This window comes from Centropristis striata, chromosome 21 (genome assembly GCF_030273125.1).
Source record: "Centropristis striata isolate RG_2023a ecotype Rhode Island chromosome 21, C.striata_1.0, whole genome shotgun sequence".
Classification (NCBI taxonomy): Eukaryota; Metazoa; Chordata; class Actinopteri; order Perciformes; family Serranidae; genus Centropristis; species Centropristis striata.
In genome coordinates, this window is record NC_081537.1 from 30,160,935 (window position 1) to 30,305,113 (window position 144,179).

A 144,179-nucleotide genomic window follows, 5' to 3' on the forward strand; every position below is an offset into this window, starting at 1 on the left:
CTGTCTGTGTCTTTTTTAGTCATTTTGTGTTGTTTTTTTAGTCATTTTGTGTCTTTTTTTGGTCATTTTCTGTCTCTGTGTCTTTTTTAGTCATTTTGTGTTGTTTTTTTAGTCATTTTGTGTCTTTTTTTGGTCACGTTGTGTCTTTTTTTGGTAATTTTTTGTCTTTTTGTGTCTTCTTTTAGTCATTGTGTGTCTTTTCTGCTGTCTTTCTTTGTCTGGACTCCAGACTCCAGAGGGTTAACATTAAGCTTAATTTTAATTGCAGTTTTTCACTTTATGATTTATAATGACAGCAGATGAAGCATTTTTCCAGTGAATGCAAATCGCATTCATTAGATGTTTTCTATTTTTGTGCTACTTTCTGCAGCAGGTCTGTAAAGTGGCCAGAACAGCATGTATATGGTCCTGAAATGCTGATCAGCAGAGGATCCCATGGGATGTCAGTTAAGAGACTGCATTCAGCAAAGAGATCCAGCACTCAGCACTTTGTGAGTTGAGTATGCTTTTGCATAATACAAAATTTAGCAGGTTTTGTTTTGCTCATACCTCAAAACAAAACGATGCTGGAGCCATGCAGGCTTATATAGCTTTCCATATTGACTTTTTCTTTGCAGAAATATACTTTAGTTTTCCATGTGATCATGAAATACACACTTTATTAAATTATATCAGGTTTCAGAGGTGTATTTGTCAGTATCAGCCACAGTCTGACCCAGTTCTTACAACATTTAGAGGATTGGGCCCAGGTGGCTGATTGATGGAGTTAAGGAGCAGTCAGCAGTGAGAGACTTGACATATTTTAAAATCCCCAAACATTGAGCCTGAAGCACATTTATGTGCATGTATGAGCCTATGCATGCACCACGAACAAGTACAGTAGAACGTGATTATAATGATCACATCTGTCCATGTCAAATAGATAATTAAAAGCCGATGATTATTGCAACAACAGATTAAAAATATTTTTTTCTTTATTTCTCATGACGTTTAGACTTTTGTATATTAATGACATGGAGATAAAGAAGTGGAACAGCTTGTGTCACTGCAGCAGGGCAGTACATGCAGAGGGCATCGCCCAAAGGTCCTTGTTGACCCTCTGGCAGGTGAGCAAAGAGCTGCAGGCATTGTCAACTTGCTAAATAAACAGAAGTGACAGGGTCTGCCATGTTTTCTGTTTATGTTTGGCGTTGTGCACCTGGAACAATATGAAGTTAAAAGTTGTTGCAAGTATGATTAGTCATAATTAAAAAGGGTATTGGTTAGGGGCTATTTGTCAAAGATTAGGGCTGTTTCCACTACCAGACAATACCCGGAATGAGGCGGGTCTCACTCGCCAAAATGCCCCTAATTTGAATACGAGCAGTCTGGAGCCGGCTTTTGTTGGGACTTTTTTAGTCCCTGTTGAAGAGCAGTGTTTTTTCCCCCTGAAAACAACCTGGTTACTGATTGTATAGATCGCTAAGCAGGATGTGACGTAGTACTCTACACGACAACAACACACGCCATTTGTAAAAGCCGGCAAAGCAGTGTTCCCAACTTAGCGACTTTGCTGCTAAATTTAGCAACTTTTCAGACCCCCTTAGCGACTATTTTTCAAGAAAGCGAATGGAGACAAATTCAGCGACTCCTTCTTACTCTGGCTCGTTAAGAAGAGCCTCCATTAGCTGTAGTTAGCTTCAGTTAGCTCTGTAGCAGTACAGTGTGTATGTGCTGCTGCTACAGGAGGTGTTCACTTAGCGATCTCTGTTTGTTTACAACAAGCACCAGACACTCTGTGCACAGTTAGAGATGCCGTTAATTCACAATCGCTATGTTAATGATCAGCGGGGACTCATAATTAGCCATGCTGCTTTCAGCTGCTGATTTTGTGCACAGTTAGCAAAGGCGAAAACCATACCTCACCTCCTGAGTCTCTAAATCCCTTCGTGGACTAACTTGTAGTCGAAAAACGCAGAGTGAGTGGACTTTTGAGAGGGTGTGGCCTGAGACTTTCCCGGTGGCCACTTTCCCCCCTAGTCGAAACACGGCTATGGAGACACGCTGAGTGAGCGGCCTTTTGAGAGGGCGTGGCCTGAAGCCTTCCCAGCGGCCACTCAACGGAAACACGCCTATGGCTTCAGTTGTGTTTCTACATTTTCATCAAAAGTTTAAAAAAAAATTAAAAATCGGCTAGTGTTTTAGGAAATTAAGTAAAAGCACCATTTTTAAAAAGTACCCATGAACTGGAAAAAAAGGACCCCATTTGTAATGTCTTTTTTCAGATAACTCTCATGAAGGGTCCCAGAAATTCGTAGCTATCTTATGAAGTTTTGTTCGATAATGTAACAACATAATCTGTAATGGGTTAAACAAGCCTAAGGCTGGTGTTCATCTCCCAGTGGAAGTTATACACAGTAGTAATTAAATAACCTGAACCCTTTTGTTTTTTCTTAACCTTAACCAAGTAGTTTTGTTGCCTACACTTAACCAAGTTCCACAACATTATCAAGATATTTAATACAGAGATCATAATGTGTTAAAACACTCACTGCTCTTATTTCGCAGGATATTATATGAAACACTTACATGTTTTTGCCAGAAATTATACAAGCCTGTTCATGACAATATGTTTGAGTTTTAACATTAGCTTCAGTTTTACTGGTGTCACTGAGGTTTGTAAAAGGACTTTACTTTTTCTTGGGTGACAGTATAATGCTAAGCAGGAATGATAAAAAAGCAGCTTGACACAAAAATGTAATGTTATTATATGATTATATGGGAGAAGAATAAATGGCAACAAATGATTCCCATTGAAGGAAAGGAAAACCTTTGTTGCAACAATAACAAAAACAGCTTAATTGTGAATATGCAAATTGTTTTGTGCAATAATTGAGAATAAATGCTTTGTCATTATCTATTGTACTTAAAACTCTCTCTCTCTCTCTCTCTCTCTCTCGTCTCTATCTCTCTGTCTCAGGGACATGTGATTGTGTATTTATCTGCTATTCTATGATTATTGTTTCTTTTCCTCCAGGCAGAGCCCTTCACATCTCAGCAGGAAATGTGATAATGAAGAATGCTTTATAGGAGGTTTTTTTTTCTGTCGCATCATAAGAGATTGAGCAGGTTTCTTCAGATAACCCCTCAGTGGTTCATTGTAAAATAAGGTTGATAATTAACCAAATTAATTACAGAGTTTACCATCTATTGTACCAAGGAGACAGAGACACAGAGTCACAGAGGTCAAAGAATTATTTTTAATAAGATTGCACATCATTTACATCTTCAATTGAGACTAACAGAATATGAATGCAATTAAAGATAAATACAACAACAATCAGCCAAGGGCAGACCAAACCCCTCATGAATGAACCGTGTGTCATATGATCATAACATAGCCTCATTAAGCAGGTGGAGATTCACGTAGGCAGTGTAATAAAGAATGGTCGGCCACAAGTATAACCACCCACACGATAAATGTTCTAAGTGTCTACATTAACATGCAAGGAGAGGTCTGTTATTAACCCTGGAATTATTGAACGCTGTTTGATGTGGTAGATACGAGCAGGTTGAATAAACATGGCTGTACTTACTGTGACATTTAAAAGAATGACTATCAGAATGCCTGATCTTTATAAATAAATATTAATATGCTTGAATGGGATTTGATTGATGGATGGATCTTTTAACTAGCCCAGTCACAAGAAAACAATGTTGCATTCTACGTTTCTACACACAAAAGATGTGTTGATATGAAACGCTTTGGGCACCTTTTAGCGTTTGTATGCAATGTACCAGGCTGGTGATGTAGTATGACGAGTATCACAGTATGTTGAAAGAGGAGACTGGGCTTGTTGGAGGGGTTAAATAGATATAATAATAGCCTTTGTAGTTAATTAATCGAAATTAATCGCATTTTAATCGCATATAAATATTTGACCTGAGAACAGTGAGAAGTAATTTTTTTCACATGGATTTTTAGTATACCATTGAATAATGACTGCATACATAAGATTAAGCAACAAAGATATTGTTTATTTTTGTTCAAGTCCAACAGACCAGTGCAATTTTTGCCATTAAATGTAGCAATAGCATATTTAGAAATATAGTACATTTCATAAATCCAGGTAGCCTATAGGTAGGTAGACCTTCTGTAAACTAGAATACTTTGGTTTTTGAAGTAAAACACAATCCACGCTAGCTACCACACTAGCCGCTAGCTGCTATATGTTTTGCTTTGAGGTGATACTTGAGGCTGGGTGTGCTGCGGTGATATGTGAATTCCTTGTTGCATAGCAACACAACCATGCTCTTATCGACGCTTCCATCCGTTGGTTTTTAGTAACTAAATGTCCCATCATCCACGGGGCCAACCAAAGGTCTCATCAGCTTCTTCCTTCATGTTCACTGTGGTTTGTTGTTGTCTGAACTCATCAACGCTAGTTGGTGCTCCAGTATAATCGGTCGGCCTGAAACTCATCCAGTGAGAAACGTTCCGCGGTGCAAAAATAAGTGTGATTAAAATGCATACATTCTTTTAACGTGTTAATTTTTGTGTAATTAATTGATCTTAATTAACGCGTTAAAATGCCGGCCCTAGTTTTTATTTTTATTCATCATTGGCATCAGCCCATTGGAATTTGTGTTCTTCAATTGTAAAAATGTGCAGCAAATATATGGCATTAAAAAGTCAACTAAAATGTGCATGATAGCGTACGAAATTTATGAAAGTCTACAGCCCGGCACCTTAACCTCTAAATTTTGTCAACTTCAAGTCTTGCTTTGAGTTTTTCTAGCTAGGTTAGCGAAAATATTTCTTCGGTGTCCAGCCTCTCATTTGCACTTGAACCCTCGCTGGATTCTTACAAAATCATATTAACAAATAATCATTATGGCCTTTAAGTAATTTTGATAGCCTAATTTAGACTGAGTAGGCTGTTTTAACGTCACTGTAAGGCACAAAAAAAAGGTTTGCGGCTCCATTTTGACATTTTTTCTCTTTTTTTTTTTTTTTTAACCAACAATGGCTCTTTTGTTAGTAAAGGTTGCCAACCCCTGGGCTAGACGGTCACCCAGGGCACCGATGATTGGGTCCCATTTGTGTCCTGTGTGAAACTTAAAGTCAATGGTATTTTAAGTTAATCTGTAAATTATCTTCCGATATATATCTGTCACATTCTACGTCCAGATCTACATCACCTACTGTATGTAACTGCATCTAGTAGATGTCTTTAATATTTAATGAAACTTCTTTCAGTTGTGTAGAATGGAAGTATTCTTTCCTTGAAACCCTGATCTTTTTCCTAACCATAACCAGATAGTTTTGGTGCCTAAACATAATATAATGTTAACCATGTGTTTAAAACAGAGTGAAGTGATGAGTTCATATGTGACAAGTAGGAAATGAGAACGAGTTGTATCGGTTTAGAAATGTCAACAAACCATATTTATGTTCGTATTTAACGTTGGGTCAAAAGAATGACAAGGTCCATTTTGGTAGTGGATCAGTCAAACAAACATAGGACTTTAACCCAAGAGACGCTCTACATCACCTACATAACTACCTCACTTCTGGTGGTTACATCCATTTTTTTAACTTTCCTTACAATCACTTCCTATGCCTAACCATGTAATGTTTTGCCCTAACCTTAAGCAAGTAGGTCTGTTACCTAAACCTTACCATCTGTGACTGTTCCACACCAGAAATGTTTAAAACAAGGGTAGGAACAAATAGACCTATGAGGTGGTATAGATTGAATTAAACACGTATGACATTTAACTACATTTAAAAGGAATTGTGAACATTTTAATAGCAATGGGTTCAGCTGATAGCACTAAAAACACCAACCCAATCTGCAGCACTCTGCAACTTTCAGGTGCTTTTACTTATTGTTTTTTGTTTCTGCCACATTTTGTTGATCCCTTTCATCAGTTGTTATATTAACGTGTGTTCAAAGCACATTTGTTTATATAACCAGATTCAAATTGCCAGTGGATTCTTGTGAATTGTCAGCTTCAGGACCGGGATAAATCGAAGTCTAATTGCATCTTTCAATGAACCTTTTACGCAATTGCGTCATCTCTAAAATTTGTTTTTCTTTCTGTCTAAAATGTGTTTTGCTTGCCGTCTGAATACAAATTTAAGTGCAGGCAGATATTTCCAAAATTATAATGAGCACTACCTGTTCCTTGATAAATCACAGGGAGCTGCAGTAAATTAGGTTCTGGTGAAGAAAATTGAACATCTAGCAGCTACAGACTCAAACATTGAGGCTATTGGATTAAGATTGGTCCAGAAAACATTATTAAATCTCATAGTGGTCAAAAATGATTTAATACAACCTGAGGTTAAATGCCCTGACATGTTTTCACTTGGCCTCTGTGGTTTTCACAAAATCCTTTTCTGACAGATAGAATTCTTTTGTTGTTCAAGATTGCAGCTGGACAGCTTTCTTTTTTCTTTTCTTTTTAGCATATTATCAAGAGATAGGCAGGGACATAGGGGCAAATAGAGGGGCATGACATGCATTAGAGGTCCCCAGCTGGAATCAAACCACGGACATTGTGGTTTTGTGGCATGTGCTGTAACCATTCAGCTACTGAGGCACTCAACCTGAGGACTTTCTGTTCAGATTGTTCTCATCCAATTGTTTTAGATAAATCTACAAAAAAATGGAAATTTGTAAAAACCCTATGCACACTGCAAAATAAAGTGTCTAAAACCAGATAAAAACACTAAATCTGAGGGAAATGATCTTGCTGCATGGACCTTGACAAGATTTCTTAACTCTCTGGAGTCTTGGGCTATTTTGGTAAATGGACCTGCACTTATATATGAAATGCGAGAGTGCATTGTTGTGATTGTGAATATTTTATTATATGTGTGTTTTGCCCATTTGAGCATGATTAAACATGCCGCCTTTAATATGGCTATAAAAAGCTTATTGCATTTTGGTTTTTTTTGAAGGTGTGGGGGATTTGGGGTGCATCAACCCGGTTGGGACATAGAAGGGGGTGCGCGGCTAAAAAAGTTTGGGAAACTCTGGACTAGACTATTGTAATGGACTCTTCGCTGGACTGAGAAAAACGCTTAATAAGCTTCAGCTTATTCAGAATGCTGCTGCCAGAGTTTTAAGCAAAACCAGAAGGTGTGAACATATCTCTCAATGGCCTAGCTCCCTCTTATGTTGTTGCCATGCTCTCTGAATAGACACCAGACAGATCCTTGAGATCATCACATAAAGGTCTCACCCAGAATAAACACTAAAGCAGCTCATGGTGCCTTCAGCCATTCTGGTCCTACTCTCTGGAATTCTTTACCACATGAACTCAGGTCTGTTACAACAGTGTCTTCCTTTAAAAACAGACTAAAAACACATCTTTTTTCTCAAGCTTTTAGTTAGGTAAAGGGTAAAAGGATCTTTTAAAACCAGTACTATTGTTGTTTCTTTTAACCCTTTTTCGGGCAAAGAACCATATTTGGTAACTTCAGTGGATATCAAAACTGGGTCCCCATGTCTCTCTGTTTGGTCGTAGAACCACATGGATTTCTTCCAGCTAATCAGCAAAGATCAGACTTCACAGACACCATGACATCTGACCAATCAGTATGATAATAATATAATAATATTAACTTTATCGACCTTGACCTCCAATGTAAAAATGAAAAATTATTTAAAAAATTATTTAAAAAATATTCTTCAGTGACTTGTAATAATAATTCATATTTAGAGAAAAAAAGTTGCAAATTTTGTAGATTAAAGTGGCAAATGTACAAGAAAAAAAGTCTCAGATTTAAGAGATTTAAAGTGGCAAATCTGCGTGAAAAAAGTCAGATTTACGAGAAAAAAGTGGGGGGAAAAGCAACTTTTTTTATAGCAGATTCACCACTTCAAATCTCATAAAACTCTTAAACTTTTTTCTCAAAATATAACCCCCCTCCCCCGAAAAAAATAAAATAAATAATAATAATAATAATACCACTACCTCTAACCCTACTCTACCCTCATTTTTTATGCTGTCTTTATGTGTTTTTATGTATGTCACATTATTTTATAGTTTATTTTATCTGTTTTAAATATGTTAATGCAATGTCTAGTGTATGTATGTTGTATATTTCTGTCATGTATGATTTTTACTTCAAGCACATGAATAGGAAATGTGATGAATTTGACTTTGACTTTCTGTTAAATCAGCACATAAAGACAGGGATGGGCAACTTAAATGGTGGAGGGGGCCACTACCACAGGGCCACATATAGGAGCGTGCACTTAACCAGATATGATGAAAGTTTGAAGCAAATAAAAAATAACCACTTACTAATTTCATCCCATTTTTTCATTGTAAGAACAGCAGACCAACATTATTTGCAAGAAGTAATTTTGTGCATTTTTACACTGCACTTTTAAGATTTCATGCTCAAATGCATGTAGTTGTACTGAGGGCCACTTCAAGTGAGGGTGTGGGCCGTATGCGGCCCCCGGGCCTCCAGTTGCCCATCCCTGGCAAAAGATATCATATGAACCTGATCATGAGTGTACATTAAATTGTTTAACAGTAATCTGACATTAACACTGATGTTATTATCTTCATATTCTGTAAGATAGTTATTTGGATAACTCAATCATATTTGATAATTAAAGGTGTCTTTTAGCAACTTGTGATCCAAAAATGCTAGAAACTTGTTATTGTTTCCATCTCTATGCCCCTTGCTTGTAATTCCCAAAGAATTTGAACTCCACACACCCAAGCTGAGATAACTCTGATGAAATCATGGGCTTTATTTTTTTCCAGCTTTGTAAAGCTCCCTCCAGAAGAAGACATTGTACAACTGTTCTCCTCGAAAAAAGAAAAAAACTGATCGTGGTGTGTGAAAATGATCAAGTGGCACTTAAACTTTTACACATGAAGAACCAGACATAGTCAAATATAAAAGAAGTTGAATTAAAACATTTAAATACAAGTAATCTGTGCTGATATGACAGTAGAGAGTTCAGCCACAGACCACTGAACTGAAGTCTGGATTCGTCTACCGTAGGGGCAGGTTATACAGAAGCTATAATTAGTTTATGATTACAGTCCAAATGTGGGTGTTATTTAAGTGTCACCAGGCTTCATGAATAATATAATGGACCTTAGCAAGCACAGATTTGTTTTACATACGCCACAGTGCCCAGTACTATCATACACCGTTGGGATTATCACTTCCTTTATTCTTATTCCAAGCGTTCAGTTAAAGAGGATAGAAAGCAACCAAACCATGTCATGCTTTTTGGCTGGCAGGCTGTTCTATCTGTGGCCAGTAAATTGGTTTATTCATGACATGGGAGACTCAATCACAGGGTATGAAATCTGGCATTACGCCACAGCATATTAGCATAGCCAGTGTTGATTTCTCATGGGTGTATATACAGTGTACATGAGTACAAAGCCAACAGGCTACATCTAAAAAGGCCTATTGAACATCTTCAGATCCCACTGTGAGATCTGTGTAAATTTCTCCCATTTTTCAGGCTCCAGCATACCAAAGCTCCCAAATCTAAGAACAAGATTTCTTCTGAGGATAGATTGGTTAAATATGCAACAGCCAGGCAATGTTTGCAGCGTGTCTCCCGCTGCTCTGGGAGTTAAATCAATAGAGATGTAACAGCTTGTTTCCTACCTGCAACTCTGCTCACACTCTTTGTATCCTTTCTTGTTGTATCAGACGTAAAGCCATAACATGATCAAACTGGCCTGGGATGACAATAGAGGCCTCAGCGGAGCCTCACAGTTCGGAGAAAACACACAAAACACACTTTGGGCTTTTCTGTGTTTTGTTGGGATGTTGTAGGAATTGACAGCAGTGCACAGTGGCATTAAATTGCAGTATTGGCATGCAAAGGAAGCAAAAATATCTGTAAACAAATACATCAAGAACACTATTTATATGGGTCTTTTAATTAGTCTTTTTACAATTAATTAGGTTCAAGGGAAGGTTCTGATGTTTTCATGTATTAAAGGAAAACCTTGGAAAACCTTGTCAAAATAAAGCAGCAATTTCAATATGTTTCCTGTTCAATTCCAACAAGATCTGAAAAGACTACAACCAACAATGTGTTGCACTATGGCATATGCGCAACGGACTCATTAAAATTACAGTGCCCAGGGTCTTGGTAACAAAGGAGCATGTCAGCCAGCGAACAGTGTTGCTCATTAATGTTAGAATTGTTTTTGTGGCATTTGTAAACCACAGTTACATTGAATCTATTCCAGTGTCTGTTTAACCCATTCAACCACCCCAACCTCCTCTCCCTGCAGACTGAGGCCCCGTTTACACCAGGACGATTGCGAATCAAAACGACAAAATATTTTATCGTTTTTGGGGCTTAAAAACGCAAAAATCTGAAATGGTAAATGGACCTGCACTTACCGTATTTCCTCAAATAGTAGCCGGGGTTTATATTAATAAAACATCAGTTTGGGACCCGGCTAATAATAGGGGCAGGCTATTATTTGAAGGAGGCTTTTATTAACAAAAGAAAATCAGAGCAGCTCTGACCGGCACTTTTTAGAGTGTTTTACACAGCGCATTGTAGCCAGTTACCTGGATGTCGGCCATATTGGAAGTACTCGGATGTAAACAAACAATGAACAGCACGCTGAATGTTCATTTTAAGCAGGAATTAAAATGTCTAAACTACTAAAAAGCCCAGAAGAACGTGCGTAAACGGCTCGACTTTACAGAGAATGACTAGGACAGCGGGAGAAACAACCATATTTACCTACAGTACTAACTCATGTGGCCAAACTTCAAAATACAGGTGTTGTGTGGAAATCTGTTCCCCCGTCAAATGATGTTTCCTGAATGGTGTTCTCCGTAGCATCACCTCCACGGTTGGAGTTAGGATTTCAGTTTGACGTTAGGCCTTGTAGAGAGAACTGTTTGGGGTTCAGGTAAACTTGGGCTCATGTTAACAACTTAAAGGAGGACTGGTTGGGGTCAGGGGTCAGGTTGGTGCAGGGTAAGGTAAGGGGGACACATATCGACGGGGGAACAGACTTTGACATAAGAGACCTGGCTTATAAAAGAGGCCGGATTTTATTTACTAAAAATTGTTTTTACACCCGGTTACTAAATCAGGCCGGTCATTAATAGGGGCCCGGCTTTAGATTGAGGAAATAACGATATATAGCGCTTTTCTAGTCGCCTTGCAACCACTCAAAGCGCTTTACACTACAGACTGTGCTCATTCACCCATTCACACACACATTCATACTGGTGGCAGAGGCTACCCTAAATGGTGCCACCTGCCACCATTGGGAATTCATTCTCACACCAATGAACGCAGCATCGGGAGACATTTGGGGTTCAATATCTTGCTCAAGGATACTACGACATGTAGCTGCCATGGTCAGGGATCAAACCACCAACCCTCCGATCAGAAGACGACCCGCTCTACCAACTGAGCCACAGCCCACCCTCCAGAGTGTAAAACTGTAATCTGCTCAGCTGTAGCATGTCCGTCTACACTGCCAAGACACACAACTCTGCTCAGATCTGCTCACGTCACGTAGGCGTTTACGTCACATACATGCTCCAGTACAGGGAAATAAACATCATGTGGGATTATGTGTTGGACCTTCAAGCTGCTCTGGCAGCTCTAATAAACTTACAGGAGTCTTTCCACCAAATGTACAGGATATGTAGAGATAGTATTACTGTAGTGAACAGAGAAGGATCTGGAATTACCTCTATCACATTTTGGATGCACCAATTGGTGGGAGGTGAGCCAGACGGCTTTGGACGTGACCTAGGAGATCTAGTGGATGGTGGAGAACTTTGTGGAAGGAGTAGCTGATGAAAATGCGTGGCGTGAAAACTTCCACATGCCCAAAGATGCTCTTATCACGCCTGGCATGCATACCCAATCCAATTCACACGCTTTAGCGTCACCGTATGCACGCAGATTTCCTCCTGAAAACGCTCATCTAAACGCGGAATAAAAAGTGTAGACGCGACGCCACTTTTGCGTCTTCTGTTCAGATCACCATCATGTAAACGTAGCCTGAGATGCATACAGCGGTGCCGAAAAGGTTTCATATCAAGTTATTTGTGTTTTGCAGCAATGTCCAATTCCAGCATTTTTCCCCTGCCAAATAGGCTGGATTTTAGCCTTGCTAGTGGTGTATCTATAGGGGTGGAAATTTGGGTTGATGAGTTGGTTCACTTTTTTTCTATTATCTAAACTGAAATCCATTTAACACTTCAAACATATTAATGGATTTTGGTACTGACATTCATTTCACCATCAGGATGAATTGTAAAAGCTTCGTAGAGCATCTTACTTTTTTTTGTAGCTCCATCACCAGGTTAAAATTGTAATTTGTCATTTTATGCCAAATACCTGCAAAATCAATAACATTTAATTTAATCAGGTCATGTTAGCATGTTAAAAATACCTGGTTAACATCAGCATGTGGCCTTAATGTGGTGTGATTAGCATTTAGCTCAAAGCTACAGCCCCACAGAACTACCAGCATAGCTGTAGTCTCTTCAATAGTCCCGGCTCTCATCTTGTTCGACAATAATTGTGGTCTATAACCCAGGCTTAAGCTACACAGGTCAGTCATTGTTGGTTTTAGTCTTTTCTTGGGATTGGTTGTCAAGAAAAATACAAAATAGGGTGCTGCAGGATGATGTATTTTTGTGGTCCAATGTGGAATTCAAAGGAATTTTCCAATGGCTTTTGGATTATTGCAGAAAACAATTGTGACAAACAAAAGTTTATTATACAATTGACAGCAGTAAAAGCTGTATATAAACTATAAACCAACTAAACCACGTTTGAATGACTGTCACCGCTGACAATGGTGTTTAATGTACCCATTCTTCTTTAGTGTTATTAAGCCACGTGTTAGCAACTGCCATTTCATAAGACATATATATATATATATATATATATATATATATATATATATATTTCTTGTTCATTTTAATGCCTGGTGCAACAGGCAACTGGTACATTTGTTACAAGAGTTTAATTTAAGAGCTGACATTTTCCATGGTTTCTTGATAATATCCAAAATTATTATCAAATTAACAAGAAAGAGGAGAAGACAAGGGTGGTCAAGTAGTCTTTTCCATATATATATATATATATATATATATATATATATATATATGTATGAAGCCATTGAAAATATCATTGAATGAGCAATTTAGTACTTAAGGTTCCCTCCTTTCATTGATTCCCAGGTTTTAGGACTCGTTCCTGCAGCACTCTATATTACTGGGCATTTGGACTAAAAACAGCACTGTGTAATAAAAAAAGAAGCAAGGACTGTGCTAGTGGAGGCTTCATGCTTTAAGTACCAGACAATGAAATGTGATTCAGTAACGTCCAGTTAGAGGAGCAGATTAATACATATAAAGTCTTATGAGATTCCAAAACACTGCACAATGATTTATAAATACCATGACAAAGATTTTTACAGCTTTGGAAAGTTATCACGTAGACAATCAATTTATCTATCATGAGGTAAACAGAAGAAATATGGCATTCCACTTACAAAGTTATCTTCTAGGAATTTTCCTTTGCACATGTATGATTGCTGCTGGATGATGTCACATCACACTGAGCCAGGTTCAGTTGTTTTTCTTGGACAACTTTGCATTTTTTCTGGAGTGATGGGGTGGCCCCAATCAAATGAACGAGGGGGCTGTTTTTTCAGGCAGTACTGTTCTCTGTCTGAACGCTGCCTTACTGTTTAAAGATGAACATTCCAGATATCCCCCCAAATCAGTCTTTGGCTGGAGGCGAAGCATTTTCATGTATCATAGATTTAATATCACATGCCGGACACTTTTTTTAACTTTAGCTTGACTGATATTTTTAAATTGTTCTTTTTTTTTTTAACATCCTTTTTTTTGTTTATCAAACCACAGACGCCTCTATAAGGATTTTCAAACTGCATATCCTTAGCACGTGGCTAACCTTTGGGCTAAGAGTTGACGTTGGCCTTGTACTGGATTGTGCCAATGTGAAAGATTTTTTAGCCTCAAGCTAAAAGCTCCCTTAGCCAGGGGGCTAGGTGCAGTGTGAAAATCCCTTTTGCTAGGTTTACACAGGCAGCATTGATAGCAGCAAAGCAGAATAGTGGGGCGGCATAGCTAACCTATTGTTAATTTTGTGATAAAAGCACCAAATTTGGTACATATGCACCTTAAAATATTTGGAAAAAGACTGGATATTGGGCCATCGCATATTCACATTCTGATGACTATGACTGGCAATTTTCCAAAATGGCGGCCAGCTGTTACAAATACATAGAACCTGGGCCTCCAAGCTGCTGTTCACATGTTTACAACACCACAAATATTAATTACATAAAAGTTCAAGTGAAAATATGTTTTTTGACAATGTAAAACAATAACAAATTAAAGAAAATGCAACAAAATGTTGAGATTACCTCTGCATGTTATTGTAATAAATTAACTCCTTGGTGTTCTGATGTTCTGTCCGCGGCACATTGGACTCATGAGCCAGCCGCCGGGCTCATGGGGCTGTAGCGGGCTTCATTTTCACATCATATCTATCTTATGAAAAAAGATCTAAGGAATACATTGGTAAAAAGCATGCCAGGATATCATATCGGGAAGTTGACATAATACGGTGCAAAGTGAGCCTAAAGTTTGTGATGGCCTAATATCCAGTTTTGTTCCCAATATATTAATCAACACATCTGCCAAATTTGGAGCTTTTATCATAAAATGAACAATTGGTATGATATATTAAGCTATGCCACCCCACTAGAACGGTAACGGTCAATAATGCATTTTTTTGCCATAGTAGGCCATGAAGAGTAATTTGCAAAACAGCAACATATTAAAGATCTATTAAGTACTATTATGTCATAGACTGTAAAAAAGATGGATGACGCGTCTCCACTTCCTCCCACAGGATACTGCCATCTTGCACTGCTGACATCATTTGGAGCCAGAGTCTGTGCAGTAATGAGCCGTGGTACCAACTTCCAGCCCAGAACACCTGCCCCACCCAATCAGAGCACAATGGGACCTGCCAATCATGACATTACACCCCTGTTTTATAGCTTCAGCTAACTCATTTCAACCAAACTACCCAACAAAATGAGCATAAACGTCAGTGTGATAGGAGCAACCTAAAATGAGAGAAACCATCAAAAAAAATAATTTTTGATGTGTATTCTACTGAGTTTTTAGTTTGGTCCATGTCCCATCCACTTACATGGAGGGGGCTGGACACTATACCGCACCCTGCCATCAGCGGGTGATCAAAATGTTTTAACTTTACTTTTTGGGAGCAGTGAGGTTATCCATCTTTACAAATGGAACACAGTGATAAACCTATTTTTCGCTTGAAAAGCAACGTCCTTAGCTAACTCAGCTGGCTAACCTTATATTGTTCCCACATCACCATACATGATATTTAACAAGCCCACCAATTGAACTGTAGCAGCCAATGAAAATAAAGTAATTTGCGTAGAATTTTAAATAAAGTGGGCATATATACACTGAAGAATATCCATCTATCCATCCATCCATTTTCATCCGGGGTCGGGTCGCGAGGGCAGCAGGCTAAGGCATTCCAGACGTCCCTGGAGAATATATTTGAATGAATATCTTCCCTCTTATTGGCTACCAAAAGTTCCTTCAGCAATCCTCTTTTCTCATAGGGAATGCATTGAACCACTCCCCTCTGCTGTTATCGTAGCTTCCTGTGAAAACCTAGCATTATAATGTTGCCTTTACGTCACTTGTGCATCTCAGCATTACTCCCCTTTTGGCACTGTGAACACGACTCCTCTCCAGCACCAAGAAATAACAATTTCAAAGAGACTTTCACATGTAGGCTGACACAAAGCACCTTGAGAGGGTAAACATACGAGAAAGCACAAAGGTTAAAGTCTCTGATTTGTTATGTAAGATGCTGATCTTTCTCGCCACGCCACAGGAAGTTCTGGGAGTGACAAAGAAATAGAGACGTGGAGGGGTGTCAAACAGCAGCCACCTGCTTGTCATTCAGTCTCCTGCTGGTCCACACAGAACAGCAAATACAAAAGTATCTTCTTCATTCACTTCACAGCTGTGGTGACGAGTAGGCCTGCTCGTGTTGGTGTCATCTCCAACAGGTACTTCGTGTCCTTTTTCCCTTTTCCAGCACAGCTCAGTCATATCTATCAGAGAGAGACAGGACAAGCTATTAATACCGTGGTTGTAAATCCTCCAAACACACACACACACACACACACACACACTCCCCACTGTTTGCAGAACATGTTCTCTTAAGAAACAGCATGTAAAAATAGCAAAGAAACACTTATCAGTTCCTGTGTGCATTCACAAAGGTAAGCACAGCTATTTTTGGATTGGCAAACACATGCACACACAGAATTACACACCCAAATCATTATAGCGTGATTTAGAGAGCTTAGTTAACAGGATTGCCTGGCAGTATCAGATTAGATGTGAACGGTGTCAGCAGCTGCTTTTGGTACACTGCCATTGTGATGTCACTTTCGCACCAAAACACAGTTTATCCTCATGTATTATTTATAACTGCTGCACATGAAACAGGTTTCTCCAGGATGGAGTTTTTGCAGAGCTTTGTATCAAACTCACTGTTGTCTATGTGAGGTTTTTGACAGAAGAAAAAATATTTTCCATGCAATTTTAACTTAAAAATACTGAACCAGTTATTTTAACACTATGTACGTAGGTTGGATACCAAGGTGATTTTCTGAGATTAATTCCTTTTTGTGGTTTTGGATGACTGGATTGAAAAGACAATGCGCAGCCTTTCAATGTCAGATTTCGGGGGCTGCGTCCGACATATTTCCAGAACCAAGAATCTGGCGAGGTGAGACAGTAAGCTGTGTTTTAAACTCTCTGTTTTCATGCATCTCACAACAACAGTACTACAACTAATGCTTGTGCATAAAACAGTAGTGGAAAGCTCCTTTTAAAAACTTAGCATGTGAAGCTAATAGCTAATTCTCATTCTAAGTACACACAAAAAAGTTTTTTTTTTAATCTGTTAGCAAAAGTTGCAGTAAATAACGGTAAGAAATATGGATAATATACAGTAAATATATATATATATTTTTTTTAAATATCTGTAAAATAACTACTGTTTTTTAAAAACTTTAATACGATGGTTTGTTTTGCTGCCAGACTTTTTTTAAAAACCTTTTTGTTATATTAAATTTAAAGTTTTACTGTCAAAAAACAGAAAGTTGCTTTAATTTTACATTCAGCAATATGCATGTATTGTATGTAATATATGTATTTCAATGTTATTTAACATTAAATACCATAATTCAACTAAATAATACTGAAAAAACAAATAAACAATATTTGACATTTGCACTAAATTTAGAAAAAACAAGAAAAACACTGTAAAATAATACAATATATTTTGGAAAAGAACTTGCTGCAACAATGCTAAACTTTTTGTGTTGAATTTTGTAGTCTTGTTATTAATTTATGATTCAAAGTGACAATTTGGATTCTCTTTCTGCTTGGTATGTGTCTCTTTGAGTCGGTGAAAGCCAAACACTGCAGCAAAAGTTAAACATTTTCAATGGACTGTGTTTCTGCCTGCCTGTTGCTTCCTACCGTGTGCTCCTGATATCTGACTATCTGACTTCGTGCATTTGGGTCCAGACCTTCCATAGTTCATAACAAAATATAAGAAACATTGAAAAAACGTGATCCACAAAAAGTGATCCACGGTAGTTATGTAAAACACGTAAGTCACATAACAAAATCATTTACTTTTGTTTCCACTTGGGACAAGAACCCCGTTCTCCTGGGTGAAAGTCCACCGTTTAACCCCGCATTACCGCCAATCATTACTACTACGGCCACAAGATGATGGCAGAGGACAGTCTAAAACGTAAAGATGAGTCGTTTTTTTGCTGTCTGTACAAACTATATTGTGGTTTTTGAAGGGAGACCAGTCTCTAATGCAGTAGTTCTCAACCTTTTTGAGTCGCGACCCCCAATTTAACATGCATGTTGTCCGCGACCCCCGCTCACTGAACAGAATCTCACATGCACAGTTCAGATCACCCAAAAAAGACACAAAATGACCAAAAAAAGGAAACAAAATGACCAAAAAAGACACAGATTCACCACAAAATGATAAAAAAGACACAAAATGATAAAAAAGAAACAAAAATGACCAAAAAAGACACAAAATAACAAAAAAAGACACAAAATGACCAAAATAGGAAACAAAATGACCAAAAAAAGACACAAAATGACCAAAAAAGAGATGCAAAATGACCCAAAATAGAAACAAAATGACCAAAAAAAGACAAAATTATTAAAAAAAGACACAAAATGACCAGAAAAGGAAATACAATGACCAAAAAAGACACAAATTGACCACAAAATGATTAAAAAAAGACACAAAATGACCAAAAGAGACACAAACTGACCAAAAAAAGACACAAAATGACAGAAAACCCCACAAAATGACCAAAAAAAGACATTAAATTACCAAAAAGACTAAAACACATTAACACATGAACACTTTAACACAGTGGAGACAGAGCTGACTTCCAAAATGATTTGATGACCCCCAGAAATCATCTCGCGACCCCAATTGGGGTCCTGACCCCAAGGTTGAGAATAGCTGCTCTAATGAATGAGCTTTGGGTTGAGTTGCATACGTGCAAAGAGCCACGTGGAAACGAGGCATAATTACATTTTACATGACAGCACAGAAAATCTGAATCAGAACTTATGAGGTTTCTCAAAGCTCACATTTACAAAGCTGTATCTGCATGACTCCCATTGAGATTATTTAAATCCAGTAGAAGTGGGTCAGATGCAAATTCATTCATACAGTGACGACTCATCTGCTTCACAAGATTTATTCCCTCTACGCAGATTGTAAATAAACAATTCACTGGATATACACAAATGTCTAATTATAGAACATGTTAAATATGTCACGCATACAAGACCTCAATTTCCCATCAACCATTATTAATCACACAGAAATTAACAGTGTCAATCACAGTCATTTCTATACAATAAAGATACTGAGAGAAAAACAGTACAAAGTGCGATGAGGTGACAGGTGAGTATTGCTGCTGGATATATAAACCCTCTGAAATCTTCGGCTATTATATCCGTTAAAAATCTGTTAAAAAAAATCTTTACCATGCCATGTTGGTATCAGTTTTTTCAGCGCAACCTCACCTGTATGTCCTGATAATTAATTTTTGACTTTGACTTAAGGAAACATAAAATCTGATCTTGAAAATTATGTTGAAAATTATTATTTTCTTAAGTAAGTAACCGTCCTGAAGCAGGTGACTAAAGCATGGAAACAATCAAATACACCAAAATTAAGAGCATGGGTATGAACAGCAGAACAAAGTTTAGAGATGGAAAGACTACGTTTTAGAAATAGGGAACAAATTCATATTTGGAATAAGTTATACTGTAAAGAAAGGCTGGTAAAAACAGTGGAAATATTTAATCAAATGAAGGAGATGAACTAAATGGTCCCCACCCCAACACTAACACACACACACACACACACGCACACAGATAGATGAACACGCATACATGCACCACCCCTTATTTTCCTCATTAGTCTATTTTAGTATATCTTAGTATTTTTTATTTTATTTTTATTTATTATTCTTGTTTTGTGTGTGTGTGTGTGTGTGTGTGTGTGTGTCGTTAGTTTGTTGTTTATCCCTTTTCTTGGAGATCCTCATTTGGGAAATACCAGTTTGCCTTGTATATATGTTTGTCTGTTTACCTTATGTTTTGTTATTTACTTTGTGAATATATACCTTGAAAAAAAAGGAAAAAAATGGTACAATATTGTAAAAGGTACAATATTGTAAAGAAAACGAAATGACTCATTATGTTTGTGAAAGTAAGAAGCCTTGCAATAAAGTATTTAAAAAAGAAAAAGAAAATTATGTTTCAGAACACAGAATTTTAAATATTGCAATTATGAATACAGGTTGCATATATAACATAACAGGTAAAATGAGGATAATATCTAGTTCAATCGTTTATACTAAATATATTTGACATTATCTCTGGTTTACTTGGTTGAATATCAACAAAAAAAATCTGGCATGGAGTTTCAAGCCAGAACTTTATTTACTTTACTTTATTTTTTGTCATCACGTCATGAAAAAGTAATGTACAGGTGGTTTCATGGACTCCAGAGGGTTAAGGACACATTTATTTTTTCTTCTACGTTATTTTGTGTGATTCAAGTCAGGTCTTCTCTGGGGTTAATATAATCTAAAGAAACCTCAGATATGTGAAATAAATAAAATGAAGTAACTCATATTAAAAAAGGGTTTGCTTCTTTCAACAGCTGCAAAAAAGCAAGAGAATAATCTGGGCAAGAAATAAGGAGAAAAAAAATCTAAGGAAAAGTTAAATATGAATAATAATAATATTTGTGTCCTTGGCACAAAGTTACAATGAGATGGAAAAATTAAACTGTCACGATGTGTTGCTGTTGGATATATTTAGAACCCATCTCATTTCTGGCTCTACTTCCTTCAGCATAGTCCAAGGCAAGACTTTCTCGTGTTGAATAAAGATTCCTATATGCAGCTTTGGGCATACATTGGTGCATTCTTTAAATATATATTCCTTTTGGAACACACAGTAGCACTATGTATTTAAATAGTACAGTCACACTGAATAATTTAAAGGCATAGTTCTACTTTTTTTTTTCTCGAAATAATGGCTCTTCACTTTCTCTCCAAGAGTTGGACGGAAAATTACCACTCTCATGTCTATACTTTAAATAAGTGGCTGCAGAAATCAAAGTGCTAGCATAGCTTAGCATTAAGACTGGAAACAACAAAACAAAATCTGCCTAACAGCACCTCTTAACCACACACTAATAAATATTTTGTTTTGTTGTTAAATATGTAATAAAACCAAAGAATAAAATTAGCTTTTATTTTGGGAGGTTATGTACATCACAGGTTTGAGATGGAGCGTAAAAATGCCCGTTTCAGGCTGAAACATTATCACCTTGTTTCTATATAAAACTATTAGATTTAAGCATATGCTATTTTAGCACTCTATGCCTACCAGAAAGGACAAATGTTAGGCTGTTAGCAAGCTAATGTTAGCTATATGTTAGCAAGCTAATGTCAGCTACATGCTAGCAAGCTAATTTTAGCTATATGTTATCAAACTAAGGCAGTGAATACTGCATATGCAACTTTCTGAATTATCCACATTCTACTACAACACGAGTTACATAGTGTCAAATGTTTTAGCTTAACTTACAGAAATGTAGTTAGCCTAAAACTGACTTTGAATATTTGACTTAGTGAGAAAATGCACTGCATACATAAGCTAACTTTACAAATACTTAGTTTTAGGATCACATAGTTTTCTCCATTGTAAATGCTGATGTCACATGTCTGTTTATAGGGCTGTTTCCACTACCGGGCAATACCCGGAATGAGGCGGGTCTCACTCGCTGAAACGCCCCTAATTTGAATACGAGCAGTCCGGAGCCGGCTTTTGTCTGGACTTTTTTAGTCCCTGTAGAAGAGCAGGGTCTTTTTTCTCCCCTCAAAACAGCCTTGTTACTGATTGGATAGATCGCTAAGCGGGATGTGATGTAGTACTCTACACCAGTAGTTCTCAACCTTTTTGAGTCGCGACCCCCAATTTAACATGCATGTTGTCCGCGACCCCCGCTCACTGAACAGAATCTCACACGCACAGTTCAGATCACCCAAAAAAGAAACAAAATGACCAAAAAAGACCCAAAATGACCAAAAAAAGACACAAAATTACCAAAAAGACACAAAATCACCCAAAAAAGAAACAAAATTACCAAAAAAGACACAAAATGACTAAAAAAGACACAAAAAGACCCAAAAAAGACAAAATGACTAAAAAAAGACACAAAATGACCCAAAAAAGACACAAAATTACCAAAAAGACACAAAATCACCCAAAAAGGAAACAAAATGACCAAAAAACACACAAATTGACCACAAAATGATCTAAAAAAGACACAAAAAAGACACAAAATGACCCAAAAAAAAGACATTAAATGACCAAAAAGACTAAAACACATTAACACATGAACACAGTGGACTTCCAAAATGATTTGGCGACCCCCAGAAATCAACCAATTGGGATCCCGACCCCAAGGTTGAGAATAGCTGCTCTACACGACAACAACACACGCCATTTGTGGACTTTGCTGCTATATTTAGTGACTTTTCAGACCCCCTTGGCGACTATTTTTCAAGAAAGCCCCTGGAGACAAATCCAGCGACTCCTTACTCTTCTTAAGGAGCCGCTAACGTGCCGGAGGCTGGCTTGTTAAGAAGAGCCGCCGTTAGCTGTAGTTAGCTACAGTTAGCTCTGTAGCAGTACACTGTGTATGTGCTGCTGCTACAGGAGGTGTTCACTTAGCGATCTCTGTTTGTTTACAACAAGCACCGGACACTCTGTATACAGTTAGCGATGCCGTTAATTCACAATCACTATGTTTATGATCAGCGGAGACTCTGTGCATAATTAGCCATGCTGCTTTCAGCTGCTGATGTGACACAGTTAGCGACGGTGAAAACCAAACGTCACCTCCAGAGTCTCTAAATCCCTCTGGGGGCTAACTTGTAGTGGAAACACGCAGAGTGAGCGGCCTTTAGAGAGGGCGTGGCCTGAGACTTTCCAGGTGGACACTTTCCCCCTCTACTAGAAACACGGCTTATGTCTGTATCCACTTTTATTCTTTTAAAAATATATTTTTTGGTTCTTCAGATTTATAAAATCTCAGTTATGGATCATTTACCCTGTTGGTATTGTATTTCACACCACATCAGCTTTTAGACATTTTTCTGCTGTTTGTATTGAATGAAGGCCTCTTTGACAAGTCTATTAGCAAAGTCAATGGAGAGAGATGGATTGCTTTCCCCTGCGGTGGGTTACGTCTCTAAAGGAAGATTTCCCAATGTGTTTCAGCCTCTGATTGGTCAACTAGTGTACAGAACTGATTTCACGTCAATGTCTTGCTGATAGCACTGGACCTGATCCTTTCAGCTCACATGTGTAATGAGGTGTGCGTGTGTGAGAGAGTGTTTTAGCTCAAGCAGATGCTTTTTGAAGCGATGCTCTCGTCACTCTTTCCACATCCAGTTTACAGGACTCACACACTGGAACACCCAGCGTCCCCCTGCCCTGTAAATGTGAGCGCTCTATCATTAAATGATACGACTCTCACACACTAACACACCCAAAACTTGGCACACAACAGGGGAAACTTTTTTTCCCCACTCTATGGTGCTGTTGTGGTTGGCATTAAAAATGCTGAAGGAGAGAATACACACATTTCTTAAGTCAACTTCTCTTTCTTTTTTAAAATTCTTGTCACTTCTCCAATTCAAATTCATTACAATCAGAGCTGCTGATCACATATCTGGACTCCATGATTATTTTAATGATTAAATCTCATACTGGTGTAATTTATGACCGTTTTAAAACTTTTGAAGCAAGGCTGTCTGATCAATTGATGTTTAAACATCTAACATCTGTTTGTTAGATCCTGTCACATTTTACCCACTGCAGCCTTGTTTTACAATGTGATATAAAAGTCCTAGACCTCTATTGAAAAAACATTGTTTGTGCAGGACAAGGTTATAATGGTTTTGTATTTTTCAGTAGTTTCAGTTTTAATTTCATTGTGAACTTTTGTTTCAAATTCAGTTAGTTTTAATTAGTTTTTAGAGTGAGTTTGCTGGTTTTAGTTTTTCATTTTTTTCCATTTTTGGAAAATGCTTAGTTTTAGTTTAGTTTTTATTAGTTTTCGTGTTTTCGTAATGGGCTATGTGTTTGGTGTGAGATTCAAAAAGGTCATAATAAATGTTTCCTTTAATTCATCTTAGCCCCAATGAGGTTATTAACTCTTACAGTTCCAGGTGTTTTGAAAAGACATAAAAGTTTTTAAAACATTTTTACTATAATTTGAGTTCATTTTAGTTCGTTTTTGTAGCCACAAAATACAGTTTCAGATAGATATCGGGGTTTTTTTAAAGTCTCGTTTTTATTTTTATTTCAGTTAACGAAAATGTTTTTTCAATTCTAGTTTTTCATTATTTTGTTAGTTTTCTTTAACTATAATAACCTTAGTGAGGTATAACAATGTCATGAAAAAATAAAAATGCAGGTTGAATTTCTTTGCTAATTTATTTTAAATATTGGAACAAAATGGAATCCATATATACAACATTTTCTCAGGTGACCACAAGTCTCTGGGGTCTCATCATGCACAGCATATTAAACTAGCCTAATTTTCCTCTATATTTTTAACACCTCTAATTACAACCTGGCTTGGCCTCTCTATCGGCTCTGTGTAAACAGCATGCAGTGTAGTTGGTCTCAGCAGAGTCACATATGGCTTCCCAGTTACGCTGAGGAGCACAAAATGTTATAATTTTTACTGGCTGGTCAGTGCAAGCAGTTCATTTGGGGCAGAATTTGTAATGTGAAACATTTTAAGCTTCCATTTGGTTATTTTTTGACACACGATCTGTTCAAGGACCATCATAAAGTTGAAACTCGAAGAAAATATCTGTTTCTGTCTATGTTTAATGGTGTAATTTGGGCATTCCTTTTTAAAAAAACCCCATGATTTTCAAACCCTCAGTGGGGTTGGGGTGAAACTTTTCATGTCATATTGCTCCCACCCAGCACATTTCTTTTAAATCCCCCTCCAGATACAATTTAATGTATGGTACTCACATAAAAAAAATGCAATTGGCTGGTAGAACATCTGATCTTGAATTACGAAGGAATTCTGGATTTGGCCTTGTGCCCCAGCCACTACTGCTGCACGCATGCTAGGTTGACCTATAGAAGAGCAGTGCTGGGCAAGGTTATTATAGTTAACGAAAACTAACGAAATAATGAATGACTAAATTGAATAATAAAAATGAGAGTTTTTTAAAAAATGATAACTAACTGAAACTGTTTTGTGTGGTTACAAAATTAACTAAAACTATAGTGAAAACGGCCTTCGTTTCGTCTTTTTTCATAAATAATCCAGTGTTTCTGTTTCTCCACCGCTGAGTGTGGCGAGTTAAATTACCGTAATGACACCATGTTGGCTGTAAAGAGAAACTTCTCAGCTTTCAGAAAACATTGGAATTTTCCCGATAGCGTAAACTGTTTATATATTAGTTATTATGGTAAAAGCGTCGCCGGTGCAAAACTCTGTAAACTTTGGATGTTGTGCTTTACTGTGTGCAAGTGAAAGTCTTCAATTCAACCATGAGATTACAAATCACTTTTTTTGCAGAATACATATCGAGGCAACACTGCATAATCCTTTTTGGTTGATATGAAATGTATTTATTTTTGCTACTAAACAGCTGCTGGTTAGTGAACATGCAGGAACACATGGTAAATATGTTTACTGAGACTGGGATGTCTACACTCCAAACAACATTCAAAACACCCAGAACTGTAAGAGTTAATAACCTTATTGGGGCTGAGATGGATAAACCAAAGGAAATAAAGGAAAATTTATTATGACCTCTTTGAATCTGGCACCCAACACATAGTCCAGGGGTGGCCAACCTGTGGCTCCATAGCCTCATGTGGCTCTTTAGGCCACTTTGAGTTCCCCGAGATAGACTAGTTTTCAAAATCAGATTAATAAATGCTCAATATGACTATTAATAATGTTGGTAGGCTAATTTAGATTTATTAGGCTGTTTAATTTTCATTTTAGGCTCATTATAAGGTTTGCGGCTCCATTCCGCATTCCATTTAGTTAGTAAAGGTTGCCCACCCCTGACATAGCCCATTACAAAAAACTAAAACTAACACTAAAACTAATAAAAACTAAACTAAAACTAATAAAAACTAAACTAAAATTAAGCATTTTCAAGAAATAAAAACTTAATTTAAACTAGCAAACTCACTCTAAAAACCAATTAAAACTAACTGAATTCGAAAACGAAATTTCACAACGAAATTAAAACTAAAACTAATGAAAAATCCAAAATTATTATAACCTTGGTGCGGGGCTGGCTGCTTGATTTTGAGAGTATGCTACGTGGTGCTCTGTCTCTATAGTGCTCCTACTGGCTAGCTATCTGCTGCTACTGCTAACTGCCTGGGCTGGGCTTCAGCAGGAGATCACTACTGCTGGAGAGTTGTCTTCATCAGCTGTGTAGTAATCAGTAGTGTGTTATCTTTGGGTGACCTCAGTATGAACACTGATCTCCAGCAGAGCCTGGGACCAGACAGCAGCATTGCAGAGCAGTACCAAGGTCCACCAGCCAGTAGGGCATGAGCATGAAGGCCAACAGTTTCAGCAACCCATTCTCATTCCCACGTCCTCAAATACCAACGAGGAGAGGACTCATGCACTAACATACACACGCAGTAGGACCAGCTACCAATACAAAGAACAGAGCTCAGATTACAGCACACAGAGGACGTGTGATTTCATTCTCTGCTCAAGACGCCATAACTCCGCTCGATCTTTACACAGCAAATATTTGTTTGCCGCGCTAATAATGATCTGAATCGGTGCACGGTGCCTTTAAAGGGCAACCTTTCAAAATGAGTTGTTTTTTATACTTTTAGCCAGAAACTTTGTAGTTTAATATTTTGTTGGAATGAGTTGCTGGTTCACATATCATTGATAGTCTGATTTATATACAGTTTTTATGGCTATTGACAGTGTTTTTCTAACTTATGGGGTTATGATTTTTAAGAGCAAATTTAAGACTTATCTTTTTAATTTGGCTTTTACCTGAACCATTTTTAGAGATTTTTCTGCTCATGCATCTTAGTGTTATAGTGTTATAACATCTTCTTTTTTATTTATTTATTTATTTGCTACTATTTATTAGTCTATTTATATATATATATATATATATATATATACATATATACACATACATATATACATTTCTCTCATTTTTAGTGAAAAAATCAATATTTTGACTTAGTTTCTGCATAAAAATGGATTTTGATCACATTTCTAGCGAGAAATATATGTTTTATTTTCTAAATATTCACTCAGTGAATGTACATAATCACTTTGTATGTTGGAATAGCCACGGGATATGACTGTCATTAACTTGCATTGTAGCGAAATCCGTGTCAGTTTCACAGAAATTTGAGTGATTCCGTGGCTATTCCACGGATTTTGAGGTAAGCAAATCTGTGGCTATTTCACGGATTCCTGTGAGACCATGTTGGTTTTTGTGCAGCACTTTGAAAACCCTGTGTTTGTTATACACGTGCTATATAAATAAAGTGGATTGGATTGGATTAAAGGGCAACCTTTCAAAATGAGTTGTTTTTCATACTCTTAGCCAGAAACTTTGTAGTTTAATTCCAACATATTTTGTTGGAATGAGTTGTTGGTTCATATATCATTGATAGTCTGATTTATATACACTTTTAATGGCTATTGACAGTGTTTTTCTGACTTATGGGGTGATAAAAGAGGTATCCAAAGATAAAACATTGACTGTAATAAACAAACTGAAACAAGAATTTTAAACGTGGCTTTATCCAATGTTCATATTTCTGTTATGCAGTCGTGCATCAATGTTTTGTTACTCAGACGATAATATGCTGCACATGTTCACTGATAAAGCCCTCAGAATAGCTCATTACTGTATGCCCCTGAATTTTATAAACCAGAGTTGTTTTTCCTGTAAACCAGTGTTAGAATAGAAGCAAACAACGAATGGAATAAGTTTAGTTTTCTCATAGTTTATGATGTTAAAGCCAGCGTTTCCCAAACTTTTTTAGCCGTGCACCCCATTCTATGTCCCAACCGGGTTGACGCACCCCAAATCCCCCACACCTTAAAAAAAAAAAACGAAATGCAAAAACTAAATAAGCTTTTTATAGCCATATTAAAGGCGGCATGTTTAATCATGCTCAAATGACCAGAACACACATATAATAAAATAATCACCATCACAACAATGCGCTCTCACATTTGAATTAATCTGAAAAACATTTTCAATATAATGCAACAAAGTTATGTGCAAGTTATGTTCCACTTTTAAGAGCAAAGAGGATGATGACAGGCTCAGGATCAGAGGCAGAAAGCACATAAGTTGGGAAAATTTTCGAATATTTTGAGCCGCGTTGAACAAAAATTGCCGCAAGTTTAAATGAGCGTGGAGCTAAACAACCCGTCATCATAACACAGGTTGGAAAAATGGAAGAAGATAACTTCTTCTACACTTCATGTTAAGATGAAGCGCATTTTGAAATTGATCAAAAATATATGTAAAAATTACCGAAAGACACACAACAACCAAAAATAGATGCAAAAATGACCAAAAATGACACAAAATTATCAAAATAGACACAAATTGACCAAATATACATGTAAAAATGACAGAAAAAGACACAAAACAACCAAAAATAGATGCAAAAATGACACAAAATTATCAAAATACACACAAATTGACCAAAAATACATGTAAAAATTACCAAACAACCAAAAAATAGATGCAAAAATGACCAAAATAGATGCAAAAATGAACAAAAAATGACACAAAATTGAATAGCCTGCATTTATTAATGAATTAATATTACAGTTTTTGATTTTACAAAGGAAATGTTTATTTACACGTCTTTATTGTGTGGGGGAAAAAAGTGGCAGCTCACGCACCCCCAGGGGTCCACGCACCACACTTTGGGAATCCCTGCTTTAAGCAATTAAATATCTTGAGCTATTTGAGATGGCATATTTCACTTCCAATTTAAGGCAGAGTCACACTGATATGTGCGTCTCCTGATAGGAATGGGAAAAGCTGGAAATCATTATTGTATCTCTGGGCATCTTATTTTCATGGCATTCTACAATTGGTGGAAGTCTGCACTTCTCTTAGTGTCATATGAATGTGGTTAATGCATTGGCTAGTTTATTATAACAAGACAACTCCAATCATAGTATTGGTTGGCTCTGAATTTTCTACATTGTAGTGTTTCGCTGTTTTTCTCTCCACTGTGTCTCTATGGCTTCCTGCTGTTAGTCTTGGAAGGGCCTGAAAACTTTCAGCTTCCTACTTTAAGCTTCCTACTATGAACAATGAGTAGTTGAGTAATGGCGTCCTGAGCAGAGAATGAGGCAGAACTCCTTCTGTGTGTTTTTCTGTTCTTTGTTTTGGCAGTGGGCACGTCTAAAACTCTGATTCACTGTGGCAGGACAACAGGAAGTCAGGTCAGTTAACAGCTTTTAACACTGTTAGCTCTGTCAGCACTGTTGCCATTAGTGTATGCACGTTCCTGCATGCACATGTGTAAATGCATGCACCAAGTCCTGAGCAGGATTTGGCTTTCAATTTCAATGTCAAGATTCAATTTAATTTTCGTTTTAAACTTTATAAAAAAGATAGGCTACATTGTATTAGGTGTGATATAATCTTTGCTGGCCAGTTTTTGCAATGTGCTACACTAAGGTCATATTGTCAAACTGAAATCATTTATTAAAAATATATAACGCTAATTTATTTCACCAGTCAACTCTACAACAGCAACAAAAAAAATAAAATAAAGAAAGCACTAGATGGGTACTTTAACAGCTTTGGTTTCTAGCTGATAAGGTGCACTTGAATGCACCATGAAGTCCCTGTTGGTGCGCACATGCTTTAAGTTACGTTATAGAGAGATAAACTTAAAGGGAGTTGTTTTTTTTCTTCTTTATGTGCAAGTCAGCAGTAACCCATGGTGAAAACTGGGACAAATTGCTTGTGAATGTCTTGATCCACCAGAGAGGACAAGTTGGCTGTTAGCTGGCAAATGCTAGCTAGCTAATGTTCCCTGTCTTCCTGTCCTGTTCACCTCTGTCATATTGTTTGTGAGTGTTTTTATACGTTTGGACAGGTTGATGGCTAATTTCATTGTACTTGTACCCTGTGCAATGACAATAAAGGAGATTCTGATTCTGTTTCCGATAATGTTAGCTATATGTTATTGAGCTAAGGCACTTACTACTGTATAGCTTTCTTAATAATCCACTTGTGAGTGGTGAAAACTTGGACAAATTGCTTGTGAATATCTCTATCCACCAGAGAGGACAAGTTTGCTGTTAGCTAGCAAATGCTAGCTACAGTATATCTTAGCTAGCTAATGTTAGCTATATGTTATCGAGCTAAGGCACTTAATACTGTATCTTTCTGAATAATCCACATTCTACCACAGCAGCTACATAATGTCAATGTAGTTAGCCTAAAAGTGACTTTGGATATGACTGAGTGATGAAATACACTGCACACGTATGTTAAGGTTAAATATACTGAGTTTCAGGATCAAATAGGTTTCTACAGTCCGTATACAGTCTGTGCTCACTTTTGTCTTCTTAAAAGTTTAGGTTTTTGGTTTGTCAGATCTTAAAAACGTACCCTGTCGTGCATTTAGGCACACATCAGCTTTTAGACATTTTTCAGATTGTTAAAAGATGGACTTGTCAAGGAGGCTCCCTCGTTCATTACATAATCAATGGTGAGAGATTGGTTGTTTTCCCCTCTGGTGGGGGCGGGACACTTTATATTAATTCTCTAATAACTCATAATCGGTCAACTTTATCTTTTTGTCCAGTGCCATCATAATATCTACACTGCAAAAAAGGTGTGTTAGATAAATTATCTAACACAAATTATCTGTCCATGCAGCAAGATCATTTCCCTCAGATTTAGTGTTTTTATCTTGTTTTTAGATACACCTTTTTTGCAGTGTAAGTTAGTTTTAAGTAAGTTTTAATTTGACTTTGGTTTATGACCTGCAAAATTAATGGCATTCCCTTCAGGAGGCATGGACAGCTACTTTAATTGGTTATCTGAGCACCGCTGACATAAAACATTAATTGTTGGCTTATTGTATTTTCTTGTTATCTGATGCCTTGACTGCTTTACTAGCTCATATTCTAGGCAGGTAATAAAAATTATAAACCGCCTGTAAAGGCTGTATCATTAATGCAAGTGATATATCCTCTTTCCTATAATGCTCTCAGTAATAGAGTCATGTTCTTTTGCTGTTTTAATAGCAGAGGGCAGAAAATAGAAACTTGAATGACTCTGCTCCCCCAGCGCTCAGTCCAGCTGTCTATTCACCACCTGTTGACTTGAGATTGCTATGCATTTGGCTGTGAGCCCCACCATTAATGTTGCTCCTTCATTACCCCATCTCATTTTTGCTACTGTCCTGTTCCATCAGACCTCCCTTGCTCTGTCAGCGGCAGCCAAACCACCTTACGGCCCACTTGGCACCAGTCAGGCAGCGAGGTGCATATTTGCCAAGGCCTCATCATCAAGAGCTCATCAGAGACCCTGAGTGGATCTCAATATGCTGAGGAAGTATTGCTTCACTGACTGACAGTGGTTTCCATTGCTGTTTCCTGGAACTTCACAGATGTTAAAAGAAGCAACCCTCTGTTTGCTTGCTTGGTACATGCCACATCTTTAAATAATTGTCTTACTTGACAGATGGAAGCTTAAAGGATGTTTTAGCCTTGCTTCTGACAGGATTTGGCAAAAGCCTAATCTACCAGCTAGCCCCGCTACCGCTCACTGCTGTAACGCCGATGATCTCGCTACGAGCCACATCCTGCAGAAAAACGTTGCAGAAGCAGAATTGAGCATTTTAGTCTCAAAGTAGAGATGGGCTAGTCTGGCTATATAAACATCAATTTCTGTTGCTCTACATACGTCATCTGGTAATAACTGATATGATTGGCTAAGAGCTACGTATAGACGCTTATGATAGACATTCGGATCGGCCAATAAACGGCTCTGGAGGATCGTAAACCACGCCTCCTCTATGGAGAAATGAATTGCTGGTGGGCAGACTAGATGTCATTTGTGATATAGTCTGGCGTTAGCTGAATTACTTGGTACCATTAGCCTGGCTAAGACTTTGGATACCTGGCCCCAAACAGAGGGAAACTCCCACATCATATGTCTGTAACATCCTATTGCGTTAAATTGGCAGATATTACAGCTTGGACTTGGTATCAGTTTCATGCGAAACCTAGTGACAGGCGGTCTTATGATATTCGAAGTGTTTAGCTTGCAGGGACTCAGTTGACTGCTCAGTCTAAGCATATTAGCAGTAGAGCTGAATCCCCTGCATGGCAGAGCTGGCAGAAAGATTAACAGTGTAATTACTGTGGTTATCAGAGCTGGTATTAGTATTTATTACACTGCTTTGTTGAGTACATTTTCTAATTGTGCAATTAACACGTGCCAGGCTCTGTTGTAGAGAGGGTGGACAACCAAGGGGTCTTACTACAAAACAAAGTAAACAGTAGTTAATGTGGAGATTTTAATCATGCACATGATGTTTGTCAGGTTTGTTGTCTGTATAAGATAATAAGTTATGTATTAACTCTCTGTCGCTGAAGCTACCATGTGTACTCAAGAAATATAGTTATAGTTAGTGAGTGGTTTCACACTAGGGCTACACTGGCATACACTGAAAAAGGTGTGTTTAAAAACAAGATAAAAACACTAAATCTGAGGGAAATTAACTTGCCGCATGGACAGATAATTTCACTTGACAAGATTTCTTAAATTAAGACTTTTAAATCTAGAAATAAGTATGATGTACGCTTAAAATAAGGACTTAACTCTTAAAACAAGATAAATTAAAGCTGCAAGCAGCGATGAACTGGCCCGAGCAGAGTGCACTGCAAATGATTTGTTTCTTACCAAGATAAAAAAAAAACAACTTTAGATTTAGAAGTGTTAGATAATTTATCTTGTTTTTACGTTTTAAACTTTATAAAAAAGATAGGCTACATTGTATTAGGTGTGAGTTTTTGCAATGTGCTACACTAAGGCCATATTGTCAAACTGAAATAATTTGTTAAAAATGTTATAACATTAATTTATTTTACCAGTCAACTGTACAACAGCAACAAAAAAACAAACACGAGATGGGTACTTTACATCAACAACTTTGGTTTCTAGCTTATAAGGTGCACTTGAATGCACCATGAAGTCCCTGTTGGTGCGCACGCACTTTAAGTTACGTTGTTTACATAAACTTACAGGGAGTCGTTTTTTTTCTTCTTTATGCACAAGTCAGCAGTAACTCATAGTGAAAACTGGGACAAATTGCTTGTGAATGTCTCTGTACACCAGAGAGGACAAGTCGGCTGTTAGCTAGCAAATGTTAGTTACAGTATATCTTAGCTAGCTAATGTTAGCTATAAGTTATCAAGCTAAGGCACTTAATACTCTATAGCTTTCTGAATAATCCCCATTTTACCACAGCAGGAGCTACATAATGTCAATGTAGCTGAATCAAAACTTTTGAGTTTTTGAAATTATTTATTTATTTATAATTAAGTAGCCTTGTAATAAGTGGGATATTATACATAATTGCATTATTGCAACAAGAACCCAATGTGCATCACACTGTCTGGGCTCTTTTTTTTGCTTTTTTTTTTGCCATTTGTCATTTACATATCTCACACACCCTGGACTGCATTCAACCTCTGAGGCAACCAGTTTAAATTATAAATACATTACTCTACTTTTGGACTAAGAGAGGTGCTGGTAGATTAATGTTATCTGTGTGTGTTTGGTCCTGGGTGTGATATTGGCTAAACGTCTGGATAAAAGATGGGTTAAAAGTTTGTGTTCCAGTTCTTGCACCATGAGGGTTTGTGTGTCAGTGCTGCTGGCTCCCTGACTGTTACGGCTTCTGCTTCTCGCTCCCTCTCTGGCAGGACATGCAGACCTGGCTTATCCTACCTGGCTTAACACACTGGCGGGTTCTTATCTCCAGCTTGCAGCACTGCAGGCTTCATCCACACATACAATTTCACCAAAGCACACAGACCACTAATAATGGGAGCATGTCGATATATTGTGTGTGCACATGTGCATCTGTTTACACATGCAAGCTTCTCGGATAGAAAAATTCAAACTTAATTTATTCATATTCAAATTATGCGCTGCATGAATACTTTATATAGCTGATGAAAGACGTATTATTTAATTTAATCAGATGCTTGCAGAAAATATGTGTAATTTTAATTCACATGAACATGTGTGTTAATTTAGTTCAGTTTGCCAGTTATCCTCTGAAATAAGACAGCTCCAGTCTGTTTCCCCATTATTACCACATTAGAAAACCCAAATATTCAAACAGATTAGGGGAGCTATGTCAGCGTTTGTGCTGAAGAAGATTTACATTTTTAAAGATTTTCATTAAATAGGAGCCAGTGTTTTGATATTACTTACTACTTTGGCACTTTATCAGCAAAATCCATTCAATAAATTTATATTGTGTAATTACCTCTTTATTTAGTAGTTTTCTTACTCAGTGGTGGAGTCTGCCAACCAAATTAACCGACATACACAGGGAGAAATTCAGAGGAAACAATGCTGCATCTAATCCAACTCCACAGTTTGTGGTTTTATCTAATTGAAGCCATAGTGGGTATGCCTATAATTTATTAGAAAACATTATAAAAAATAAACTTTTTTAACAGAATGTGAAGTAGAGTTATGTCAGTATGACAAAGACATCTATGTATTCTAATTATAAAATAGCTAATCAGCTGCCCCGTTCCGTCCTTGTTTGTAATACCACTTGTTTCTAGAAAAATAGAAATTCCAGGCTGACATCAGAGAGGAAAAAGCAGTAGCAACAATAGCAGCTTTAAAAATAAAACCAAAGATAAGACTTACAGTCAAGCTAAGATCCTGCATCAAAGACACTCTTAATGGACAGGGCCCAGGAGATTACTCACTCAGCGGAGGCTCGTGAGAAGAAGAGGCGAGGCAGGTAAGCCAGGATTCAGTATAGTCTACGCCTCGCAGAAACCTGCAGTACAATGTCTTTAATGCCAACAGCCTCTCTCATCAACAAGCGGAATGACATGAGACTGCAGATTACTGTCACACCGCAGTAAGGTGGTGTTTTATTTTGTGATCTGGTCTTGTTATTTCCTGTTTTATTTTGAAATAGTAACTCTCTACTCTCGTTTCAGGTCACTTGTCCTTCCCTGTGTGTCATCTGTCTGATTGTCTCCCCTAATTACCAATTGTGTTCACCTGGTGCTCCCTTCCCTCCATGTGTTCCTATAGTCTGTGTTCACCTGGTGCTCCCTTCCCTCCATGTGTTCCAATAGTCTGTGTTCACCTGGTGCTCCCTTCCCTCCATGTGTTCCTATAGTCTGTGTTCACCGGGTGCTCCCTTCCCTCCATGTGTTCCTATAGTCTGTGTTCACCTGGTGCTCCCTTCCCTCCATGTGTTCCAATAGTCTGTGTTCACCTGGTGCTCCCTTCCCTCCATGTGTTCCAATAGTCTGTGTTTTCTCTTGTCTTGGTCCAGTGTGTTTGACCCGTCACCATACCAGCCACTTATCTCCTTCTTGCCACAGCTTGTCTTGTTTTTCTCCCTTTTGGATTCCTCACAATAGTGATTTTTCTTTGTAATTTATTAGTTAAGCGCAATTCTTAGTTTCATAGTTTTTTTGAGTCAGCCGTTTTGTTTTTCCTCCTTTTGGAGTGATTTTGTGTTCTTTATCATTTTTCCCCCTTTAGTCCTGATCCAGTTATTCATAGTGTTTTAGTAGAATCTTTTATTTTTCCTATCAGGTTTTGTTCCTCCCTTTTGGAGCGCTTTCAGTTTGTACTGAAACTCCACCAGTACAAACTGAAAGTACTCCAACTATATATTTAGTTTATTAGTGTAGATAGGTTCAGTGTTTTTCCTCCTTTGGAGCGACTTTTCTTTGTTTAGTTTTTACTCAGAGTCAGGTGTTTCGTAGCCCTTTTCTTTCACTCTGTGAGGACTTACCCTGCTGCATTCTTTGAATAAAGAAACTTTTAAGTTCACCTGCTCTGCATCTGAGTCCTGACTTGAGCCCGACCTGACAATTACCAGCTGTGTTATCGCTGTACGACACATCCCAGACTCATCGTCTCAAATACAGACCCCCAGCCGACTCCACATTGCATCTGCCTGTACCTCTATCTCTGCATGGCTGTTAGACTCTATGTGCTCTGCTGAGCAAGTGATTTCCACTGGGATGGAGCCAATCTATCCAGTAACCCGTCCACAGCAACAGCCTATTGAAGACAGAATCCCAGTTGGGGTTGTCGGCCTTAATTTTACCTTAAAAAGTTTTCTATACATTTTTGAGGACAGGCAAGGTTTGTTTCATGTCTATGATGTGACACAACCTTACATAGTGATAAAAGATATTTTTTGGAGCATGTGGCCAGATCTTAAATATTGCCCCTTGAACCAAGCTGGGGATGCAGATGCAGTCATTAAGTATTCATAAAGCATTTCAACCTCAGGATGTTTACCAATTGGTTGTATGTGGCGGTTAACAAATTCTACTGAAAAATAGCAATTAATTACATCACCTAATGCTGCATTTTTTTCTGTTTCATTCTCTATATTAATTACAATATGTATATATCACAGAAGCAAAGTTTACACTTGGAAATCCTATTAATAATACTTGCATCCTAGCTGATGACATTTAATGAAGATAGATGTGTGTGCATACAGATACAGTAAGCCTCAGTATCTTTTGAACAAACCAAGATAAAGGTGTTTATGGGAATTCATAGCCCAGTGGAAAATGGATGAGAGACACCCTGCTATGGCAAGAGTGCCGAATAGTCATGCACTGCAAAAAAGGTGTGTCTAAAAACACTTAATCTGAGGGAAATGATCTTGCTGCATGGACAGATAATTTCACTTGACAAAATTTCTTAAATTAAGATGATTAAATCTAGAAATAAGCATGTTGAACGCTTAAAATAAGAAATTAACTCTTAAAACAAGATAAATTAAAGCTGCAAGCAGCGATGAACTGGCCCGAGCAGAGTTACCTGACAATTATTTGTTTCTTACCAAGATAAAAAAAAAATAGATTTAGAAGTGTTGGATAATTTATAATGTTTTAAGAGTTAATTTCTTTTTCTTTTTTCTTTTTTAGTGTTCAACATGCTTATTTCTAGATGTAATAATCTTAATTTAAGAAATCTTGTCAAGTGAAATTATCTGTCCATGCAGCAAGATCATTTCCCTCAGATTTAGTGTCTTTATCTTGTTTTTAGATTACGTTTTTTGCAGTGTGAAAGGAACAATTTACACCATAAATTAAAGTTACTGATTTTTAAAATTTTGTTTTAATAATGTAACCTATCAAAGTTAAAAAGCAAGAATCATATTGTTTAAATGTGAATATTTACATGACACAGAATCTTTAAAATGAAGTGTGCTCATTAAATAAAGGCAGAATTATTATGTGTGATGGTGCCTTCATATTGTATTGTCATAAAGAGGTTAAGTCTTTGTGCAGCAACATGTGACTATTTGAGTACATGTGCCAAAGTCTCCTCATGAGACTCCACGTCACTGACTAGAGGGGTATGATAATGTCTCTTCCTGAGCCTGAACAGTTCCAATAAAAGCAGTAAAGATCAGAAGAACCCCTCTACGTGTCTATATCCGCCTGGGTGCTTTTACAGGGTACCGCAGTATGGCTGAGGTTTTGTTCCAGAAGAGAACAAAGGAAGGTAAGGAAAGGTCGCAGGAAAAGCTTCCTTTAAAAGCAGGAAAGAAGGAAAATTGTAATGATGCCTGCATCACAGGGAGATGGGACAGAGCACTCCAGGGATACGTCAAAGAGAAACCCTCAACTTCGCAACAAGGGCAACCCTTTGATTGTGGCACATATTTAAAATGTCACTTCATCAAACTCTAGTACATCAACGGGGAACCTCAACACACATCTGCCTGTGTAAATCAAAGAATTCCCAGACTTTGTTTTGGTGCTTTTAATGTATTTCGTGTCCCAGAGTAGAACTCAAAGAAACTTTGACAAGCCTGGCTCAACTGTTGATGAGGCTCCCTGCAGAGCTGTTCAACATATCCTCTTAAAAGGGTCTGTATGACGCACCAAAACTATGGTTAATCCTTAGAAGTCTAAGCATTCACATTACTTAACCCTTTGGAGTTTGAGGCTATTTTGTCGGTTTTTGACTCCTTTTCATTCTGCCTGTATAAACCACTTCAAAATCTTTACCATGACGCGTTGGTATCAATGTTTTCAGCACAACCTCACCTATATGACCTGATTATTTTTTCATTTTGACCTACTGGATCAACATTTTGAACACAAAAACACACACAAAAACACAAAAAAATGACAAAAAAACACACGTAAAACAAATAAAACATGAAAAACAAACCAAAAACACACACACAATTACAAAAAACACATACAAACACACTCAAAACACACCAAAAACATAATAAAAACAAACCTGGTCTCACAGGAATCCGTGAAATAGCCACGGATTCGCTTATCTCATAATCCGTGGAATAGCCACGGAATCACTCAAATTTCCATGAAACTGACACGGATTTCGCTACAATGCAAGTTAATGACAATCATATCCCGTGGCTATTCCATGGATATTTTTTCCTATTGGTTTGTTCCAAGTCATGTGACTTTTAAGGTCCTGGCGGTCAGAACAAAAAACATGGCAGACAGTTCTGAAAAACTCAATATTTTGACTTTGTTTCTGCATAAAAATGGATTTTGATCACATTTCTAGCGAGAAATATATGTTTTATTTTCTAAATATCCACTCAGTGAATGTACATAATCACTTTGTATGTTGGAATAGCCACGGGATGCATTGTAGCGAAATCTGTGTCAGTTTCACGGAAATTTGAGTGATTCCATGGCTATTCCACAGATTCCTGTGAGACCATGTTGATAAAAACACACAAAAATTACAAAAAAAACCCCAAATAACAGTGAACACAAAAGATTGCATTACAAATGCTAAATGCACAAAGCTAAATCAGAAAAATCTCTACAAAAAAAGTAAAACCATGTTAATACACTTCGCGTTGTTTTTTTTTTTATTACCCTTGCTAAAAAAGGGTTGATGCATTAAATTGGACATGGAAACTTGTGGAAAAGCCAAAACTTTAGAGAAAAGCTGACAGCAGGGCTCCACGCTGCTGAAGTTTTTACGTTGTGACGTCATGAAGAAGTCGTGCTCCGGTGCTTTCGTGGACTCCAGAGGGTTAAAGCAGAAAGAAAAGAGACTGTCCTCCCTCAAAAGGACCCAATGGGTCTTTTGTACCAGCAGCAATATCAAATACAACCTATATTTAAGTTGATACTGTCCCCTTCTGCCCTCTAGCAGCCATAGTAATGATGAATGAGGCCAAGGTGGAATTATAAAGCACAAAAGGTGCATTCGGGGCGGTTGGGAGGGAGGGGAGGAGGATTCGTCAAACAAACCCGACTTTCACCCAGAAGAACGGCGTTCTTATCCCATGTGAAAACAAAAATAAAAGATGTGACTCAAACATCACTTAACACTTCGTGCATCATGTTTTACGTAACTATGTCATTTCCAGTAGTCACGTCGTCCTCGTAACACCTTCACTTCCGGTATTCATCTGCATTTATTTACTTTTAAAACTTTCTTTTGTAACACCCAACCGGAACATTTTTTGCCCTAAATGTAGTGGTTTTGTTGGCTAAAATCAACGAAACTGCACACTGCAAAAAAGTGTGTCTAAAAACAAGATAAAAACACTAAATCTGAGGGAAATGATCTTGCTGCATGGACAGATAATTTACTGTGACAAGATTTCTTAAATTAAGATTATTACATCTAGAAATAAGCATGTTGAACACTTAAAATAAGAAATTAACTCTTAAAACAAAATAAATTAAAGTTGCAAGCAGCGATGAACTGGCCCGAGCAGAGTGACCTGATAATTATTTGTTTCTTACCAAAATGAAAAAAACTTTAGATTTAGAAGTTTTAGATCATTTATCTTGTTTTAAAGTTATATAAAAATTTAGTTTTTTTTCTATTTCATTTCTTTCATGATGTACAAAAAACAAACAGCATTGTATGTTAATATGTATGTATATATTTCTGTTTTATTTTTTATCCTATCTTATATGTGAAGGAATGAACAGGAACAACTTGTTTGCTTTGTGTAACCTTTCCATTGTTAAGGTTATACTGAATATTTTTTTGTAAAAATAAATGTGTTTTTTATGTGTGTTTCAGTCATTTTGTGTGTTTTTTCATGTGTGTGTGTTTGTGTGTGTTTTTGGTGTGGTTTTTTTGTGTTGAAAACCTTGATCCAGTAAGTCAAAATAAAAAAATAATAATCAGGTCATATAGGTGAGGTTGTGCTGAAAACAATACCAGCATGGCATGGTGAGCACGTTTTAAGTGGTTTATACAGGCACTTTTATCCAAAGCGCTTTACTCTACACACTAGGCTCATACACACATTCATACTGGTGGCAGAGGCTACCAGGGCACACCTGTGCCACCTGCCACCATTGGGAATTCATTCACACACCGATGAACGCAACATCGGGAGCAATCTGGGGTTCAGTATCTTGCTCAAGGATACTTCAACATGTAGGCTGCCATGGTCGGGGATCGAACCACCAACCCTCCGTTCACTGGGCGAACGATCTACCAACTGAGCCACAGCCGCCCCAAAAAGTGTAAAAGATGTGCCAGAGTGAGATATTTTCAATTATTTCAACCAGAAGTCAGAAGTACAACCAGAAGTATTCTTTATTGTCTTGCGTAGTAGAAATTTTGGGCAAAGTCTTGGGCATATGTGACATACAGCACATAATATAGGGGCGGCTGTGGGCGTTAGTGCGTTAGCTCGTCAAGTAACCTTCCGGAAAACCTTTGTTTTAGGAAATAACCACTCTGCATTCTGAATTTGATGCATTCTGTTCAGGGTTGTACCTGGCTCTTTAGCTGCTAAATGTTCCCTTGCTAGTCACTAACCCTGTCTGTCTGTAGCTTAATGCTGGCCAGGTAGCGTAGAGGGGGCTTTTAGAGCTTTAACAGCTCAGGAGTGGTGAGAGTCAGCCAAAGTAGTAAAGCTGGAGGTTGTTAAACCAAAATAATGAGATAAAAGATGCTTTAAGGCTTCATTGAGCTGAGAGGAAATTAATTAAGTCAAACTTTTCTGTGGGTTTATCACTATAAGAGACCCCTTTCATATAAGCAAGTAGTGTTGTCAGTGGTTGATATACATATACATTCCAATGGACTTAACTTTTCTAGGTTTTGATTGATGTTTTCTGACTTATTAGACTTATTTGATTGGATATCTCTAATCCAAACACAGTGTTCCACATCCAGTATGTCCAACTGCGAGGCTATAGGGAAGCTCAATTGAAATAAGAGAATTATTAATTGTTATGTTTACTATAAGGTAGTTTCTCTTTTTTATTGTTAAAAAATAATGGGTGCATTTAGTGTAGAAAACCACCATTACAATCATATTTTTGTGTTTGGAACACAGTTTTATTCTGAATTGGTTAAAATGAGTGTTTATATGTGGTAATATTGCGCTCTTTTGGATTTTTTTTTCCTTTTCATTCTCTGAGCTGAATAAGCCTTGTGATAAGGAAAGTGGGAGTAAATGATTAATGCTGAAGGTGTTTATTGTAGTGTAAGGATGATGAATGTAAAGACAATAGCAAGGTTTTAATAGTTTTTTTTTTTTTTCATTAGTTTTAGTTTTTCATGAGTTTTTAGAGTGTTTTTGCTAGTTTAAATTATTTTTATTTTATTTTTTGGAATAAATGTTTCCTTTATTTCCTTTGTCTGATCCATCTCAGCCCCAATACGTTTATTAAGTCATAAAACCAGACAGATGAAATAGATTTCATATCAACCAAAAAGGTTTACGGATGAAAAAAGTTGACAAAGACGAAAATGAAGGACATTTTCACTATAATTTTAGTTTTAGTTAGTTTTGTAACCGCACAATACAGTTTCAGTTAGTTTGTTTGTTAACTATAATGACCTTGGACAATAGCAGTTTGTTCTAGTTTACTGTAGTAACAGATTCATCCATTCTCCTTAACCAGTTATCCAAACTCGGGTGGCACTTGGCTGGAGCTGATCCCAGCTGACACTGGGTGAGAGGCGGGGTTCAACCTGGACAGGTCTCAGACTATCACAGGGCTGACACATAGAGACAGACAACCATGATCTCATTCACTCCTACGGGCGATTTAGAGTCACCAATAAAAACCTAAGTGCATGTTTTTGGACTGTGGGACGCGGTGAGAACATGAAAACTCCACACAGAAGAGCCGCAGATTAATTATAATCATGATGCTTCTTTTTAATTTCAGAAGCTTTCAGTCTCATCTATTTTATCGCTCCTTCTTCCTTGTACCAAGGTTATTATTAGTTAACGAAAACTAACAAAATAACGAAAACTAGAATTGAAAAAACATTTTCTTTAACTGAAATAAAAATAAAAACGAGAGTTTAATCAAAACTGTATATTGTGGTTATAAAACTAACTAAAATTATTGTGAAAATGTCCTTAGTTTTCATCTTTGTCAACTTTTTTCATACGTAAACCTTTTTGGTTGATATGAAATCTATTTCATCTATCTGGTTTTATGACATAATGTAATGTTTCAGTGAGTCTTGATTCATGAAGCGCCTGACTTTTTATTTAGTCAAATTGTGTGTAGAAACTCTGTGCACAACTATAGCACAAGAGGGTCCAGCAACGGTCAGCTTGAAGTGCCTCACCCAAGAACAAAGGCCTTATCACCATCTTTTATCTATAGAGCAATTACTCTGTGGAATAATCTGCCTCACTACCTCTGTTGCACTGAAGGTATACAGTATTTTAAAAAGAAACTGAAATCGTATTTTATACAATCTGTACATTTTTAAATGTTCTTACCTGTTCTTTCCTTTTCCTTGTCCTTCCTTTTCTTACCCTTTTTAGGTATGTTGTGATTGACTTTGGTTACTAATGTACCAGCTAATGGGGATCCTTAATAAATAAACCAATAAACTTAATAAACTTATTGTGGCTGAGATGGATCAGACAAAGGAAATAAAGGCAACATTTATCTCGTACCCAACAAATATCCCATTACAAAAAAAACTAACACTAAAACTAATAAAAAACAAATTAAAACTATCAAACTCACTCTAAAAACTCATTAAAACTAACTGAATTTGAAAAACAAAAGTTGACAACGAAATTAAAACTAAAACTAATGAAAAATCCCAAACTATTATAACATTGCCTTGTACTTCCAAAATGTGCCCTTACCTCTTCCCTAACACCTGAGCCTTGTCCTCTGCGACCCCTCACACCTTCTCTCGCACCCACTTCTCACAGATTTTAAAAGAGTCACACAGTAGGCGATGAAGGGCTAAAACTGAGATCATCCCGTCCCTTTAAAGTCTCGGATAGAATTTCAATGGGAGCTCCTGACCTCTTAACAACCTTGTTTAAAGATAGGGGAGTCTTTAAAAGATTGAGTATCAGTTGTACGTCTCAAAACAAACCGTGTGTGGCCTCATGCTGAGTAACTACGACGGGATGGGCAACTGGAGGCCTCCGCACCCTCAGTTGAAGTGGCCCTCAGTACAACTACATGCATTTGAGCATGAAATCTTAAAAGTGCAGTGGAGAAATGCACAAAATTACTTCTTGCAATTAATGTTGGTCTGCTGTTCTTGCACTAAAATAAATAAATCACAATAAGTGTTTTTTATATATTTTTATTGGCTTCAAACCTTTTGTATCCCTATTTATACTGTTATGCACTGTAAAAAATAGACACAAAATAAACAAATAGACTCAAAATGAACAAAAAAAATGAACAAAAAAGGACACAAAATGAACAAAAACATGAAATCTTAAAAGTGCAGTGTAAAAATGCACAAAATTACTTCTTGCAATTAATGTTGGTCTGCTGTTCTTCCACTAAAAAAAAGAAATCACAATAAGTGGTTATTTATTTTTTATTTGCTTCAAACCTTTTGTATTCCTATTTATACTGTTATACATGCATTTGAGCATGAGATATGTTAAGTTACTGCGCTGTAAAAAATAGACACAAAATAAACAAATAGACTCAAAATGGACAAAAAAAATACACAAAATGAACAAAAAAGACACAAAATGAACAAAAAAACACACAAAATAAATAACAAAAAAACACAAAATGAACAAAAAAGACACAAAATGAACAAAAAAAAAGACACAAAATGACCAAAAACATGAAATCTTAAAAGTGCAGTGTAAAAATCCACAAAATTACTTCTTGCAATTAATGTTGGTCTGCTGTTCTTGCACAAAAAAAAAAAAAATCACAGTGAGTGATTATTTTTTATTTGCTTCAGACCTTTTGTATTCCTATTTATACTGTTAAACATGCATTTGAGCATGAAATATGTTAAGTTACTGCACTGTAAACATATTTAAAATAGCAGTTTCATCATATCTGGTTAAGTGCACGCTCCTATATGTGGCCCTGTGGTAGTGTCCATGAAAACTTGTGGCCCCCTCCAGCATTTAAGTTGCCCACCCCTGGTCTAGAGCCTCCATTCAGTCCTTCCCTGTGATTGGCCCTGATAAAACGTGATAAACCAAAGCAGAATCACTAAACCTGATGAAAACACGGCAGCCACGGCATGAACATGGAAAAAACCCTCTCTCCATTAACTGTCCTTTCTCCACACCTGTTGAACAACTGTTCTTTTGCTTTCAGATTTCACTTTCAGGAGATCAGCGGCTGGGTTTATTGCTTCTCTTTTATCCACTCTCCCTCTTTACTCTCTCATATACTCTTTCCTGTGTGTGCGTGGGTGTTCATTTCATGGCTTTCCCCTTGGCTAGTCATGTCAAGGTGGAAGAATATAGCATGGATATCTTTATATCCCCGTGTCACATTTCACTCGACCAAGAGCAAATAACGCTGGATGAGACTTGTCAGCACAGCACGACCCCTTATGACACCATGATCTCCTCTCAGAACAACACAGTTTACAGGAACCGCCCTCTGATTCAAGGTTATTATACTTAACAAAAACTAACAAAACTAGAATTGAAAAACATTTTCTTTAACTGAAATAAAAATAAAAACCAGAGTTTTAAAAAACCCATAACTAACTGAAACTGTATTTTGTGGTTACAAAACATTAACAGCATTAGTGTCTCCCGCTGCAACAGAATAATATGTTGATCAGCAAATCAACCTCAGACACAAGGCATGTAATGGGTGAAGGTTTGATCCGTTAAATGCACAGAGGATCAGAGATTTCAAAATAAAACACAGCGGATCATCTTTTTCTGGCGAGGTCTTTGCCACAAAGTGATTATGTACATTCAGTGAGTGAATATTTAGAAAATAAAACATATTTCTCGCTAGAAATGTAATCAAAATCCATTTTTATTTTTAAGTCAAAATATAGATTTTTTTCACTAAAAATTCTGACTGCCGGAACTTTAAAAGTCACGTGACTTGGAACAAACCAATAGGAAAAAATATCCATGGAATAGCCACGGGATATGACTGTCATTAACTTGCATTGTAGCGAAATCCGTGTCAGTTTCACGGAAATTTGAGTGATTCCGTGGCTATTCCGCGGATTTTGAGTTAAGCAAATCCGTGGCTATTTCACGGATTTCTGTGAGCCCAGGTTGAAATAAAGGCTAAATTTATTATGAAATCGCACCCAACACATAGCCCATTACAAAAAAAAATAAAACTAATAAAAACTAAACTAAAACTAAGCATTTAAAAAAAAAAAAAAAACTAAACTAAAACAAGCAAACTCACTCTAAAAATGAATTAAAACTAACTCGATTTGAAAACAAAAATTCACAACAAAAACTAATGAAAAATCCCAAACTATTATAACCTTGCTCTGATTATTCCTAATCAAACAGCCACAATGGCAGACTGTACAGCACACTTGCACTTGGTGTCTTGATCACAGTCTTCCATCATTTTCCTTTTTTTTCCCAGCAGAGTTGTTAGATTGTGCTGACCCTCCGGAATGGTTCCCTCTGATCCTCTGGGGCTGTGGACTTAGGCACACTGTTGGAGCTGAGTTTTAATACTCTGTACTGTGCAGGGCTATCAGTGACAAGCAGCTCCTTGCGAGCAGCAGCAGAATTAGCAATGGGAAGCAGAAGCGCCGGATGCAGGAGATAGACAGAAAGCTATAGGGGATCTGTGATTGTGTTTGCCTCGAAATTGTAAATATATTGTGAAGAAAATCCCATTCAGTTTTAATGTTTATTTAACAATAGTACCATCCTGAGGGGGAATCACTCGATTTTCATTTGAACTTAATTGCTTTCATTTGACAGTGACTTAATAGATCTTGTTTGTGACTCTATTGCCTATTAATTTTGACTGGATTAAGCTGTAATAGGTTTTGAGATATGGCCAATAAATGAAGAGTCCTTGAGGAACCATTCCTAACTCTCTGTTTGAGTGAATTGCTTCCATTATGTACTATAGAATTGTGAGCTGCTCCCGGCTCTCTGTTGTACCTATATGTGCTTTCAAGAAAGCAATAACCAAGGTCAATACTGCTCTTTAGTTTTCCTCATTACTTGTTTCTGTCACAGTAATCTTGCTTCCTGTGCATAGTGGTCTAATGGAACAAAGCTGCCTGACCAGCGTTTGTGCATTTTCCATTACCCTTTACTCTTGCATGAGCTAAGTTGTACATTAATGTGTTCAGAAAGGTAAGCAGGATGAAAAAAAAGTATCCAATGCATTTTTCATAGGTTACTTTAGCGCACAACAAGTTACATTATGTGAAATATTATATCCGTGTGACAGTGTATGTGTGCAAACATTAATATCAGCACAGAATATTGGTTTTCAAGACTATCCTTCCCACCAACTACACAAACATGTAGTTTGTACCAGCAGCTTACGACAACCCATTTATTCTCAACGTTGTCACACCGTTACCCAAAATTGTGAGGTGGTGTTTTATTTTATGTTCTGGTCTTGTTATTTCCTGTTTTATTTTGAAATAGTAACTCTCCTCTCGTTTCAGGTCACTTGTCCTTCCCCGTGTGTCATCTGTCTGGTTGTCTCCCCTAATTACTGATTGTGTTCACCTGGTGCTCCCTTCCCTCCATGTGTTCCAATAGTCTGTTTTCTCTTGTCTTGGTCCAGTGTGTTTGACCCGTCACCATACCAGCCACTTATCTCCTTCTTATCACAGCCACAGCTTGTCTTGTTTTTCACCCTTTTGGATTCCTCGCAAGAGTGATTTTTCTTTGTAATTCATTAGTTAAGAGCAGTTCTTAGTTTCATAGTTTGTTGAGTCAGCCGTTTTATTGTTCCTCGATTTGAAATTATTTTGTGTTCTTTATTATTTTTCCGCCTTTAGTCCTGATCCAGTTTTTCATTTGTCATTCGTGTTATAGTAGAATTTTTCCTATCAGGTTTTGTTTCTCCCTTTTGGGGGGTTTAGTTAGTTTCCCCCCCTTATCTTAGATTATGATTTATATATTTTTAGTTTTTAATGTAGATAGGTTCAGTGTTTTTCCTCCTTTGGAGCGACTTTTCTTTGTTTAGTTTTTACTCAGAGTCAGGTTTCATAGCCCTTTTCTTTCACTCTGTAAGGACTTACCCCGCTGCATTCTTTCAATAAAGAAACTTTTAAGTTCACTTGCTCTGCATCTGAGTCCTGACTTGAGCCCGGCCTGACAAACATTAGATGTGGATGGAGCCTTCTGTCTGTATTCTGTGTTGATTTTGTCTGTTTTCGTGCATGTTTTTTTTTAGTTAATGGACACAGAAAATATAGAAACACAGGCCCTGAAGTAGTGGGAACTGTATAGTGAAAGTTATTTTTTAAGGGGATGTTAGTGAAAAAATGTCTCAGTCTACCCTCCATGATGTATTCAATGGTCTCAGAGAACCCATCGGTCTACAACAACACCAATGCATTGCCTCAGGAGATTTATTATTATAACCTCATCCACCGTTGTGGGGAAAACTTTTGTCTCTAAGCTATGCTACTAGTGGATATTTTGCTCAACCACCATGCCAACATAAAGGATTAATAAAAGTGTGTGGAGAGTGATGGTTGCATCATTTAAAATGCACTGAAAAAAGAAAATAGTTGAACCAACTTAATTGAATTGTTTCATTTGTTAACACCTAAATGAATTAAGTTCTTTCAAATTAATTTAAATTAATTTGAAAGAACTTAATTCATTGTTTCATTTGGTAACACCTAAGTTCTTACAAATTAATTTAAATTAATTTGAAAGAACTTAATTCATTTAGGTGTTACCAAATGAAACAATTCAGTTAAGTTGGTTCAACTATTTTCTTTTTTCAGTGTGGATCTATCTATTTTCATATGTAAAGGCAGTGTAAATGAAGCTTAGGGGGCGACCGCTAGAGGCGAAGGTCAGGAAAAAGACAGGTGGTAATATAGTATAAAGAACAACAAAGTCCACGTAGGGAGGAGGTCGAGTGGATGGATGAATTTAAACAAACAGCATTTCAACCCAGTAGAAACCAAACGTTGTGTTTTTTATACAAATGCAATGCACTTAGCTTATGCTTTGGTGTTTCCTGTCATGGTGGGGCATAAAGTAGGTGGCAACCTACTTGATATTCAAGACGCAAGGCCTTGTGGAAACTCAAACTGTGAGTTTAACTCTGATAACACCATGTGAGAGGGGAACATGTAAAGAAGTGAGGCCTGTCCTGATGTGATGTATAGGGCAGAAGGTTAATGCCACATTGCCTCTTGCTTAAAAAGCCGATGCTGGAAAGTGCAACAACCGAGTCGAGCCGTGTATGGGACTTTGTTGCTTTGTAAAATAACCATCCGTGACTGATCGGTGTATTGGAGTACGGATGTTAATAAAACCTGGAGAACTGAGTACTGTGTGCTTCTTATTTGGCTAGCTCACCCATTAGCTTAGTGCAGTTGTCAAATCTGCCATGACAAACCCAAACAATGATCTTTCCTAAACCTAACAAAGTAGTTTTGGTGCCTAAAAATAACCAAATTTAGTGTGTTAATTCAGTGCAATACTTTTCATAGGTACAGTAGCATGCTGCCCTTGCGACCCGGCCCCGGATAAGCAGACGAGGATGGATAGATGGATGGATGGATGGATGGATCTGCAAACCATTCATGCAAACAGCCTGCACAAGTGGGACCTTGAAAATAAATAAAATAAAACGCTAAGGTCTAGACATTTCCTCGATACATTTTGTCGGTTTCATTTTGTGGGATTCCTGAATGAGATTACGTCTTATCTCCAGCACTGAAAGTGATAACATTGAGAAGAAATTCCTTCACAATGCAGAGGATCCAGCTCTGACTCCCTGCAGGCTTCACTGGAAGGAACAGAGCCAACGTTTGATTTGGTAACTAAAGGAAAATAAGTTCCAGTTCCTCTTACCTGAGGGTTAGCCTCACTGTCAACCCCATAATCACAGAGCTCATCCTGTGCATCCCACCCTGCTTCAACAGAGCAACAAAACCTTTGATCAATTACAGTTACATGGGTAGCTCTAAAGCCTCTCAGCTTACTGTGGACATTTCTCATGTATCATCATATCACCCAAGCTGTTTCATTAATGCTTTGTGTCTCCACTTTGATTGTAGAGAGAAGAAAATATATGTTTTTACACACACTTAGGTTATTATGTGTATGAGGATATTAAATGGGTAAATGGGGTGCACTTATATAGCTACACACTAGGCTCATTCACCCATTCATACTGGTGTCCAGGGGCTACCAGGGCACACTGGTGCCACCTGCCACCATTGGGATAATTAATTCACACACAACAACGAATGCAATTTTGGGTTCAGCATCTTGCTCAAGGATACTTCGGCATGTAGGCTGCCATGGTCGGGGATTGAACCACCAACCTTCCAGTTACTGGACGAACAGCATATGTGCTGTATGTCACATATGCCCAAGACTTTGCCCAAAATTTCTACAAAGCAAGACAATGAAGAATACTTCCAGTTGCACTTCTGACTTCTGGTTGAAATAATCTGGCACATCTTTCACACGTTTTGGGGCGGCTGTGGCTCAGTTGGTAGAGCGTTCGTCAAGTGATCGAAGGGTTGGTGGTTCAATCCCCGACCATGGCAGCCTACATGTCGAAGCATCCTTGAGCAAGATACTGAACCCCAAATTGCTCCCAATGCTGCGTTCATCAGTGTGTGAATGAATTCCCAATGGTGGCAGGTGGCACCATTTAGGGTAGCCTCTGCCACCAGTATGAATGTGTGTGTGAACGGGTGAAGGAACTCAGTCTGTAGTGTAAAGCGCTTTGAGTGGTTGCAAAGTAATTAGAAAAGCGCTATATAAGTGCAGGTCCATTTACCATTTACTTGCTGTCTATATATTTATCCCTGAAGGCGTGCTTCTCTTTGCTGTAATGTATGTTTGTATAATTGTTTTACATTTTTTTGCCTTGAGCAGGTAATTATGCAAATAACTTTTACATGAATTAACTGTCATACAAGAAAATCCATGCCTGTCGTGCTTTTTTTCATTGCTGTAGTTATAATTAACAAATCATTGCAGCCTCGGCAAGCAAAGAATTAATGACTTTTTCTTCCACATGAACTGATGGCATTTCCAAATAATTATGTTGGTATGTCAAGGTATGTGTGGTGTGTATCCTGCATGTCCTGGTGTGTTTGGAGGAAAGCATCACTAATTAAGGTCTTTCTACCTGTGCCCTTGGTCTAGTTGGACCTGGCACACTGTAATAATCATATAATAATAATAATAATCAGCAAACAGTCTTAGCTCTTGCTTGGTGGGTGATTTGAGCACTTCAAGCATTATTTCATTGACTCATATCTTGTAATTAACATCACAGGATAGCATGCAAAGCTCTGAGGTTGGCATTTGCAACCACGGCAACTGGATCCATGAAAAAGAAAAAGCATATTGTTTGTGTATTGTTGGTTCAACATAATGTGCAGGGGTTAATGCTGACTCAGCATTTGTTGAAATGACATGAATAACATATAACATCAAGTGAGAATCAAGGTTATTATAGTTAACAAAAACTAGCGAAATAACGAAAAACTAGAATTGAAAAAACATTTTCGTTAACTGAAATAAAAATAAAAATGTTTTTTTTTTAAAACGATAACTGAGACTTTGTTTTGTGGTTACAAAAGTAACTAAAATTATATTGAAAATGTCTTTAGTTTTCGTCTTTGTCAATTTTTTTCATACATAAAGCTTTTTGGTTGATATGAAATGTATTTATTCTATCTAGTTTTATGACTTAATAACCTTATTGGAGCTGAGATGGATCAGATAAAGGAAATAAAGGAACATTTATTGTGACTTAAAATCTGGCACCCAACAAATACCCCATGACAAAAAAAACTAACACTAAAACTAATAAAAAATAAGCTAAAACAAAGCATTTTCCAAAAAACTAAAAACTAATTAAAACTAGCAAACTCACTCTAAAAACTCATTAAAACTAACTGAATCTGAAAATAAAAATTGACAACGAAATTAAAAGTAAAACTAATGAAAAATCCAAAACTATTATAACCTTGGTGAGAGTCAGTGATAATGTTAGCAAGCTAGGTCAAGTTGGTTCCACTTTTTGAGAAGATGCTACCGACGCTAGCTTTCTAGCTTCCACTTTCGCAACAGCGGAGTGGGGGACAAACTTAAAGGGTGCCATGCTTTTGTTCTGATGGTCAATTGCTCCAAAACCCCAATAGCCCGAAAAATGTCCCATTGGACCAAAAGCCCATTTTTCTGTCAGCCCGTCATCCCGAAACCGAGCCACCAATTGCTCTAAAGGCCCATTTATTATTATTATTTTTGGAGATAACCCAACCTTTTTGGAATCAGGGTTGTAGTTGAGATAAAAATGAAGGCCGACTTAAGATAGGTGTGGTCTGAGCAAGGGTGCTGGAAGTAGGCAGCTAGGAATAAGGAAGGGGCACCTGGTCCTCCAACTGTATACACTTGACCCAGTTTTGCATTGTGTCTGGTGGATGAGTCGAACAAACAGCAGACTTTCACCCAGGAGAACACGTTTTTTGTCTCGTGTGAAAAAAAGAGTACATTACTTTTTATGTAACTTACGTTTTTTACGTAACTTACGTGGCTCACATCATCCTCATAACGACTTAACTTCGGGAATTCAAGTACATTTATTTACTGTTTGAACTGTCTTTTTTTATAACGCATTTCGAGGAAGTTTTTTGCCCTAAACCTAAGGCTACGTTTACATGATGACGGTCTGAACAGAAGACACAAAAGTGGCGTCATGTCTTCACTTATAATTCCGCGTTTAGACGAACGTTTTCAGGAGGAAATCTGTGTGCATAAGGTGACGCAAAAGTGTGTGAATGTGATTGGGTATGCAGCCAGGCGGCATCACTTAAAGCCATAAGAGCATCTTTGGGCACCATGCCACCCATTTTCATCAGTTACTCCTTCCACAAAGTTCTCCACCATCCACTAGATCTCCCAGGTCTTGTCCAAAGCGTCTGGCTCGCCTCTGACCAATTGGTGCATCCAAAATGTGATAGAGGTAATTACAGATCCAGGAAAGACTGTAAGTTTATTAGAGCTGCCAGAGCAGCTTGAAGGTCCGACGCATGGAAATAATCCCACATGTTTGGAAACTAAGTTAGTGGTTTTGTTGTCTAAAGCCTTTAGCTCTCAACTGAACACATGTGATGTCACAGTCAAATCTGTATGAGTCTCAACCCCCCTGAGAAGAGACCCAGTGATATATCATTAACACACCTAGTTAATAAAAGATAAAGCCGGCTGTCATTGAACTCAGCATCTTTGAAGTGGCTGACTGTGCAGATGAAGCCTTGCTCCATGCCTCCGAGACCCTGCCATGAAATTCGGCAAACATCATGCCTCTGGCTTTTAAAGTCCTCCACTGTCTGATGCAGTGTTACAACAAGTAAAAGAAAGGAGAAGCTGCCTTGACAGACAGCAGCTTCGCTATGCCACCAGATCAATGCAAAGGCACTGTGGATGACCTCATGAATAACAACGGCTAGATATTGCCTGTGACATTTCCTGTAGCGGAGTATAAAGGGTACCCTTTACTTCCTTTATTCTCTCAGAGTTGTATGGAAAGAGTTGAGTGTAGACTTTAGAAGTTAACAGGATTAAACCAGTTTACTGTAATACCATGAGATAGCTGTCACAAGCTGCTGGCAGTTTGGAACTCCAATAACTTTTTGAAGCTTCCTTCCCTCACTCGGTTGCAGACTGTGCCAGCAAGTGTAATGCTAAACATTATCTGTCATGTCAATTATGCATATCCAGTTAATGCAAAATAAAATATGAAGCCAGTTTACGCCAATGCAATTGAGAAAAATGTAAAAATAAAATAAAAGGGAATTTAAATTTTAATATTTTTTTTTAAAGGGAGTGGTATATGACAGTCAGTTTAAAGGATGTTTTCCCTCTAAAATATGATATCATAGGATCTGAGGATAAATCTTTTTTGTGGTTGATCCCCTAATGGAATATTTGATCTTTTCCAATTCAAGGAAGAGCATTAAAAAAGCCAGACAGATGATTTTTATTTGTCAGGGAGAGAGACGTGAACTCGAGTCATTTTGTGTTGGCCCCAGGCACTGTCGAAATCCACTTTCAACTTTATGGAAAATAAATGACTTGAGTCTTGACTTGGACTTGAGAGTTCTTGCAAATTGACTTCATCTGAGACATAACGACTCCAAAGACTTATCTGTGTTCTTTTTTTTCAGTTTATATATTAATGACATGACATAACCCATCACTACAACACTAAACTCTGTTCATCATTTGAAGAATCATTCGGATCAGTAACGTGCTTGAAGTTCCTTGCTTCAACTTCCGTTTCAAGCAAGGATAGAGGAGACATAAAATAAGAGCTTTGGGATGGTCATTAAGATGGCGCACATGAAGAACTTCGGGTTCAGTCGAGGATAGTGGATAGAGGAGACATAAAATAATCGCTTTAGGAGAGACCCCTTGTTCCCTGTTCCTGAGCACTCGTCACCTCATCTGCACCGTTGGATCCTTGGGAAACCCTCGACCCCTCCCCCTCCATGCTACTTCTGCTAGCATCAATAAAAGACTGTGGTTGCACTGATACCTGCCTTCTGAGTTGTGCATTTGATTTCAGACCATACATAGCTCAATACAAGTGTCTGGATCAAACACTGATACTTTCATGCTGATCAGTGTAAGTGTGTGGAGAAAGCATCTGCACCATGTTGCTGTTTATTTGAGTGTTTTAGCACTGTGTATAAGCAATCTCTGCGGGGAGCTGGCGAAAGTTCCAATTAAGCAAACTGCGATGTCCGCCCCACCTTCACCCAGTGTGATCTGACTCTAATAAGCCAGGCATCTGTCTCCCCCCCCACCAACAGTCCTCCTCTCCCCATCTCTCTCCTGCTGTGTACTCATCTTTCACTAGGCTCTGTCCACTTCTCACATATGGTTCCATCATGCCTAACTGCTTCGATTTACAACTTAATTCCAATGGATAATCTATTTACCTGGGCGAGATGAAGACTGGCAGGATGTTTATGAGATTTTATCAACCCTGGGTTGACAACAAGAATGTTTAGTTGCAATGCAGCATCTGCACAGCCATAATTGAGATGCAGCACGCCGCGTTCCGACTGATTCATTTATGCACGTATATGCAAAGTTTGCAGCACACATGCATTGAATCTGATTCTGAGTAATCCACAGTGTCAGGGAGTTATTGCTGTAATCAGGCCCCATAAAGAATTCTAATCTCGGAAGGACTTGAACTCTGAAGGGCCCTGCTGGCTCAGCAGGCGAAGGTGTGCAGGATGTACTTGAAATGTCCTTTCAATTATGGCTCACACTGTGTTGATTTCCCTGTCACTTGCTGCTATATGCACTCTAATATTGCAGCAGAAAGAGGAGGTTAAAATGCATCTTCTCCAATTTAGCAGTTTAAAATATGGATTGCAGAGCTCCTAACTCAAGTGCATGCTAACAGCCATTGCCCATTAGTCTTCTGGCTCTTTTATGCCTTTCTCTATTTCACAGTTGGCTGTTTATCTCTGTTCTTTTTAACAGAGAGTTGTACATTTTCTTTTTGGCTGTGGCTCACTTCAAAGACAGACTTTCATCTTAATGTGGCGACCCCAGTAAAATAAAGGTTATTAGAAGAGAAATAAGCTGCGGCTCAGAGATGAATGGCTTCTTCACTATAACACAACTTCAGAGCTGATATCACGTTGGTTAAAATGCCTTTGGACTCCAAGGGTAAACAAACATCCATGGCTTGGAACAAATGATATACCCTTTAAGTTCAGGCCAAGGAGAATCCAAATAAGTTTCCAAATGCACCAGTAAGCTGTTACCTAACTTATAATTAACTTAGCTGGTCCACATGAAATAGAAAAGTCCTGGAAGTAGAGGCATAATTAGGGCCTGGCTACTGGGCTGTAGCCAAGGGTCTTTTTTTATGGCAACAATTTTTAATATGAATATATATAGTATATATGCAGACAAAGTAGCTCCGCGTATTTAATTTACTTTTTTAATTAAAACAAAAAAAAGAAGAAAACAAGAAAAAAAAAGTATTCCAAATGAATGGCTGCAATCTGCCATAAAACAGAAATACTAATCTAAAATGATTAACTATGCACAGTTGAAGCAGTAAGTACCATGGCATACATTAGCCGTGTTTCCACTAGGGGGAAAAGTGGCCACCAGGAAAGTCTCAGGCAACACCCTCTCTAAAGTCCACTCACTCTGCGTGTTTCCACTACAAGTTAGCCCCCAGAGGGATTTAGAGACTCTGAAGGTGACGTATGGTTTTTGCCGTCGCTAACTGTGCACAACGTCAGCAGCTGAAAGCAGCATGGCTAATTATGCACAGAGTCTCCGCTGATCATAAACATAGTGATTGTGAATTAACAGCATCACTAACTGTGCACAGTGTCCGGTGCTTGTTGTAAACAAACAGAGATCGCTAAGTGAACACCTCCTGTAGCAGCAGCACATACACACTGTACTGCTACAGAGCTAACTGTAGCTAACTGCCGCTAACTCTTCTTAACAAGCCGGTCTCCTGCTCGTTGGCGGCTCCCTAAGATGAGTTAGAAGGAGTCACTGGATTTGTCTCCAGTTGCTTTCTTGAAAAATAGTTGCTAAGGGGGTCTGAAAAGTCGCTAAATTTAGCAACAAAGTCGCTAAGTTGGGAACAACTACCCTATACGGTGCCACCTGCCACCATTGGGAATTCATTCACACACCGATGAACGCAGCATCAGGAGCAATTTGGAGTTCGGTATCTTGCTCAAGGATACTTCGACAACTGAGCCACAGCCACCCCACAGTCGTGTAGCGTACTACGTCACATCCCGCTTAGCGATCTATCCAATCAGTAACCAGACTGTTTTCAGGGGAGTAAAAAAGACCCTGCTCTTCTACAGGGACTAAAAGAGTCGGCAAAAGCCGGCTCCAGACTGCTCATATTCAAATTAGGGGCGTTTAAGAATCTTTTACAATATTGCAAAACCAAAGTGCAGTAACTAAATTTTTGGGGTCAAAGGTTAAATAAATCATCATGATTTTTGAGCATTAAAATGACGTCATCAACACATGTACAAATAAGTGTCATATCACTTACTTACCAATAACCCATTTGCTGCCCAGTTAAAAAATGTTAAAAAAAACTTTAAAGCAGTTTTTCTCAGTTTTAACCTTTGCGTAACTACTGCAGTTTGACTTTGTAGGGCAGTACAGTGTACAGTGGTAATGACCACTGCCAGGCCTGCCATTAGAAATGTGTACAGGGTGATAAAATCTCCCAATGGACGCCTCATCCACACACTCTCCAATGCCTTTGACCTTTCCATGGGTCCCACCTGGGCCTTGGGCCAGGGCCATCTGTAGACTTTGACCCCTCCTGATGACAGGCCAGCCCAGTGCAAAAGTGAGGCTCTTTGATGCTTTTTCATAGTTTTTGGAGAACAATGAAGCTCTATGGCCCAGAGTATGATAATATCTCAAGCTATAAGAAAAACGTATCAGTATCATTGTTGGTTTTTGTCTTTTCGTGGGATGTATTCACAATTAAAGGATAGATCTGGTGATATTTTTTATTTTTTTAACACACACTAAAGACTATCTCGGTCTCTTGGAAGCCCCCCAATCTCTTTCTATTCAAATGAAACAGGTAGATTGTACTTAGTAGATGGAAGAAAAGTAAAAAGAAAAAGGTTTTCATATTAGTTTTTCAGTCATGTTAATGCTCTGGGAACTGCTGGGATTGGTGCGTGTGTGGTTCATGCCAGAATCCACACTGACTTAAGTAAACTGAGGCCACATTCTCACAAATGTAGATGTTTTTTTTTCCACAAGAGGAACCCGTCATGATCAAGACATATCCTCAGCGTGACTGGGGCTGAGTGAATGTGTTCAGAATGTTCAACACAACAGGTTTCAAGGCTTTTAAAACTTTTTGTGTAGTGAAAACAAAATATGTTTCAACAATTGGCAAAAGAATGTACAATAACTTGGCGTGTGTGTTCTAATACATATATTATGTATGGACATTAATTATTTAAATGTATGTATGATTATTATGTTATTGTTATTAAAGAGAACTTGTAAAAAAATAGGATCCAAAATACATTTTTGATGACGTCAAGAAGTACCATGGGATCAGTCTATCTGAAGTGACTCAGGCATAAATAATGTTCACAAACAAGTTATTCTAGGAGAGGATTATGAGAGGCTCCTTCACAGACAACAATAACACGTTGGCAAAATAGCTAGATAGAGTATACATTTTTTAATGTTGTTATTTCAGTCTAATGAAGCAGCAACAGAAAGTATTGTTTGCTAACGTTGCCATGCTAAAGTTGCCATGCTAACGTTGCCATGCTAACGTTGCCATGCTAACGTTGCCATGCTAACGTTGCCATGCTAACGTTGCCATGCTAACTTGCTAACGCAACTAGACTAGATTGACCAGCAAGCACAGCACTGTTACGTGTTTGTCAAAACAAAAATACTAAAAAAAAAAAAAGTGTGTTGAACGTGATGGTAAAGTTAAAACATTATTCTTTACATTAGCATTAGTGGCTGGCATGAGCTACATCCTATTGAAGCACATTGTAATTATTAGTTAGGAAAAAAAGCGATCACTCTGTATGTTGAATGATGACTGACATCTAAAACAAAGTGTATATGGATGGATGTTACTGTATGTTGATTGCACTTTAATTTGTACATGTATATGGGGATATTATGTGCTGTATGTCACATATGCCCAAGACTTTGCCCAAAAGTTCTACTAAGCAAGACAATAAAGAATACTTCTGGTTGTACTTCTGACTTCTGGTTGAAATAATTGAAAATATCTCACCCTGACACACCTTTCACACATTTTAATGAAAATAAGTAGAAACTCAACACTCAAGAATGGCCCATTAAGGCAAATAGTCCCCTAAATTGTTATTTCTTGTCGTTATTTAATTCAAAAGGTTGAATGAATTGAATTGAGTGGGATTTAAGACGAGTCTAAGTGCTTAGGGATTTCTGTGTGTGCCTGTGCTATGCAAAGTTTGTGTGACCAAACAAGCCATTTCCCCTTGTCCCTGGAAAGCCTCCTATTTGTATTTGTAGACGTGGCATACTGATTACAGTTGTGGCCTTCTCAGAGTAAATGAGTCCCACAGCACAATTAGTCTGTGAGAACCATCAGTAAGAGACATTTAATCTCAGACTCTGATGAATGCTTAACATTAAAATATTCAACATTGTTAATCATCCGGATCTAACCCTGTGAGTGCTCCCTCATAGCTTCCATTAGTTGTTTTAGACATTTATTTCTCTGGTTACAGGTTCTAGACTCTCTGCCAGATCTCCTTATTTTATCCCTCACTACTTCAAATGTCTGATTACTCTCTCCTGTCTCTCTCTGTTTCTTCCTCCATCTGTCTTTTACTTTCTACTTCACCAGCTAGTTTGTGCGTGAGAATGTTTTATGAGGTTAAAAGGTCCATGCGAGGGGGCTGCGTCATTTGTCTTCCCCCAGATTGGTGCAAGCTTCATCTATCATTGTTGCCTTACTGCAGTCCCTAATGTCAAAAAAGTAAGTACGTAAGTGTGTGGAAGTCTTTGTTTGTTCACACAAAGCTTTTTACATCCATCTAACATCCCAAAGAACCTTGGGTCCAAAGTTTGGACTCCTAACTTTTGAGCAGCGTAGGGCCTGAGAGATTGGTTGGAGAGTGGCTCCACTACTTTTGTTCAACTTAAGAATCATGTTCTTTGATTTTTCAAGCGCATTCAACATCATCCAACCCAACATACTCAAAAACAAGCTCACAGCGATGGGAGTGGATCTTTCCTTCATCTCCTGGATCACAGATTACCTGACAGGAAGACCACAGTATGTCAGGTTGGGGAACTGTGTTTCTGGGACATTAATGAGCAGCAAGGGGGCTCCACAAGGCACTGTTCTGGCTCCATTCCTGTTCACACTGTACACAGCGGATTTCAAATACGATGAGTCCTGCCACATCCAGAAGTTCTCCGACGACACTGCTATTGTGGCGTGTATCAGGAATGGACAGGATTCGGAATATAGGGGTCTGATAAAAGCCTTCAGTGACTGGAGTCACAAGAACTATATTATATATTAAATAGATTGGATTATTAGAGACCAATAGTAAAGCTTTTAACAAAGGACTCAAACAATGGCTAAAATCTAATAAACAGTGCACACATGAATAGTTCTTAACTGGTTTACTGCTTGCTCATATTGCCCTAGCTCTGTTGCCTTTTTATGTTCCTTATTGAAAATTGCTTGTACTTCTTTGACTTTTTTCCCCATTGTTTTGTTGCTGTTTTTTTCCTATATTTGCCTTGTCCTTCCTTTTTCCATTCTTGTTATTTCAATTGTCCCATATTTTAATTGCCCTATCTTTTAAAAAACTGCCTATGGACAAGTGTTCCGAATTAGCACTTGTAATTGCTATGTCCATATCAAACACTAAATAAAAAAAAATAAAAGCTTGGACAGCAATAATTCATAGTTTGTTCGGCTCCAGCGCCAACTTTCCAACCAATTAGAAATAATACTGCGACTAGATTTCCAGCCCATTTATGCACTGTGAAAGCAAACCAGACAAAATACAAGACAAAACCAAAAGTATGAATTTAACTCTGATTCAGACAAACCAAACGGACTTGGGTTGTAAAAGCTCCCTGAGAAACTAATTTGGTATGGAAGTTTTTAAAGTGTTTTTTCCATAAGGCCCAATGTCATTTTGACATCAGAATATGATTGGTGTACTAATTCTCTGATATCAAACAGGTCCAATGTTAAAAAACATCACTCTTTTGGGAGTTTAGAACAGGAATTTTCTTTTCTCTGACTTTTGGTCCAAAGACATCTTTTGGACACTGTCTGACAAGTTTGTGGAACATATCCAAAAACATGTCCATTTAAAACAATTATTTACCAAATGTTGGAAATGTTAAATCATTTCTGCACAAATATTGTTGGCTTTCCAACAGTCCACAGTTCAGTCAGAAAATGGATCAGTTGCTCCAGCTTGGCCTCTCAACAGTTGGAATTGGGGTCTTCAACTAAGGTCCTTCCTGTCACTGCCTTCTTAATTTTCTCCTCTCATCTCTGACCTCCACAGGATACTGAAGAGACCAGCACATATTATCTTCCAGCCATGACCGGACTGAAGCTGTTTGAAGTTGATAAAAAGCCAAATACTCATCTTTTTAAAAATAACTAGAATAATCCCATGGGATGAGGGACACGTTAACAACTAGTTATGAATCCAACAATTGATATGTCAGATGAAAGAGGAGCTTGGTGACCTCACCAACACACAAATTATACCAGCTAATACCAGAGCAAGGCAACGGATTAAGTCACTAATTGCTTATGTAGGTTCAGCATTGATTACCACTGTTTGTGTGTGTGTGTGTGTGTGTGTGTGTATGTGTGTGTGTGTGTGTGTGAGAGAAAATACCAGATGGACATTGAATGTTTTCTGTGTGTGAGTTGTGACAGTTTAAGTGCAGGTGAATGTGTGTGTGTGTGTGTGTGTGTGTGTGTGTGTGTGTGTGTAATGTTGGGGGTGGGGGTGGGGTGCCAGCCAGGTGTCTCTCCTGGCATGTGAGATTGTCGGTCAGTCGGGTATTTATAATGTTTAGATTTACCCTTCTCTTTTAAATACAACCCCACACATTTTATACCAGCAACACTTAAACCACACAAACGTAATACTTTTCAGCGTATTCCTTTATGTAATAACCAGAAACTCAGAGTCCACAATCCAAAAGCAGTTCATTGTTTATTTGTATTCACAGTTCATTCACTTTGTTTCTCAGTTTATTTGTAGAATAATTGGGCGAGAAAAGGGGGGGGGGCTCTGTACCTTTAAATGAAAACCTCCTCAAGAGAGAGAGGAAAAAAAAAACCTTTTCCGGAAAAACACAAAACCACAGAAGAAAAAACTCTGTCAACGAAAAAGAAAAAACAACAGCAATATGTCAGCCAGGGGGGAAATCCGCTCTAGGAGAAACTACAGGTATCCAAGGGACAATCGCTTGAGATGCTGAAGGTAAGGTGAGGTTTGGCCGTTAGTTGGAACTAGAAACGTGAAGATTAACTCCTCACTGACTCTAGCCTACTGAGCTTGGGAGCTCCGACAGTGTGTGTGTGTGTGTGTGTGTGTCAGCATTCCATATGGAACTAGAATGCTTAGCTGCTTTGATGTTGGTTGAACATTCTATTCTAGTCATTCTTCTATCTAGGCAAAAGGAACAAACTGACCATATCAACACAGACCTTCATCGAGTGTAGCTGCTTTTATTTTCACAGATAAAGAATTGCTCAACATGGATAAGGTAAGACATGAAGACATTCAACTTTCTAACAGTTAAATGTTTGTTAAAGGCAACATTGCCCAACAAGTGAATTTAGAACATGAGTCCTTGAAAAGCGTAGATATTTATAGTCCATCTGAATGCAAACATCTTGCAAATTGAATTGAAAGATTGTTTGTGAATTGTGCATAGCACCAATAGCCAACTGCAACTGTTAATATTGTTGTCAAAGTTTGAACATAGAATGTAGACTGTTTTTTCTTCCAGTCAAGTACCAATGACAAGTATTTTTTTTAAATGCATAAACGATTCTAAAACCTGTTTGTTTTTCTTCCTGTCAGATACCATCAGATGAAATAGGAGAGATGAGGTGCAGTGATTTGGACCTGCCTATGCTCACATCAGATACTGTGAGCAAATGGATAACGCCGCATCTCAATGATATAAAGGCCAAGTAAGTAAAACTTAGAGGTCATCAATCAATTAGTTAGACACTGGGTAAATGTTTGTTTTGCTTAACCATTCATATTATTTTCTTCCAGGCAGTGGACTTCCCTTCATATCAACATCGATAACAACACAGTCATGATTTTATCCAACATATGTCACGAAATTACAGAGACGGTCTCTACCTTGGTACTGGACGATGTAATGCCTCAGGTTTATCAGTGGATGGAGAATATCAACAACCCCAGCAAAACTTCTGCCGTAACGTAAGACATAATTTTCCACAGCCAAAAACTGTGTTATTCACTTATAATATTTTCTCAAACATCATTATTGAATGTGAACTTGCATGTCATTCCAAATTCTGTTGTTACTGAATACTATCATTATTTATCTGGGTAGAGTTTGGACCCCTTGAGTCTAAAAAATGTTTTAGAATGTCACTATTCAGAGCAGATCACTTTACTAAAGTATGACTATTTTTCTTTTTCAGGAATCGGATTAAATCTCCACATAGGAACCGTAACTATCACACAATAACAGTCGAGGATATTGAAGCTTGCCTTGGAAATTCTCTTCACCAAAGTCTTGGAGAATTTTTAGGAGTCATAGAGGAGAGTTCTAGAGACTCTGAACAGCTGCTGCACCTGGTTGCAGAAGAAGTTGCCAAGCAAGTCAACCGCACACTGATTTATATCAGGGAGTCATTCTCTTCTCAACAAGTGGAGCAATCTTTTGAGTTTGAATCACCACTTTCTCCAACTCAGGAAATGGTTTACCACATTTCCAACATATTGAGGAGGTGCCTTGTAAAGCAGCCCCAACCTAATCTCCCTGATGAACGATCTGCCAAAGAGTTTTCTCCAATTTCTCCAATTTTCCAATTACCCCAAGATCTTAACTCAACTGATGAAGAATCAGCAGTTAATGAGTTTTCTCCTGAATCCAGTCCAGATGACAAGAACATGGTTCAGGAGCTCAGCACAGAGGATGACCAAGACTTTCTATCTGAGACCCCTGATGAAGGATCATCAGTCAAAGAGTTGTCTCAGGCATCCAGTTCAGATGATGATAACATGGTTTGGGAGTTCAGCACAGATGATGACAACGACTCTCTAACTGAGACCCACCATGAGTTCCCTGATGAAGAATCCCCAGTCAAAGAGTTGTCTCAGGCACCCAGTCCAGAGAATGATAACATGGTTAGGAAGTTCAGCACAGAGGATGACAACGACTCTCTATGGGAGACACAGCTGGAGCTTCCTGATCAAAGATCCCCAGTCAAAGAGTTGTCTCAGGCACCCAGTCGATTTGCCATTTTGAGCTCAGTTCTTTCCACCAGTAGAAAGGAGTTCACACTGAGAGAGAAGATCTTTCTCTCTGTGTTTGTTTGTAAGCTGTTGGACCACATCGCCCACTCCACCAAAACATCAGTGCAAGACTTGGACTTTGATGGAATTGTGAAGAATCTGATGAAGATTCTGGGAGAAAAAAGTTTCTGTCTACCACAGACAGTTGGAAACCTCCACATTACCATCTTTAAGGAGCTTTGTCTGGAGTTTGGATCTGCAAAGCAGCTGTGTGCTGCTATGATATGTGAAGGTGTGGTGTTTGAGGAGGCTGTTGCCAAGGAATTAAAAAGGCAGCTGCAGAAGGCTTCATGCCCCAGCTTTGTTACAAAAGTCTTCAGATTTTTCAAAATAAGAAGCAAAAAAGTGGTTCCAATCTATGAAGTCAACACATCAGTGTCCCAAAGTGGAGTCCTAGTGGAGAATGGATCAACACCCCTGCCTCAGCAGAAAAAGAAGTGCCCTGCCATCATCGGGATGTTCTCTGCCATAGCCAAGATTCTGAGGAAGCCCTTCACCTCCTAAAAGAGCGAGGGATCACAGGATGACTAACTCATGGAAGCATCATATATCATTTTTTTAATTTTTTCCCCAAGATCTTTTTTTCTTTTAATAATTGTGTCTGTAGTTTTCAAGATGAATTCACACTCTTAAAACGGATGTTTGTTTCAGGACTATGTCTTGAAATGGCCACTTCGCTCATATGGTTTAACAAAAACATTGTTTTAAGAGTGATTGCAGCACAGTTTGCATGTTCTCCTAGTGTTGACATTGGGTTTTCCCCGGGTGCTCCGGTTTCTTCCCACATTCCTTTTTCTGGACCTCAAAAAATCTTGCTTAAAATTCTGCTCCATGATAAAAAAACTTTTTTCGCTCTACGCAATTCTTCAGTTTGACACCTTGGCCCTCTCTGTGTGGAGTTTGCAACAGCGAGACATCACAGGATGACTAACTCAGGGAAGTATCATGTATAATTTTTTCCCCCAGTTTTCCCCCAAGATATTAACTATACTGATTTGCCTTCATCTTGAAATACAATCTCTTTTTTTCTTTTAATAATTGTGTCTGTAGTTTTTCAAGATGAATGCACACTCTTAAAACGGATGTTTGTTTCAGGACTATGTCTTGAAATGGCCACTTCGCTCATATGGTTTAACAAAAACATCGTTTTTAAGAGTGATTGCAGCACAGTTTGCATGTTCTCCTAGTGCTGACATTGGGTTTTCCCCGGGTGCTCCGGTTTCTTCCCACATCCCTTTTTCTGGACCTCAAAAAATCCTGCTTAAAATTCTGCTCCATGATAAAAAAACTTTTTTCGCTCTATGCAATTCTTCAGTTTGACACCTTGGCCCTCTCTGTGTGGAGTTTGCAACAGCGAGACATCACAGGATGACTAACTCAGGGAAGTATCATGTATCATTTTTCCCCCCGTTTTCCCCCAAGATCTTAACTATACTAATTTGCCTTAATCTTGAAAAACGATCCATTTTTTTTCTTTTAATAATTGCGTCTGTAGTTTTTCAAGATGAATGTACACTCTTAAAATGGATGTTTGTTTCAGGACTATGTCTTGAAATGGCCACTTCGCTCATACAGTTTGCATGTTCTCCTTGTGCTGACATTGGGTTTTCCCCGGGTGCTCCGGTTTCTACCCACATTCCTTTTTCTAGACTTAAAAAAATCCTGCTAAACATGCTGCTTCATGATAAAAAGATCTGGTTTTCTCCCGGCTAAATTCGTAACTTTTTCTGGACTTAAAAAAAACCCTGCTTAAAATGCTGTAGTATTTTTATGTTGTACAACAAAATGTCTTTAGCTTGTGTTCACCACAGACCTTCTTTCAGGTATCTAACCCCGACCCATTCAAAATCCTCATTGAGTTTAAGAGGAGACCCCATGGCGCTAAAATGCAAACTTATTTCCTTTAAGAGTTCAAGAACTGTGGCGCCATAGACAATAGTGCTCAAAAGTTTGGGGTCCACAGAACATTGTTTTATTCATGAAATTAGTTACGAAATGAATTGAAAATATAGTAAAGACATTGACAAGGATAGAAATAATCATTTGATTAACGCATTAATCCAGCTGGTCCACAGTCCTTCTACTCACAAAGCTGGTAAAAACCTTGACTTACGCCTCTCCACCTGTCAGATCACTTTTTTATCCAGTTTAATGTCACTCTATCAGAGCAACCCTCTGCTCCTGCACCAATGGTTACGTTCCGCGGTAACCTCCGGAACTTATCCCCAGCCCACTTCTCCTCTATTGTTGCCTCTGCCCTACCTCCGCTCAGCACATTTACTTTGCATTGCCTCTCCACAAGGGTTTCCTAGGGCTCAGTGCTGGGACCCCTGCTATTTGCTATCTACACCACCTCTCTGGGTCAGGTTATCCGCTCACACGGCTTTTCCTATCACTGCTATGCAGATGACACTTAGATCTATCTGTCATTTCCTCCTGATGACCCATCGGTCTCTGCACGGGTCTCGTAGGTGTGATGATTGATGACCAACTCACCTTTTCCAGTCATGCCGGTCATGCCGCTTTGCACAACATCAGAAAAATCAGACCATACCTAACTCAACATGCAACTCAACTCTTGACACAAGCTGTTGTCATCTCAAAACTTGATTACTGCAACGCCCTCCTGACAGGCCTGCCAGCCTGCACAGTAAAACCGCTTCAGATGATCCAGAACGTGGCGGCGCGCCTCGTCTACAACCAGCCAAAAAGGTCACATGTCCCACCACTGCTCAATGAGCTTCACTGGCTACCTGTGGCAAGCTGAATGAAATTCAAATCTCTAATGCTGGCCTACAAAGTTGTCTCCGGTACTGCACCTACCTACCTGAACGCCCTGATACAGAATGCGCTACCTTACGACCGTTGCGCTCTTCTAATGAACGGCGCCTGGCTCTGCCCCCCCGTTGGTCCAAGGCAATCCAGACTCTTTGCATTTCTTGTTCGCCGTTGGTGGAACGCACTACCAGTTCCGACCAGAGCAGGGGCGTCCCTCTCTACCTTTAAAAACCTCCTGAAGACCCAGCTCATCAGAGAGCATCTTCATTCCTAGCACCACACGACAATCTACTCCTGAAAGTAGAATGTAAGTCGCTTTGGATAAAAGCGTCTGCTAAATGACTAAATGTAAATGTAAATGTAACACAATGTGCCTCTGGAACACAGGATTGATGGTTGCTGACAATATGTAATAGATAATCCATAAGAAAATCTGCCGTTTCCAGCTTTAATAGGCATTTACCACATTAACAATGTCTATCTGTTATTTGAATTTTAAATTTTTTAGCTTTTCTTTCAAAAATAAGGAGATTTCTAAGTGACCCGAAACTTTTGAGCGAAAGTGTAGACACACCAGACGTATATTTACCTACACGTACACACACACTAACTAAGATAGAAAAGAGGGTGGACAGTCATTAAGATCGGGTCAGACGTAGCATGTACTTCTGTGTGTTTATCATGGAAGTGTGTTGAATTACAGTATTACTGGCACGTGTGTGTGTGTGTCAGGGTTCTAAATTAAAATCCGCCAACCCGCCAAATGCGGGTTAAAAATCATTTTGGCGGGTGTTAATAAAAACTTACTAGCCAGTTTGGCTGGTGCGGGCCGGTGATGCATGAGGCAATCATGTCGGTCAGAGCCGCTCCACTGCTTTTGGTCATTTGTGGCAGTAGGCCGATTTACTACATTTCCCATGAACGCTGCCGTGATGCTACGTGATGACGTTTCAGACATCCACTGGATTGTCGCTATTTGACGCGACAGCAGTCCAAAAAAGAAGAGGGAGCTAGCGGAGCAGAACGGTAAAGTGAAAAAGTTAAACTAAATGCAGCGGTGGTTGAGACAGATATCTGGGGGCGAGAAGAGGAAGAAGGCAGGGGATGAGAATGTCGACAGAGCGTGCGAAACGAAGAAAAGAAAGTTTCACGCCAAGTGGCTGACGGGTCGTGAATGGCTTGTGTTCGATCACGAAAATGTCGTCATGTTTTGCAAGGATTGCCGCATGTACGCGTAAGAAAAAAACAGAACGAACAATTTCGTGGTGGGAACAAATAATTTTAAAGTCGAAGCAGTAAAGGACCACAAGAGTGCCCGGAGTCATCAGGAGAGCCTCAGGATTAAAACCGCCAAGACAGGTCATATGGAAGAGAGCCTTGCTGGGAGAAGCCCCGCTCTGCTGAAGACGGTCTAGTTGGAGAAGATGCAGCTACTTTTTCGAAATGCTCACGCCATTGGAAAAAAACTGTAGGCCTTTCACCGACTTCGCATGGATGTGTGAGTAAGTACATTAACGTTACTATTTACGTGTTTTAGAATCAGTGCATTTAATCCAATACAGAGTGGCGTTCGGGGTTTCAAAAATAAAAAATCTCACTGAAATATACTGTGTTGTAGGCGCTAAGAGTAGCTAAATGAACATGATAATTCATTTCAGGGTGGACCGGAAGAAGGGCTTGAAGATAGGAGAGACATACACAAATGACTACCAGGCAAAAGAGTTCATACACTACATAGCAGAGGATGAGAGAAGAAAGATGAGGGCAAGATAATCTGACGGCAAGTTCATCTCGGTCATGTCAGATGGATCCCTGGACAGTGCAGTGATGGAGGAAGAAATGGTCTACGTCAGGAGTGCCAGTGAGGGAAAAGTCAAAGTTGATTTTGTCGGGGTAAAAGCTGTTTCAAAGCCAGATTCTACAAACATAGCTGAAGCTGTGTGCAGTATAATGGACAGTGAAGTCAGCACTGACTGGAAGAACAAGCTGGTGGCCCTCACCACAGATGGAGCATCTGTAATGACAGGAGTAAACAATGGTGTAGTCACAAAACTGCGTGCAGACAGACCAAATGTGCTCGGGATCCACTGCATGGTCCATAAGCTTGAGCTCGCCTTTTCAGATGGAATAAAGAAAAATGTGATGGTCAGGAAGTCACTCTTGCTCCTCCACAGTCCAGATATGGTCTGCTCCCCGTATCGGAAACAAGATGGCGGCGAGTGTATCGCTGAACTCGATGCTTCCAACGGGCCACAAACCAATGGGTGACGTCATGGTGACTGCGTCCATTATTTATACAGTCTATGGCCCTGACACGAAGAACATCTCCATGCAGCAAAAAGTCCCATTAGACAAGAGAAAAGAACCATAGTGCAACCCGGCACGGAGTCAGTGCTGAGAGGTGAGGTGAGGGCCTCGGGTGGTGCACCTCCAACATGCCCAGGTTGAAATTATCAAAAGGCTGACCTTGGAAGCATATCTATCCAAGCATATCTCTGGCTGGCGTGCAATGGTGCAGCTCCCCAGTGAGGCAGCAGCAGCAGTGGCCAGACAGTTCAGTTAGTTTGAGCCAGACAGAGCGATAGGATCTCAATGTGGACAATGGAGACGCATGTTAATGCAAGGTGTAAATGTAATCAGGTTAAATTATATCTGGATACTATCTGCATATGTGATCCAAAGCCTGGTGTGAAGGGGGTCTTTGTATCTCTGTGCAATTGATTTGTATCTGATTGTATTTTTTGTGTCTTTCAGAGTGACATGTTGTAGGTGAAGGCCAGGGTACCCGGTAGGCCCACTCACTAATCTATCCATGGATTTCAAGCTGTACTTAACAAGTAACAAAAAGTTGTACTAATCAGGGTCATTTCGAGATAAACCCACAGATAATTGTTACCAAACTCTGCAGTTTCCCTTAACAACCAGAGCTAAAAGAAGGAATTGCCAGACTTAAACTTTATAAGGTGTTAATTTGTCCCTGGTGTGTTTGTTCTGCTTCGGCCAACTAGCAAAAAATAATAAGGAAAGAAAAAATGAATGCAAAACTCCCCTCAAAAACATCAATTTAAGGTGTTTGTACATGCAGCAAAATATGACTCATATTTATCTTTTAGACTGTCCTCTTCAATCATGCTGACGTAGTAATAATGATTTACAGCGATGCACATTTTAAATGTTGTGTTGGGTCGAACAAACAGCAGACTTTCTTCCAGGAGAACAAGGTTTGTGTCCCATGTGAAAACAAAAGTAAATTACTTTTTACATATCTTAGGTTTTTTATGTAGCTTTCGTAGCTCACATCACCCTCGTACATACTTCACGTCCGGAATTTATGTACATCTATTTCCATGAATATACTTAAATATATATATTAGGGCTGGGCGATATATTGATATAAAAAAATATATGGATATAATTTTAAATGTGATATGGAATTAGACCATATCGCATACATTGATATAGTTCAAATTTGCACTGTAATCCTTGCTCCAGACAAGCTGCTTTATATATAAATGCTGCTCTTACTAGGGTTTGTCATATTTACTTCTTTTGTAATGTTCATTATTCTTTTGTCATATATATATATTTATTTCAGAAAAAAAGATTTGCCTATTTTATGTCATAGGCTATTCTTATTGAAGATATTTTTTTTATTTAAATGGGCACTTTATGGAGCTTTGATTTTTTTAAAAAGGTACTCCTGTTGTTAAATAGTTGTATGTTAATACAATAATAATAATGCACAGTAATAATAAAACTACTTGTGACATGTCGTATTTGGCTTTGACTGAACATTTGCTCTCACTTTGCGTTAAAAGTATCAGGATATATATCATATGTCGATATTCAACCTAAATGTATGACTTTTGGTCCATATCGCCCAGCCCTAATATATATATTGTCTTTTTCAATGCGTTACCAGGATTTTTTTTGCCTCAGTGGTTTTGTGGTTGGTTCGAGCTGCAAAACGCAATCATGTGTCGTTATGGGTGGTATTGACAAATGGTCTATTCTGTCGTTTAGGTTGAGGATCTTAAAATAAAATAAAATCATTCTATACCTTGGCCACGTCCCAACACTCTTAATAGGATGGTGAACATGGCAAATCATAGTCATATCTGCTTAACATCATTATGTTAGCATCGTCATTGTGAGCATGTTGCATCACAACTGCTTCTGTGATTGTGCTGTTTGCATGACTGCACATGTCTGATGTTGGCTGTTTTTTGTTTAAAATGTGACACTGCCTTTCTCTTGTTGTCTGCATGAAAACAAATGTTCAGTTTAGGTAGTAATGAGCAATAGAGAAGAAGTTCATGTCCTGATGTTTTCTGCTTGTACTGCTGGAACCTCAGTGACACTGAAGGTGTTTTAATAGGTCAAAGAGTGCAGATAACACTGTACAATACATTGAGCAACGGCCAATTAGGCACATCTACTAATTTATTCAAGCGGCTCAAACACCCAGACAGTGACTCATGCATACATAAAGCATGAGTATGAAAAATGCAGGCAGGTCGAAGAGGAGCACTGAAGCTGGGGATACAAGACTTGAAATCCTCATCGATTTTGGCAGGGACTCAGATATTGGAATGCAATTTTGGCAAGAAAAGAGTTTACTGATTATCTTAAGTGTCAATCTGCTTATAAGATGATTAGGCAAGAACAGAGGGACACACAGTTATGAATGAAGGACATGTTGGAACTTGTGCAATCCAGCAAAATCAGCAAATAATTACAATCATAGATTACTATATAATACATATGTAAAGTCAGTGATGAATAACACTGCAAAAATTGTCTTGTCACATTGAAACTGTCCATATGACACAGGCGGTTGTCATTCACTGTTTATACTAATACCTATGATACCCATATTGAAGTTTGTTAGGTGGCGACATCTAGTGGCCATTGTAATTATGACAGGAGGAAAGGAGGAAGTCAAGCAACCAGGCAGCAACCTCCTGGTCTGAGCAGTAAGGCAAACCAGAAAGTGCTTTAAGCTGCATTCTACCCAAAATTCAAACAGGGGACGCAGACGAAGGTTGCAGAAGCATTTGGGTCCATCCATTACAAAATGACAAAACTTCTCACTTGATTTATTACCTCAGGAATTTTTTTTAGGAATAACACTACGGTCTCAATCATTAGTAAAAAATGTCTTGTTCAGCATTTGGTTGGACTAACAGACACCCCAAGGAGTCGTTGTTCATTTTACGTAGGTAACGTACATTTTGTTTTTGTTTTTTGCTAGCCAAAATGAACATCCCAGTTAATGCTAACATGGATTAGCAGTGACTTCTCTCAGTCAGGTTGAGGTGTAGAGAGGTGTAGTGGTGCAGTCAGTGTCTCTCTCGCTCCTTCACACTCCAAATATGATCTGCTCCCCGTTTCCAAACAAAATGGCAACGCAAGATCATGAGTGTAACGCTGAACTCGATGCCTCACATGGGCCACAAACCAATGGGTGACGTCGAGGTAACTACGTCCATTATTTATACAGTCTATGCATGCAACATAGGCTACCTGTGAAATCAAAAGTCAAGTTGTAATTTAAAGATACAATGCAAGTTAACTTGTATGGTAACTGAAAATGTCACATTTTACAAAACTACATCAACAAGTTAGCACAGAAGTAGTTATTTTAACCCAAACTATAATGTTTTTCCTAACCTTAGCCGAGTGTTTCTGTTTCACTATGCTAACCACATGTTCAAAATGGGTGACTGTCACATATTTAAAACAGCAAACGTTTCACAAGGTTAAATATAACATTGTATACACCATACAAATACACCATACAAGCCCCACCTCTCCTACATAAGAGCAAGACACATAGACTTTTACATTTTTTAGCCTCTTTTTATTGTTGTTTTTTGTTTTGTTTTGCTTTTCTTTGTGGTTCTGTCTGTCGTAATTAGCCGTGTTTCGACCAAGGGGGGAAAGTGGCAACCCGGGAAAGTCTCAGGCCACACCCTCTCAAAAGTCTGCTCACTCTGCGTGTCTCCGTTACAAGTTAGCCCCCAGAGGGATTTAGAGACTCTGGAGGTGACGTATGGTTTTCTCCGTCGCTAACTGTGCAGAACGTCAGTAGCTGAAAGCAGCATGGCTAACTATGCACAGAGTTAACTGTAGCTTACAGCCGCTAACGGTGGCTCTTCTTAACAAGCCTCGGGCTCATTAGCGGCTCGTTAAGAAGAGTAAGAAGGAGATGCTGGATTTGTCTCCATTCACTTTCTTGAAAAATAGTCGCTAAGGGGGTCTGAAAAGTCGCTAAATTTAGCAACAAAGTTGCTAAGTTGGGAACACAGCTTTGTCAGCTTTTACAAATGGTGTGTGGTGTAGAGTACTACGTCACATCCTGCTTAGCGATCTATCCAATCAGTAACCAGGCTGTTTTCAGGGGAGAAAAAAGACCCTGCTCTTCAACAGGGACGAAAAGAGTCCCGACAAAAGCTGGCTCCGGACTGCTCGTATTCAAATTAGGGACCTGCCTCATTCCAGGTATTGCCTGATAGTGGAAACAGCCCTATTATTTGTCTTTTTGCAGTATTTATGTGTCACTTTGTAATTGTTCTGATCTTTTGTAGTAATTTGCCCCCTTTTGTTGTCGTTGTGAATCTTTTTGTAGTGTCTGTGTGTCTCTTTGTGGTCATTTTGTATCTCTTTCTAGCTGTTTTGTAGATTTGGTCTCTTTGTGCCATTTGTATTTGGTTTATGCTTCTTTCTGGTCATTTTAGGTCTTTTTGAGTTTAATTTTGTAGGTGAAGTTCAGGTGAGCTCCTGACAATTTTGGCTACTTGGCCTGTGATGTTTTCAAAAACAACATGGTGGTTTGAAAGTGATGTCTCGTGAAGTAATTCAACAGAAAACACAACAAACTTGCTCCATTCAATTTTTGTGCTTCAGTCTGAAGAGAGTTGAGGGTCAACTGTGATGCTCGCTGAAACTTTAATCTTTAATCTTTCATGTTTGATCCAACTTTGGAGTGGCGAGGATGAAGAAGAAAAGTTTCTGGAGTGATTTTACAGACGAGTGAGACAAGGGCAGGCTTATAACAGAAAGGGACAACCAGAATGCAGTAAGTGGAAAAGCCATTGAGTTCTATATAATGGTAAAATTCAAAAGAGAATTCAATTAAAAAGTCCAATAGTTTTTCTATTCAGCTGTGTGACAATGCATTTTTCAACTTATCCAAAGGACAAACAATTTAGTTATCTTAGGACGTAGGATAATTTTATTAACCCTTTATGACAGAAAATTCAAAATTGCAAAATTGAATGATATCAGATTTTAATTGTACAGTGACAATGTGTGTATTCTTTAATGTTGTTCTTGAATTTTCTTTAAAAGCAAAAAATTAAGATAGAGACTAAAAAAAAATCCTGAAAGGTCAAAACTAAGACACATAAAACACTATGATGACCATGCCTGTGTTGTCTTTCTACTTTGTGGAGTGATCTATGTGGATTAGATCAAAGACCAGTGCCAGTATAACACATGCTTGTGATTTATTTTTCATTGTTTTTAATAATCCAGTGTTTCTATTTCTCCACCGCTGAGTGTGTGTATTCCTGCTTTGTGGGCTTCCAGGAGAGGAACGAGTGAAATTACCGTAATGACACCATGTTGGCTGTAAAGAGCAACTTCTCAGCTTTCCTGATAGCACAAACAGTGAACAGTTCGGTAAATATCATGCAATTAATCTTATTTCCATATTTACCTGGTTTTGGGCCTGGTTGTATAACACTTTATTCTGAAAACTGAAAACCGCACGTCGACACAACAAATACATTTTCTGCGCGACGCAATTTAATTATTTCATGTGGTGTGTGAAAAAAAGTGATAAAGAATGACAGTAAAGTGTTTATCCTTCATGTCAGCTCGCTCTGAGCAGTTTACATGAATTTACCATAAATATCACAATACGGGCGCACTACATTATATATTGTTATTATATAGGGGCAGCTGGTTTGACTACGGAGAAGAGAATGACGGGTTACTTGACCGCAGTCAATCCTTGTATCATTCGTTCTTTCCATTTTCAATTGGTAATCAAAAATCAATAATGAAAAATTGACTGGTTATTTTGTTATTTGTTGTCTGTTATAAAACAAAAAATTGACAAAATGCTTGTTTTTTCATATTTCAACCTTAGGCTCAGATCAAAAATACGAAATGGAAAAACGGGCACCAGGACTGAATTTAATTTAAAATTTAATTGGTCGGGTTTAAGTGACCCGGAAGTTTGACTGCGGTCCAGTAAGCCGGCATTCGCTTCTCTGTAGTCAAACCAGCCGTCCCTATATAATAATAATAATAATAATAATATATAATGTAGTGCGCCTGTATTAATTGAAACTGCTCTCTGCGGGTAAGAGTTTTATACTTAAAAAAAGTGATAAAGAATGACAGTAAAGTTTTTATCCTTCATTTCAACTTGCTTGGAGCAGTTTACATGAATTTACCATAATTATCACAATACGGGTGCACTACATTATATAAGGACGGCTAGTTTGACTACGGAGAAGCGAACGACGACTCACTTGACCGCAGTCAAACTTCCGGGTCACGTAAACCCGACCAATTAAATATTAAAATCAAATTAATTCCTGGTGCCCGTTTTTCCATTTCGTATTTTTGATCTGAGCCTAATATTGAAATATGAAAAAACAAGCATTTTTATTCGTTTTTTGTGTCATAATAAAACACAAATAACAAAATAACCAGTCAATTTTTTATTATTTGATTTTTGATGAAAATGGGAAGAATGAATGATACACGGATTAGCCTGGTATACAGATGTTAAAAGGGTGTTTTGTGTGTCGGTATCTGACATGTTGGAAGTGAGAGCGGGCTGCCTACACACAGTACATTCACTTTTCAAAGCAACAACCTGTGAAGTATTCATGAGTAATACAATAGGAGGCTCCCCACAGTCAAATCAGGGCCACTTATACTGCTATATTTTACAGCTCATTTTCCATTTGTAATTTTCACTTTCCAATATACCAATTACAATGGTCAACCATTTAAATTTTCTATTTTAAGTTTTCAATTTCACACTCCATATAAAAAGTGCATTTTCATTTCCTGCTCAGTCTGAACTTTGCTTTGACTCAGTTTAACAATTGAATTCAATTTTTCTTTTCGTCTTCTTTTCTTTCATCTATTTATATAGTGATTACCTCTAGAAATGACTCGCTCATGCTTTTCAAACTGCGTCTTCCAGCAGGATGACGTGCTGTGGATGGCTCAGGAACATGAACTGAGACACCAGCTTTATCTGCCTTTTGGGTGTGGAGCACCGGGATGTTTTTTTCTTTGCACTTTGAAGCTGAGTTACTTAGGAGATGCCTGTAAAGACCAATCTGATCCCACAAAATTATGTGAACTTTTTCGTGCTGGGCACAGAGATTACCTGGTTTCACCCTCTCATACTTCAATTCCGGCATTACAGACATTTATTTACTGTTTTAATTGTCTTTTATAAAGCCTTACCAGGAAGTTTTTGCCCTAAACCTGGGTCAGTGGTTTTGGGAATAAAATAATAATAATAATAATATTTCGAGAAAAAAGCTGCAAATTTACTCAATTAAAGTGGCAAATCTGCGAAAAATGTTGCAGATTTACGAGAAAAAGTGGCAAATCTACAAGAAAGTAGCAGATTTATGAGGATCTGCTACTTTTAATCTCATAAATCTGCAACTTTTTTCTCACAGATTCACCACTTCAAATCAAAAAAAGTTTACAATAGTAACAATGTGGGTCCCTCAAGAAAAAGGTTGGGAGCCACTACTGGCGGCTGTGGCTCAGTTGGGAGAGTTGGTTGGCCCCCAACCGAAGGGTTGTTGGTTCGATCCCCGACCAGCGCAGCCTACATGTCGAAGTGTCCTTGAGCAAGATATTGAACCCCAAATTGCTCCCGATGTGCTGTGTTCATCAGTGTGTGAATGAATTCCCAATGGTGGCAAGTGGCACCGTTTAGGGTAACCTCTGCCACCAGTATGAATGTGTGTGTGAAAGGGTGAATGAGCACAGTCTGTAGTGTAAAGCGCTTTGAGTGGTCGAAAAGCGCTATATAAGTGCAGGTCCATTTACCATTTTACAGCCATTCATTTCTATGTAGAGGAGGCCTGACTTGCAGTCCCAGCACCTGCATGCCTCTACTTGTCAAGCTTGTAGAAATCTGTTCTACATAATACCAACAAAGTAAAGTTGATAGTGGTTGTCCACACTTTGGCTCAGCACCGATGGAACGGCAAATAATACCACGGCCTCCCACCTGAAAGTGAAAATGACTGACATTTAGAGTGCTTTTAATAAAAGCAGCAGTATCCCATTAAGCCTCTAAGGACATCTCTTAAATCTAGATTAAACAGTGCAAAGTCTAAATGTTTCCACGTTGCACGCCAAACGACAATATTGGATGTTTTAAAGTGACGGATCACTTGATCCATTTGTTTGCTGACTAAAGGTGACACTGCAAGGGCAGAGCTATATTTGTATTCTGTCCCTGAGGTGTAAACACATCACTAAACTGGAGGATTACAGAATATTCAGCTGTGGAGATGGCAGCATGATGTGGAGGAGGTAAAGAAAGGAGGGATAAAAAGGACAGAGAGCATGGGAGCATTAAGGAATAAAGACTGAACAGAAAAAGGACAGAAAAGATCAAATTCAGTAAAGGCTTGTTGCATTAATATATTCAGGTGAAATGCTGAGGCTCTTAAATTATCTCTGACTCTTGATATAGCTTTAGTTTATAATCATGTGACATTTATGAAATTCATAGATAGAGGGCAGGAAGTGATGAATCCATACACTGCACAGATTGGAAATCAGGGAAAACTCATTACATTAAAGCATGGAAAAACCTGCATTTGTCATAAACTGAAACTTATATTGATTGGTTGTGATTAGAGGCCGATCGACATGGGATTTTGAGACCAATTTTAGGGGAGAGAAAATTCAATGAATATCATTTTGGCACCCAATAGCAACAAGAACGTGTTACTGTCAAAATCATTCGGTCAGGCAGTTTTGCACACTGTAAAAAAAAGGTGTGTCTAAAAACAAGATAAAAACACTAAATCTGAGGGAAATGATCTTGCTGCATGGACAGATAATTTCACTTGACAAGATTTCTTAAATTAGGATTATTAAAATCTAGCAATAAGCATGTTGAACGCTTAAAATGAGAAATTAACTCTTAAAACAAGATAAATTAAAGCTGCAAGCAGTGATGAACTGGCCCGAGCAGAGTGACCTGACAATTATTTGTTTCTTACCAAGATAAAAAAAACCTTTAGATTTAGAAGTGATACATAATTTATCTTGTTTTAAGAGCTAATTTCTTATTTTAAGCGTTGTCAGTTTCTTTTGTTCAGACAAGGGTAAGTAGGAGATGTTTTTTTTACCTGACATGTTTCGACTAAGAACAAATATTTATATGCGATAAAATGCGCTTAATTTCAATTAATTAATTAATTACAAAGCCTCTAATTAATTAGATTGATTTTTTTAATCGAGTCCCGTCCGGAGTTTTAATTATCTTTTATAACGCCTCACCAGGAAGTGTTTTGCCCTAAACCTAGCTCAGTGGTTTTGTAGCCTAAATTCACCAACACGGCAGCCTTTTTTACAACCACAAACCAAAATTCTTAAATGATCTGCTGTACTGTGAGCCACAAAATGCTCGTATGGGTCATTTTCACCCACTGACTGCTGGTAGCGTGTCATTTTCACACATTATGTGCCTCCAGCACAAAATTTAGAGGTAAGAAGTCATGGTCATTTCATGTAATTTTGTGAGATTAGGCTGGTAAAGACATAAGCTTTCTTCATTTTTTCATGTTGATATTTAATTCAATTCTAAGTTATGCACAGGACTATAAATAGGCTTTTCCTTTCCGTCTTTCTTTCTCTCCTTTGCTTCTGCAGTATAATGTCCCTGTCAGTCAGATTAAGCTTTCTTTCAGGCTGATCTGTGAGTACAGATACTGTACATGCAGCCTATTTATTGTTACAGCTCTTCATGACTGCTCGATGATTTATTGCACTAGATTAGCTGCACTGTGTGGATCCTCTAGCAAACAACAATTCTCAACCGTGGAGTCCTGAGAAGAATTCTGGGGGTCGACAAATCATTTTGGAAGTCAGCTCTGTCTCCAAGTGTTCATGTGTTATTGTGTTTTAGTCTTTTGGGTAATTTAATGTCTTTTTTTTGTCATTTTGTGTCTTTTTTGGTCATTTTGCATCTATTGATCATTTTGTGGTCAATTTGTGTCTTTTTGAGTCATTTTGTTTTCTTTTTTTGGTCATTTTGATCATTTTGTGGTCAATTTGTGTCTTTTTTGGTCATTCTGTTTTCTTTTTTTATGTCAATTTGTGTCTTTTTGGGTCATTTTGTGTCTTTTGTGGTAATTTTGTTACTTTTTTAGGCCATTTTGTGTCTTTTTTTTTGGTCATTTTGTGTCTTTTTGGTCAATTTGTGTCTTTTGTGGTCATTTTGTGGTCAATTTGATTCTTTTTTGGTTAATTTTGTGTCTTTTCTGACAAATCCCAAAGTAGCAAGTTATTACTTTACAAGGAGTCTCTGGCTTGAAGCTGACTGTTACACACCAGATGTTTTAGTTGTTGTCTGCTTCATTATTTGTCCAAAATTCGTCGTATCAACTGAGTTTGTATGATCTGAACCGTGAGTGTGAGATTGTGTTCAGTGAACGGGGGTAACGAACAACATGCATGTTAGATTGGGGGTCGCTACTCAAAAAGGTTGAGAACTACTGCTCTAGCAAACAGCCACATACAGACAAATAAAAATATAAACATGTTGGTTTACTGTTAACAGAATATATCTTTGTTCCCACATCAGCCCTGTAGAACTTGATAATGTTATAAATTCCCAATAATGTAATAAACCCAATAATGTAATTAAAATCTGCACTTGAGTCCATTGAAAATGTAATAAAACCTGATAATGTAATAACTTCCCGATAATGTAATAAGTGCATTTCCCAATAATGTAATACAATTTTTTACCAATAATGGAATAAAGTATAACATTAATGGAGGTTATTACATTATCAGGTTAGCCTTCATTTCACAAGTCCTGATAATGTAATAATTCCCCAATATTGTAATAATTTAACAGCAGACCACCCATTACTTGGGTTCAAGTGGTGATACTGTGTATCAACTCTAGCTCAAGAGCTCTAGCGCCACCAACAGGTCAAAGTTGAATGTTTATTAACTTTTGACCCGTTCATCCGTATTTCACAAACGAGGTATCCATGACACACGAATGATTCAACATACTTTATTACATTATTGGTAAAATGTGTATTACATTATTGGGAAAATCACTTTATTCCATTATCGGGAAGTTATTACATTATCAGGTTTTATTACATTTTCAATGGACTCAAGTGCAGATTTTTATTACATTATCGGGAATTTATTACATTATCCGGTTCTACAAGCCCTGTGTGAGTGACTAGGACAGGAACTCAAATACCCGAGTGGAGCTTCTTGGTATGCCTCTTCTACCTGCTCTTCACTCAGATTGATTTTCTTTCTTTAGACAGCGAGATGGATACACACAAGATAGGCAGCTGAGAGATAAAGACACAGACTGATGGAAAACAGACAGAGATTCAAAGAGTTTGGAAAAGGAAACGGGGAGCACTTTGTTTGAGGATGGTTTAAATAATGCATCCTCCTCATTTGGAGTGTTCCGTGCTTCGTGATCAAACGTGCTCAGCAGCCAGGAGGACTGTGCTGAGGGATGAAGGTATCAGGTCCTAACCCTGCCTGGCCGTGGGGAGGCTATTACAGCACAATGCACTTGATCCAGAAGAATCCTTTTCCATGATAAATAATGCATCCATTTTGACATGATCACAGTGAAACTTCAAAATGTTGGTCCCTTGCCTCCAGCCAAGTCTCTCTGGGACTGGCTCCTACCGGACAACTCTGTAGTACCATATACTTTAAAAAAAAGACACATTTTGATTTCTCACAGTAGGAAAAGCACATGTCCAACTGTATAATATAAAAACTGTGTCCCAAACAATGTTGTGTTTCCTATTCTCCCACACAACCCGGATTCGTAAAAGGTGGGACATTGTCTAGCAATATAAATAAGTAATAAGTAATATAAATATTTTTTAGTACTACCCCAATCTGAAAAAGTTGCTGTGTAAACTATAATAATAGCAGAATGCATCAAAGTCAGAAAACAAAACCATTTTATAATAATAATAATAATATTAATATTAATAATCAGCTGTCAGTCGGCTTTAACAGCTGTAGACATGCACTAACAATAATAATAATAATAATGATATTAATAATCAGCTGTCAGTCGGCTTTAACAGCTGTAGACATGCACTAATAATAATAATAATAATAATAATAATAATAATGATATTAATAATCAGCTGTCAGTCGGCTTTAACAGCTGTAGACATGCACTAATAATAATATTAATAATAATATTAATAATCAGCTGTCAGTCTGCTTTAATAGCTGTAGACATGCACTAATAATAATAATAATGATATTAATAATCAGCTGTCAGTCTGCTATAACAGCTGTAGACATGCACTAATAATAATAATAATAATAATAATAATAATAATAATTAATGGAAATAGCCATTAAAAAGACCTTATCTGTGTCCCAAACAATGTCGTGTTTCCTATTCTCCCACACAACCCGGATTCTAAAAAGGTGGGATATTGTCTAACAATATAAATAAGTAATAAGTAATATAAATATTTTTTTAGTACAACCCCAATCTGAAAGTTGCTGTGTAAACCTATAATAATAGCAGAACGCATCAAATACAGAAAACATCAATGTAATTTTGGTTAAATGTGGTTGTGACAGAAGTGTCAACAAAAAAGGACCATAAAAAAAATGGACAGGTAAAAAATGATGGTGTACGTCATTTTCAAAGTGACATGCACCTAGGCTTGTAATATTATTTTCATCTTAAGACTATATAACGGCACTTATAAAATGATATTGCAGGTACATAGTGGAAATCCCCAACTTCAGAGGGCTGGGACAAGAGACTCAAGACTGCAAACATTTACTGTCAGGGGAAAGCACTACTGGCCGATCAATCGTGTTCAGTTGTTTTAAAAGGTATATCACTCATTTTACAAGGTCAGCACCCGTCCCAGGATGCCGGCCTGAAGATGAAAAACCGACGACTCTGCAGTTCCATTAACTGCAGTTATAAGTTGCAACAATAATTCACCATGATTGACACCGCTGCAACAAGAAGAGACTCCACACCTGAACACACATTCTGTTTTCAGGTGAGAGAGAGCAAACCCAAGCCAAAAAACCTCGATAATGATGAATTTCTGTCATGGGTCCCTGCTTTGGAACATTGTGTAACTCCTTCCACTGAGCTGTATCATCCTCCAAAAATGCACAAACATTTCCATTACTAGAAAAGGACCGGAGCACAAAGGGAAGCAGCTGGACGTGAAGACGGCAACAAAAGCCAGCTGCAGGATTTAGAAAATTCAATACAGTAGACGCAGCTTAACACGGCTGAGTGCAAGGCTGATTTTTAATGTCTTGGTGTTGTGTAAGTGTTGCCTTGCCCCCGTCTCAAAATGGGATGCCAAATTGTGTACAGATGCCAGACACTTTGTCCAGGGTCAGAGGATAAGTATTACAAGCATGTGTGCAGCTGAGGACCTGAGGACTATAAACACACACAGCTGTCCTGGGTCAGTCACATCCAGTGGCAGACTCAGACTGTTAGAAGGGCAGGGCGGAAAAATAAAAGGGCACATTCTGCACAACATGGGGCCCACCAGTGTGCAAAAAACTATGATACATCATGTAAGATGAAATATTAGCATTGAGTTAAAGGAGATCCAGATCAAAGTAATTAATGATATGGAATAGAATAATAGAATAGAACTTTATTGTCATTGTACAAGACAACAAAATTTTGTTTGGAGCAGTCCACCTCCAGTTGCACAGTTCAAAATATGATATTAACATTAATATGAGAAAAAAATACTTAAAACAAAAACACAACATTATCAACATTAAGGTGGTATGGTACTGACAATTAAAAGTATTGATTCAAACCATCTAGGGGGGTCAAGGGGCAGATAATGAATTATTTTGGACAAATAATGAAGCAGAAAACAACTAAACATCTCTCTGTCTGTGCATTTATATATTTTTTTATATTTTATTGTTACTTTTAATCTAAGTCCTTTGCTATAAGTTTAAAGGTACATTCTGACCTCCTGAGTGTGTAACAGTCAGCTTCAAGACAGAGACTCTTGGAAAGTAATAACTTGATACTTTGGGATTGTCAGAAAGACACAAAATTACCCAAAAAAGAATCAAATTGACCACAAATGATCAAAAAAACACAAAATGACATAAAAAAATTAACATAAATTAAGCATAAAAGACTGAAATTGACCACAAAATGACAAAAAATTAACAAAAAAGACACACAATGACTAAAAAAGACACAAAAGACCAGAAAAGACACAAAATGGCCCAAAAAAGACACAAAATGACAAAAAAAAGACATTAAATGACCAAAAAGACTAAAACACATTAACACATGAACACTTTAACACAGTGGAGACAGAGCTGACTTCCAAATGATTTGGCGACCCCCAGAAATCATCTCGCCACCCCAAGGTTGAGAATAGAGGGACATCAGTACGTTGGAGGCATAGAGAGAGGGGGGGGGGGGGGGGGGGGGGGGGGGGGGTAGGGTTAACCTCCCCCCCCTGAGTTCGCCACTTGTCACATCGCTCAACACGCACACATCAATTCTTTTTACACCATCCTGATCCATATTCTCCTTAGCTCCATCACTCAAAAGTAAAAAGAAAAAAATCTATGAATAGCATAAAGGCTTTTTCAGGTCTTCACTGACACTGAAATTCCATCTATTTTCTGGTCTTTTCGCTGAATCTATTTCTGCCTCCTCCATTCCTTTTACATCATTCTCTTTCATGACACAGAACGGCAGAACAAATAAAAAATGAACTCACCTGTCCTCATCTTTCTGTTAAATGTATACTGCACTCTGACCCTCCTCTGTCTTTCCTCTTCTCACCCTGACTTCTATTCTCCTTCACTTTGTCTCAGTGCAACCCAGAAGCTCTAAATCCTCCTAAAAGCAGACTGTAACACTTAAAGTGCCTGAAGGCATTTTGCAGTAGACCTGAGAGAACCAGGGTTTAAGAAAAAGTCCGCTATCACTTTAGCAGAGGTGGGAAAGTAACTAAATACATTTACTCAACTACGTACTTAAGTACAGTTTTGAGGTACTTGTACTGTACTTGAGTATTTTAACTTTATGTAACTCTATACTTCTACCCCACTACATTTAGCTGACAGCTTTAGTTACTTTTCAGATTCAAAAATACCATACATTTAATGGTATTATTTAATGTATACATTTATAAATGAAACCACATAACAAGTAGTTAAAATAAGCCATAACAAGTAGTTAAAATAAGCCCTATCTGGACAACCGTAAAACACTGCTTACATAATGCATCAATACAAATAATATTTAGAATATATTTAGAAAATCTAAGTTAGATGAAATATCTTAGATCAAGGGGATATATGCTTATTTATTATTTATTATTAAACAAAATTAAAACTAAAACTAATGAAAAATACAAAACTATTATAACCTTGGTAGAGAGTTTATACAGCAGTCTTCCCTCTCTGACTGATACCTGTATAGGTTTACTAGTGGAGACAATTCATTCCTCAATATGGACACCTCAACCACTCATTCATATTGTCATGCATTTTGCAATCAAACTATAAAGATTTTCACCTGACACCACCAGAGGGTTTGACTAATGCCTGGAAGATGTATTATCATCTCATAAGGGTAAGGATAAGGACATGCACCTAGGCTTGCCACCACATTTTTGTTGGACAATATTATTGTCATTTTTGAAACTATATAACGGCACAAATTATATTGTAGGTACATAACAGTGGAAATCCCCAACTGCAATGAGCAATACAATTTTAGTTCTGTGTATGTTTGTAGGTGAGTGTTTAGAGAAGCTGCCTGGGCCCCGCCCATGGTGAAACTTCCACACACAGAGCAGAGAAGAGGACAGAAGCAGCATGAGCATTCATGCAAAATACATCCCAGCTTGTTTTTTCTTTCCTTTCTTTTGGCTTTAGTGTTGTGAAAAGAAAGCTGTACTGAAGCATAATAATGGTCGGGAAAACCCTGCTGTTTTTATGCAATCATTTTGGCAAAAATGTCCCTGACATTAATGCTCATTTCATTTCTCGCTTTGTAAACAATCAGCCGACAAAACTGCCTTAACTTGAAGATCATTCACGTTTGTTTTGGTGTCGTCGTAGGACAACAACAGTGTGTTTTGCTAGCTTAAATGACATGCCTTGTACTATGTGTTAAGGTACAGTTTTATCACAGCAGCCCTGGTTTGATCATATGCTTTGAAATCTTTGACTACTCCAGTAAATAGGACAAACCGTATACTCCAACAACGGCAGATATTTATAGTCTGCTCAGCACGTAGGGCCCTTTGACTCAGCTATGAGCTGGAAAGCTAATGTTATGCTAACAAGATTCATGTCAATACCATTGTGTACGGTTGACAAACAGTAAATAACCATGTCATTCTAAACTAAATCGATATCAAGATGTTCATGAACAAATGATTGTATGCTGCCAGAGTAACGAGCTGAATATTTAGTGGGATGTGAGATGAACACTAATGTGATATAAGGTACCAATAAATTCAGAGGGCCGGTGTACTCCATGGTCCATCAGTCTCTATGGTTGATACCAGCCAGCACATTCATTCTTACAGGAAGAAAAAGACAGCCATTACTTTACTTACTGCACTGCAAAAACTGAAATCTAAGTAAGATGAAATATCTCAGATCGAGGGGATATATGCTTATTTTTTGTCTGATAAGGTAGTTCTTCTTAGTCAGCATCTTTTGTGTTCGACTGCTTCACTTTTTTTTAAGTGTTTTGGTCCTTAATGATCTAAATAAGATATTACAGCTTGTTATGAGATTTTAAAGAGTAAATACATGCTTGAAACTAGAATATCAAAAGTAAAAAGCTGTTTCATCAACACTTACAAGTATAAAACTGCTATATCAAAGTAATAATTTCTTATTTCAAGCACAACTAAGAAATCATAACTTTGACATAATGTTACCTCTTCACATACTTAACCCTTTATAGGGCACTCCTGGAAATTGAAAATGTCAACCCTGAAGTGTTATTGGAGGATATTACAATAAGACTTTTTGCAAAATGGTTCATTTTTATATTGCAAATCGAGGTCAATTAAGTCAGTTATTATTATATTTATTATAGTCTCTTTCCCACAGCAACCCTAAATAGACAATAACACATCATCTGCATCCATCACCACTTTATCTTTTACCTTTAAATTATTTATTATCTTTTTCGACTACTTATTACACATGCATAATGTCTGAGTATCTTTTTAAAGCACCTTATATATGAAAAGCACACGTAATTTTTTGTTGTATACTTTTTTAATACAATGGCAATAAAGGAAAGCTTGAATACATGTGGTTCTATGAGGAGACCTGTTATAGATGTCTGCTCAAGTTACCAAATATGGTTCTTTGCCTGATAAAGGGTTAAAACAAGCAGCCAGATGGAATCAATTGTTTTATTATCAATGAAACAATAGAAGTGTGTATTGTTGTGTAGTATGTATGTAATTAACTAGTACATTGGCACATAGCTGTAAACTGACACTTGATATTTAAACATTTAACATGAAACATTTAACATTTTTATTAGTTAGAATACACTAATTCTAAGGTATTTTTGGGTTTGTTAAGATTAGATGTTTTTACTTGTTTTGGAAAGTCTTGACAAGCCAAATTTTCTTGTTCCATTGGCAGATAGTTTTGCTATTTTTAAGCAAAATACACCTCCTTGTCATACTTTTTTCCTTCTTTTTAAGAGGTGGCTTTTTTCCAGTGTGAGAGTTCTCAGGAAGACAACATCCCTCAAAAGCTGCTGGTGTCATTCTATCACTGCTCAGTTGAGAGTATTTTGACATACTGCCTCTTTGTTTGCTTCACAAGCTGCACTGTGGCACAGAGGGAAATGCTCCAGGGGCCATTAAGGCAGCGCAGAAAATCATGGGCTGCCCTCTTCCCTCTCTGAATGAACTGTCCGTTCCTGCTGCCTCAAAAAAAACAAATTCCATCCTGAAAGACTCATCACACCCTGGTCACAAACTGCTGCCATCAGGCAGGAGATACAGATCCATAAAAACCAGGACAAACAGATTAAAACACAGTTTCTACCCAACGGCCATTATCTCACTGAACGGTGCTACCAAAGCATAGCTTTTATGTTTTACATTTTATGAGTGTGGATGTGTATGGGTGGGATATGTGTGGGGTGTGAGGTTTTTATACACTTTTGTAGTTTTCAAGTAAACATTTTATATATAAGAAAATAGAAATAAAAAAAATACATCAACAAATAGCCCCAGGATTAAATAACAATGGGTGTAAATCTCTATAGTGCTTTGTCTTATTAAAACAATTAACAACAAACAGAACAAACAACACCAACTTAGCATCTCTGTTTGTTTACAACAAGCACCAGACACTCTGTGCACAGTTAGTGATGCCGTTAATTCACGATCATGATGTTTATGATCGGTGGAGACACTATGCATAATTAGCCATGCTGCTTTTGTTTTGCAACATGTGCGTCTCCCGTGTTTAATCCATCACGTATGTGAATGCGAAACTGTTGTTAAGCAATTACATCTAGCTTCATTTATCTAATCGCCTAAGAAGATCACGATGTAATTGGCTACAATAGCTTAATCCAGGGATTCATCTTTTGGGTTTATTTCGGTTGGCCTCCGAGACAAGTCTTTGATATGATTTATGTAAAATGAAATGTTATTTAGAAAGCTTAAGAAGTCTAACACTGCTTGCTCCAATATACTTGGCTCGCCAAAATTGCTGAATCCCTACGATGGAGAAGCAAAGTATGTATTACACACAGTCAGATTTCCTACTGTTAAATGAACAACATTAAGAAGCTTAGAGGTGCTTTCACAATGCATAGTGGGTGGGAGATAGAAGGAATCAGTGGGCGCCCCACAAGACATTTTGCTGCGAGACCCCTTTAAAGGTTAAACTGGCTTTGAAGAGTACAGAAAATTGGTTGTGCCTGGTGCGAACTGGGCTACAGATAGCGATTAGAAACTTAAATACACAATTCATATTCTGCACAGGTAGGCAAATACACTGCATAATCAAAATGAGAGGTAATTGCTGTCTCCTGGTTTCAGAGTTTCATAACTCTGACATCTTATCTATCATTTAACTGTAATAAGCGCAGCTCTTTTCAAAGGAACATGGGAAAATTTGCAAGCAGAAGCGCACGGAGTACAAAAGGAAACAAAAAAAAAGCTGTCACTTGCACTCCCAAGCTGGAGTTTCTTATCAGCACATCCTGTCTGCACAAACTGTCAATCATTCCCAATTTGCATGAGTTGTCTGACTGGATTCTGGGAAAGCAAAAACCTGACGCAAGAGCCACCTCTAAAAAGTATATGTAATACATTTATGTGCATCAAATCATGAGAAGAGCCCATGTTTCATCAGTGTAAGGCTTTTCTAAATGAGGGTTGGAACATTAACGTGAACCCTGCTAAGATAAGGGGGCACTCGATCAATCCCAATCTCTATATTGTTGTAGAGCAGCAGCATAGGGTGAGTCAAGGTGCTTATTGATCACACTGAGTCTTTCCTGACAATACCGCTTATAGTTACAGGCAGAGCTTCCTATCACCTTAGATTAGAAGACAACAACAGTTCCCGTTCGTTTCCAATTCCCAAAATGAGCCGGGTCAATGTAATCAGCTTTCAGATATATGGTTAGAAGATCAATAGTCCTTTCACTATCATGAGTGAAAGAGAATGAGTTAGTGTGTGTTTCTGGATGACCTTTACGGGGGTAACCTCTGCTCCATTCTGCCAAGAGGCCCTCAGTCCAACTGCTATTTCATTTGGCAGCTGAGATGGAAGCTCCATGCGAAAAAAGCCTATAAGATGATAACCAAGTTAATGAGTCTTCCATCAATTTTTCTATAACATGCTTTGGCACAGCCTGTGACAGAAGAGGATGGCTTTAAGGTTTACAGCTCCAGACATGGGATTAAAGTAATTATAATTAAAGATGGAGCATGTCTGGTCTGTGAGGAAATGATTATTTCATAGGCAGCTCTAATAGCGGTCAAGGCCTCTCTTGTTTGATCTGTATTGAGCTATGGGCCAAGGCGTCTATAGCTGAATGTAGATGCTGTGATCATGCAAAGCAGTGTGATTTGATGACCTTGGGTTATGCCGACAATCAGGCATTACATTTCATGGCAATCCATCCGTAGTTGTGGAGATATGTCAGTTTAGATTAAAGTGATGGACTGATCAACAGACAGACAGGGCCATTCATATTAACAAGTCCTCTAAATCAGTGGTTCTCAAATGGGGGTACGTGAAGGCACTCCAGGGGCTACAGGAAATTTTAAAATATACATTTAAAAAGTAGCATCCATGCATTTAATAAATATTTTATGAAAGTGGTAAATGGTAAATGTTGTGCGCTTATATAGCGATTTTATCCAAAGCGCTTTACACTACACACAACGCTCATTCACTTGTTTACACACACATTCATACTGGTGGCAGAGGCTACTCTAAACGGTGCCACCTGCCACCATTGGGAATTCATTCACACACCGATGAACACAGCATCGGGAGCAATTTGGGGTTCAGTATCTTGCTCAAGGATACTTCAACATGTAGGCTGCCGTGGTCAGGGATCGAACCACCAACCCTCCGATCACTGGACAAACGCTCTACCAACTGAGCCACAGCCGCCCTAAATATAAGTATAAGTTCATAAAATCAATTTTATATTCAGAAGGCTATTCAATTTCATTATCCTAAAAACCCAGAGTGTCCCCCATACCAGGATGGTTCGACCCAACCTGTCATATGCCAACTGGCATCACCTGTCAATCACTTGAAAACTCAAAGATGGAGTCGTGGTTGAATTCTTTTGAAAACAAAGAGGGAAAAGTGGCAAAGAAGGCCAAACCAGAGCTGGCAAAATTCCGGCTGTATCTTGAAGATTACGTTTTAATTGGATTTACGTCCACAAGTTGCAACCTACTCAAGGCACTGTGGGGAGAAAGTAGCTAACAGTAGCATGAAGCCATCACATCTGCAGCATCATCTTAAGACCAAACATGGATGTCACGTTGGTAAGCCACCCGACATTTTTAAGAGGAAACTGTCTGAATTCAGATCATCTCAAGACACGATGCAGAAGGCCCCCACAACATCAGCCAAAGCCCTGGAGGGCTTTTTCACTCCAGTTGGCTGAACCCACAGATTATATGAGCACATACTGTTTTGCAAAAGTGTGGAGGGAAAACAACAGGAGAGGACATTGATGTTGTCAATGCTGCTTTCTATGAAAGCACTCTGTTTTTTAGTCTTTTTTTAGCCAAGTACCCCCTAACCAGGGCAAAGCATTTTTGGTTGAAAAAAAAAATGTTCACAGGGGGAACATCACTGAAAAAAGGTTGAGAACCACTGGTCTAAACCAGGTCTCCCTCTAACACCAAACGTGTGTCACAAACTGTCAAATAGTTGCATTTCGGTTTGTTTTTAGGCAACAAAACTACTTGGTTAAGTTTAGGAAACTATGTGATTAGGCTTAGGAGAACATACTTTGGTGGAAAAAAACTGGTGGCAAACGTGAGGTTGTTTCAGTAGTTTTGTTACAGAAGTTACCGTTGTTACATAGGTCAGCTTAGAAAGTGAAGTATGCACGGAAGTTAATTTGCATACATAACTAATAATAAAAAAATAAGTTGACTTTGTCCACTGATCAAAGGATCAGTGTCAGTATCCTTGGGCAAAATACTGAACCCTAAAGTTGACACCAATGCTGCGTTCATTGGTGTATGAATGAATTCCTGATGGTGGCACTGTTTAGGGTACACAGTAAAATCAGCATACCCAAATTGACACTGTAAGAGTTGATCTTAACACTTTTAAGTGTCTATATGGGTCCACACCTCAGCGTGTTAATGCAACACTTTTTCGAGTGTTGGTACCTTTACACTAAGTTAGTGTAAATTTGACTTTTTGGTGTTAAATTTTAACTTCAAAAAGAGTTTACACAAATTTACACTAACATAGTGTAAAGGTACCAATCAAAAAAATAATATTAATAATAATATTATTAATAATATTATTTCCATGTCATTGAGGGAACTGACATTATTTCCCAAGATAAACAATATGACACTTTTACACTCAGTTTTGACAACAACTATTTATGGACTGAGAGTTAATTATAATGGATTAACTCTATTCAGGCTTTAATTAACTCTACTAGTGCACGTCTAGTTTAACACCAAGAATTAAACTCTTTTCAATTTGCTGTGTAGCCTTGGCCACCAGTATGAATGTGTGTGTGAATGGGTCACAAAGACTAGAAAAGCGCTATACAAACACTTACCATTTACTTCCATTTACCATTTTCACTGGGGATATGAACACCACTCTGCTGTTTTAAAGCCCTGTATTTGTTTGACTCTTCCACCCACCCTAAATGGACCTTACTGTTCTTTATACTCTGTAATGTCCACCTTGGCTTTCAAACTCCAAAAACCTCCCATTCACCTTTGTCCTAATTACTGTGGCCACTAGAGGGCGCCACCTAATACTGAATGTAAATGCACTGTAAAAAAAAAAAAAAAAAAATGTTGTTTTTACAGTAAAAAAAAAACGGCAGCTGTGGTTGCCAGAACTTTACCGTAATAAATACGGTGCTACTTTTTTCTAATATTACGGTAAAATTATATTAGCACTGTTGATTTCCTGTTTAAGATTGCCATTTTAGTCCATATTTTACCGTAAAAAATAAAACGTTTTTCTATCAAAAGAAACGCTGTTCTGCCATATAATTGACAAGAAAATACTTTATAAATGACGCATGAATTAAAGATTTTACCATTAAATATTACAGTATATTTCTGTTAGAGATATGGTGTTTAGTACATTTAACAGTGAGAAAAAGTATTTTTTACAAAAAATAAATGCAAAAATGATGGCTTGTATATATATATATATATATATATATATATATATATATATATATTGCGACAAACACAGTGCCAGTGTATTTTACAGTGGAGTAATGTATTTTTTTTTATGTACAGGTATATATCAGCCAAAACAGTATTTTTATTTTATTCCATTTTTAGTGTTTCATTGTTACTGTCTTTTACTGTCATGGTTTAGCAGTTTTTCACCTTAAAATCTAGAGACATTTTTTTACAGTGTATGGCTCATATTAAGCTTCTTCACAATGAACATATTGGCTCATTTTGGGGACGGACTGCCTCATTCATATAGCTATGCTGCTGGCATGGCTTAAAAAAAAAGTTAAAGGTGTAATCATTGAGTTTCACTTTACCATTCATTTTTTTGTTTCAGGTTTCATTAAAAAAAACAAAAAAAAACATGGGCATCAATACTTCTGGGAGCACAATTATGGACACACATACAAGTAATGATATCCATCACTGACTGAAATAGCTGGATTGGGCAGATCAGTCGAATTATTTCCTTTTCTGTGACCTTTTTTTTTTTTACCAATTGTTAAGCCTGATGTTACCTTATACATAAAAGATGAGCCCAGTCCACAAAGTGAGTAATACAGCCTCTTAATCAAACACTGCTACAGGATCAGTACTAGATAGAGTCTCCCACAAGACTACAACAAACATTTATTCCCATAAAAAGACTGAAAGACATTACTTCAAACCAAATGAATTATTTAAACACTTGTGTACAAGTTGTTTTATTAAGACTTTTGTTTGGTGTCTGTAAATAATTCACTTTTTCTTTTCAAGCACAGTTGGCACAAAATAAACATGACTCAAAATGTTTTCTTGTGTTAAAAGTCCCCCTTCCTTTGCTGACTAATTTCCTCTCCTGGTGTGAGAGGAAAAGGGCGAGCATTAAAGCATGTCACTCGAACAATAAAAATGTTTGAAATATTACTGTGTTTTGCTACATACAGAAGGCGGTTTTATGATAATATAGGCACAGATTATGTATCTGTTTGTTACCATGTACACAAAGCATCCCAGGCTATGCTTTTTTTTTATATCCAGACATATTGTTATGAGCCTTTCATGGGGAACAGGCAATACAAAAGCAACTGAAGCAAAGTCCTTATCGCCTCTTATGCCACTTCATTTCCTGGACACTTCAACAGCACATTTCAGGGCAAGCTGTGTGTGTGGGGGGAATATTCATCTATCAAATGTATGGAATAATTAAGCGTGTCCATAGGTAGAATCATTTGCCCTTGCTGATGCTGTGAATATGAAACCGCAGCCCCACACAGTACCTGTTTTCCATAGTGATTTTTAAAAAAAAGCCTAGTTCCTTCCATTCCTGCGTGCATTGCCAGCTTGGTATTGCAGTAAAATGCAATGCTATCAGTGTGCAGGGTTTCCCACAGGATTTTATGAGACTCTTGGGGGGGGATACAGTATTATAGAATATTTTTTATCCTATACTGTTTCATTTTTAATTGCTGTCAACATGCTTTCCACTAGGACATGGAGCAGCCAGCTAGTGTGGAAAAATAACTGGTTAGGGGGGTCACCCGGAGATTTTTTCCCCATAAAAGCCCAAATTTGGTGGCCTCTTGCACATTTTACAACTATTCCATCATATACAACAGGGATGGGCAGCTTAAATCCTGGAGGGGGCCATAATTTTTCATGGACACTACCACAGGGCCACATAGGACCGTGCACTTAACCAGATATGATGAAACAGCAATTTTAAATATGTTTACAGTGCAGTAACTTAACATATTTCGTGCTCAAATGCATGTTTAACAGTATAGGAATACAAAAGGTTTGAAGCAAATAAAAAATAACCACTTACTGTGATTTATTTTGTTTTTAGTGCAAGAAGAGCAGACCAACATTAATTGCAAGAAGTTACTTTGTGCATTTTTACACTGAACTTTTAAGATTTCATGCTCAAATGCATGCAGTTGTACTGAGGGCCACTTCAAGTGAGGGTGCGGGTAGTATGCGGCCCCCGGGCCTCCAGTTGCCCATCCCTGATATACACTAATCTTAATGATTGCATATTTTAAGAATTATTTTTGAAAGGAGAATAAAGGTTCTTGTATATTTTGTTTAAGGCATCTTATTTTGCCGGTGTTCTTGTAAATTCTGTTGTTGATTCTGTTAACACACTGCGCTCTTATTTTGAAAGCTGCATGCATTTAGCGACAGGAAGTTATTTAAAAAATGTAGTCACAGTTTAGTGTGATTAAAACAACTTTAACTGTTAGCTGATGTTAGCTCGCTGCTACCAAACAGTGTATGCAGCAGTGTGTTTGGACCTCTGACCGGCCCGGACAGGTTGATAGTATTTAGTTCGGTGATCATGTGGGGGCGGGACTGATACAGACAGGGTGTGAATGTGTGCGCATGTCTCGGAGGAGGACGGAGAGGTGGGTCAGGGTTTGACTGACAGACGGGTGACAGACACTCTGCTGAGCAGAGCAAAAACTTTATATTATGAATAGGGCCGAGACTTTAGCGCGTTAAGATTAATTAATTACACAAAAATTAATGCGTAAAAAATAAGACACATTTTAATCACTTATTTTTGCACCGCGGAACGTTTCTCACTGGATGAGTTTCAGGCGGACCGATTATACTGGAGCACCAACTAGCGTTGATGAGTTGAGACAACAACAAACCACAGTGAACATGAAGGAAGAAGCTGATGAGACCTTTGGTTGGCCCCGTGGATGATGGGACATTTAGTTACTAAAAACCAACGGATGGAAGCGTCCATAAGAGCATGGTTGTGTTGCTATGCAACAAGGAATTCACATATCACCATAGCAGCACATCCAGCCTCAAGTATCACCTCAATGCTAAACATATAGCAGCTAGCGGCTAGTGTGGTAGCTAGCGTGGATTGTGTTTAACTTAAAAAACCAAAGTATTCTAGTTTACAGAAGGTCTACCTACCTATAGGCTACCTGAATTTCTGAAATGTACTAGATTTCTAAATATGCTATTGCTACACTTAATGGCAAACATTGCACTGGTTTTGTTGGAAAAATAAACAATATTTTTGTTGCTTAATCTTATGTATTCAGTCATTATTCAATGGTATACTAAAAATCCATGTGAAAAAAATTACTTCTCACTGTTCTCAGGTCAAATATTTATATGCGATTAAAATGCGATTAATTTAGATTAATTAATTACAAAGCCTCGAATTAATTAGATTAATTTTTTTTATCGAGTCCCGGCCCTAGTAAAAATACTTTCAGTAGCTTAAAATGTGACGTTAGTGCAGCACATGAGACTCTGGCGGGACAGATTAGAGTCTGGCGGGCCACCAGGGTCTAGGTAATTAATGGGAAACCCTGGGCACCTCCACATATCCTGCCAGGCAGCTGTCACCATGTCGACTCTAGAATTTAGCCTGCAACTTTTTATTGAGGAAACATTTATGGGTCAGAATTTAGCACAAAGACGTATTAGCCAGCACTTATGCATTGTTAAGGGGCCCCTTTTTATAAAACTCCACTTGGAGCAATGAAAGACCTGTGTGGAAAGTAATAAAACGTAAGAAACATGTAAGGATTAAATCATTTTAAGAGAAAAGAGTAAAAGTAAAATATACGGTACAAATTTCATGACCCGTTAAGGTTTCCAATGGCTCATTTATTCCGAAACTGATTTTGCTGTCGTAAAATGTCCCTTAGCCAGCCTTTGTATGCACCTTTTTCCAATCGTCACCAAAAGTGAGCAGAGCCAAGTGTAAAGTAGTCTTTCAGAGAGGGAGGGGGGAGGGGGGCTGCTGCTATCCAGTGATTAAGAAATGAATAATGAAAACGTCGTCAGTGTGGAAATAGATAAGATTTCGCCTGGTATCATATATTTCTATTAGTCAGCTAAACATTTATCTACCATGCAATGATAATGTGTTTTTTTTCTCTCTGCAGAGAAAGAGCAAATTACATTATAGCTTCATGCACACACTATCCAGTCTTATCTCCTCAGGTCATTTAACCAATTCCACAGTAGGATGGTATTAAATCAATCCACGATCTCAGTTTGACTCCCTTGTTTTGCCTCTTATGTCTCTCACTATAAAAACTAATGAAATGATTTTACAGCTGGTGGGTTGTCATGATTGTGATACCAGGAAGTCACACTGTGTTACTCCAGCTGGGCACATAAACTGTTTATATGTCATTATAATCTAAATTTCATACTCTATGTAATTATTATTACAAGTGAATTTACATGGCAATTTGATGTTTCCCCCATTAGTTTGAATTAAAGCACATGAAACCAAACTGTGATTGGTTTATAAGCTGTTCATAATAGGTATGTGTGCCTTGGCAGCTACGCTGTGTGTTTAGATTATTTTTTATTGTTATTTTAGTAAATCAAGTGTTAAAAATGTATTTAAAAAACTCATATTTAACGTCATTTAACTCATTTTTTATTTTATTTTATTTTTTAAAACAGATTTAAACACGTGCCATACACTCATTCCTAAATGATGGGTTTAACTTAACTCTGTAAAATCCAGGGAGTTGGACATTTTTTTGTAGATATCTCCTTACTTCTACTTTTCAATGATCTTTTCTCTGAGTTGCTTGCATAGATTGTACATCACTTACCTCAGAAAACTGAGCAGCGACTCCTTGGAGTGTCTGTTAGTCCAACCAAACACTGAACAAGACATTTTTACTGAACAAAATGTTCAAATAAACTGTCATTAAGTGAAAATACAGTGAAAGGGTCAAAGTTATGAGACCAAACCGCTAAACGTCCTCTTTTATATCTATATAACGTTATATATGACTTTATTGAAGGGCTGCCGTGGATACGCATTGTTCTGCTTGCAAAATGAGAAAACTTCTCACTTGATTTATTAGCTCAGAAATGTTTTTTTAGGACAACACTATGGTCTCAATCACGAGTAAAACATCTTCTTCAAGACAATTTGATGTTAATAGTTCTAATAATGGCCCCATTTAGAAGAAAATAGAAGATAAAGAATCGTATGATTTGGGGCGTGGCTACCTTTCATTGACAGGTCACTAACGAGGCGAGCTGTCATCAGGAGAGAAGCAGAACAATGCGTATCCACAGCAACGTGTCAATACATTTTGAACCAAAAGGAAACCAAAAAAACCTAAAATCTGAATTTAAAAAAACATATTTTTTTTTACTTTGAAAACTTTTTGCCACTTTTTCTTCTCATAAATCTGCAACTTTTTTCTTGCAAATTTGCCACTTTTAATTCGTAAATCTGCAACTTTTTCCCCCGCAGATTTGCCACTTTAAATCTGTGACTTTTTTCTCGTAGATTTGCCACTTTAATCTCGTAAATTTGCACGTTTTTTCTCTAAATATTACCACCCTCCCACCGACCCATATATATATATATATATATATATATATATATATTTTTTTTTTTTTTTTTTTTTTTTTCATACAATCATGCTCAGCAAATCTGAACACACGTTGCACATATAATATATAAGAGATAAAATGAGGATAACATCTAGCTCTTTGTCTTTATATCAAATATATAGAGTGTCAAGCCAAGACTTTGAAGGGAAGTTGACGGCACAGCTCAACGTTGCTTCGTTTTTATGTCAGGACATGGTGAAGCAGTTTCATGGACTCCAGAGGGTTAAACTGAGCAATATGTTAATGGAGTGTGGAATGGCTGGCAGTCACTGGACTCCATTCGGCCTATTGGGTTTTTGTTTTTTAGGACAGTGGTCCATTGGACTAATGGACTTTGGTTCAATGGGACATTTTCAGACTATTGGGCCATCAGAACAATGGGCATCCCCACCCACCAACACTCTGAGCCAAGCTAACATGTTTAGTAACTGTAATGTAATTATGGAATACCTTTTCCCATCTGGCAAAGGACTCCATCTCTGTAAAACGCTTCAAAAGATGTCTAAAAGCTCATTTAACTGCTGTTTTAAAATTCTAATTCACACACAAATACACTTTTTTAACATGTTCATTTTTGTTTGTAATTGTTTTTGTTATTGTCATTATAACTTTTTGATGTTATACATGTGTTTTTTCTATTATCAGTTTATTTCTTTCTAATAACTATGAAATTTTAGGTGGAGGCTTTAAATAAGCCCATCTGGGTTTTCTGCCTCCCCCTGCACTTTACATTATATGTTATCTTTGTCATTTTATGTAATTCTAACTGTGCAAATAAAAAATAAAAAAATAAAATTACAGAATTTAAAATTACAATCCCTGACTGTACACTGATTGTAACTGGATACAATCACAGTGGTGGTGAGTGTAGAAGAGAAAGACTGTGCTTGTGTTTGTGTGTGTCTATGTGTGTTCAAGCACAAATATGGAGCCATATTCTCTGCCCTTGTGAATTATGGTAGGTGTCACTCAGCACATTGTATTCCAAGAGAGAGTAGTAATATATGACTCACTGCTGCTCTGTCTCTGCAGGCAGCCTGGACACACAGCACACTGTAATCAAGGCTAAAGCATTATTAGCTGAGTGCAAAGTTATGAACGGGATTGTAAATATTGGATTTTTCCTTCTTTTTACTCTCGTGTGGGATGGATTGGAATGAAAAGTTATTTTAGGACATAAAACAGAGGTGGAAAGACAAACACTCAGCTATAATATCCTGCTGTGCCAATCTGAATTTAGTTATGATCCACAGTTATTTATTTAGCAGATGCCATTATCTGCAAAAGAACAAAAATATCTTTTGTGTCGTGTGCCAGCTGGCTTTTTTCTCCCCGACATGACAGATATACGGCTCTGCAACCAAACTCTCCAAGTGGCAAGTTAGTGGCAAGCGTGTGTGTGTGTGTGTGTGTGTGTGTGTGTGTATCCTGCAGCCCAAACCGCTTCTCCCCTCACCCTGCTCTTCACACTCCGTTCCCCTTCGCTGCACTATGATTCAGTCCTCCGGCTTCCTCGGTAGGGAACATTTGCGACCAACATCTAAAATCCATTTAATATATGAGACAGCCGTGCCGTACTGGCGGACACATACATAAATACTCACACAATATTTTCTATTGCAAGAAGGTGGGATATAAGCGCACAGAAACGCACATATACATACAGATTAGATATATATATATATATATATATATATTCGATCTAAAGAGTGATAACGCAAAATTGCGCGAGTGATTCGTTTATTTTTTTAAATCTCTGGATAATCAATCGATAAACATATATTTGTATATATATATATGTATATATATATATATATATTTATATTTATATATTTATATATATTCGATCTAAAGAGCGATAACGCAAAATTGCATGAGTGATTAGTTTATTTTTGAAAATCTCTGGATAATCAATCGATAAACATATATTTGTGTGTGTGTATATATATATATATATTTATATATATACAAAAATATATATGGAAGTCACTGTTAACATCTCCTCAGTTAAAAGTACAGGTCTCCTAATGTTTTTACTCTATTTTGGTAATTTATATTTATATATCTATATTTTTTTTAAATAAACTAATCACTCGCACAATTTTGCGTTATCACTCTTTAGATCGATAGATTCCACATGAGCCGCCATTCAGTTCTTATAGCCGGAGGATTGTTTCGAAAAAACAACATTTGTCAGTTTTAAATCGAAATCAGGGATGATCTGACAAAAATATGGAGATTAATTAGAAAAGGTTCCTTTAAAATACCCTGGGGTAATATAAAATTACTAATTTACATGATAATATTTCAGTTATATAGTTATTTTATAGCTGAGGCAATAAAATCCCATGCATAATACTCATAATTTAGAGCTCGTTGCAACATTATTGTAAATCTCAACACAGTGCATGCATAATGCATTTTTTAAGAAACCAGATTCACTGCAGTAAAACATTCAACAAGACAAATATGAGCATAGAAGTCATTTATTTATTTATTTGTTTTACCTTTGGTAAGAGTTTGTGTAACAAAATGATCTCAGCTTAAAGGTCCACCATGATGAGAGGAAATATCTGCACATTTTGTCTTTGCAATTGAAAATTATGAATATTTCTATCAACTAAACATTGAAGTCATATAATTATGTTTATGACATTCATAAGTGGTGTGATATTTACATTGTATAACAACTACATAGCTTGTGGTTATAGTAACATTTGAACTGCTCATGCAGACTTCAAAAAACAAGATAAAAACACTAAATCTGAGGGAAATGATCTTGCTGCATGGACAGATAATTGAACTTGACAGGATTTCTTAAATTAAGATTAAAATTAGCTTAAAATAAGAAATGAACTCTTAAAACATGGTAAATTATCTCACACTTCTAGATCTAAAGTTTTATATATATATATATATATTGGTAAGAAACAAATAATTTGCAGTACACTCTGCTCAGGCCAGTTCATCACTGCTGGCAGCTTTAATTTTTAACTTGTTTTAAGAGTTCATTTCTTATTTTACAACATGTTTATTTCTAGATTTAATCATCTTAATTTAAGAAATATTGTCAAACTTGTGAAATTATCTGTTCATGCAGATGTTAAATTACAAACGAAACTTAGAATAATGTGAACTTTTTGTGTCACAAGGCAGAAAGCCCTCATATTCTGGAGTTCAAGGGAGCTGCCAAACAATACACTAGGTTGTAATAAGCTGCTGTGCAAATAACAAATGGGGTGTTTTCAGGGGAGGACAGTCAGTGCGTTTACATGCACAGTTTTATCGAGCTATGGTTAAAAATCAATATTGGGGGGCGTCCCGGTGGCTCACACTGGTAGAGCGCGTACCATTAAGGCTGAGTCCTTCCTGCGGCGGACCCGGGTTCGAATCCTGCCTGAGGTCCCTTTGCCGCATGTCCTCCCCTCTGTCTCCCCCTTTCTATCTATCACTTTCAATAAAGCAAAAATGCCAAAAAAATCATCTTTAAAAAAAAAAATCAATATTGGTGTCTTACAGGCCTTCTGTCCTTGTCCCAGTTTACATGCAACTGAAAAAATCGAAAAAATGACAGCAACTTGCCCTCCTCAACACTGGGTGGTGATATGCATTGTTTCAGCAGGTTAATATGGCGCCCTTTCTGTTGACCTCAGTTCGACACTTTGTGCTGCCGGCAAATGCGACCGGCTAATGTGCGACCTGTTAATGTATATATGTATATGGGTAAATGTAAATGGTAAATGGAGTACACTTATATAGCGCTTTTATCCAAAGCGCTTTACACTACACACTGCGCTCATTCACCCATTCACACACACATTCATACTGGTGGCAGAGGCTACCAGGGCACACTGGTGCCACCTGCCACCATTGGGAATTCATTCTTACACTGATGAACGCAGCATCAGGAGCAATTTGGGGTTCAGTATCTTGCTCAATGACACTTCTACATGTAGCTGCCTGGTAGGCGACCTCTCTACCAACTGAGCTACAGCTGCCCCAATGTGCGAGTGGCTAATGTATGTATATATATACAAGACATGGAAAAACTTATCCATGCATTTATTTTTAGTAGGTTGGATTATTGCAATGGCATCTTCACAGGTCTCAACAAAAAATCAATCAGGCAGCTGCAGCTGATCCAGAACGCTGCCGCCAGAGTCCTCAGAAACACCAGGAAACTGGACCACATTACACCGGTCCTTGAATCACTACACTGGCTTCCTGTGAGTCAGAGGATAGATTTTACCCACAGTCCAAAAACATGCACTTAGGTTTAATTGGTGACTTTAAATTGCCCGTAGGAGTGAATGAGAGTGTGATTGTCTGTCTCTATGTGTCAGCCCTGTGATAGTCTGGAGACCTGTCCAGGTTGAACCTTGTCTCACAGGAATCCGTGGAATAGCCATATAACTCAAATTTCCGTGAAACTGACACAGATTTCGCTACAATGCAAGTTAATGATTGATGAATAATCCCGTGGCTATTCCATGGATATTTGTTCCTATTGGTTTGTTCCAAGTCACGTGACTTTCAAGGTCCCGGCGGTCAGACCAAAAAACATGGCGGACAGTTCGCTCATTTTTAGTGAAAAAAATCAATATTTTGACTTAGTTTCTGCATAAAAATGGATTTTAATCACATTTCTAGCGAGAAATATATGTTTAATTTTCTAAATATTCACTCAGTGAATGTACACAATCACTTTGTATGATGGAATAGCCACGGGATATGACTGTCATTAACTTGCATTGTGGAGAAACCCGTGTCAGTTTCACGGAAATTTGAGTGATTCCGTGGCTATTCCACAGATTTTGAGTTTAGCAAATCCGTGGCTATTTCACGGATTCCTGTGAGACCAGGTTGCCAGGTTATACCCCGCCTCTCACCCAATGTCAGCTGGGATCGGTTCCAGCCCCCCATGACCCGATAGGGGATAAGCAGTTAAGGATAATGAATGGATATTGTTGTTTCCTCTTCCACAAAACCACATATTTTCCAAATATAATATAATCAGCATACGGAAAGCATAACCAGACAAGTTTACCTTCACAGTTAATTCTAGTTAGCTACAGCAGAGTACATATTAAAAAGCTTTTTTGATATTAAACAATTAAGGCCAAAGGTCCAACTGCTGTTCCACTTACGATCCTTATTCAAAAATGTTTTTTAAAAACAGAATGCACCAAATTCAGAATGAGTTTATAGAAGTACAAAAACACAAAAGATTTCAACGTCAAACACATGGTTGCTCATAAAATTGGAATAAAATATCTTTTACCTCTTTCCATGAAATGATTGTGACAGTGTGATTTATTCTTGACAGATAAAGTGTATTTCTCTTTTTTTTAAATCAAGCTCTTCCAAAGTGATTACTGATTAATAAACAGAGGATTGTGTTTGAAAACAAAGTTATTCAAACTTTATGGGCAACAGTGTATCTTGTCTTTGAACCACTGTATTCTGTTTTTCACTGCATCCCAACTATTTCAGAGGGAGTCACAGTGTAATATAAATATATATATATATATATATATATATATATATATATATATATATCGTAGGGAATATTGGCAAATAACTGCAAACGTGAACTCAGAAGTTACCCTTATAGAAGATAATTTTATAATTTTAATTAATTTACAGGCATAGAGTTCAATGATATGTATTTCCAAATACATATACTGCAAAAAAGGTGTGTCTAAAAACAAGATAAAAACACTAAATCTGAGGGGAAATGATCTTGCTGCATGGTCAGATAATTTCACTTGACAAGATTTCTTGAATTAAGATTATTAAATCTACAAATAAGCATGTTGTACACCTAAAATAAGAAATTAACTCTTAAAACAAGATAAATTATGTAACACTTCTAAATCAAAAGTTTTTTTTATCTTGGTAAGAAACAAATAAATGTCAGGTCACTCTGCTCGGGCCAGTTCATTGCTGCTTGCAGCTTTAATTTATCTTTTTTTAAGAGTTAATTTCTGATTTTAAGCGTTCAACATTCTTATGTCTAGATTTAATCATCTTAATTCAAGAAATCTCTCAAATTTAGTGTTTTTATCTTGTTTTTAGACACACCTTTTTTTGCAGTTTTTTTTTTTTTGCAGGGCTCATATCAAATAAAATATGAGTTGGACTAACTGGAAAAATGCACCAAAAGTTTTGTGATGGAATCACTCTGCTCTTTCCCATGCAATCGAATATTTATTATTGCTGAGCATGCTTCACCAGCTCACCCAGTTCCATACATAAACATCAAGAGGCACCACTGGCCAAGATGGGCTTGTTTACACTGAATTCCAGGATGTAGGAATCCTCAACACACATATTGTCAGAGGGCCAGAAATCCTTGCCATCTGTAATCACATAACATCAGAACCAGCCTTGTCTTGATTAAAATAAAAAAAAAGCCTCCACTGGCATCCAGGCTGTTGATACATAATTGGGGATGGATGTAGCTCAGATATTTTCATACTTTTCTCATCAGCTAACAAAATCACAAGTGCCAGTTAGAAAAACCTGCTCTTACCTTACAAACTGCTGTTATGTGCCCGCAGAGAGGCTGTGTGTGTGAGCATGAAGCTCTCAGTACACTGCTGACTGCTGGAAGATGGCGACCTGCGTGGCGAGCGCTGAAAGCGACGGCTCCTGTTGAAGTAGCTGCCAGCTGCCCAGGACCGCTTGTGCTTCCTCAGGTACTCCTTGTAGTTCTTGGTAAGCAGCGTGTACAGAAAAGGGTTGATGCAGCTGTTGGAATACGTCAGACACGTGGTCAGGTAGTTGATGTTGCGTTTGGCTTTGGTGGACAGCGGCAGTGAGGGGTGGAACTGACCCAGCAGCTGCCAGATCCAGAAGGGCAGGAAGCATGCCCAGAAGAGGAGCACGATGGTGAAGATCAGGTACAGAACCTTTAGGGACATAAGAGACGGACGATTAGTGAAAATCATTCATGCAACAGATAGTAAGGCAGTGACCTGACATTGCCAGATGGTTTGTTCAACAGAACCATCTGAGAAGATGCCATTAGAAACTGTGCAGAAAAGGGCAACTGCTTAAAAAAATACTTGGTGGTTGAATGAACCACCAACTACATTCCAACCCTCACCTATGGTCATGAGCTTTGGGTTGTGACCGAAATAACGAGATTGCGGATACAAGCAGCCGAAATAAGCTACCTCCGTAGGGTGGCTGGGCTCAGCCTTAGAGATAGGGTGAGGAGCTCAGAACTTTGCGTCCAAAGCAGCCAGTTGAGGTGGTTTGGGCATCTGGTAAGGATCCTCCTGGGCACCTCTTGTTAGAGGTGTTCCAGGCACGTCCAACTGGTAGGAGGCCCCGGAAGTCCCAGAATACAGTGGAGGGATTATATCTCTCGCCTGGCCTGGGAACGCCTAGGGGTTCCCCAGGAGGAGCTGGACGTTGTGGCTGGGTAGAGGGACGCCTGGAATACTCTGCTTAGCCTGCTGCCCCCGCAATAAGCGGAGGAAAATGGATGGATGGATGAACCACTTCAGTTCTGATATAACTGATCCTGTATCTAGTCTAACCTCTCTGGTACCCCTTTTCGACCGCCGCAGACCTAGTTCTTGCTGATCTGGTGCTGCTTCACAGTTGGTTCAACTTGCAAACAGTCTCAGAACCTGTTTGCTTTTCCACAGACCCGAGAGCCACGTCATTACGTTACTGGAAACGTCTCAGCTCTCCGCGACTATAAAAACAACAACAAAATCGTCTCTCTACCGTTGTTGTTCATAGCTTTGGGTAAATGGTAAATGGGGTGCACTTATATAGCTCTTTTATCCAAAGCACTTTACACTACACACTACGCTCATTCACCCGTTCACACTGGTGGCCGAGGCTACCAGGGCACACTGGTGCCACCTGGCACCTTTGGGAATTCATTCACACATCGATGAACGCAGCATCGGGAGCAATTTGGGGTTCAGTATCTTGCTCAAGGATACTTTGATCCCTGACTGTGGCAGCCTACATGTCAAACCACCAACCGTCCGGTTACTGGACGAACGGTCTACCAACCAATGGGTGCCTACATTGGCATCAGAACCACTGGTTGTGTGACTCAAACGTAGTACTTGGTGCCTCGTTATTTTGTGGGAATTGCACCAATTAAGAGTAAGTTGTGTTTGCATGAAATAACCACCACTGAATCACAGAAACATAACTGGTATGAGTAGCGGAGGAGTTGGGAGAGAATACGATGGTTGCACTCACTGAAGCCATAAAGTACTTTACTCAGTGATCAGCTAGCTTGCGGTGACAGCATTTATTTTTTTCAACCACCAGTAGGAAATAGTCGTTACTGGATGTGACTCCTGTTCTATGAATATGTGTGTAGCCCTCTTACTACTTTGTTGTTAATTTAAGTCCACTAATAAATCAATATAAATTGCAGAAATTGCATACAGCAAGCATATTTGTCCACTTCCATGTTAACAAGAAAATTACTTGAAAAATCTCCCTTTCAGGTCCATTTTAGCAGATAAAAAAAGGTGTAATTAATTTAAATAATTTGCAATTTACTACCATTTAATTGAATTGTTTAATTAATTGACAGCCCAAATGAGAATATGTTGTGGTAATGTATACTGATTTGTACAAAGAAAGCAAAAAAGTTGGGATGCTGCAAAAAATGTCATAAAAACAGAATGCAATGATTTGCAAATCCTTTGCGACTTACATTTAATTGAATACAGTACAAAGTTAAAAATTTCTAATGCTCAATTTTTTTTGTAACTAGATACTTTAAAAAAAATCCATAATACTTTTTCCACAGCTTCTGTGCAGCAGCCCTTGGCCACATGCCACTCCCTCGCCTTCAAATCTTCACCTCTCCTACATAATAAATGCAAAAAGCAGCAAAATCATCTTAACAAAAAGAAAAGAAAAGAAAAGAAAGAAAGACAAGGTTGGCTTATTAAACACTTTTCACCCAGCACCGGTTGGGACAAAGAGTATTAATTATTTCTTAGCAAGCAGCAGCACTTTTGAAAGTTGGACAGTCTGCATTCTCTCTTGCTCCTAGGTACAAGTAAATCCTATAAACAGCTTTTAATGAAACTGAATGGCAGCATTCACCACATTGTTAATCATACTGATAAGACAAAATGAACCCGTCTTAAGTCCTGCTATGAAGCAAATTGGAAAGGGTTTGCCTCAGCGTGAGCGGCGAGCGAGAGGGGAATCGAAAATGTAGAAAACCTGCAGCAGCAGGGAGAGGATTGATAAAGGAATGCTTTAAGCAGAGAGCTGAACTGATGCTGACTCTCCAGTCATACTCTATAATATTTATGTTTTATGATGAGTGTTGATGCCCAAACCCTTGCCCAAACAGAAAGTCATACATCAGCTGTGAGAAAGAATGTCAAAATATTGGAACATTCTCCTTAAGGAGTATGACTGAATCAACAGTGTTGGTGGGTGGGAGGTCTTTGGTGCTAGTTTGTACAGCAGTGTCCTGCTTATTCATCAGGCTCTACCTGATTGATGTGTCTGGATCCATCTCCAGCTGAGCTGCAGACTGGGTAAGACATAAGGGACATGGATTAGAGAGATGCTGCACACCAAAAAAGGAGAAACGGAACTGGGCTTCAGATTGTATTGGAAGAACTGTTCTTTGTGCACAGAGGGAGGAGGTTGGAAGAGTTGGATGGGTCAGCTAATTTCCTGCCTCTTGCGCCCAGTTTTTTATTTTCATCCCTACTTGTGGATGATTAGATAATTTAAATAATAAGGACAAAGATTGGGCTGGTTGGAATGAGAGATTAAACTGAAGAGGGGAACAACAACAAAAAACCCCTCCACCAATCAGACCCCCCTACGGGTCTGGGGGTGATGCTGGATGGGAAGATGTAGAGCCCTCCTACAGAACACCGCAGTTGGATTTTAGCTTGCATGCATGCTTCTTCAGTCTTGAAACATAGCAGCTAATATTGGTAGGAAAAGCAACAAGTTGTTAGACTGCTGAGTCGTCACTGCACCTGTCTCTCTGCTCCACACCGGATGCGTTTGTGCAAAGCTATGCCCTTGGCAAAGATCAAAGTAGAGGAGAGACACTTGCAGAAATGTAGTTGAGACTGAAACTGAACCAGTTTTTCTGCAACGCATGCCTTGATTTATAAGGATTCTGTTATGCTACATTGTTGAGGAAAAAAAACAATTACACACCTCCCAAAATTGAAAACTGGACACCTGCCCAACAAGCTTATATCCAAATAGTCAAATATTTTTGTCCATCCCTATGATAAAGCAATCTTGTGTGAAATAAAACCAACTGTAACCCTTCCAATACGGGTTCATGTTCCCTGGGTCCTATGTTCCCCACTCAGGGAGTTCCCTGTTTTTCCCAAAAGGGGTCCTATGTCCCCCTGTAGCAATACATACCGGGGAACATAGGACCCTTTTTTAGAAAAAACATCCTTTGTTCCCCGTTTTTCCCAAAAAAAGGGTCCTATGCTCCCCTGTAGCAATACATACCACGCAATCTATCAGTCTTTACGGTAGACTCTCAGCATGGCCAGCAGGCCTACCGTCACGTGGCCCACCTTAGATTAAGCAGCCCAAAACTTAAATTTGCACAGCAGCTACTTTCTGGTTACTTTGCAGTTTATTTTCTTGGCTTTTTAAATAGGGTTAGGGTTAGTGTTAGGCCTATTTACCTTGGAATTTGGCAGTAATGGTGGAAAAAGTAACAGGCCAAGACCCTTTCTGGGAAAAGCGTGGAAAAAGGGTCCTATGTTCCCCAGTCTCATACAAAGAGGGGAACATAGGACCCGGGGAACATAGACACGCTCCCTTTAAATACACTCTCCTGTTAAGACACTGACCTTTTGATTGGGAAGTTTCTTGGTCTGTTTGAAGGTCTCCGTCTGTGAAATCCAATAAGTGCGTGCAAGCTGGATGTAGAGATAGCCAATGATCAGTCCAGGTGCAACAATGCTCGTGCAAAACAGGAATGAGATGTAAATCCTATAAGAGAGTGGCGACAACGTGGGCTGACACATGGCCTTGTTGCCCACAGTCATTAGCTGAATGCTCACAATCATTGGTAGAGTGAGGATGAGTGATGCAACCCAGACCAGCAGAGCAATGGCCTTCCGGTAACTTTTAGACCGCTTGACTGTGTCAAGTGGCTTGAGTACAGCAAAGTATCGCTCCGTGCTCATGACTGTTAGCGTGAAGATACTGGCATGCATGGTCAGGAAGTCCATGCTGATGAGAATCCGACACCCTACGTCCCCAAAGTACCATCCCTTTAGGAAGTGTGTACAGACTACAAAGGGTATGGTGAGAAGATACAGCAGATCTGCCAAAGCTAAGTTGATGATGTAGATGTACATAGAGGCTGCAGTCCTCATGGAGTGGCACATGACCACCAGCGTGTAGATGTTCCCCGAGACTCCGACAAAGCACATGATGGAGAGGATGGTGCCGATGGTAAAGGTGGCGGCTGTGTCCTCATGCGAGCTCAGAGGAGGGTCGGTGGCATTGGCACCCCTTTCCACGAGGACTCCCACAGGCTCCATGGAAACCGTGGTCATATCTGTATGCGTGGAAACAGAAATGTAAGGGGTGAGAATTGTAACTGTACTGAAAAATTGCATTTGGTAATCAACCTTTGTCTTTTAAGTTGGACCGGACCTTGGACTTCTTTGCATTAAATTAAATCATATATAATGGCTCACAGCTTTCATCCAGAAGACTAGTGTCCCATTGCAAGGTATGTTTGGAAGAAATTGTTCTAATAATGTGTACACATTATATTTACTTAGCAGACTTTATTCACGCTCTGTCTGAAACACTAGGTTTTAGAACCTGTCTCTTTATGCCTCTTGAAAATTAATTAATTCATTATCCTTAACCGCTTATCAGCACTCAGGTAATGGGGGGCTGGAGCTGATCCCAGCTGACATTGGGTGAGAGGCGTGTTACACCCTGGACACAATCACGCTCTCATTCACACCTACGGGCAGTTTTGTTAGAGTCACCAATTACACCTCAATGCATGTTTTTGGACTGTGGGAGGAAGCCGGAGTACCCGGTGAGAATGGTAAAATGGAAAATGGAGTGCACTAATATAGCGCTTTTATCCCAAACCCTTTACACTACAGACTGCGCTCATTCACCCAATCACACACACATTCATACTGGTGGCAGAGGCTACCAGGGCACACTGGTGCCACCTGCCACCATTGGGAATTCATTCACACACTGATGAACTCAGCATCTGGAGCAATTTGGGGTTCAGTATCTTGCTCAAGGATACTTTGACTTATGTAGGCTGCCATGGTCAGGGATCGAACCACCAACCCTCCGATCACTGGACGAACGCTCTACCAACTGATCCACAGCCACCCCCACGAGAATGTGCAAACTCCACACAGAAGAGCTGCAGACGGGAGGCGAACCGGTGAAAGTGCTAACCACTACACCACTGTGTAGCCCCCTCCCGAAAATGCTAAATGCTAAAAATTATACAACCCCATAGGTGGGGTTTTTTTGTACCCGCAAATACGACCCTACCATCACCAGGAGATTGGCGTTTTAAACACATTGTTAACATAGTTTAACTGTTACAGTTTAATCAGGTTAGGCCACAAAAATACTTTAGGGTAAAAGTACAAGGTACAAAAGATTGAACTGTGATGTTTTCCTAAACCTGACCAAGTAATTTTGGTGCCTACCTAAACTAAAAACTGAAGATAAAATAAATTTTAAAAAAAGTCTTGCTTCTAATGTGACACCTACCCTGAGTCTGCTGGATAAAAGCCCTGTGTTTGGCCCATTCATCCAACAAAACCTCTAACCTCCCTGTCACTTGCCACAATTCTGCTACCACAAAAGTTTTGGCAGAAGATTTTCTCTCAGAAAGCCATAACTCCCATGAAGTCAATCCAACTCTATCAATGGTCTGGAGATGGGGGTTGTTATATTCTAATGAGCCTGCATATGCCCCAGGGAGGGGAGCCAAATCTGAATGGCTTGTTGCATTCCATGTTTTCTGATCTAGGTAGCCCAGAAAAAAAGACCAGCTTGTTTTGTTTCACAGTTTGTGGGTTGTTAGGCACTCCAGATACCCAAATCCAACCACTTCACCATTCATATTTTGTAGGCTATCATACAAATCTGTTCATGAGAATACACCGAGAGAAACTGAACTGGCCTGTATTATTGCCTCCATAATCTCCTTTGTAACAGAAGAAGTCATTATGGGATGAATTAATGAGCTTGCTTCCAATGCAAAGCTTCTTTTCAGGCTCCATCTCTTCTCATGCTTCGCAAAATCTGCATCTCTCAGTTAAAGTGCATCTCACTTCTTGCATATTTGAGTTGTTGTGGCAGATCTCAACCTCTGAGTAAAGCAGCTCTGAAAATAGCTTCAAGCTCATTCAATTTTCATTTACAGTCATATAAAACCTCATGACGTGGTGACAGTCAGGAGGAGTGCAACAGTCTGATTCAAAGAGTTGGAAAACCTTAAAGAAAATGACAGCAAGATATTCTTAAAGTTGCATTTTGTTTGCTGATAAAATAGGAAAATCTTACAGTGAAATAAATTGTGATGGAAATAAGAGTTACACTTATTGGGTGACATTGTTAGTCACGCCACAAGAATTTCAGAGGGCTGGTGACGAAATGCATCCTCACTCTGAGTACACGGGCAAAATTATGCAAGCTTTTGTAATGCAGGCAGCCGGTCATATGTTACAAAAATAGAGCCAAATGTATCAAAGTTGACGCAACTGTTAAGGCAAGACAGATAACTTTTCACACAGAGGTCTGTCTGTCAGTCTAATCCTCAGATATCAAGATTCAGACAGAAATAACTGATAAGTATTCTTCCTTTGTGACACATTCTGTTCCAAAGACACCAGGGACACAGTCCATATTACATTTCAGTCCTCGCTAATAGACCTGTCTGTTCCAATAAGCTCAACAGCCCATAGTACATGCATGTAAATGTGTCTTTACGGACAGTTATGAATCTATCGGGCATGCAAGGGATTTAGAAAAACACAGTCTTACCTGGACTGCCCAGGACAGAAGGGTTTAACACTGAGCTGCGGTCCCATCAGCCATGCTTAATCTCACTTGGCTCCTCCAAACTTTTCACTTACTGCTAAAATTTCACACTCCATAAAAGTCCCAACAGATTCTACAGAGTATCTGAGAGGTGTAACACAGAGGCATAAAAAAGAAAAGAAAGAAATCTATATCCAGCAGTCTCAAGAGGGGGAAAGTAACCTAAATGAGTCATCCACTACAACAAAAATCTCTCCATTGTTGACTAGTCTCTCAACGGCAAATACACCAATCCAAAGAGTCTTGATTGAAAAGAATGATGCTCTGATAGCTTAAAAGTTATTTTCCCTTCCCTCTGTGCACCTTGGTAGCATCCAAACACAGTGACATCGGCAGCAGAGTCATTTAGAAGACAGAATGTCAAAAACAAGAGAACATCAATGAAATGATGAGAAGTGAGGATCACATTAAGCTACAGCTGGTTACGGAGAATCCCCCCCTTTGACTGAGAGAGAGTGAGAGAGAGTGCCAGGGGTAGAGAGAGAGCAAGAGACAGGAGAGAGAGAGAGAGAGCGCTGTGAGACTCTCCCGCTCCGGAGCCCAGAGAGGGAGGGAGGAGACGGAGAGAGAGAGAGAGAGAGAGAGAGAGGTATGCAGAAATGTGTTCTGCTCTCCCTCTCTCTAACCCCGGTGCCATCTATTTCCATGCGACGGGGGCGTGTGCCACAAACTGATACACAACGCCAGGACCTGAGACACATTACACAGCGACAGAACAACCTTTCTGACACAAACACACATGCAGTATAAATCAATAGCTTAAAAGATAAAGCCAATACTGCCCATTCGTTCCAGCACGGTGGATCCAGAATCCATTATTTTAAATGGATAGTGCCAGGGTCAGTGTCACCTACCAACACAGCAATTCACCTAAGCACAGTCATCAAACATCATCCGCTGCAGGGGGGAGGGGGGGGGGGGGAGCCCAGCGAAACAGTGTATTTGGCCTTCTGTCGCTGCTCATAAAGGCTACTAGTCAGGTGGCTAAGCCAAATAAAGGGGACACGCCGGACAAAAGCACCAATTTTTTTCCACATACTCTCTATCACCATAGGTTTCAATTTTTGGTAGGAGCCACTTAATCAAGATTGCGGTTCGGAGATGGCAGCCATATAAAGTCTATGAGAAATGCTATATCTTCCAAGCCACTTGGAAGGTCAATCTTGGTGTCAAAATCTACATTTTATGGGTCAAGGAATCATTTAAAGCTACTGAGAATATCACTAGATGATTATTTGATCAAATAGATATGTTCATTTTCACTCAGACTTGAAGGTCTTCAAGTGCTGCAGCAGAGTATCCTGAGTTGAAAATGTTTGGAACCTATGTTCATGGGAGAGTGTGGATTAGCTGCCATGTACACTGCTGAATAAAATCAAGGGTACGCTTTCATCTCATGTCAGATCTTGATCAACACATTATTTACAGTGAGTCATCCAGTGATATTCTCAATAGTTAATAATTATCTCAATAGATAATTCTCATCTCCGATCCGCAATCTTGATGAAGTGGCTCCTACCAAAAATTGAAACCTATAGTGATAGAGAGCATGTGGAAAAATTTTAGTGCTTTTGTCCGGCGTGTCCCCTTTCTTCTCAAATCTGGTCCTAAGCCGCCTGACTATACAGAGGGACAGTGCATTCATAAAGCAGCCTTTCTTGCTTTGATTCCGTCTTTTTAAATGAAAAATAGTCATACGTCAATGTGAATAAAGTAGGGCTGGGCGATATATCCATATAAAAATTATTGTTTTTTTTTCATAAGATGTCCCCTTTAAAGCTGAGTGAATACTTATAATAGCCACTGTGTATTTTGAAAATCCATTTGAATCAGATAGCTTCTGGGAAATCTGTACAAAATATGTAGCGAATTTTAGGGCAATTTTAGTCATGTGATACCACTACTTTATTTTCCCACATATTTAACACCTGAATAATCTGAATTAAAAAATATATATATATTCTGAAGCTGAACCAGTGAGCAAATATAATTCTGCTGATGCCTTTTGTCTGAACATTTCTCTCATTTTTTTCTTTCTTTATATATAAATGCTGCCCTTGCTAGGGTTTGTCATATGTTCGTTATTCTTTTCTCATATAAATATATTTATTTCAGAAAGAGATTGGCCTATTTTATTTCATAGGCTATTTTTATTTAAGATTTTTTATTTATTTAATATGCATTTTATGGAGCTTTGATCTTAAAAAAAGGTACTCCTGTTGTAGTACAATATTTATGTTCACTTAAATAAACGGTTTCAATAAAACTACTTGTGACTTTGACTGAACATTTGCTCTCACTTTAAAAAAAAAAAAACTCATCTTAAAACCTATTTTTATTCCTTGGCTTTTAACCACACAACAGACTCTGCTCTTGTTTTTAGTATTTTATGGTTCGCTTTTATTTATTGTTTTTTAAATAGTTTTTTTAAAAAGCAATGAATCTATTTATTTTAGTGTTTATTTCTGTTTTATTCATTTTATTGTCTATGTTTATCTTGTTCTGTTTGTTTATGTACAGCACTTTGTTGCGGCTGTGGTTGTTTTAAAGTGCTTTACAAATAAAGTTGAGTTGAGTTGAGTCACTTTGCTAAAAATATCAGGATATATATCGTATATATCGATATTCTGCCTAAATATATCGGGATATGACTTTTGGTCCATATTGCCCAGCCCTATAATAAAGCTTCTTTGAAATGATTGTCAAACCTTTTGTTTTTATGATTAAGGTGAGATGTCACTATGATGTCACCCATTGCCTTTGAGGCCTCAAAGTGGCATTTTTGCTGTATTGATTTTTTGCATCAGATAACATTAGTGCTAGCGAACTAGCTTTGTACAATCATTATTCCAACTGAACAGCCTAAAGCAGGGTCAGCAACCTTTTTGAGATTCAGTGCTATTTCTTACATTTTCTTGTAAATCAATGTGTCATATCAACATCTAAGTTAACATGTTAAATTATGACACTAAAACATCAAAATTTAAATCTCCAGTGGATCTGTTGTTTTATTTAGCCTATGTATTCCATCCACATGGCAACGGGTTCCCAACCTAGGGGTCCCAACCCCCACTAAGGGTCACCAAAGCTTCACAGAGGGTCAGGAAGGAAAGCTGCATTTTGACAAAGAAGTGCTGGGTAATCAGTTAATTTGGTACTTTTTCAGGTATTAAAAGGTTATGAAAACATAATCAATCATTAACTCTACCAACCTCCCAGCAATCTTGTTAATCTGAAATAAACTTAACAAATAGTTTAACTTTTTTTTTACCTGCTGTACTTACAAATTATATACACAGTTCCCAATTCAGCATACTGCTTTAAATTTCCACATTTACAAGATGTTGAAATAGCAGCAAATGTCAAAAAGGGAAAATAAAGTTTAACAAAATATGAGCACCATACAAGAATGCTGCCATCCTTATCCCAGAGGCTCTTTGGCACTTCAACATTTTCAAAAATCTCTCTTGCAGTTATTGCTAGTGTGCTAGTGTTGTTTAAGCCACTGAGTCATGTCCAACCCAACTTTTATTAGCACATCCACACCTAATCTGCAAAATAATATATATGCATAAGGAAAAAAAACAGTAACCTATTTAAATGAGGAGGGGCTCTGCTGTATGTTCAGTCTAGCCCGCGCTAGCTTCTTTTTCTAAGTCACAATGAAAATATAAAGATTCATAATGAGAATTTTTTGGGGTCTAGGCTTAGTCCTGAGTGTTATCAAAATCGCAATGTGAACAAGTGCAATTTCTTTCTTGCAGGAGGCACAATATTTGTTGAAAGCAAAATGCTTAAAAATACCATTTGGAATTAAGCAATCTGGCGCTGCAGAATTGTCCAAAGTAAACCTACAGACTTACAGTCTGGAGCCCAAGAAAGCGCTGAAGCACGACTTCTTCATGACACCACGACGTAAAAACGAAGCAGCATGAAGCCCTGCTGTTTAACTTCATTAAAGTTTTGGCTTTTCCAGAAATTTCCATGTCCAATTTAATGCATCAACACTTTTTCAGCAAAGGAAAAAAACACCTCGACCAAGTGTAGTAACATGATTTTACTTTTTTTCAGAGATTTTTCTAATTTGCAGTGTGTGAACTGTTTTTTGTTATTTCTTAGCGTGTTTTTTATCTTTTTTTTGTGTGTGTTTTTCGTTTTGTTTTTTTTGTTTTTTGTGTGTTTTGAGTGTGTTTTTATGTGTGTTTATTGTAATTTTGTGTTGTTTTTTGTGCTTTTTTTTTGGGTGGGGGGTTGTGTGGTTTTTGTATTTTTTGTGTTTTAAATATAAGCCTGCTGACGGTTGTTCTGTGTTTTTTTGTATTTATTTTTTTGTGTGTTTTTTGTGTGTTTTGAGTGTGTTTTTATGTGTGTTTATTGTAATTTTGTGGGTTTTTGTGGGGGTTTTTTTGTTTTGGTTGTTTCTTGTATTTTTGATGTTTTAAATATTACCCTGCTGACGGTTGTTATTCTGGTGAGAATATAACAAATTATTTTAGTATCTTGAATTGCTTGTAGGTTGGATGTTTGGGGTCAAATCAGATGCTTAGTGGGAGACAAATCCAATCCTAATTTTTGTTTGCATGGGTAGCTAACATAGACACTATTTCACAATAAGCAGTTTGCAGTAAGTTCCTACAGTGCTTTTGTTTTTCTGCTTGCTTCCATATCAATTTAAGTCAGACAGCCAAGAAAAAGTTTATGGACTAAACTGTCGTTAAGATCAATCTAGAAGAAACAGCACCGAATGAATCTCAGTATTTGGCGATAAAAAAAGACTCATGCTGTGAAAATAACTGATGCTTTTGTTTTTGGCACCACTTGAACTGCTGATAGACTGATAGGGTGCTTCATTTTCCTGCTGTGTAACAAAACTCATGCCAAGGGGAAAGAAATGCAATCCACACATCCTAATTTATTATCATCAGTTTGAAGGTAAGTTGAGCAGTGGTTCCCAGTGGGCAGCTTGCTCTAACTGTCAGTTTACTGCAGCTTTATCCCCCCATTCTGTCATCTGTCCACTCTTCTAATCAGCTGTCCTCCAGGCAGACACTCAGACAGGCCCTTTATGCTCCTGTATTTACAGCTGTAACCTTTTCACCTCACAGGTCAGAATTCCAGTTATAACAATAGAGCCTCTAGTAGCTGGAAGTCAATACGTTGAAGCACTCAGCGTGGTGGTGGAGCAGCCACGTGGTGAGCAGCAGCATTCATGAAACGACAACATATTGGGAGCAGAATTGAAATGATAAATGGTTGCTGGAAAAGACACTTGGCATGCTCACGAGAGACACAAATCTTTCTGACACCGTGCATTTGCTTTTATGAGCGAATTAAATGTTGAAGAATTCCTATCAGAGTCGAGCAGGTGTAACGACGTAAACATGTCAGTCGCAAAGCAAGAAGGCTTCTTCACTCAAATCTTTACAAACCATTGAAAGTAAATTATTGTCTGTTTTGTAATAATGTCCTGCCGGCAAGTATATGTGTGTGTGTGTGTGTGTGGGGGGGGGGGGGGTTCTTCTACTTCCTACATAGTGAGGACCGGAACACGTATTTAACCAACAGAGTGAGGACATTTCTGTGAAGTGAGGACATTTCGGACATTCCTCACTTCTTTTAAGGATTGTTTGAAATTTCAGACTTTGTTTAAGGGTTAAGGTTATGATGAGGTTTGTGTTAGGGTTGGGCTTTTAGTTGTGACAGTGAAGGTTAGGGTAGGGGTTAGGGTAAGGAGCTAGGGAATTCACTATTCCAATGAGGGCCCTCACAAAGATAGAAGTACAAGGATGTTTGTGTGTGTGTGTGTGTGTGTGGAATGTAGCTGGAGTTTATAAGGGTTGTCTGTGGGATCTTATCACAGCAGGGGTGACATTTCTTTTGCATGCTGTGTATGTGTGTGTGTGTGTGTGTGTGTGTGTGTGTGTTTAAAGGTCATCCTCGTAAAATTAGAGGCTATCTGTAAAGGGATTAAGGGAGCACTGATGAGCGGCTATTAGAGCCAGATCGGGACTGGATATCTGCTGCTTACACATTAAATGATGCAGTGCAGCAGCCTGTCAGAGATTTCAGCAATCATCAGAGACTTTACAGAATGACACCACCCGCCATCTCATTACACACACACACACACACACACACACACACACACACACTGAGAAGGAGGAAAAATCTCCCAAACTGACAACTCTGTTGTATATGTGTGTTTATCCTCTTTCAGCATACTAAGTGCCAGGCCAGTTGCAGTTGCATCAATCAGCTGCCCAGAAAATAACACGTTTTATCATATTAGCCTTAAGCCTGTGATAAATAGCAATTTGACTGAATGCATAAACGTTTCTTCAAAGTGCATTTACTGACATTCATGATGGAGTGTGAGTCAATGTGTGTGTGTGTGTGTGTGTGTGTGTTATAACAGGTGTGCGTGTCTCTGTGTGCCATTTGATGTTGTACTTGACGCACAACATGCATTATGCATCCCCACTGCACAGAGTGGAACAGCAGTGACTGCTTTCTGCTCTCCATTGTTCTGTTCTGACAAGGATGAAGTTTGTCAAGGTAGCAGGGGCAGAAGAGGAGAAAATACGGAATAATGGAGGGACATAAATAAGAGAGTTCAAACTGAATGTGTGTCTAAACAACTTTAGAACACAGGGAAATCACAACAAAATACTAGAAATTAAAGCAAGATCAACAGGAGCCGTTATAATCATGTCAGGAGGCTCTTTTGTTCTCTTCCTTTCAGATCCTTGACTTGAGTTGAAGTAGCAATTAGGGTTGTCACCATACTAGAATTTAAAATTTGACACTAATACACAGGGAAATACCAGACACTCATTTCGACACCATGGAGGAAAACTGACAAAAAAAGAGGGGCATGATTAAAAAACAGAGAAGAAAGAAAACAAAAAAAACATTCAAACAATACCAACGTAGTGCAAAAAAAGACAGGAACATCGCTGTATGGTAGAACAAAAATATATATCAAAGTTAGTGGGGATAAAAAAGACTACAATATTTATAGGCTGTCTGACTCTGGGGGAGTCTAAAAAAAAGAAATCACCAAAAAACTAATATCATCCAGCAGCAATGATAACACTAATTTCAGGTTTTCTGAGCGACAGAGGGGGGACCAAGTCATTGTTTTGCAAGTCACAAGTAAGTCTCAAGTCTTTGCCGTCAAGTCCCGAGTCAAGTCCCAAATCAAGACTGACAAGTCTTAATTCAAGTCGCAAGTCTTACAGCTTGAGTTTCGAGTCCTTTTAACAACAGACTAATCATATCTACACAGATGTATGCTTTTAAAATCCGTATTTATTCATCACATTTTTTTTTGCGAGAACATTCTTCAACCACATTTGAAAAAAAAAAATCTGATAAAAAGAGCATATTGCACTATAACTAGTTCCACAGCAGGTTCTGTCCTGTCTGTCTCATCTCATATTGTCTGTCTGTATTGTTTCTCACTAATTAAGCAAAGCTGCTAGCAAAGTTACTTAGCTGAGAAGCTAGCGTTAGCACTCATTCAAAACTAACTGTTCTATGTGCAACTTCAAATGTTGGATGAAGTTGGAAGTTGTTGCGTTTGTTTTTTGCAATTTGTTTTTTTTGTTGACCACTTCATAGTTTTTATACCCGAAACGAAACCATCTTTGGTATCATTTTTGCCAACAGGTACAGTTTTTTGACAGTTCTTCTTCACTGGTTGTTCTGCAATTTGACTGGATGGATGCTGTCGGATCAAAATAGCGTGGATGGAATTTGATTGGATGTTGTGCCGACAGCACACGTCAGACACACACAGACACACACAGGCAGACACAGGCAGACACAGACACACACAGGCAGACACAGACACACACAGACACACACAGGCTGACAGACAGACAGACACAGACACACACAGGCAGACAGACAGACACAGACACACACAGACAGACACAGACACACACAGGCAGACACAGACAGACACACACAGCCACATACAGGCAGACACAGACACACACAGGCAGACACAGACACACACAGGCAGACAGACACACACAGACAGACACAGACACACACAGGCAGACACAGACAGACACACACAGCCACATACAGGCAGACACAGACACACACAGACACACACAGGCCGACACTTACACACACAGACACACACAGGCAGACACAGACACAGACAGACAGACACAGGCAGACACAGACAGACACACACACAGGCAGACACAGACACAGACAGACAGACACAGGCAGACACAGACAGACACACACACACACAGGCAGACACAGACACACACAGGCAGACACTGACACACACAGACACACAGGCAGACACAGACAGACACAGCGAGAGGGACACACTTTTACACAAAGAGAGATGGAGCGGTCCTTAGTAACAGACTTTTTAATCTTTGGGTTTTGGGGAGGAAGTCCTTTCAAGTCAAAGGCTCAAGTCCAACTGAAGCCACAAGTCACAAGTTATTAAGTCCAAGTCGAGTTGCAAATCTTTCTCTTTACATTTTGTCAAGTCGGTTCAAATGTGACTCATGTGACTTGATTTCACACCTCTCTTAAATGAGCCCTAAAAGACTAAATTACCAGTAAAGGCATCTTTACCAAAGCCCCTAATACCGACAAAGTTCTTGATGAGGCACAGTGCGTCGCTTTTTCCACCTCATAGACCTCAGATTTCTTCTGCTCATCTCATGACAGCTGACAGAGAAGCAGAACATGGAGAGAAAGGAACGACATGTGAAGGTGAGATTATAGAGTTTGTGGGGTCATTCAGTAGAATAGAATAGAATGCCTTTATTGTCACGATACGCATGTACAATGAGATTTGAAAGCAGTGTGACAATAAATAACATATATATAAAATATAAAATATACAATATCATAACATAAACATACATAGGCAAGTAAATGTAAATAAAAAATATAGACGATACAATGTAAACATGGGCAAGAAAGGGAGGTGAAGTGCACAGTCTTCAATTTGCCAGAAGGAGGTATGATGCTATGCAGTGTTTATACATTTATTGCACGTTGAAGGACAAATTATTCCACATTGCCAAGTACTGTACAGTAGTACTCCACAGTAGTAGTACTGTGTATTTAAAAAAGAAATACTGCACAGTAAGAAAGTCCATATGAAAATCAGTGCATATGAGAGCTCAGGGTGGTTTTTGCTTTTGGGAACATTTTTTTTGAATCTGTGTGTTTTGGACCTGATGCACAACATACACCAATATATCGCTGAAACACTCTTTATGCTCATGTAAATAAATGTTTGGCTATCATACCATGACCACAAAGTCTTGCATTGAACATTTAATGTATTACATAAGTTTTATCAGCAAAATAAAGTATCAAAAGTAATTAGTATGGAACATTAAACTGTCACAATAATGCAGTAGAGTTCAAACACTTGACGTACAAAGTAGCAATAATGTATAGATACTCATAATACAAGTCAGTACAGTACTTAAATAAATTTACTTGTGTGTGTGTTTTTTCAGTTTTTCTTACCAGTCTTATCTGCTGTCAAACAGGAGGCTGAATGTGAACTTGATGGCATTATGCCAAAACATTTTTTTCCATCATTGTAACTTCTTTACCCTCTATACGTTGTATCAAAAATGTCATAAAAATATCAAAGTATAGTATATGGTAAATGGACTGCACTTATATAGAGCTTTTATCCAAAGCGCTTTACACTTCAGACTGCGCTCATTCACCCATTCACCCACACATTCATACTGGTGGCAGAGGTTACCCTAAACGGTGCCACCTGCCACCATTGGGAATTCATTCACACACCGATGAACGCAGCATCGGGAGCAATCTGGGGTTCAGTATCTTGCTCAAGGATACTTCAACATGTAGGCTACGACGGTCTGGGATCAAACCACCAACCCTCCAATCAGTAGGTGACTGCTCTACCAACTGAGCCACAGCCGCCCCATTAGTATATCATACAAACATAACATAAAAAGGGTCATAGTATTGTATAGCTCCAAAAAGTCAGAAAAAAGTCATAGTATTGACCACTTGCACAATGTAGTGAGATGTTTATCCTTTTTACGAACTGCACATAACTTTAATTCCTGTTCAGTGTACAGTAATGTAACTTTAGCCTCCAGTTGTCATACTGTTGCTGTTAGCTGTGTAAACAAATCATTTCAGCAAAGAAAATTGAATCTATTATGCTTGATGATCACAACACTTCCAACAAGCCCAATCCAGTCAGGTCTTGACCCATCCACCACCACTCTTGCCTGCCCACTTTGAAGCAATTTGTATTAGGCGTGTTTCCATTAGGGTAAAGAGTGGCCGCTGCACTGCAAATTATTTGTTTCTTACCAAGATAAAAACGTATATTTAGAAAACGTAGTTTCTTAGCGTACAACATGCTTATTTCTAGATTTAACCATTTTAATTTAAGAAATCTTGTCTAGTAAATTATCTGTCCATGCAGCAAGATCATTTCCCTCAGATTTAGTGTTTTTATCCCGTTTTTAGACACACCTTTTTTTGCAGTGTGGGAAAGCTTCAGGCTATGGCCTCTCTAATGTCCGCTCCCAGAGGGATTTACGAGACTCCGGAGGTGACGTAAGATTTTCATTCGTTGCATAACCGCTTAGCGACAGTTTCAACCGTGACCTCACATACGCGACGGATTTTACACGGTAGACGTGCTGAACAATAAGACGATAAGGAAGCCGAGATGGCAGGAGCAGTACTTGCTGTGTTTCTACCACGTCACATCCAGCTTCGCGGTTTATCCAATCAGCAACCAGGCTTTTTTCAGCAGAGAAAAATTACCCTGCTCTTCAACAGGCCCAAAAAACAGCCGGTCAAACGGCTGCTAGGGACGGCCCACATTCAATTTAGGCGCGTTTCGGCAGGGGCGACCCGCCTCATTCCAGATATTTTCCACGATAGTGGAAACGCACCTATTATGTTCGTTGGTCGGAAATAATAACTGGTATTAAATGCCCGGGGCAATGACAAAGCATGGGAATGTGACGAGTTGGGAGTGAGAGTGGGTGACACCGTTCTGGACTCATATACATGCCCACCTGGATCTGCTACCACAACAAGTCATTGTTATTTGTTGTCAACAAAGAACAGAGAAGTTCTGATTAGAACACACACAGACTTGCGAGACTTCATTCTCTGCCAGGTTCCCATTACTCCAATATATATTTACATAGTAAATAGCTGTTTACTGCTCTATTAATTTTCTGAATGTTGTGTACAGACCCTGTAATGAGCTCTACATTTTTAATGTCTTAATGGCTGAGTTGAAATAGTACAGTGCTTCAACTTGAAGGACAGTAGCTGTGTTTTTCATGAAAGTCCAATCAAATTTTTATGCAAAATTTTAAATTGTCACATTAAAGAAAATGCAATTTATGGACGTTTCCATCAACTAGTTTAGATCGAATGAACAAAGCAGCAAGAAAAAAAAACAGTAGAAGAAGAGGAGATTGAGCAAGAGAGAAAGTTACTAATTGGACAACTTTGGCCACCCATGACAGAAAAAATGTCTTTGGGAATTAGATTAAATTGGGCAATTTATAATCTTTCTTTCATGTCAGCTTGTATTGACCAGCAGAGCAAAAAACAGCTGATCAGTCATGAGTTAAATGTTCACTCAGAACTAATTCACAGAAAGTGTTTCCATCTCCTGGTTAGCGCATTCACTTTTTTTCAAAAAAGACAAAAAACACCTCAAGCAAGCCTAAAAACTTTAGGCACATTTTTGAAAGTTTTATCGAATTTTGGTTAGGGGTGTGACGATACACTCAGCTCACAAGAACGAGACGAGACGAGATTTTAAGAAAACTACAATGACACAATATATGACTGGACCAACAGACTTTTATTTAACCGAGTTGCATATGCATTTTGAAATGTTTTATTTAAAAATGCTCATAGATATTAGTTATTGCAAAAAACGGCAACCATGACAAATTACACATTTTAACAGTTAGACTTTTTATGCTTTATGCCAGTGATTCCCTTGTGTTCCATGGTACACAAGTGTGCCGTGAGAAATCATCAAGTGTGCCGTGGAGGATTATCCAATTTCACCTGATTGGTACTCTAAGTGAGCGCCGTGAAGTGAGAGGCAGAACAATTAAATGTGTATCAGCGTGATAGGTCCAGCAGCTGGAATAGTGTTGCCAACTTAGCGACTTTGTTGATATATTTAGCAACTTTTCAGACCCCTCCAGTGACTATTTTTCAAAAAAGCGACTTGCGACAAATCTAGCGACTTTTTCTGGTATTATTGGAGTCTTTTGGAGAGTCCTTTCAGCGTGTGCTGCCATGTGCCCGTCCTAAAGCACTCACAAGCGGCCCAGTCCTCCCGCAGCAGTCTCTCCCAGCTGCAGTCAGAGCAGAGATGTTAACCCCTCAGCGTCCAGTCTGCAAATGAATCGTGCATGTGCGCCACTGGCTGGCTTACAGTCTGTTTTGGGTCACTTTTGCCGGTTCCTAGGCCAGATAAAGGAGGAGGGTTGGAATTGTGACAGATAACACATGCAGTTCTAAACATATTTAGGGTTTTTTTTACTGTCTTTTTGACATTTTTGTTTGGTGGTATCCCGTGTGATTATTCTAATGTAAAATATGTGCCGTGGCACAAAAGAGGTTGGGAAATACTGCTTTATGCAGTGTGAACTACAGTAGAAATCAGTGAGTGGAAAGCCTGACTTCACCTCAGGTTGGTCTTATAAGCAAACAAGGCTTTCTTCCAGTGTGAATAAAACCAACTGCCTCATTACTGGATCTGACTTATTAGCCACATCAAAGCTGCTTTCTGCACGCACAAAAAAACAGGAGGAAACCACAAAGAGAAAGCCAGAGAAAAGAAAAAAAACTGGAGTTATGCAAGTGTTAGTAAGCCAGTAAGAACAGTTATCACAGGTCATTCATTACACTGTCAGACAATCACAGGCATTCCCATGTGGATCAGTCTCAATAAAGATGTGTCTTTGTACTGTCTCCACACACATCTAAAAGCGCTGCTGTCAGCTCATTGAGTGTGTATAAATCATTCATCCAGGTTGGGAAGGGATTTGATTCAAACACAAGAGATTGTTTTTGTTCTCTGGTGGGTTTGAATGCACATCTGCAGCCCATCAGAATGCAATTCATTACTTCTCCAAAGAGTAGAACAGCAGGAGGCTCCATTAAATGTGAAGACAGGGAAAGTCATAACACGGGTGCAGGTAGACTCATCGTTTTCCTTTTTCTATATCCTATCATATCAGCTTGTATCCTCCCGTTATGCCAGGACGAATTTGAAGATTGATCTGGGTGCAGGAAAATAAAAGGTTACATATTGCTCATATCGACATCACATTTTCAAACAATGCAGCCTGCAGCCTGGCACAAAACCCGCCATATTTCAGAGATCAAAAATGAGACATGGTTATAAATACTGTAAAGGCAGCAACAGGAGATACAGAACAGCAATTTTCTGGCTAAAAGTGGCCAGGGACTGACGTGGTTTTAAAAGAATCTAATCTTTAAAGTCACATTTACTCTCAAATCTATTTAAAAATGGATTTGTCCTGAGAAGGAAAATGCCACAGAGGTGACATACAGATTGATTTTCTTGATACTATAGCGCTTATTTTCTGTTCTGCCTTGTTTCAAGATAGCAGACTTGTTTCCTTTAGAGTGACTGTTAAATAAAAAAGTGGAAGTGTCAGTGTCAGAGGTGATGGCCACAGCCGTGGACACACAACCATAAATGTTGGTAATCCTCTGCACTCATTACTCAATACATTTGTTTGTTGTACATTTATTCTGCCTGTATATGCAACTTAAATAATGATTACCATGCAATGCTGGTATCATCTTTTTCAGCACAACCTCACCTCATTATTATTTTGTCATTTTGACTTACTGGATCAACATTTTGAAACACAAAAAAACACACACAAAATTACAAAAAACACAAATAAAAAAGACACAAAAAACATAGATTAAAAAAGAAACAGGAAACGCACAAAAACACACCAAAAATGACAAAAAAAAAAACCCCACATTAAAACCACAGAGAACACAAAAAACACATTTTTTTTTTTTTTACAAAAAACACACAAAAAATAAAACATTGCAAAAAAAACGATAAAAACACACAAGAAATACCCAAAAATCACACAAGAAAACAGTTAACACAAAAGATTGCATTAAAAATGTTGAAACGCACACTGCAAAATGTGAAAAATCTCTGCAAAAAAGTAAAATCATGTTACTACATTTGGTCGAGGTGTTTTTTGCCTTTGCTGAAAAAAAAGTTGACGCATTAAATTGGACATGGAAACTTGTGGAAAAGCCAAAACGTCAGAGGTTAGCTGACAGCAGGGCTCCATGCTGGTTTGTTTTTACGCCGTGACGTCATGAAGAAGTTGTGCTCCGCCATCATGGACTCCAGGAAGTTTTGTTGTATTTTGTTCATTCACGTTATAGATATTCAGTTAAGTTATTAGTCTACATTGGTTTAACATTTACTATCCAAATAAATCACACAGACCTTCTGTATTAATACAACACACTGTTATTTTGACAGTACATTAGTTATGTATTTGAAGCGCGTACATTTAGTTGTGTACAGTCTTTCTTTGGTATAGTTTCATAATTTCCGTTCTTTTTGAGTTACCAGTGCTGCTGCTGCTGCTGGGAGCTGGGAATGCCAGGCAAAAGGATCCGCCCCCACAAGCTTAGTCATTTTATAGAAGAGAGTGTTGATTGGGCCAACCCAAAAGGCGGGCTCAACATTGGTACAATAAGTAATTTCAATTAATTTTGTTTGGTTAGTATTGATTGTTTATTTCAATTAGTTAATTTTCCTGATTTGCTTTGTTGTTAAATTAGCTATAAATTGACGCATTTTAATCGCACTTATTTTTGCACCGCGGAACGTTTCTCACTGGATGAGTTTCAGGAGGACCGATTATACTGGAGCACCAGCTAGCGTTCATGAGTTCAGACAACAACAAACCACAGTGAACATGAAGGAAGAAGCTGATGAGACGCTTTGGTTGGCCCCGTGGATGATGGGACATTTAGTTACTAAAAACCAAAGGATGGAAGCGTCCATAAGAGCATGGTTGTGTTGCTATGCAACAAGGAATTCACATATCACCACAGCACATCCAGCCTCCAGTATCACCTCAATGCAAAACATATAGCAGCTAGCGGCTAGTGTGGTAGCTAGCGTGGATTGTGTTTTACTTAAAAAACAAAGTATTATAGTTTACAGAAGGTCTACCTACCTATAGGCTACCTGAATTTATGAAATGTACTATATTTCTAAATATGCTATTGCTACACTTAATGGTAAACATTGCGCTGGTCTGTTGGACTTGAACAAAAATAAACAATATTTTTGTTGCTTAAGAACATTTTTAACATGCCCGTCTTCATAATCCGAGCAATAGTTCAAGACTGCAGTCTATTCCATGTTTTTATTTAGAAAGATCAGCATATCCACATGCTCGGGATGAAGATGGGAGCCAAGTCTGTTTACAATAAGTCTTTGTTTCTTCTTCTAGCCCGCCACACTGTGTATCATCAAATGCTGCGCTGCCTCCGTGCGAAAGGCACCAGTAACCAGGTGAATGAGCAACAGTAAATCCTCTCACCTACACTACCGGTCAAAAGTTTTAGAACACCCCAATCTTTCCAGTTTTTTATTGAAATTCAAGCAGTTCAAGTCAAATGAACAGCTTGAAAGGGTACAAAGGTAAGTGGTGAACTGCCAGAGGTAAATAAAAAAAGGTAAGCTTAACCAAAACTGAAAAATAATGTACATTTCAGAATTATACAAGTGGGCCTTTTTCAGGGAACAAGAAATGGGTTAACAACTTAACTCTATGGAGTCTTGGACTATTTTGTTCATTTTTGAATTCTTTTCAACTTTTGACCAGTCGTGTATTTCTCTGCGCAGTTCGATTGATAGGGAAAGATGAGCAGGAGACGTCCAAGTTCTTAGTTTTTACATTTTATTACAACACGTCAATAAATGTGCAGTTACAGAGTCTCTGGGTTCAAACTACACGTCCCTGACATCACATTGGGCTGGTCAGTTCATGGAGGTTGGACCCCTTTCTGTCCCTCGAACCCTTTTTTATAACCTAACAATGTTTTACCGATAATGTTGGTAGAAACTCTCCAGAAGGTGCGTCCCTCTTGATCCGTTGATTCGTCAGTTTTAATCAATATAGGGACACGTCATGTCACCAGGCAGCAATCTTCTCTGCCTAGTATACCATGTCTGTGTCCTGACCTGTTATCAAAACTTGTTAAAACAAACCTCCTGTCTTGTTATGACTTACAGAGATAAATTGGAGATACAGATTTTGCAATGTCGACATGAAATATAAAATATGAAACATTAAATATATATTTTTTGTAATTGTAGAATCTTCTAGAATCAGTTTAAGCAAATGGAATATATGTATTTAAAGTAATCACAGTTTCTAAACCAATATTAACACACGATCATAATCATTGTATCAAAAGCATATTGCTTGATTAATCCATAATTGCAAAGAGAGAGGGCACACACACAGTTAATGAATTACAAATGCATTTGATGGTGACGTTCGTTATAGACAACAGAGACAGAAAACAGAGAAAATTCATACAAGACAAAATCATACTAATAAATGTTCATTATTGTTTATTGTTGATTGTTAAAAGGATCCCCATTAGCTTGTCTTCCTGGGGTCCAAAAGAAAATCACTGAACAATGAAACATTGTAGACATCATTAAAAATCATCAGAAATTATTCAAATAAATTATTAAATTCACAAGTATTACATTCATTATTACATTCACACAGTCCATTCCCTACTCACTAATTTAAATAGTGCATTCTCAAATGGTACTTGAAAGATATTTTGCTATTCAGCTTATGTATATTCAGTACATTATGTTCATTTAGACTTAGTAGGCTGTTTCATCTTCATAGTAAGGCTCAGAATGAGGTATGCAGCTCCATTATGATATTTTTGTCTTTTTTTGCCAACAACGGCTCTTTAGTTACTAAAGGTTGCCGACCCCTAGCCTGGGTATACCCATACTGCCTTGCGTGCTCGAATTTCATTTCGAACCTCCAGGCAGTCTGGCAACCAGAGAGGTTTCTTAGCCCTGTTTTAGGGATCCAATCACAGAGAGGGGAGGGACGGCAAGATGATGACGCTTACTACTCGGCACTTGGAAGCTTGTAGTTTTGTAGTTTTCTTACAGATCCAACATGGCTGCATCAGACGCAAAACTCTCTTTAGCTGTAGATGATGTTTTAAATAGTTTAGAGCGAAAGTTGAAAGGCGAAAGGTCTCTCGGCGGCTCCGCTGTCCCCCGGCTCGTAGCGAGGTCACCGGTGTTACGGTAGCGGGGCTATTAGCCGCTAGCGGCGCTAATCACCAGCGTTACGGTAGCGGGGCTATTAGCCCCGCTACTCGCTACGAGCCGGCGGACAGCGGAGCCCCCAGAGACCCGCAGCAGCTTGTTTATTGCCCATAAAATCAGTGGATGTGTGTGGCTGAATGACATGAGGGGGAATAAAGCGTGAAAATAAATAATCTTGCAGAAAGCGAGAACTGGAGAAGCAAAGCAGCAAGCAACACTCTCTCACAGACACACACACAACAAACATCCATTTCTGTCGCTCTACTACGTCATCTGGTATAACTGATACGATTGGCTAAGAGCTACCTACAGACGCTTTTGATAGACATTTTAAGCGCCCAATAAACGGCTCCGGAGGATCGTAAACCACACCTCCTCTACGGAGAAATGAACGGCTGGTTCCCAGACTAGATCTCATTTGTGATTAGTCTGGTGTTAGCCAGGCTAGCCGACCCCTGTAATAGACCATGAATGCCTTCAATGAAAGACAGAAGCGTGTGCATTATCCCCATTGGAACCATCGTTGCACCTTGCCTCTATCTAGTCAATACAGAGTTTCGCCTTAAGACATTGTCTGAACACACGTCGCACAAACTTTGTTTTGACTGTGTCTGGGAGAGGAGATTTAAAAAAGGAAACTCACTGTGAAAAATCTGTCACAGACGTGTCAACCTAATCAAGCATGAAACCCCAGATGGTGCCTTCTAAAGAAAGCAATGGGAGAGGAATGTTAAAATACTTAACCACATACTTTTATTGACAGGTGGCATCTTGGTGTCTTGTTGGAAAATTGGCGATATAATGTTGCAGAGTGAAGCTTCATTTTTGCCATTTTCTTTTTTTTAATACTCTTTTTATTGGTTTTTCATTCTTATAAACACAAACGTTAGAAAAAACTCAAACAAACCAGACAACAAAGCACAAAACAAAACAAAATAAGTCCCACCCCAAACTAACAGTGAGCGGTGCACAATATATTTCTATTTATACAGAAAATTAGTAAGTAAATAAAAAGACGACAGGAGACAGGTAAAAGAAGAGCACATACATAAAATAAAAAATGGTGAAAAAATTTAAAGTTCTGTTCATGTATAGAGTTGGAAGTACTTTTAGGGAAAAGTCCGCTGCACATCTTATCCCAGTCTACAGGATTAAATGTCACCTCCAGATCATAGCAGCTTCAGAGAGTCATAGCCTGAAGAATCAGAGTAAAGTAGCGAAGAATAGATTTTGGAAATCAGTCCTTTGGGAGATTAGCCTGGGTATACCCATACTGCCTTGCACGCTCGAATTTCATTTCGAACCTCCATCCAGTCTGGAAACCAGGGAGGTTTCTTAGCCCTGTTTTAGGGATCCAATCACAGAGCGGGGAGGGACGGCAAGACGATGACGCGTACTACTCGGCACTTGGAAGCTTGTAGTTTTGTCGTCTTCTTACTGATCCAACATGGCTGCAGCAGACGCGAAACTCTCTTTAGCTGTAGATGATGTTTTAAATAGTTTAGAGCGAAAGTTGAAAGGCGAAAGGTCTCTCGGCGGCTCCGCTGTCCCCCGGCTCGTAGCGAGATCACCGGCGTTACGGTAGCGGGGCTATTAGCCGTCAGCGGCGATAATCATCTCGCTACGAGCCGGGGGACAGCGGAGCCGCCGAGAGACCCGCAGCAGCTTGTTTATTGCCCATAAAATCAGTGGATGTGTGTGGCTGAATGACATGAGGGGGAATAAAGTGTGAAAATAAATAATCTTGCAGAAAGCGAGAACTGGAGAAGCAAAGCAGCAGCAACACTCTCTCACAGACACACACACAACAAACATCCATTTCTGTAGCTCTACATACGTCATCTGGTATAACTGATCTGATTGGCTAAGAGCTACCTACAGACGCTTTTGATAGACATTCTAAGCGCCCAATAAACGGCTCTGGAGGATCGTAAACCACACCTCCTCTACGGAGAAATGAACGGCTGGTTCCCAGACTAGATCTCATTTGAGATTAGTCTGGTGTTAGCCAGGCTATTGGGAGATTTGACACAATTACTTTTTTTATTTTGAAAGTGCAGTACAGTGAGAATGATCTTTTAAAAAAATATATATATACACACGCTTTTATTGCACAATTAAATATTATGCAATGTAACATTCTGGTTCCTTTTGTGTACAATGAGATATTGTTTGAACAAAAAATAGGTAAGAATTGTTCCTTCGTTCATCGTTATAAATCGATCATTTTATTATTAATTTGACACAGGGGCCACAGCAGGGGCCAAGGGCTTCTTCACGGTCACGTCTCGCTCCCAGTGGGGATTACAAGTAAGACGAATAAAAGCAATTAATCGCAACTAATAACTGCAAATTGTGCGATTAATTAGGGCTGGGCGATATGGACCAAAAGTCATATCCCGATATATTTAGGCTGAATATCAATATACGATATATATCCTGATATTTGTATCACAAAATGAGAGCAAATGTTCAGTCAAAGTCAAAGCCAAATATGACATGTCACAAGTAGTTTTATTGAAACCGTTTATTTAAGTGAACATAAATACTGTATAACAACAGGGGTACCTTTTAAAAAAATCTAAGCTCAAATAAAATCAAAGCAAAAATATCTTAAATAAAAATAGCCTATGAAATAAAATAGGCCAGTCTTTTTCTGAAATACATATATTTATGTGAGAAAAGAATAACGAACATTACAAAATAACTAAATATGACAAACCCTAGTGAGGGCAGCATTTATATATAAAGATACCGATATATGCGTTAATTCCATATCACATTTAAGAATATATCGATATATCGCCCAGCCCTACAATTAATGAGTGTTTTTTTTAATCAATTGACAGCGGTATTTCACGTATTTGTTATATATGTACAGTATAGCAGTAGCCGGAAGTAGCAACCGTGTCACACAACTTTGTCATTTTGAGACTTCAGTGTAAAGAGTCCAACTGAGAAAACTTTTCTTCTGACAGTTGGAGGGTAAGTGCTTTGAGGTAACGGAGCCGAAGCAAAGAGATGAAGCAGCGGTGAGGCTGGCGGGGAGCCATTGTTCTGGGCCCCCTGACTTTCAACACTAATGGACACAAGTGCAGTGTGGAATCCACTTGATGAGTTAAACTGGCCCACATGGTGGCTGTGTGTGTGTGTGTGTGTGTGTGTGTGTGTGTGAGAGAGAGAGAGAGAGAGAGAGGTGTCATTGATTTCTGTGTGATTTCAAGCTGAGATTACATTTCATACAAAGCTGCTGTTTCTGGCTGTGTGCGTGTGTGCGTGTGCGTGTGTGTGTGTGTGTGTGTGTGTGGGTGCAGACAGATGTGACCACAGACTCTGACTAAAGCACTGCGGGTCCAACCGTTCCCTGGCGATGACCAGGGTTTGATTGGTATAAAACACAAAAGGCGGTGTAAGACAAGCCTCCCAGTGTGTGTGTGTGTGTGTGTGTGTGTGTGTGTTTAAGGCAGTGTGTACCCGTGATGTCAGGTTCGCATTTGGTCAGAATAGCGAGCGTATCTTTCTTTTCTGTTAACTGCTTGTTTATTACATCTACACACGCACATACAAATAAGGACACCCTGAGGGTGAAGAAGGAGAGTGGAAGAAACAGGTTCTCTGTGAAAGCAAAACCAAACAAACAGGCAGCCAGTTTTAAAACCAAGCTCTTAAGTTTCTCCTGGAAGTATCAAAGCACCCCTGCTGGGTTGTCTTTCATCTGCAGGCACGGAATATTTTCCAAAATCTGTCAACATAACTTAATTTGACTGAGACTATGAATGATTTTGGGTGAAGTGTGGGTCATAGACAGCAAGTCCAAAATAAAGTTGGAATGAAACTTTAATGAATACTGTGGATCTTTTGAACACAAGAAGTAGTGGAAAAGTTGGATATCAACAAGAACTAAAATCTGAAATGTGAAAGTCAGTCTGACCCCAGACTGCCCTCCAGCATCTCCCTTTCCTCTCTACTCTAGTTATTAGGGCTGTTTCCACTACCTGGTAATACCCCGGATGAGGCGGGTCTCACTCGCCGAAACGCCCCTAATTTGCATACAAGCAGTCCGGAACCGGCTTTTGTCTGGACTTTTTTAGTCCCTGTAGAAGAGCAGGGTCTTTTTTCTCCCGTGAAAACAGCCTGGTTACTGATTGGATAGATCGCTAAGCGGGATGTGATGTAGTACTCTACACCAGCCATTCTCAACCTTGGGGTCCCGACCCCAATTGGGGTCACGAGATGATTTCTGGGAGTCACCAAATCATTTTGGAAAAAATATAAATGCACAGAATTAATATTAAATTACATAGTTTCAGACAGGGAGATGTTTTAGTTGTTGTCTGCTTCATTATTTGTCCAAAATTCGTCGTATCAACTGAGTTTGTATGATCTGAACTTTGGCGTGAGATTCTGTTCAGTGAGCACAGGGGAAAAACAAAACAAAACAAACAAAAAGAAAAAAAAAACTGGTGCGTTTTTGCTTTACCGCAGCTGCAGTTTGTTAGCTATAACTGATGCTGGAAAAAAGGAGCAATGGCTGCAAAAGAAAAGCTCCAGACTTGGGTCAGCAGCAGCAGCAACAGCAGTAGGGGTCCCAAGGTCTACCACCAGAAAGCCTAACGGGACTACCACCCGAGAAACGGAGGGCAGTGGGGCCGACACCAGCTAATCTCCGTGAATATCAGCCCGACTTCTTGAAGTATGGCTTTTTGTGCATGACAAAAAACACCACAGAATATCCACAGTGTGTCATTTCCTCTGAAGTTCTGGCAAACGAAAGCTTGAAACCAGTAAAACTGAAGAGACAAGAGGACAACATGCATGTTAAATTGGTGGTCGCGACTCAAAAAGGTTGAGAACCACTGCTCTAAACGACAACATTCGACAACAACTTTCACTGTATTTTCGCTTAATGACAGTTTATTTGAACGTTTAGTTCAGTAAAAATGTCTTGTTCAGCATTTGGTTGGACTAACAGACACTCCAAGGAGTCGCTGCTCAGTTTTCTGATGTAAGTCACATACATTTTGTTGTTTTTTTTTGCTAGCTTAAACTAACATCCCAGTTAATGCTAACGTAACATCATGATTGACGAGTTGTACTTTGATTGGGTCAGGGTGTTTTGGGCAGGACCTCAATACTATGGTTCTGTGCAAACTCCAAATGAGGTGACAGCGCAACATGGTAACAGCCATATTGGGGAAAGTTTTGGTTCACTTTTGTACAAATTGTCCTCCATCGTGTATAGAGTCTATAAATTGAATTCAAGTCGAGGCCACTTTGAAGGGCTGTAATTACAGCACCAAACCCATACATCACCTATGTCTATTTGTTGCTGTCTTTGCAACAACCCTGACAACAGTCTCTATGGGAACCATACATAGGGGCTTTCATCTTTCTATTTCAACACATCTTGCAACCAATCTGCGCAGTACACTCGAGGGGTGGGACGCCAGCCTGCCATACAACAGCTGCATATGCCGCCTCAACCTGACAGCAGCCTCGCCGCCCAGAGCCAAGTTACCAGGTGATAGAAGGTAATCAACCCGTTAACTAACACTTATAGTTTTACTGAGCAATAAGCCATCTGTTTGGCTGTGTATGCCTTTTGTCAAACCTGGCATTAACATGTGTCTTTGATGAGCCAATTACAATGTGACAGCTTTAAGTAGGCAAATTCACGTCTGGAAATAGATAGTGTCTCCACATGAGCAAGCAGCAACCTCCTGAAATATAAAATAAAGCCAACGTTTAAGTGTGAAAACTTGCAGTTCCAAGAATGGTCACTTGAGGCTGGCTCTAAAAGCAAGTCAATCCTCATAGACCCCCTTGTAAGAAATGCCCAAGTTTACAGCTGAAATAAATATGTTTTCAGCTAGGGCTGGGCGATATATCGATACAACAAATTTTTCGATATATTTTTAATTGTGATATGGAATTAGACCATATCGCATATATCGATAGTTTGTCATATTTAGTTCTTTTGTAATGTTAGTTATTCTTTTCTCATATAAATATATTTATTTCAGAAAGAGATTGGCTATAACATTATTTCTACATAAGATATTTTTTTATTTAAATGTGCACTTTTTGTGAGCTTTGATTTAAAAAAAGGTACTCCTGTTGTTATACAGTATTTTTGTTCACTTAAATAAATGGTTCAAATAATGGTCATTGAGTGTCTTTGGCCTCCTAAATTCACAAATGAAATAGATAACAAAAAAAGTTACATTTATTAAGTAAAGCATTTAAATTACCTATTAAAGTACCATTTGAAGGACAGCAGTCCCTGTTGCAGCTATTTTGGAAATAAATGTGAAGCTAGTGCAGGTGCTCTTTAATTGTATCCATGTATGAAACAGTGCTGGAAGCATTGTTGCATGCCAGTGCCAGGTAGACACCATTCATGGGAATGCATCTTGCAGCTGTTTTCATCACAGCTGTTGCATAAGCCCTCAGGCTAAACAGTTTTTCAGTGGGGATGTTGTTTTTCTGGAGTTCCCCCTTAATTACAGCCACCAAAGAGCAGTGTTTGCGCTCTGACCGGGCACTGAGACGAGTTCTAGGGACATGCTTCACAGTTCCCCTCTTGGTCTATGTGTCTGTGGTGTTTTATTTTGTGTTCTGGTCTCGTTATTTCCTGTTTTATTTTGAAACAGTAACTCTCCTCTTGTTTCAGGTCTCTTGCCCTTCCCCGTGTGTCATCTGTCTGATTGTCTCCCCTAATTACCGATTGTGTTCACCTGGTGCTCCCTTCCCTCCATGTGTTCCAATAGTCTGTGTTCACCTGGTGCTCCCTTCCCTCCATGTGTTCCTATAGTCTGTGTTCACCTGGTGCTCCCTTCCCTCCATGTGTTCCAATAGTCTGTGTTCACCTGGTGCTCCCTTCCCTCCATGTGTTCCTATAGTCTGTGTTTCCTTGTCTTGGTCCAGTGTGTTTGACCCGTCACCATACCAGCCAGTTATCTCCTTCTTTCCACAGCTTGTGTGTTTTCTCTTTGTAATTTATTAGTTAAGCGCAGTTCTTAGTTTCATAGTTTTTTGAGTCAGCCATTTTGTTTTTCCTCCTTTTGGAGTGATTTTGTGTTCTTTGTTATTTTCCCCCTTTAGTCCTGATCTAGTTTCTCATAGTGTTTTAGTAGAATCTTTTATTTTTCCTATCAGGTTTTGTTCCTCCCTTTTGGAGCGCTTTTAGTTTGTAGCTGTTATTATTTAATAGTTTTCTCCCCCAATAATTTAGTTAGTTTTTGCCTCTAAACTTAGATTACGACTTTTATATTTAGTTTTTAGTGTAGATAGATTCAGTGTTTTTTTTTTTCCTCCTTTGGAGCGACTTTTCTTTGTTTAGTTTTTACTCAGAGTCAGGTGTTTCATAGCCCTTTTCTTTCACTCTGTGAGGACTTACCCTGCTGCATTCTTTGAATAAAGAAACTTTTAAATTCACCTGCTCTGCATCTGAGTCCTGACTTGAGCCTGACCTAACATTTCTATAAAAGACTATTAAATTTGGGATCACTGCAATGCCTGTGTGGACAAAGAAAACCAAGAACCTCATTGCCCAGCCAATGTGGACATTGAGCCCCAATCACGCAAACCATGCCCCGTGACAGATATCGCTGGCCAAAAAAGTATTTTATCAGTCCTAATACTGATTTTTCTGGTCCAGCTCTCACAGATGATGTCACCTCCCTCCACACACCACTGTAATACTTCCAAAAGTTTGTGTCAGAAGACATGGTTCAAATACAAATGAGTACAGCATTCAAAATTATGGAACATTGGTTAACACAAATACAAAAGAAATACAAACAGCATTGGGCATGTACCTGAGGATGGGCCTGGTACAAATGCCTGGAACCCGTATGTACTGGGAGATGGACACACGGCAACCAACTGTTGCTGATGTGATGCCACGCAACAATTTCCAATCGCTGTTGAACATTACATTTTGTAAACAATTTGACAGTGTCAGACACTGAAAAGAGGGACAAACTCTGGAAACTCAGACCATGGCTTGATTCACTCAGAGAGAACTGGAAAGCCCTTTGAATGTTGGAAAGAGACCATCTCTGGGTGATGGGAGTCCAAACGGTCTCTCCTCCAAAAAATCATGTGCACACCCCCCTCTGGATGTGTGCAGGGACCTCACTGGACATTTTCCAATGAAGACAACAAGAGGACGCTGCAGACATTGCAGTAAAGGGTATACTAATACCCAATGCAGCAAGTGTGATGTCCGCCTCAGTTTTTCAGAGGACAAGAACTGCTTCTGGGACTATCACTGCAAATAAATGTGGATGTGCACACAGACTTCATGTAAATAATGTAAATAAATGTCAAAGTTCATAACTCTTCATAACAACATGACTGAGATTATTATTCACGTTATATATTGGTTTGGGAAAAACAAAACCCTGCAAACGAATCCTTAGTTCTGTATTGTTGTTCAGACAATGGAGTGGAGAGGAGATCTGCTCCCCATTAAGCCTAAATTGGCAATATTACAACATTTCCGTAAAAACATACTAAAACATAACATTTTTGAAAACACTCCATTTTCACCCCCCAAAGGCCTCCTGCAACAACATCTGAATGGTTGATTTTTTTTTTTTTTGCGTTTTCTATATTTGGGTTTTACAGGGTTAATACCACAGTTAATAATTACAACCTTTTCTTTGTTTTTAGTACATATAGATCCTGTTCAGGACTACAACATCTGTGCTCAGGGCCTTTATTCCTCTCAGGATGGTCTACTCCACAACCACAACAAGGACCTCAAGCATTTCATTGATTATGAAATCAGACCTGTACTCTGTGTGTTATCACCAGCAGAGCAGGTGTTATTTTTGCAATTATGTGATAATGAAAGCATAAAAATAGCACAAAATTGTATGGAACCTTTTACGTTGGCCTTTGCCAGGTAACAATCATGTAGCTCTGCCAATTCCAACAACACTGGGTAATTGGTGTGATGGGATAGTTCTGAATCTGTCAGCTGGTACAGACATTTAATGACAGCATCATGCAGCCGGCTTGAAGGCCACCCAAACTGAGTAACTTATAATACATATACAATTTTTCTTCTAAATACAAAATTAATCTGCACATCTTAACCAACTGCATATAGCCTATATTGAGGAAGTGGATCACATGATTGACCATGGAATGTTTTATTTTCTTATGATTTATTTACTTATTTTTTAATCTGTGGTAGCAAAGCATTACCAGCAGAAAACGTTGTTCAATACTTCCGTTCATCAACAGCCCCAAATCTTAAATCGATATTACAAGAGGCTTAATTACAGTGTTGCCAACTCCTCAGTAAGGAAAGTGAATATTGGCTGTCCTAAAAGTAGCTAAATGACCTCATCGCCTAATTTGCATAATTTACCATGTGCATGTACTTGTAATGGACGCTGTAGGAGAGAGGAATAACGTTGTGGGAAAGACATAAAGGGAGTAAAAAAACATCCTAAATATGTTTAGAACTGCAAGTACACTGTCTTCTGTCACAATTCCAACCCTCCTCCTTAATCCGGCCTTGGGACCAGCAAAAGTGACCCAAAAGAGACTCTGACTATAAACCAACCAGCGGCGACATTGTGCATATGCAATTTGCAGACTGGACGCTAAGGGGTTAACAATAACCCTCTGACTGCAGCTGGGAAAGACTCCTACGGGAGGACTGGGCCGCTTGTGAGTGCTTTGGGATGAGGGAGGGGCTACTGGCAGCAGGAGTAGGAACGAGTCTCAAAAAGTCTCCAATAACACCAGAAAAAGTCACTAGATTTGTTGATAGTCGCTTTTTTGAAAAATAGTCGCTAGGGGGGTCTGAAAAGTCGCTAAATCTAGACACTAAGCAGTGTTGCCAACTGAGACCAAACAAGACTTTATTAGGACATATATGACTCTCACCACATGATCACTCAAATACCCCTTTTCAACCAAGGCCGTTGCCTAATCTTGAACTAGTTCCTTGCTTTTCGACTACCAAAGAACTGAGCTACGCTTCCATCCGTTGGTTTTTTGTAACAAAATGTCCCATCATCCACAGGCCCAACCATATATATATATATATATATATATATATATATATATATATATTTATATTGCTGAAAGTTTGGCATCATTTAGAGCAAGGCCACTTTTACCCCTTTTCGATATATATGTGTGTGTGTGTGTATATATATATATATATATATATATATTTATGTGTGTGTGTGTTGTCTCTTTTAGCTCTGGTTGGACTACCTTCCAAATAAAAAGGAGAGTGATGATAACAGCACTTCACCAGCAGTGAGAAACATTAAATTTAGCTTCACTAATAGAAAGAAGTAAAATACATAATTATGGAAAGGTTGTGAGGGATGTGTCCTCACTTTAAAGGCTTCATTTAAAGCTGCTGACTTGGGTGATCATTTTCTGTTTCAGCTTCATCATTATGCACAACCCTACCACACAGACATGTATTTTTTTTGTAAAAATATGGATTGGAGCATCTTTAAATTTCATTTCTTTCAAATTTCCAATGATCTTCAGACTGTTTCATCATCCACTTGCAGTATCTTTCCATCCATAAATGTCCAGCAAGGGATCTGGTTCTAACATATCTATTTTTTAAGATATATATAAATATTAATGGAATTTGTTCGATAAGACTTTCTCTGTAATGTTCATTTGGATTCCTCCAAAAAGTTATATGTAAGGACATTTTTCAAAGACTTGAAGCAAAGTCAGATTTTTATAATACCATATAATGGCTGTTAGTGCTGTGAGCCCTCAAATATCAAGATTTATTGAAGCTTACAAAGCAATACACATCATTTTGATGGTTGCACTGATATGATTTACTGTTACACTAACATTGCCTTTTATTTTGTTCCCTCGTTCAGTTAAGTGAATTTATTGCAAAGTCTTACTTGGCATATGCATTAGTGTGCTTTTACAGGTGGAAAATCTGGGCTCATAAACTTTGGAATCGCATTAAAAAAGGTGCACATAGTTCAATAAAAACTTCTAAGTAATGACTTTAGTGGTAAATAAATCTTTTGTGGATGGTGTAAAAGCACCAATAAGCCATTATAAGACATAAACAAGACGTATAAGAGGATCTAATCACGGAAAAGGACATTCTCTGCCAACTTTGCATCATTAATATCGCTTTGGTAATTAGTCCAAAGGAGCACAGCCACTTTTAGAGGGGCACTCAATACATTTTCCCATAAAGTTGAGTAAAATCATGATGAGGAGAAATACAGAGCCTGTGAAAACAAACTTACCATGTATTTTGTGTTTCTGGAGGAGCTTTATCAGTCTGACATAGAAACCCACGATGATATGATTAGGAATGTCTTAGCTTTGCTTGGAAACTTCAAAGTTATAACAACAAATGTGGAACAAACTTGAATGTGATGTTTACCAGATACGGACTGTCCAATGAAAGATGCTATTGCGTTTGCTATTGGATTAGGGGAAATATAGAATCCATTGTTTATTAAGCTTGATTTACATGGCGGACTAAGAGTCATGAAAGACCATACAAATCGTGATGACCTTTTTGATTCTTTTGAGATTAATATTTCTGCTTGTAAGGGAAAGGTCTTAATGAAATGTAGCGCTGATGGTCATAGTCCCCAGAGGATGAATGAGTCTGGTGATACCATAAATTTCCATCTGGTGCCACCAGCGCATCAATAATTCCAAATTATATATCCCAATTTTTTCGAGAGGGGTCTGGCTGTAGACCTGCCAGGACCGGAAGTTGCAGACCTGGAAGGTGATTTGAAGCCTTTCAAAATAAAAGCAAGTCTACAGGAAGCATGTATTTTTCGTTCCCCGTGTGAAGTGTAGAGACCATGAGGTGAGTAAAAGACAAGTGACAACAACTTTTCGTCATGTGAAGAAACAGAAACAGTCTTAATCACTAGAACGTTACGTTGCACACTATACATTGCCCTGTAAAGTTATATTAATTTGAAGAATCGCATTTTTTGCTTTTTAAAAAATTAAACATGAACATATTTACAGAAAAAATACATAAAATAAAGACCCAAGAAACAAACACGGGGAACGAAAAATACGTAGACTCGCTTTTATTTTGAAGGGCTTCAAATCAACTTCTGGACCTCACAATGCAGGTCTACAACGAAGGGTCCTGACAGTGCAGGTCTGCAGCCAGACTCTTTTTTGCTTGGTTTATATCTTGATATTTTCTTGCGTTTTTTCACCTTATCCAGTTGCACTGGAAAGATATACATACATTTTTTTTTATCTTTTTAATTGAACACATCAATACACATAAACATTTTCACAATATATACATAAAATAAAGACCTAAGAAATAAACATGGGGAACGAAAAATACGTGCTTCCAGTATGCTCGCTTTTATTTTGAAAGGCTTCGAATCAACTTCTGGTCCTGACAGTGCAGGTCTGCAGCCAGACTCTCTTGATTTTTTCTGATCCCTTTACTTTTCCTCTGAAGGACACATGAGGTTGACATTGTGGTTTAAGTGAATTGTCTCAACAACGCCTGGGCAGATTGCCATGAAATCTGGAACAATCATTCAGGTCCACCACAACATCAATGGCCAAATCAAATATCTGCATAGCCACATTTACATCTGCCAAAGTTTTTACTTTGTTTTTAGTGTAAGTCAGCAAAAGCTGAATACATGAATTAAGATGGTAAACATTGTAGATACGATGTTGTTACTATCCATAGCATGTTGACACACTCCTAATGTTATTCTGACTGTAGCATTTAGTTTAGAGTGTCAAAACTTAGAGATCAAACTTTGACATTACTTAAAACAACAACAACAACAACAACAACAACAACATGTTTCTTAGGGCACTTTGACAATCCAAGTATGTTTGGGTTGTCCAAATCAGAGTGAAATTGATACATTTGGTTCATTTTATTAAAAATAATAATAATAATAATAATAATAATAATAATACATTTTGTTTGTAAAGCACTTTTCATAAAGTAATCTCAAAGTGCTACAGAAACTAGAAACAAAATAAACAAAAGACTGAGAGAAAAATCAGACATGTTTTATCATTTAGGCACATCCAGTTATGACTCATTTAGACCTCAGAGCTCTGGAAGATCTGTCAACATGTATGAGTTCAGCTAAATATGCTGGGCCAATATGTTTAAAATTTTAAAAACAAAACAAACATCATGATCTTAAAATAATTTCTGAAACGGACAGGAAGCCAGTGCAGAGGCCAGAACTGGGGAGATGTGTTCCTGTTTCTTTGTGCCTGTTAATCCATTTAAACCAGGAAAGCATTACCGCATTTCTACCATTAAAACCGGGGGCGCTGTTGTGTTATTCTACCATTAAAGCCGGGAAAGCGGATACGTCATTTTGTAGTTTTTGTAGTTTTTATTTTATTTTCAGTCTCTTGGCCAATGAAATGCATCAGAATACATGCGGGAGTGTCACAATGCAACATGGGACTTTTCCAGAACTTTGAAATCATCACCAAAAAAAGACACAGAATTACCAAAAAAAGACACAAAATGACCAAAAAAATGACACAGAATTACCAAAAATGACACAAAATGACTAAAAAAGACACAAAATGACCCAAAAAAGACACAATATGACTAAAAAAGACACAAAAAGACAAAATGACTAAAGAAAAAGACACAAAATGACCAAAAAAGACACAAAATGACAAAAAAGAAACAAAATGACCAAAAAAAGACACACAATGACCAAAAAAGACACACAATGACTAAAAAAAGAAAAAAAAAAGACACAGAATTACAAAAAAAACATAAAATTACAAAAAAACTGCAGGTTTTAGGGGGTTATTTTAAAATTGCCCATAGGTTTTACAGGCATTTTTCCCCAGGCGTTTTAGGCCTTAATGGGTTAAAAGACGAGCTGCAGCATTTTGCACAAGTTTTAGGCGTCGCAATGAGCAACAACAACAATAAGTGGTTACGGTCTGGGATAAAATAACGACCCCCTCACTTATCCACTTGTGTGGCTGCATATGTCACTAGGTCACATGGAAGTAGATTGTGACATATTCATGCACGGAAGTAATAATTTAAAACAACAAGCTGACCTTTGCGTTCAAAGGGGACACAAGCAGTGGCCTCCAGGGTCAACCTCCTTTGTTTGTTTCAACCATCCACTCCTCCTCCCTCCCTCTAAAAGCATTTCATTGATGAGAACAGTGAAATCCAGCCAGTCTAATTGAATATGGAGTCGCTGGAGTAGCTTTTCTTATTGTGCTATGGACAAAAAGAATGGTGTTTACAACAGCAGGGACTGTAACAAAGGCTGTCACATCTGGATAATGGATCTCTGTCTGCTAACTGCTGTAAGATTATTTAACCTGTGGAAATGTATTTTCAAGGAGCATTGTTGGATTCAACGGTGAAATATGATAAATATCAGTCAAAAGAAATACCTGAATGATTGAGCACACTGTCATCTGAGAAGGTGGAATATGACATGAGAAGTTATGGAAAAAAACACCATAAAGCAGTGGTTATTCTTCTGACCATAAAGAGTCCGTGTGGGAGCGTGGTAGTTGTGATTTCTTTTTTTTCTTTTTTTTAACTATCTTTTTTATTGATTCCACATATCAATATTCCATCTAAATTTTACATATACTGTAACATTTTCCAACAGTATAGACTATTTCCATACTTCTCCACCACAGAGCAGAGACTTAAATTCTCAAGTAAAGTTACAGTAGAATAAATGTGAAGTAAAATTAAACCTTTTCCCACTCCTGTCCTTATTTTCACACCTCTCTTGCATTGTCCCTTTTCTCCTGTTGGAGGGTAAACATATCAAATAAACATATGAACAATGAACAAGTTTGTGCAGTAAGGGCACTGTGTATTGTAGATAGTTTTTCCAGTAGATTATAAAAGTATCTGTTTTTAGTCCAGAGGAGAAAGTCAGCTTCTCCATTCTATATTAGGGCCGGGACTCGATTAAAAAAAATGTTCTAATTAATTAGAGGCTTTGTAATTAATTAATCGAAATTAATCGCATTTTAATCGCATATAAATATTTGACCTGAGAACAGTGAGAAGTAATTTTTTTCACATGGATTTTTAGTATACCATTGAATAATGACTGAATACATAAGCTTAAGCAACAAAAATATTGTTTATTTTTGTTCAAGTCCAACAGACCAGTGGCAAACCATGGTGGAAGACGACTATAGCGGAGGAGCTCAGAAGTAAGTGACGGAAGCGATCTTGATGAAAACAGCGCCGATGATTTTATTGCTGATCCGGACTTTGAACCCTCAGAATCGACCGAGATTTATGGATGAGGAATATGTTTTTAGACGACATATTTTCACCGAAGAACAGACAGATTTGTGGCCATCTGGAGATAATAACAATAATAATACTAATTGATTGTGATGATGATATAAGAAATCACGACTGTTTGTCTTATATTACTTTATGCCTCCTTGAGTACCCTGAAAAGTGCAATATAGATAAAATGTATTATTATTATTTATCATTATTATCATTATTATTATTTTTTTATTACAGTACGCTAATGAGAACTTTGTCTATTTCTTCCAATGGTCATATCATGTTTGCATCTTGCTAATGGGCATGTATTAGTATTATG

The 144,179-nt window shown here is 38.4% G+C and overlaps 1 protein-coding gene across 1 annotated transcript; it reads right to left on the minus strand.

Moving 5' to 3' along the window:
• Positions 1 to 15,168: 15,168 nt before the first annotated feature.
• LOC131959300 (urotensin-2 receptor) lies at positions 15,169 to 111,414 on the minus strand. Its single transcript, XM_059324458.1, has 4 exons — positions 111,066 to 111,414; positions 107,867 to 108,582; positions 103,555 to 103,933; positions 15,169 to 16,179 (listed from the first exon to the last, which is right to left on the minus strand). Exons 2-3 carry the CDS (start codon positions 108,578 to 108,580, stop codon positions 103,556 to 103,558), a joined length of 1,092 nt encoding a protein of 363 aa, XP_059180441.1. The 5' UTR covers positions 108,581 to 108,582; positions 111,066 to 111,414; the 3' UTR covers positions 15,169 to 16,179; position 103,555.
• Positions 111,415 to 144,179: the final 32,765 nt, after the last annotated feature.

Excerpts from the sequence above, each read along its gene's own strand:
- LOC131959300 (XM_059324458.1), bottom strand. The coding sequence starts at position 108,580 with ATGACCACGGTTTCCATGGAGCCTGTGGGAGTCCTCGTGGAAAGGGGT. Across the intron at positions 103,934-107,866 it reads AGAAACTTCCCAATCAAAAG|GTTCTGTACCTGATCTTCAC; the intron begins GTCAGTGTCTTA and ends ATGTCCCTAAAG.